This window comes from Syngnathus typhle, linkage group LG9, assembly GCF_033458585.1.
Source record: "Syngnathus typhle isolate RoL2023-S1 ecotype Sweden linkage group LG9, RoL_Styp_1.0, whole genome shotgun sequence".
Taxonomy (NCBI): domain Eukaryota; kingdom Metazoa; phylum Chordata; class Actinopteri; order Syngnathiformes; family Syngnathidae; genus Syngnathus; species Syngnathus typhle.
Window position 1 is genome coordinate 10,414,740 of NC_083746.1, and position 139,387 is coordinate 10,554,126.

The window sequence follows — 139,387 nt, forward strand, 5'->3', positions numbered from 1 at the left end:
GTCACTTCCGGTACATTTGGGGTCACTTCCGGTTTGATTTGGGGTCACTTCCGGTTTACCTGAGGTCACTTCCGGTCTATTTGGGGTCACTTTCGGTTTGATTTGGGCCACTTCCGGTTCATTCTGGGTTCATTGGTGGCACTTCAGGGTCATCCAAGATGGCCGCCACACTGGAATTGGGGGTCAAGGGTTGAATTGTGTAAGCATAGTGGAAGTGGGGGTGAATGGGAGTGAATGTGGGAAGAATAAGGTGAATTAAGTGAATAAATTTGGAATGGGTTGAATCTGTTGAAAAATGTAGAAATGAGAAGGGAAAAAGGAATTGGGTGTGAATTTCAAAATAAAAGATGTGAAGTTTTTGGTAAGTGGGAAGTTGTGGAATAGGTAGAAAAATGATGAACAGTTGAAAGTTGGAATGGGTTGAATCGGTTGAAAAATGTAGAAATGAGAAGGAGAAACGGAAATATTGGAGAATTGGGTGTGAATTTCAAAATAAAAGATGTGAAGTTTTTGGTAAGTGGGAAGTTGTGGAATAGGTAGAAAAATGATGAACAGTTGAAAGTTGGAATGGGTTGAATCGGTTGAAAAATGTAGAAATGAGAAGGGAAAAGGAATTGGGTGTGAATTTCAAAATAAAAGATGTGAAGCTTTTGGTAAGTGGGAAGTTGTGGAATCAGTAGAAAAATAATGAACAGTTGAAAGTTGGAATGGGTTGAATCGGTTGAAAAATGTAGAAATTAGAGTAGAAAAACGAAATTTTAGAGAATTTTGGTTGAATTTCAAAATAAAAGATGTGAAGTTTTTGGTAAGTGGGACGTTGTGGAATAGGTAGGCAAAAGATGAACAGTTGAAAGTTGGAACGAGTTGAATCGGTTGAAAAATGTAGAAGTTAGAGGTGAAAAACGAAATTTTGTGAAAATTTGTCGGAATTTTTAACGTGAAAACGTGAAATTTTCGAATTTGGGAATTTTGGGAATGTCGAGAATCCTTCCGAATGTGATTAGAATGTGCTGAATGATGTGAATTTCAAATTGGAACGACGTAAATGTGAAATGTCGAATGTGCCATTAAGAATGAATGGGGAAAAATTTGTCGGAATTTTGGGAATTTTGCGGAATCGGAAAATTTTCGGAACGAGCAAAATACAAGCGCTCGTCGCGTGAATATTTGGAATACGTGAAAAGTGGAATGGAGTGAATCGGATGAATTATGTGGAAGATGAAACGTGTCAAAAAAGTGTGGAGAAACGTAGAGAATAATAATAATAACTAGAATTTTGCAATTTCTGGAGAAATTGCGTGTGAAGGCGAAATGTATGAATAACTTTTTCGGGGAATGCTGCCGAACGATGTTGAAACGTGTTGAATTACTTGAGAAATGTAGAATATTTGGAGAATTTGTGGTGAATTTCAAAATTGAAAGTTTGGAATATTTGGTAAGTGGGAAGTTGTGGAATAGGTAGGCAGAAGATGAACAGCTGAAAGTTGGAATGGGTTGAATCGGTTGAAAAATGTAGAAATTAGAGTAGAAAAACGAAATTTTGGAGAATTTGGTTGAATTTCGAATTTGGAATTTTTGGTAAGTGGGAAGTTGTGGAATAGGCAGGCAAAAGATGTACAGTTGAAAGTTGGAACGGGTTGAATCAGTTGAAAAATATAGAAGTTAGAGCAAATGTTGAATCCCCATAGAGAATGAATGGGAAAATAAAAAAAGCAATTGCGCCAAAATCTTTCTAAATTTGGAAAAAAAACAAAAAACGGCCTCAAGAGGTTCACTTTTGGGGTAAAAATGTTGAAACGGGTTAAATCGGACAAAAAACGAAAAAGTTAGCGCAATTGTAGCTATTTGGGGCACTTAGTGTTGAAATAAGGTCACTTCCGGTTTGATTCGGGTCATTTCCGGTCTAATTTGGGTCACTTCCGGTTTATTTGGGTCACTTCCGGTTTAAAACAGGTCACTTCCGGTTTATTTGGGGTCACTTCCGGTCTAAAAAGGTCACTTCCGGTTCATTTGTGGTCACTTCCGGTTTGATTTGGGGTCACTTCCGGTTTACCAGAGGTCACTTCCGGTCTATTTGGGGTCACTTCCGGTCTATTTGGGGTCACTTCCGGTTTATTTGGGTCACTTCCGGTTTAATTTGGGTCTTTTCCGGTTCGTCTGAGGTCACTTCCGGTTTATTAGGGGTCATTTCCGGTCTAAAAAGGTCACTTCCGGTACATTTGGGGTCACTTCCGGTTTGATTTGGGGTCACTTCCGGTTTACCTGAGGTCACTTCCGGTCTATTTGGGGTCACTTTCGGTTTGATTTGGGGCACTTCCGGTTCATTTTGGGTTCATTGGGGGCACTTGAGGGTCAATCCAAGATGGCCGCCACACTGGAATTGGGGGTCAAGGGTTGAATGTGTAAGCGTAGTGGAAGTGGGGGTGAATGGGAGTGAATGTGGGAAGCATAAGGTGAATGCATTTGGAATGGGTTGAATCGGTCGAAAAATGTAGAAATTAGAGTGGAAAAACGAAATTTTGGAGAATTTGGTTGAATTTCAAATGTGAAAGTTCGGAATTTTCTGTAAATGGGAAGTTGTGGAATAGGTAGGCAAAAGATGAACAGTTGAAAGTTGGAATGGGTTGAATCGGTTGAAAAATGTAGAAATTAGAGTGGAAAAACTGAATTTTGGAGAATTTTGGTTGAATTTCAAAATTGAAAGTTTGGAATATTTGGTAAGTGGGAAGTTGTGGAATAGGTAGGCAGAAGATGAACAGCTGAAAGTTGGAATGGGTTGAATCGGTTGAAAAATGTAGAAATTAGAGTAGAAAAACGAAATTTTGGAGAATTTGGTTGAATTTCGAATTTGGAATTTTTGGTAAGTGGGAAGTTGTGGAATAGGCAGGCAAAAGATGTACAGTTGAAAGTTGGAACGGGTTGAATCAGTTGAAAAATATAGAAGTTAGAGCAAATGTTGAATCCCCATAGAGAATGAATGGGAAAATAAAAAAAGCAATTGCGCCAAAATCTTTCTAAATTTGGAAAAAAAACAAAAAACGGCCTCAAGAGGTTCACTTTTGGGGTAAAAATGTTGAAACGGGTTAAATCGGACAAAAAACGAAAAAGTTAGCAATTGTAGCTATTTGGGGCACTTAGTGTTGAAATAAGGTCACTTCCGGTTTGATTCGGGTCATTTCCGGTCTAATTTGGGTCACTTCCGGTTTATTTGGGTCACTTCCGGTTTAAAACAGGTCACTTCCGGTTTAGCTGAGGTCACTTCTGGTTTATTTGGGGTCACTTCCGGTCTAAAAAGGTCACTTCCGGTTCATTTGTGGTCACTTCCGGTTTGATTTGGGGTCACTTCCGGTTTACCAGAGGTCACTTCCGGTCTATTTGGGGTCACTTCCGGTCTATTTGGGGTCACTTCCGGTTTATTTGGGTCACTTCCGGTTTAATTTGGGTCACTTCCGGTTCGTCTGAGGTCACTTCCGGTTTATTAGGGGTCATTTCCGGTCTAAAAAGGTCACTTCCGGTACATTTGGGGTCACTTCCGGTTTGATTTGGGGTCACTTCCGGTTTACCTGAGGTCACTTCCGGTCTATTTGGGGTCACTTTCGGTTTGATTTGGGGCACTTCCGGTTCATTCTGGGTTCATTGGTGGCACTTCAGGGTCATCCAAGATGGCCGCCACACTGGAATTGGGGGTCAAGGGTTGAATTGTGTAAGCATAGTGGAAGTGGGGGTGAATGGGAGTGAATGTGGTAAGCATAAGATGAATAAAGGGAATAAATGTGGAATGGGTTGAATCGGTCGAAAAATGTAGAAATTAGAGTGGAAAAACGAAATTTTGGAGAATTTGGTTGAATTTCAAATGTGAAAGTTCGGAATTTTTGGTAAGTGGGAAGTTGTGGAATAGGTAGGCAAAAGATGAACAGTTGAAAGTTGGAATGGGTTGAATCGGTTGAAAAATGTAGAAATTAGAGTGGAAAAACTGAATTTTGGAGAATTTTGGTTGAATTTCAAATTTGAAAATTTGGAATTTTTGGTAAGTGGGAAGTTGTGGAATAGGTAGGCAAAAGATGAACAGTTGAAAGTTGGAATGGGTTGAATCGGTTGAAAAATGTAGAAATTAGAGTAGAAAAACAGAATTTGAGAGAATTTTGGTTGAATTTCAAATTTGAAAATTTGGAATTTTTGGTAAGTGGGAAGTTGTGGAATAGGTAGGCAAAAGATGAACAGTTGAAAGTTGGAATGGGTTGAATCGGTTGAAAAATGTAGAAGTTAGAGGTGAAAAACGAAATTTTGTGAAATGTGGAATGTGGCATTAAGAATGGATGGGGAAAAATTTGTCGGAATTTTGGGAATTTTGCGGAATCGGAAAATTTTCGGAATGAGAAAAATACAAGCGCTCATGTCGTGAATATTTGGAATACGTGAAAAGTGGAATGGAGTGAATCGGATGAATTTTGTGGAAGAAGAAGCGGGACAAAAAAGTGGCGGGAATAAAATAGAATAATAATAATAATAATAATAATAATAAAGTAAATGGAGTAGAATAACATATGTGTGAAGGCCTTCGCCTTCACACAATAATAATAGAGAATGGTGTAGAATAACATATGTGTGAAGGCCTTCGCCTTCACACAATAATAATAATAGAGAATGGTGTAGAATAACATATGTGTGAAGGCCTTCGCCTTCACACAATAATAAAGTAAATGGAGTAGAATAACATATGTGTGAAGGCCTTCGCCTTCACACAATAATAAAGTGAAAAAAGTAGAATAACATATGTGTGAAGGCCTTCGCCTTCACACAATAACTAGAATTTTGCAATTTCTGGAGAAATTGCGTGTGAAGGCGAAATGTATGAATAACTTCTTCGGGGAATGCTGCCGAACGATGTTGAAACGTGTTGAATTACTTGAGAAATGTAGAATATTTGGAGAATTTGTGGTGAATTTCAAAATAAAAGATGTGAAGTTTTTGGTAAGTGGGAAGTTGTGGAATAGGTAGAAAAATGATGAACAGTTGAAAGTTGGAATGGGTTGAATCGGTTGAAAAATGTAGAAATGAGAAGGGAAAAAGGAATTGGGTGTGAATTTCAAAATAAAAGATGTGAAGGTTTTGGGAAGTTGTGGAATAGGTCGAAAAATGATGAACAGTTGAAAGTTGGAATGGGTTGAATCGGTTGAAAAATGTAGAAATGAGAAGGGAAAAGGGAATTGGGTGTGAATTTCAAAATAAAAGATGTGAAGTTTTTGGTAAGTGGGAAGTTGTGGAATAGGTAGAAAAATGATGAACAGTTGAAAGTTGGAATGGGTTGAATCGGTTGAAAACTGTAGAAATGAGAAGGGAAAAGGGAATTGGGTGTGAATTTCAAAATAAAAGATGTGAAGTTTTTGGGAAGTTGTGGAATAGGTCGAAAAATGATGAACAGTTGAAAGTTGGAATGGGTTGAATCGGTTGAAAAATGTAGAAATGAGAAAGGAAAAGGGAATTGAGTGTGAATTTCAAAATAAAAGATGTGAAGTTTTTGGTAAGTGGGAAGTTGTGGAATAGGTAGAAAAATGATGAACAGTTGAAAGTTGGAATGGGTTGAATCGGTTGAAAAATGTAGAAATTAGAGTAGAAAAACGAAATTTTAGAGAATTTTGGTTGAATTTCAAAATAAAAGATGTGAAGTTTTTGGTAAGTGGGAAGTTGTGGAATAGGTAGAAAAATGATGAACAGTTGAAAGTTGGAATGGGTTGAATCGGTTGAAAAAAGTAGAAATGAGAAGGGAAAAAGGAATTGGGTGTGAATTTCAAAATAAAATATGTGAAGTATTTGGGAAGTTGTGGAATAGGTAGAAAAATGATGAACAGTTGAAAGTTGGAATGGGTTGAATCGGTTGAAAAATGTAGAAATTAGAGTACAAAAACGGAATTTGAGAGAATTTTGGTTGAATTTCAAAATAAAAGATGTGAAGTTTTTGGTAAGTGGGAAGTTGTGGAATAGGTAGAAAAATGATGAACAGTTGAAAGTTGGAATGGGTTGAATCGGTTGAAAAATGTAGAAATGAGAAGGGAAAAGGAAATTGGGTGTGAATTTCAAAATAAAAGACGTGAAGTTTTTGGTAAGTGGGAAGTTGTGGAATAGGTAGAAAAATTATGAACAGTTAAAAGTTGGAATGGGTTGAATCGGTTGAAAAATGTAGAAATGAGAAGGGAAAAGGAATTGGGTGTGAATTTCAAAATAAAAGATGTGAAGCTTTTGGTAAGTGGGAAGTTGTGGAATCGGTAGAAAAATAATGAACAGTTGAAAGTTGGAATGGGTTGAATCGGTTGAAAAATGTAGAAATGAGAAGGGAAAAGGAAATTGGGTGTGAATTTCAAAATAAAAGATGTGAAGTTTTTGGTAAGTGGGAAGTTGTGGAATAGGTAGAAAAATGATGAACAGTTGAAAGTTGGAATGGGTTGAATCGGTTGAAAAATGTAGAAATGAGAAGGGAAAAGGAATTGGGTGTGAATTTCAAAATAAAAGATGTGAAGCTTTTGGTAAGTGGGAAGTTGTGGAATCGGTAGAAAAATAATGAACAGTTGAAAGTTGGAATGGGTTGAATCGGTTGAAAAATGTAGAAATTAGAGTAGAAAAACGAAATCTTAAAGAATTTTGGTTGAATTTCAAAATAAAAGATGTGAAGTTTTTGGTAAGTGGGACGTTGTGTAATAGGTAGGCAAAAGATGAACAGTTGAAAGTTGGAACGAGTTGAATCGGTTGAAAAATGTAGAAGTTAGAGCTGAAAAACGAAATTTTGTGAAAATTTGTCGGAATTTTTAACGTGAAAACGTGAAATTTTTGAATTTGGGAATTTTGGGAATGTCGAGAATCCCTCCGAATGTGATTAGAATGTGCTGAATGATGTGAATTTCAAATTGGAACGACGTAAATGTGAAATGTCGAATGTGCCATTAAGAATGAATGGGGAAAAATTTGTCGGAATTTTGGGAATTTTGCGGAATCGGTAAATTTTCGGAACGAGAAAAATGGAAGCGCTCGTCGCGTGAATATTTGGAATACGTGAAAAGTGGAATGGAGTGAATCGGATGAATTATGTGGAAGATGAAACGTGTCAAAAAAGTGAGGAGAATAAAATATAATAATAATAATAAAGTGAAAAAAGTAGAATAACATATGTGTGAAGGCCTTCGCCTTCACACAATAATAAAGTGAAAAAAGTAGAATAACATATGTGTGAAGGCCTTCGCCTTCACACAATTAAATAGGAAGCCACCTTCAGCTTTGTAATAATTTGAGTTATACAACTATCTCCATCCATCCATTCTCTGAACCGCATACTTTACCATTTTTAATTAAGGCGCTCGTGTTTTTGTAATTTTCCATTTGTGCTTGCAGGTTTTATGAAATGTGCCTGTGCCCCAAACAGAAATGGATTTATTTCATACATAAATTAAAAAAAAAACGTTGTCTTGTTATAATAATATAAAAGATTTTGCATGACGACAATTCAGCCTTGTTTGTTTATTGGTATTGATAATCAAACCGTCTGGGTGAGATTTCTCTCGGATGGTAAAATAAGAATCACTGTTTAAAATTCACAATTTAATGACTATAGCTATTCATTAAGCAATACAGGAACAACTGTATAATTAGCATAAAAACATAAAATAATTAGACATGTATTTTGAGGAAGACATAAAATAATTTTTTAACCCAATCTCCTTTTTCAAAGTAGTATTTTTATTTTATTTTGCTGCAATAAAACCCAGTCATGCAAATGAGCAGATATGAAGCAGTAATCGTTTTTAGTAGACGGCGCTAGTGCGTCACTATAGTTTGCAAGCCGCTGCGACAAATACACGAAGAAGAAGAAGAAGTACCGCCTTCGTGTTTCCGCCCACAAACAGACACAACAAACCGCGAAATTTTGAAAATAACTAACGGACGAACGAGTTCAACTGTTTTATTAAATATTTCATCACGTAAGTATCACATATACATTTTAAAAAAATCATATGCGAGTTAGTTGAAATGTTCAACGAGCGTTTTTGTAGCTTAAATTGTGTCCCCGCGAACTAGTAAGGCTAGAAACGATTGTTGTTCTGCGTTAGCATTAGCCCAGGAGCTAATAGGACGAATGATACATTTTCCATTTTTCCACATTTTTCCACCCACAGACGCCTTTGAACATGGCACCTATCACAGATGGCAACATTGTTTCCATTTTTGCCAAGGAAAGGACAGACGCCCACAATAGAGCGCTGAAAGCCATCGCTGAGCTCACGGACATTTCTGCCGAGTTGAGCTACTTTCATCGGCAGTTTCTCAAATTGGTTCCAAGTATGTTTTGTGAATGCCCATCGGCAAACGCGAGATTTCTATTTGTGCTCAGTGATGACTGCTTAGCGTTTATTTTACACAGATACGGTGATCAAGAAATTTGCGGATGACGAGGTACTGTTTGAGACCATCGAGACGTATAAAAAAGGTGAGTTATTTTGTTGGGTCGAATGCTTGTACGGGGCAATGCGTGGTGTTGTTAGGACGAGATCTGAACACTGAAAGAATTGCATATTTGTGCAACGTGATTGCAACTCAAGTTGTGGCACATTCTTCCTTGAATTTTCTCCCATCATTGTTTGTTGTGATGCCCAGATCAGCGACACCAGAATGAATCATCGCAGCAGAAACAGCACATTATTACAAACATTTCATCGGAGACTTATCAAAAGGAAATGCAGAAAATGACTCTTATGCAGGAAATTGAGAAATCTCAAGAAGAAAGAAACAAGACAAAGAACTGTAAGTTTCAATTTAGAAATCATCAGCCAATTATTATTCTTTTTTTAAATACAATTTGCCCCCCCCCCTTCCTCAGTACTTCAGTCCCAGCATAAGGAAAACAAGGACAAACTGAAAAAACTGCAAAAAGCCAGAGGAAGCTTTGAGGATCATTTAAAGATGGCAATACGGAAAATTGATGGTAAGGCAGATTTGTTACTGACATATGATTATCTGGTTGTTTTATTGTTTTTAAATGTGTAACTGGATCTATTGTGCTTTTGTAAAGCTGACAAGTTGCAGTTTGTGTTCCAAAGTATCGACCCAGCTGATTGGAACAGTCCCTACACCATCACAATGCAATTCTCTAAAGACGGATCATATCATAGTAAGTCCTCATTTATTAATCAATGAAAATCTATTTATGACAAGCAATTTGAGTTCATGTCCAAAATCTAGTTGATGGAACACCCACCAACAGTCAAAACAGTAAATACCAGCAAAAAGGTTATTGTGAAATTTACTGTAAACTTTCCATGTTGCAGCTGTGTCGAGCAAGCCCTCACTGGAGTGTCTGCCAGAGTTGATGAGAAAGCTGCAGGAGACCAAGAAAATCTCGGTTTTCCTGAAGAATGTGAGGAAGCAGTTCATCTCCCATGCTTCACAACAGGGCACCCAAAAACGAGGCAAGGCAATAATCCCATGAGGAGATTATGTAACCTGTGAGTTTTGTTTGCTTCACTTTTATTCTGATGTAATCATAGCAGAAGTTATTTCAAGATTGCGCAAGATTGGTCATCTTTACACCAACGTAATTGATTTTTCTTAGCAAATTTAAGACAATATTACCCCTCCAAAAAAAATTAAACTATTCTGTCGATCCCATTTGAAAGTCCCAGAGGCAGTCAGGCTTCAGATGATTTGATGCTACTCAGCACAGGCAGCTCCTCGACATACGTTGAGGGAAAATGACCCGTTTGGCCATTGAGCGCTCCAAACCACCAGCCATTCTCGTCCTTTGTGTAAACGTCGAGTAGGTCCCCTGTCGACACAGGTTAGTTTACATAGTAACTCCGATCTTCCTTTTTGTAAAGGTTTAGACACTTTATTCCCTTCCGTACCTTCTTTCAGAGGTAATTCATCGCTTCGTTGAGGCGCGAAGCTGTACAAAGCCTTGCATTGTCCCACGGTGCAAACGTCGGGCGTTCTCTGAACTGAATGTTTAATGTATTTAGCAAAGGATTTCAACAATGTTCCAAATAAACATTTGATTCCTATAGAAGCCCTACCGTGTTCATTAGGCTCTTGCGCAAGTGTTGGACTTTGAACACGGTCCTCTGGTTCCTGTAAGGGTGCCGTGCCACCGCACGCCGACTCCTCAGTCGGAGATTTTGTAGTCCGAACGGGTCCTTTGTAGATGATGGATGCTCTCAGGGAGTGTCTGGTTCTGAAGGTTCTCCTGAGTTTCACCGGCCGAATCAGCTGCACCACACTGTGCTCGCAGTCCTGGTGGGAGAAGTTGAGCAAAAATCTGTCTATAATTGAAAGCCATGCTAAATAGATTTTAATAAAGAAAGAAACTGTCTAATGATCCTGAGATAATTCAAGTCATTTTAGCTATTGAGTACCTTATCTTTCCACTTGACAATGCTGTCCTTAAATCGGTGGGAGGACCTGGGCTTCCCCTCGAGGTCACACAACGACGCAGACAGTTTGTAGTGCGTGGCCTCGAGGAGATCCAACTTCAAAGTGTTCTGTATGCAACAAGAACCCCACTCACTGAGCTTCTCATTCACCATCCACAAAGTCCAAAATATGACAAACCTCATCAAGCTGCTGCTCGGTCTCCTCCAGGTTCCTCTGGTTTGAGAAGGAAGGGTTTTCCGAGTAGATTTTCATCAGCTTTTGGATCCCTGCGACAAGATAATGAGCACGTATTTGGTTGTACTTCAGATTCTGATCACTCTATTGGTACACATCGATGTCATTAGTGCAGGTTGCCTTCGCAGTCTTTCTTTGCTTTTAAGATTGCGTCCTCCAAGCGACAAAGTTTGAGTTTAATGGCTTCTCTTCTTCGGTCTCTGCACATGAGTGATTTGACGTCTTCCTCCTGATGCGTGCGACACAAACAAGGTCTGAATGAATCAAAAACTACTACGCAGTGGATTCATAGTTTCCACCCAGAAATAGCCTTAAAACAATCAGAGTAAATTTACAAAATAATCGGTCATCAAAAATTCTGCTTTATTGTCCGTTGTGACGTTGTTCTCCTCCACCAGTTTTTGGATATCTTTATCCATGTCCACTCTTTGGACCAGTAACTCGATCTGCTTTTGGCCCTGCGACAATCACATTCATGATCATCATTATTGTAATGAATGACAAGAAAATTATATATATATATATATATATATATATATATATATATATATATATATATATATATATATATATATATATATATATATATATATATATATATATATATATATATATATAAAAAATGTATACTGTTACGTCTTACATGTTTGAGGGTCTGCCCAAAACTGGACATGTGCAGCTTGTACTGGGTCAGAATGTTGCAAAGAACTTCAATCCGTTGTTTCTCTAGCTCCTGAACGACCTGCCAAAACAGTAAAGTTGCAATTTGAATGGCATTTGAATGTCTTTTTTTTCTTTTCTAAATAGAATGCTTGCTTTTAGTGAGATTTTAAACCCTCTCGTGTAATTGAAAAGCAGAATAAAAGGAGATGGGTGTTTCCCCCTCGCCCTCGCCTCCATAATGAAATGTTTGGACACCTGGTAGCAGTTTTTAAGTGTATTTTCCCACTTGAGTCTCATCTGTTGGCCCTCCATGTTGGCATTGAAGTACTCCTCATCCACTCGCGTCGTTACCTCCGCCGACTTTGTCAGCCGGTTTAGCATCTGCCAGCAAGAAGCAAAATTGTTCCCTCTGTAGGTCTGAAAAAAATGCATTTAAAAAAAAAAGCTAGCTCACCTTTTGTTTTTCTTTCTCTGTAGACAAATGCTTATTACTCTCCACAAAGTTGAATAAGGCTTCGTGCTCCCGTGTTAATCCGACCAGTTTCTTCTTGGTCTGTATGAAAGAAAAGCACATAAACCACCAAATATCGAGATCAGATTCAATGCCTTGTTCTAAACCACCGCATTAGGTTTACAGTAATGATTGCAGCAGCATTTCTGCCTCTATTAAAAATTACCATCAGGCTCAGCTGCCCTTTTGATCCCTGCTTTCAATTCACAGATGCACAAAAAAAGACTAAATGGGCAGTTTCTTCTATCCTTGTATCAATTTGAATAGACTTAACCTTGATTTGCTCAGCCCAGTTCACCGTAACGAGCTTGCCCGTTCTCTCAATGGCGTTGTCGAGCTGTGAAAACAAAGGGAATGTTCATTCAGGGTAATTTTGGACACAAGTTTATTTTGTATACCGTATACAGTGGTGCCTTGAGATAGGAGTGAATCGATTTGATTTTTGTATGTAAGGGCAAAAAACACACACAGGCCTCTTTCTCTTGTTATGCTCATCTAAAAGTTGACGTAATTCCAAAATGGCCTCCTGTTGAAACGCATTCGCCAATGATCTATTAAAAAAAAAAAAGGCGACATTGAGCTTTTTTTTTTGTGTGTGTGTGTTACGACACGGGTTTTAAAATAGATTACCTGTGGGCATCTGCTCGGGAATACATCTCATCCGACACTTGACACCAGGCACCGTAAACAGAGCTGAAAGCATGAGAAGCTTAACGTTTGTGTTTATTCCAAAAAATAAACCCGGGAGGAGGATTTTGAAAGGTTAAATCGGATTCTGTTGACTGAATCGGTCAGCCCTTGTTCAAACAAAACTACGTCTCTTACTTGTCGGTCATTCCTTTGGAAGCCCTTATAAGTTTACCAGCCAATTTCTGGAGCCCCTTCGCATAGGTGTGGTCGAGTTCGGACCTAAAGCGAGTGTCGTAAAGTTTTGAGCCAAACACTTGAAAAAAAAAATTCTTGTGATGTGTACAAGTGTATGTATCTGACCTTTGCTGCATAATGTTCATAAGTTCTTTGCAGAAATACTCGCCGTCCTTTGACACTTGTTTGACATTTTGATACAGTTGGTTATACTGAAAGACCGACCGCACACGAGAATTAAAAACGAACAAAAGACAAATGTCGAGTAAAGAGCTGGTCGCGGATACTCACAGAGCAGCTGCTAATATAGTCCTTCATCTTAAAGACTGAAGCCGTTTGTTGACTTTGGACTCTGAACTTTGACCGGCTCCTCCCAAAGTCGCTCATGCGGAAATCACCCAAGTTATTGTCGGTGGACTTTACAAAGACAAATTCTAGCTATGCCTCGGATAATAATATCAAATAAGTTAATTCAAAATCTTTTTATAGAGTAATTTCATGCAACTGCATTTTTTTAAATTTGAATGAAGTAAACCAATTCAGTAGTCTATCTGTCAATCATTAAAAACAATCCACGTACTGTATATTTGCAATATTTCATGTTCATTTATTGAATAATTCCAACAACTCATGACTTTGCCTTGTACGAGGCACATGAGCAGAAATGCACCACACAACTTAACAAAATGCCTTGACATGGGAATACAGCATCTAGTCATATCTGATGCACACACGTAATACTGTTGTTGACATCTCATATACAGGTTAAGTGGACAACGTTGTATAGAACCCCCCCCCCCCCCACCTAAAAAGAAAGGTGAGCCAATTCCACACGGTCATTCATCATTTGGCAAATCTTTGGGGGTGTAGCATTGAAAAATAAAGCAGGGAAAATAAATAACGTAAGACGCACCCTCCCCCCACAGAATGCCAGACGACTGCGTATCAACGTCGTGCGCTTAAAGCGGTCAGAACTGATCACATGTATTTATGGATTGATTTTGAGTGTTGATCCAAATATGCAGATGACACCAAAGGAAATTGACTGTAGTTGAATTGAAAAGAAAGTGATGACGTTGTCTCTCATACACAAATGGATGGATAGTGAATAGTTCCAGTGCTGTGACGGATAAGTCAGTGTTCGTCGGGATAGGAGGCTCCCGTCAGGTAGCCGTTGGTCCCGTGGGATTTGTTGGTCCCGTTGGTGGCGCTGTTGTGGTGTTTCTGCTTGGCCGGAGGGCTGTCGTCCTCATCCGAGCTGGACTCGATGTCACTGCAGTCGTCCTTTGACACCTGAACACAAGATGTTTGAACGGCTGAGAAACATTTGCTAATGGTTTTTGAGGATCGGTAAATGTTAGCTTACAGGATGTGGATTCTGTGCTGCTAGCATAGCTATAGTTAATAGATGAGTCAAGTTGATGAGTCAATAAGTCGACTAAGCATTGCTCATTTTAAAATACCGCAATAGAGTAAGAATGTAAATGAGCCGCAATTTGTTACTACTTACATGTAAAGGATTCCATTTGCCCATCTTGTCGGTTGACAGGTTAGCAGAGAGAGAGTAGAAAAGGCGAATCAGAGATGGCTATCGTCAATATTTACACAGACAGTATGGAGGCTTCGAAGCGAGTGTAAGCTTTACCTTTCCTTTGGAGATGGCCTGGTACGCCGTCTTCACTATGAGGGAGGACCAGTAGGAGTGAAGAAGCTGCAGCAAAATTAAAAGCAGGTTGAAGACCCACCAGGATGGGTAGGGCCCAACAATGTCCCAACTCTCAAACAGGGTGGTGTTTAAAATCCTACCAGACAGAGAAGAAGATCGAGAAGATGGTGTGCAGAGTAGACAACAAAATGTCAACAACGACCCAAGCAGAAAATTACACAGCACCAAATAAGACAAAAGAAGCCTTTCAATGTGCTCTAGACAGATTTTTTTTCTTTCTTATGTTTGTCGAGCCGTGAGCCATAATCATTTTCTTTTCATTTATGGAGTTCTTTGACTCTCCAAGAGACCGTATCCATAGTAACTATTCCTTAGCAACAACATGTTTCTGAGGTGTTGAGAAAAAGTAGAATCTTCATTGTTTTAAAAGCCAAATATTTCACTTCAAGAATGAGCTAAACCCGCATGTAAACATAAAAGCCAAGAGTTTCTTAGTTCTGGTCGGAACGACGGTAATACAAAAGAGCTTTTGACGTGTGTTTTTTTTGTGTGCCGACACGACAGCCGGCAGTGAGCCATCAAGAGCCTGCTAAGCTTCACGGGGAAGTGACACTTACCACACTGGGTAAACTGCCAGCCTGGAACTTATGAAGAGGACCGCAAACATTGCGAACAGGAGGTTGCACAATATATGACATTTGGCATAGTTAGCCATCTTGGCGGCCTAAGGAAAACCACAAGATTGGTGAAAACAGAGTGGGCAGGTGTACTTGATGATTTTTCTGGAATGGTGATAAAGATGACCCTGCATCACCCTCACCTCTATCAGAACATCAGCAGCATCGTGGAGGCACATGACCAGAGTTCCGACTCTTACCATGTTGTTTACATAAGAGAAGGTGATGAGGGAGATGGTTGCCACGTGGTGAAGGAACATAATTAAAAAATCCTGTAGATATAAACATATACATAAATATGACACTATCATCCCGTGATTCAAAGCATGACATTTATTGCTTTTGTATAATTTTAATTAAGAACCAACAGTTTTAAAAAGTTCCCTTACATTAGACTAGACTTCAGCAATAAAGACATTTTATTTGTTCAGCTTTTAGTGGATGAATACAACTTTGCAAAAACGCTCTTGGATGAGTGTTAAAAAATATTTGCTACCTTTGTTCACCATTGTGTCACAGCTCTCAAGTGTGCAGCACCTAAATTTGTCTACCTTCCAACACGGTGGCCTTTCACTTCCTCACAATCGACGAGACACACCATCTAATCTTTACTCGAAGGCTGTGTTGAGTTCAAATCCAAAACAATGCAACCGCGCCATCGACACTAGATCAGATCATTTTATAGTCGCACTTTTGTATATACGACGTGCAGCATTATAAAGCTTCAAAACGGTGGCGACAAGCAAGGAAGCAGACATCGATCAAACCTTAGCAACGGAAATGTCAGCATTCAGAGCCACCCGAACCAGGGCAGCATGGTGACAATGAGAAGGAAGACGGGAAGGATAGGACGGATGTGAAAGACACAATGAAAGCAAGACGAGAGAGGTGCGGGGATAACATACTGGAATTGGCAGGGGATGCTGAGGACCTCCTCAGTGTAGTGCTGTGCATGAAAAAACTGAAAGGAGAAACAAAAAACAGACAACATGCCGAAAGTCAACACAGAGATGACAGAGTGAGGGCGGGCGTACACGCTGTGGCATCGCATGTGTTGTGGTCAGGCAAGACAGAGTTGGGGGAAGGGGGACGGGCGGGCGGGGGTTGGACTGGAGACCGGAATAAAATCATGGCTGAAAGGCATGCAAGTAACAAATACAGTATGTAAGTGGCCACGTTTATAATAAAAAAAAATAAAAAAAGATGAAAAATGTTCAAAATGGGTTGACAGTGTTCCATGCCTATGTTGAATACTGATATCCCTGAAATTTGAAAGAATAGTACAGCCCGGTAAAAAACGCATCTAGAATCTCTAAATTGTTTAGACGTTTTAGCAGTGGATAATTGAACACAAACGGTGGAGCAAACCTGTAACCAGGTAACAGTATTAACAGGCGCATATTATTTATCCTCTGTGAAGAATGGCAAACATTACCGAGTAGTTTTTGTCGTCTTTATACATAAGTGCGCCCCCATGTGGCCAAAGCGCACACACCAGATAGAGCAATGCAATGTCAAGGGAAGCAAAATGAAATCTGGCAATATTTTTGAATTCTTTCTCTTCTATTTAATTATATCATCATCGTATATATATATATATATTTTTTTTATAAAGTCAATAAAATAAATGCTATTTCTTATTTAAAAACATTTGAACATTTACACTACTATGACTTTAAAAGGAATTTGTTTTAAAATAAATACTACCAATAACATGGGAGTAAACTGACAAAAACAGTAAAATAACCCAAAACAATAGAACACGTGTAATAATATGCTCATACCTTCCTCCTGATGTCAGTAAATTGGGAAAAAACCAAGGACAAGTAGAAAGACAGCTCCAGTATATAGTAATAATGAATGTCCACAGTCAGTGGCTATAAGAACACACAAAAATACAAAGTCAAAAGAAATTCTGGTAAAATGACTTAAAATTGACATGATGTGATCAACTTACCTGGTAAGGATAGTTGTACCAGCATTCCTTAGTGTTCCACAGCCAGGACGTCTATAGACAAGGAACATTAATATAAACAATAATTTCTTGGCTATAGAGGGTTGTAGGGTATATTTCGCCCATCAACACAAAGATATTTTTACCTTTTTTAGGAAACGTACTCCATAGGTAAAAATGTAGAGATAAAATGTAAATCTCCACCTGAAAGAAAAAAAAAAAACCCCGACAAATTTAGAATAAAAATTAAAGTCGGATGACATTTTTGTGGGGCAGATAGATTCCATCGTGAAGCCTAAAAAAAATTAAAAACAGCCACAACACAGCAAACAGGAACTTCAAAAATAAACATTTTATTAAATTCACTGACGCTTATCTCTACTCTATGCACTTAAAATGTGTAGCTTCCTATCCATGATAAGGTTATAGGGTTAAAACAAACTACTTGTGCAAACAATTTCCTCACTATAGCGACGACCGCCCACGGCATTTCAACTAAGATGAAAAAAGATTTCACACCCTTGCTAGACCAGATTCTTCTCTTGATGTTTCTTCTCAACACTCAGTTTTGACTTTTAGGGGGTTTTGATAGCGCTCCTGACTCCCCCGGCAAAAACCTAATTTGCCCTCTGCCACAATCAATGTGCGAACAAGTCGCTCTGTGTTCCCCTCAGCTCGATAAAGTAGTATTTTCCCAGAGTTGATGAACTGTGTTACGTGGAGGCGATACACACGCTTTGAGTTCGATTAAAGCACATTGTAAGGGAAATTAACTGGGCAAGTCTACCTGGCACATAGTCAAGACAGTTGCATGGCAACTGCTTCATCAAGCCCCGCCATCAAGCCCTCCTTTTTTTCAAGTAGCGCTGAATAGCTGGCTAGATGTGTGAAACCACAGTGACTCACTCACTTTGCCACAAATAGTCTTTTTGTTCTGCTGTCTGACATGGGATCTTTTTGTTGTTGATTACATTTTTAAAGCGAGAGTGGGTGAGGAAAGTGATTGTAGATATGTAATTAAAAGACATGCTCATCTTTCAACAAACCCAATAGATTTAGGTTTTAAATGATATGCCCGTCTGAAAACAATCATTTACGAGAGACAAATTGTGTAAATAATAGTAAATTGTATTTCGTAGCTGTGGAGTTTAAATGTTGTGGCCTTACATGCTTTCGCAGAACCGAGAGAGAGTGCTAGGTTTCTCTTGGTTGCGTCTTTGTCGGAACCAGCGCTGGATAGTTCGGACATCCCAGTCGAGCTGCTTGGACAATCCTTCCAGCCTTTTTTCATCTGGGTGCTGGTTAGACAAGAAATATTTGATGCAGTGCAGATTATTTTTTTGACAATAATGACTTTATACGAGCGTCACCTTGGTAATAGCTGTGAAAACTTTCTCCAAGATAGCGTTGGGTTGGGCTTTTTGTGGCCCGTTGGCTTGTATCTTCAGGCCCACAGCACAGGGCCTTGCAATGAACCTGAAATAGAAAGTGGTATGAATATAGCATGAGAGACCAAAAAAAGAATCAGATGAGTCATCAGCAACTCTCTTTGGTGATTCAAAAATATGATCAGTTGTAGAAATTCTTCTTGGCATGTTTTTATATTAGCTGAACTTTTCAGTGTTTTAATCTCAAATGTCAAGACAATTGGATAAAATCAGTTTTGTAAATAAAAGCGGTTTTAGTTGCACGGCATGAATTGGAATGAAATTATAGTGCGTTGGGGTTTGGTGTACAATTTAGTCTCGTTGGCAGGATGCCTGCATTTGTTTCCTGACAAATGCACCCATCTAATTTCTAAAGACAATTTGAGATGAATGTTTTGAGTTACAAGCATGGTCACTGAATAAATTAAACTTGTATCGCAAGGCACCAAAGTATACACAACAAATTGATGGGTAATTAGTTTTAAAATCAGGAGTCGGCGAAAATTATTTGCTCAACCAAAAATGCTCAGAATAAGGAGAGGTGTACGGACAAACATTTCAAGTTATTAAAAGTAAAAACAAAATTCCAATTTGGCCCAGAGTTTAGTAAGAAAAAAAAAGTATGATTTGCTTTAAGCGGCCATCCATATTGATGTGGCAGGCCGAGCCTTGAGTTGTATACCTGTGATGCATATTAAATATAAAATGCACCAGTTAAGCAGAAAATGTATCTGGCTGGTCAGATGATAGTGGAATGGACAAATTGCTGCTTGGCTTTAAAAGGTTTATTGCAACAGATACAAGACAGCCAGCCAGCCAGCTTTCTTCCTTTTTATTTTAATCAGAATTGTAGTACTTTCTATAAGGTAAATAACATTTTTAGAGGCCTGATCGCATTCGCGTGGCCATCTGTGCCACATTACCGACCGCAAAATAAATGTCTAAAATAACAGGGGACGTTGCAGCAGCGTGCATGCATTCAAACTGGAGCCTGTGGTCAACGTTGTGCATGAGGCTGACATTTTAACCCACAGCAAGTTGATGATGGGACAACTACTTTGGAGCTCCAATGCGGAGCGTTCGAATGCTGCGGGCCTGTAGAAGGTATGAAGCACGCCGGTGAGAGTGGGGGGTGGGGGCAGCAGCGAAAAGCACTCGTCAAGGGTGCCATTGTTTAAAGTGGAAGCGGCAGCAGCAGCATCAGAAGCAGAAGCAAAACAAATAAATGCATAAGCACTCACCTTTCGAAAAGCAGCCGCACCATGAAAATACAGAAGGCCAAAGGGCACGCCAGATAGAGGTCCTCGGCTTGCGGGAATGTCGCTTCATCTGTGTTCTTCAAGTCAGCCCACGTTACGTTGTGGGGGAGCCAGAAGCGCTCGTTCCAGAACCACGCCAAGATACCGGCCATTTCTCCACGCCGACAGACAGTCACCAATCTTTCCAATCACCGATGGACGTTAAAGATGAGATCCAGCTCTCGCTCAGTGGCTGCTGCGGCTAACGACGGTGATGACGGGCTGGCTGGCTTACTGGCTGGCTGGGTGACTGGTGCTGAATCGCCGGTCGTCCGTGCCAGTCGAGCTCCTCCAGTGCGGAGAAGTGGACCTAGTCGGCTCCTCGCACGTGATTGGTGCATTTGGATGTCACACAACAAACCAGGACATGGTCACTTGTTTTTATCCCTCGAATAACCCACACAATGAACCAATGGATGTTTATTACGCGCATTCACATCTTTAAGAGTTATATTTTTTTGTACGTACATAAAGTGGTGAAGCCTTGCGTATTTTTTTATACTTGGATTTATTCCGAATTTTCATATACTTGTGATACGAAAGAAATTAGATTATTTTTGCCATTATTTTCAACGCACGAAACTTGGTAAACCATGACACCTATCGGCATATTTGTGTATTACACTTGGTGCATTCGTTAATTGTTTTTAAATGTACTGTTACTTTACGATAACGTTTTGCATATGACTACTTTTGGAAAATGAATGAATACATAATTTTAGGGCAGTAGAATTGTCGTCTGCCACAATCCAGTTGTCATATAAATTGTATTTTTCTAGTTTCAACCAGCATCTCCTCTTATGCAAGAATACGGCCATAATGCAAGATAAATGAGAATTTTACGACGGTGTTTAAGAAAATGTACGTCAATACATGACGTTTAACAAGTACCTACATCACGCCTCGTCACAATCAAAAATATATTTGGGGTTTGAACGCGTTTCACAAAAGCTACATACTGCACACCAAACTGACACGAATCTTCAAATGAAGGTTTGTTTTGTATGCTATCGTTTAATTTGCACAAGCGGGGTGTGTAAAACTGTATTTACCGGAGGCGTCAATGTCTTATTTGTTCAGACTCAAAAAAGGGAAAATGTTAACATAAGCCTATCTCCATTTATGATTCTCATTCGCAAGGTGAGTTAGGGAAACAATTGTACGCGGTCGTTCCTTATTTAAGTAGCAGAATTTAATAAGTATTTTTACTCAAGTACAGTAAAGTCGTACTTTGTAATGCCACTGCTCACGTACCATCTTGAATCAGTACTTTTGAAGTGGTTGTAGTGTACTTTGTTCCTCCCGACAATTTGGAGTTTATTTTGATTGTAAGAACAGTAGGAAAGTAATTGTGCTTTGTTACTTCTCGTCCTTTAAACTTCAATATACTGTAAAGTATTGTTATCTTCACATCAGTATTTCTACTTGTAGTAGTTTTTTTTTTTGTTCACGCAGGTATCTATACTGCACTTCGATGTACAGGGTGCCATCCCTTAAAAAAAACTGCGGAAACGTGACTGATCTGGCAACACCGCAACGCGCTGGTTCGTGCACGCGCCTTTGACTAGCCCTTTTATTTTCCGGGTTGCTCTCCTCGCAGGCGGCAGTTGCTCGGCTGCTGCTGCCAGCTGACACTCGCTGAAGAGAGGAGGTCAAAGCTGACTCGATCGCGCTCTCTCTCTCTCTCTCTCTTGCTGTCTGTCGCTTGGTGGTGTCAACGAGAGGCGGCAATAGCCGGCGCACGCAGAAGCAGCAGCAGCAGCATCCCCACCACCATCATGGCGGACCAAAACGAAGCCTGGGTCCCCATCCAGCCGCCGCTGCCGTCGCCGCCGGTTAGCTGGCCAATTACCAGGGAGTCGTACGAGCTACAGGAAGTTATTGGTCAGTACAACGCGGGGTGTCGAGGTGGGGCCTATGAACTATTCACGGACACATTTCTACCATTATCCGCGTTTTACCAGCTGCTCGTAACGCCAACTGGAAGGCCCACCGGCTTTTTTTGCCATCCACGTGAAGTCGCCAATGCGGATGGTAACTCATCACTAGCTACCGGTTTACATCACACGTGTAACTGGCCAAACGGAACCCAGTGAAAATGCGTGACACGTTGACTTCACAGCTTTCCTGTAGTTGCCGAGTCGTGGCGTTGCACCCACTTATTAAGTTTGATGACTAATATACGTGGCAGATGCTGCACGTTAAATGACATCATTGCTATATGTGATGGAACCAAGTGGACAATGTGCTTGCCTTATGACTTGAACGTGACAGTGACGCAAGCAGGGAGAGTCAAACAAGAGCTTAAGGTTAATATTGATATTTTTAATTTCACACAGCAATGCATTGATCTTTGAAGGCGCTCCTAGGCACACCACATATATGCGAGGCTTGGTAATAAAAAAAAATAATTAAAAAAGTACTGTCATGACTTTGGGTTTTTAACAATAAGGGCTTTTGAAGGGGAAAAAAACGCTTCACCACTAGACATCCATTGACTTCAAATGCATCCACAAAGATAAAACACAACATTACTCCTTTTTAATCAAAATCATAACATGCATTCATTGCGGAGTGTTGATAGTTTTGAAGAGCACTACCTCATCACAAAAGAGTCCAAACATTGCAGCTGTCAGTCAGAGTAGGTGTACTTATTCTGCAATCTTCCCCAAACCGCAGCTCTTGCCTTCAGACCTTGCATGTTCTTTCGTTTTTTAAGTCTGCTTCGTGTATAATGTGCTAATTCAATACAATCAATCCCATCAGCGTGTTTATAAAGGTACAGCACCTCAAATAAATACCCGCAAGCACAAACGGAAGTGTCCGCAATATTTTTGGCAGAGGCATTCTGCTTCCAGCTGACACGTCTTATCGTTGAAGATAAGAAACAGCAACACAGCTGTCCGCCGCGCTTTGGAATGGGCGGGCGAAAGAAAGACCCCATCGCCGTGAACACGTGCCGCCCGCACCGCCTCTGTTCTCATGAGCAGCTAGTAACCACCACCATCATCACATGTGTTCACAACTTCTGCTTATCTGTCACTCGCAGTTGACAAGCGATGCGTCACAGTCAGTGTCTCCCTACGTGAACAACTGTCACCTAAACATGGCCTGATTTCTAGTAACCTTGATGGTCAATGTCACCTTTTTCTTCCTGTAAGTCTAAATTTGCTCTTGGTCTGCTTTGATTCAGGTAGCGGGGCCACAGCGGTGGTACAGGCAGCCTTGTGTTCGCCCAGACAGGAGCGTGTTGCCATCAAGAGAATCAACCTGGAAAAATGCCAGACCAGCATGGACGAATTACTGGTGAGTCGAATAGATACGGGCTGTTGTAGCCGTGCTGGTGCTTTCGTGCCAAAAGTTCTTCTGATCATCTAAGCTTGGTTTCTGGAACAGATAAATCACATGGTCATTTTTTTTTTTTCTCCCGACAGAAAGAAATTCAAGCAATGAGCCAATGCAGCCATCCCAATGTAGTCACCTATTATACATCCTTTGTGGTGAAGGATGAACTGTGGTTAGTCATGAAGCTTCTTAGTGGAGGTAAGCTTCCCCCGCTCGGCGACACTTAATATTCAGCTCCATACTGGTTGGCGGGGAAAAAAAAAAATCTGATGTGTTAGACTTAGAGACTTAGACAGACTTTGTCATTTTGTAAACACTCAGTGCACACAAAACAAAATTACGTTGCATACGGCTCTCAACAAAGGAATGACATTTCGGCTTCTCATATATGTGTGAGCAGAATTTGATGAGTCACTTAACATGATGAATCTGATTGGTCTGAACTGTCAAAAATCAACTCGATGATAATCGTGCTCAGTTTCTACTTGGCGCTGTAGAAAAAGTTAATTAAATTCTTGTCCCTTTGACTCGGCGCATTCATTTGTCTCTTTAGACTAGATTTTTACAATTGCTGTTTTATTTTTCACAAAAACACAGTTCAGCGTACGAATGTATGTTATGCTTCTTAGGCTCTATGCTGGATATTATCAAGCACACAAGCAAAGATGAGGACAAAAATCTCGAAGAGCCAATAATTGCCTCCATCCTGAAAGAAGTCCTTGAAGGCCTCGACTACCTGCACCGAAATGGACAGATCCACCGGTAACACTGATGAAAAGAATTAGTTTACTATTTTTAACTATTGATGTCATTTGGGCAATTTGTATGGATTGTTACCATTACAGTAAATCCAATGTGAAATTCTCATAAAATGTCTGAAGTTCAGTGTAAACCTCCCTTTATTGATGTGCGTTTGTGACGTAAACTTCTGGACATCAAGGTCACTGCGAACTTGGCTTGACCTTTTTTGTCAGCCCCCTGGGCAACAATCTCGATGATGGCAAGCTGTTTGTGGCCCCGTTTCGGCGGATGGAAGAATCAATGCTCTGCCGCATGTTGTGTGTGTGTGTTTGGTTGGTTGGCCGCAGGGATGTGAAAGCCGGAAATATTCTATTGGGAGAAGATGGCTCTGTTCAAATCGCAGGTATGTAGTTTCACATGTATGACCGATAGTCTTGTTTTTTTCACTATCGTAGTCTTTTTAATTTTTGTTTATTTTTTTTATTTTTTTACAGATTTTGGCGTAAGTGCATTCCTAGCCACAGGGGGCGATATGACGAGAAACAAAGTTCGAAAGACGTTTGTGGGCACGCCCTGTTGGATGGCACCAGAGGTGATGGAACAGGTGAATGACTCCCTTTGACTTTTCAGTACATAATGAACTCTTGGATCAACTCTGCATATTCCATATTTTCAAACTTCTGTCGCCACAGGTACGAGGTTACGATTTCAAAGCAGACATTTGGAGCTTTGGAATAACGGCCATAGAACTAGCAACAGGTTCTGCGCCCTATCACCGCTACCCACCTATGAAGGTTGGTGTTGTGCATCTATAACCGGACTCTCTGTATTTCCCTTTGCCACGTTGTCGTGAAGTTTCATCGCAAGGAACTATGTGTCCTTTCTCCCTTTGTTAACCAGGAACAGAAACTTTTGAGGAACTTGCTTTTTTTTCACTTCGCACGGCAGTTCCTGTAAAAAAACTGTTTCCTGCACGACCTTTGTTGTCATCGCTGCAGATGACAAGCATTTGTGCCGTTTGTTTAGGTCTTAATGTTGACGCTGCAGAATGATCCACCTACTCTGGAGACTGGCGTCGAGGACAAGGAAATGCTCAAGAAGTATGGTAAATCCTTTCGGAAGCTAATCTCCATGTGCCTTCAGAAGGATCCCGCCAAAAGGTTAGTCTGGTGTTTGGTTGTCAAGTGGAAGTCTCCGAGGAGGGCTTTTAACTAAAACTTCTGCTGTGAAGTCTTTTCTTAATACATTCCAACAATTGTTCTCTCCAGGCCTGCGGCCGCAGAACTCTTGAAAAGTAAATTTTTCCAAAAGGCAAAGGTAGTTCAAAGTTTATTTTCCCTCGTAAAGCTTAACAAAGTATTGTAGTCAGTTTTTAAATGCTGATGGTCTGCATTTTTGTCACACACAGAACAAAGAATATCTGGTTGAGAAACTCCTGTGCCGGGCTCCCAACATATCCCAAAGAGCAAAGAGGGTATGTTGACACTTGCACTTCTCTGTAAAATAACCGTTATTGACCAAACGGCAAATTGTAAGCGACTGCCGGGATTGAGCCGAGTCCCTCCATCGCAATGTTGCATTTACAGTCAACACCAGCGATGCCCATGTAACACCTCAAACACTTAATGCCCCAACTGTTTTGCCGATAGCGTGAAAATATGGGTTTGTGTTGCAAAAGAGTCACACAGTGGAGACGTACTGACGTGTGTTCTGAGCTGAGCCAGTCTGCCGGGAATCAAATGGTTGAAATGAAACGGTAGACTACGAAAGAACAAGCTTGCTTGGTAACTCGATCTTCGCTCTCAGTAAGCGCAGTTTTCAGACACGGCTTCACATCGTATCGGCTTTATCTAAGAGTTGGCCTTGTCGGTCAGCAGAGGCTTATTGCCGGGAGGCAGAGTGGGGTAAGTGGAGGGATGGAAAAACACCGGCACGTTTCGGAGTCAATAGAGGGCATCCTGGAGAGCGTCGTTGCCGTTGTGGATGACATGAACGCAGAAAATCCAATAAAAAGGCAGGGGAGGGGCGAGCATCGAGACTGCTGCCTCGTAACGATGGCCGAATTTTGTGCATTGATATTTTGCAGGATGGACATGGATGCTCAAGTCATCCTGATTGGTTAAAAAAAAAAAATACATTAACATATCGCCTCAAATGATGTCATGCAAAGTCTACAAAGCGAGTCAAATACAAAGCTAACGACCTTTTGTGCTGATTTGACGAACGCCACCACCTGCATACTCTGCAAATATTTCTCAAAGCTTGCAGCGCCAGGCGACGGAACATTATCATCCCAATATGGGGGTGACTTTTGTGATCCATCCATTCAGTCAGTGCAGTCAGTCCCGCAAGGACCTTGAATGCCCTTCCCTTCTAGGAGGGAACACGATATTTAGTCTGTTTTTCACCCTTGTGGTCTGCCCTCCCCTGTTTTGGTTTTCCATATTCATGGGAAGCGCACGCATTGCTACTCTCGGGGAAAAACAAGTGCCATAGGGGTCTAAGAGAGGACAGGCAGCTCTTATGTCATTGCTTGCGTGATACAAAGAGACTTGAACACAACTTGAAAAAAAATCATCTTAAGTATATTCATTTCAAGATGTTTGCTAGACGTAGGAATTATGCATCCATGTAGGTTGTCTTGCACTAAGTAACCAGGAGAGGGCATCATTGCACCAAGCCACTATGTTCTCACAATGTTCAGGCTGTCTTGTAGCAAGTAAAGCACAAGATGACGTCACATCAAACAGTGTTACAAGATTGTTCCAACCTAAAATGAGAAATTGTGTATTTTTCTTGCAGCATGGATTTTTCTGATGTGAATGTCAGTCAGGAAAATCCACCGAGACTTGATCTGTGTCTGTTTTGCTCAAGGCCCCAGAACTCTGGGTTCTATGTCAGGTTTGGAAATTGTAGCTGGCAGCACCCGAGGGGTAGAGAGCCTCTTTAACTTAATGGTTGCCTCCAGCCGCTGCTCGTCGCTTCGGATTTTTCTTACTGCCTGCAACATTGTAACATATCTGACTGGACCGCACGCTGCTTTTATGAGCCAACTGCTGCTCGCCTCGCTCTCGTCTTGAATGGTCGCCAAGCTTTGTTGTGTTATGATATGTAGCAGTGGAATTTGGCCCTGAGTTGAATATCTGATACTGGTTTCGCTCTATTCGTTGTGCTAAGAATCTGACATACTGTATGAATTTTGACATGCCTTTGAAATAATTCGGCGATGGCAATAACATTTTAACCGAATGTACTTTGCCACGATGTAGGTGAGGCGGGTCCCGGGCTCCAGTGGTCATCTGCACAAGACGGAAGACGGCGACTGGGAGTGGAGCGACGACGAGCTGGACGAAGGCAGCGAGGAAGGCAAGGCGGCGGTGAACCAGGGCAGGGTAATTGGGATTAAATCTTCAGTTGTTTGAAAAAGGAAAAAAAACGCAAAACACAACGCAGCGGATTCTGTGCCGCGTTTGGTGTCAGCTTTGTGATTCCACTTGTATAATTTGACAGGAGCATCTAATCTCCGTCTGAAATCCACTTAACAAATTGGAAACGAGCACTCAAGTGCGCGCCGCTCTCAAAGGACTTAACATTTGTCACCTGCGCAATCAATGAGTGAATGGCTTCAACTCGAATAAATTAATAAGATAAAAGGCGTTTTCATCCACATCCAAGGGAGAAGGAGAAAAAAAAGATGACATTCTGCGGAAGCGTAACAATTTGCAACAAGATCTGTGCTGACAGATGTGTTTGAAAGTGCAAAATGGGATTTTGGGGCCATACCAGCAATCTGGTTCACATTCAGTTGAAGTGTCGATTTGGCTCCCCCGTGCACAGATTGTGGCTTTTTGCTCGTCTCCACCAGATTTTTCAAATCCTTTAATGATGTCGTTATCTATCTGCTTTTACACCAAAATTAATTGGGAAGTGGAACATTATTGGAAGTAGTCACAAAAGTGGCTGCGCACAAACAAATGCAAACAAGGCTAACTTGTCAGTGGTAATAATTGGGCCCAAATTTCTTCACCTTTCTTTTTTTTTGTTCCATGCAGTCACGGCGGGTCAAGAACGACTCCAAAGTAGTAAGTTGACTTTTTTTTTTTTTTTCTCTTTCCAAAACATGTACACTGCTTTGCGTTCTGGTGAAAGGACAGCATGGATAAATGAGCATGTTTCCTTTCACCGGACGAGCCTTAACGTGATTGGCGTGCGTCACATTTTCACAGCTCTTATTCTTTTGTGGCTTGCAGAATGAGGAGAATGTCAAGAATGTTCCTTTTGATGGCTTATCCATCCAACATCCCCAGGTGAGGGATTGCATGCCACATGCGGCATCTGCTCTCCTTTGTGACCTTGCCGTTTTTTGTGTACATTAACACATGCACGTGTGAGGGATGCACTCAGCAAGTCACAGTCTGCCTGACTAAATTCTCACCGCTATTATGCCCCATTTCCAAAGGCTTTGTCATTTTCAAAATGAACGACAGCAGATTTGGGGTGGCGTCTCGCGCTCCCATCAGGTGCTGCTTGCCATCACATGGCATTTTCTACCTCGAATAGTACCATTAGAGTTTCACAGAACGACTCGTCCACGAGGATTTTTTTTTTTTGTCTGTGAATCAAATCACACGTGACAAAGCTTTAAAGATCATACAAATAGAAAAAAATAATCAAATGGAGTAGATTTGCTCAATTGTTTTGTGTATCAGCTCCTCATTTCACGTGTTCGCATTCAGGTGGAGCCATTTGGGGATTCGCTCTACATTCACGGTGCTGTGAACCTGGTCCTGCGACTAAGGTATGACATTTCATGCATTTCCAAAAATAACATGTAAGGAAACACGATCGCTATTGCATTGTGAGGTGAGAAGGAAAAAAAAAAAAAAGAGTAGATGACTGAACACTATTTCACTCTTTGGCATGTGGTTCACTGCTCAAACAAGGAGGAAGTTCTCAAATGTAGTGCAGACACAAAAACAGAGAGGCATTTTCGAGGGTGTTGGCGCGCGCTATCTGGGCAGGTGAAAGGCCGCCGCGGCGTTCGCAACAATCCGCTTACGTTGACACCCGAAGGTCTTGTCTCACCGTAATTGCTAACATAGCACTTGTCAGGATGTGACAAGGCGAACCGGCTGCTTGCAAATCTCTGCTATTCGCGACTCTTGACTGTGAAACAAAAATATTTACTGGCGGATTGTCAACATATAAAGTCTGATAAAACGTGTTACTGTACTTTCTTTGCTTTACCCGCTGTGTAATTTTAATATGATCAGATCATTTACATAAGTTTAGGAACATTGTAGGTTTGTGGCATTTTCTAAGAAAGCTTCCTTGACACTAATGGTATTTGTGGGAGCAAAACGGTTGCTAATTTGGTCTCGACTGCCGAGGGAGTCGCACTCGCTTAGCCTGACGTATGATAATATCAAGGGACTGACTGAGATACTTGTCGCTGTGTAATTGGCTTCTTGTCATTTCACTTGCCTCCAATTCAGGCTTTTTTTGTGTCCTTTGCGAAGGCACTAAAGCCCTCTCGAGAGTCTCGTTGTCACGACTTTGAAAAATAATATACGGCTGAGGATATCAGTTCTCATTTGCAGCCCAGAGTGGGGAAAAAAAAAAGCAGCAGATATCCAAATTGATTCCGTTGTTTCATCAAGATGTGACATTTGCATGTATTTTTTAGATTTAGAGAGCAGAGGCAGACATGATGTGGAAAATGTACCACCGTGGACGTGACCTTTCAGATATTAATGTATGATCCAAATAATTTACCACAAAGCTTTGCGAGGCGTAGTAGAAAGAAAAGAATTGCTTGTTTCAGTTCCACTGTAGTAACCTAAACAATCATTTGAGGAATATATATCCAAAATATGAAATTAAATCAATTTGATTGGTTTAAAGAAATGTATTCAAATGAACAGCCGTAATTTTGTAACATCAACTCGAGATCATTCAGTTTATTTGCAATCATTCAAATGATGCAATTTAGCTTGTGTATTTCTTTAGCGCCTTTCTGAAACAACACCATTGTTATTCTACACTCATCCCCCCCATCCTCCTTAAAGAGCGCAAATAATGAGCAGCTCTTTGGGCCGGCCTATCAGAGCATTACGCCGTGCTTCACATCATGTCTCTTTTCTGCGCCACGCCACTTAACACAGTAATCCTGCTCAGCCTCACTTTCTGTCCATTAGCCTCTATAAAATCCCCCAGGCGATGTGAGAAACATATTACTGTCCTTTTCCATTACATGTATGTGAAGTGTGTTTGCGACCTGGGCGTCCTTACCTGACGCAAATTCGCTATTGCAATGTCCTTATTGAAATTGTTGCGTCTTCTCCTTTCAGGAACTCCAAAAAGGAACTGAACGACATCCGTTTTGAATTCACTCCCGGACGAGGTGCGAGCAGACTTCGCCGTTTTTAGTGTGCGTATGTGAATTGAAAATCACTGCGTTTTTTTTTTTTTTGTATGCTCTCGCTAGACACGGCCGATGGGGTTTCCCAGGAGTTGTTCTCCGCTGGTCTTGTCAACGGACACGACGTCGTCACCGGTATTTGCTTTTCTTGTCCTTTTCAATTACGTTTTGTTTGGCGTCTGACATTTGTGTCGTCTTGCGCTTCCAGTTGCTGCTAACCTTCAAAAGATTGTAGATGACCCAACTACCTACAAAGTATTGACCTTTAAGCTGGTGAGTTTGCTCGTGATTGATGGCCGACGACCCCGCTGAGGCGACTATGAACAGATGTTTAAAAATGCAGAGAGGGCATGTTACCGCAGGATATGTGCAGGAAAAACAAAACGGACTCAACACATGTCCAGCATTTTTAACCATCTATTTACAATCGTTAAAAAAAATGTAGGAGCGTGACACATAATGAGCATTTTAGCTCAGATCTATTGTTTGCTAATGTTTGTAGCCTTTTATCACCAGGACCAAGGCAAATGTTTTTGCCATGCCATCTCCCACACACAACTTTTTAACCGCCTATGCCCACCACTAATTAGCGCTAGTTTTGCAGAGTCTACACACTGTTTACACTCTTTTCTCGACTGTTCTTCCATAAGCACAGCAAGGCGCCAGGGTGTTTAAAGACTAATTGCATGCTGTGAATGAAGCCTTTTTAAAATCATCTTTTTTTTTTAATGGTCCATTAAAGATCCTTTAATGATATTTATGCAATCGGTAATGTGACTGGCTTTACCGTGCATGCTAATTATGTACGCGCATATACGTAACACTCGGGCGTCTCGCTTCTGCTCATCAGCAGAATGCAAGCAAGCAGACCAGCCAGATGCACACAAACGTTTAGTGCAGATGAGGTCAAAGACTAAAGCTGTACGCCGTACAAAATTCTGCTTTTGTACTGATGATGCCCAGTTGTATGGTTTAATTAAACATGCTTATTTTAGCTATAGTCTATTTAATATTTTGATCCACATCTCACCCTGCAAAGCACAAATGATAATTAATCTTCACGCAAGATTTGAGACCTGGAGCACTCCCTGTTTGGTCAAAGGAGTTTTAGTGAGGGCTGATGTTGAGCGATAAGACTTGAAAAATTTGTAGGCACACGATTAATTATTGCATTAGTAAATTGGTCCATCGTTTAGACAGTGGTCCTTAATCTAGTTTTTTTTTTTCTTCTAGAAGAAGAAAAGAAGCAGCGGCGGCTGGCCAATGCAGCCAGCTTGGGAGCCTTTAAAATAAGTCTATAAAATGTTCCATGTTGGAAAAAACCTCGATTGATCTATACCAAAATTTATGAGCACATCACATGCCGACTTCATATTCCAGGAGTATTAGAACCATCGTCTCAATATTTTGGATTTTACGGGTGTCGTTAGCTGTCGCCTATGAAGAAGCGACGTTGCGAGTCGGCTCCCGTCTATGAAGTCAAACATAATATTTATTTCCATGGAGCTTATTGACCCCCTCACTGATTTCATTTTTTTTTTTTTTTCTTTCCCGTCCTTGCAGGCCTCCTGCTGTGATGACACGGAGCTCCCGGACGAGGTGAAGCTGATCGGTTTTGCGCAGCTGAGTCTTAGCTGATGCTCTCTTCATGCCTCAAGCGGGTGAGACGGACGCGTTCAGGGTAGACGGGCTGAGGAGCAAAAAAAAAAATAAATAAATAAATAAAGCGCCACTTCCAGCAAACATCCTCCCTCCAGCAACACCCCCCCCCCCCCCTCCCGAGCACCAAACTTCCCTGCGTTCCTCCGCCCAGCACACGAGCAGGGATCAGGATGAAGCCCAGGAAACCTACTCAGGATGTGAAAGAAGGTGATTTTGAAATGTAGCTTTGAATGTTTTTATTTATTTATTTTATTTTTTACATCACGTTACCTCTGGTGTTCCCTCAAAGCTCTTATTTATTTGATTTTTTTTTTCCTCCCCACTTCTGCCAAAAAAAGACATTTCTTTGAGTTGCTTTCCAAAAGCTCAAATCACGCGATTTGCCGGGTTTTCTCCTGTCAAGCACATTTTCAAAGTAACACAATGAATGTCTTTAATAAAAAAGACAAAGGATTGTATTCTATGAAAGGAGTATTAGGGCACACAGTGAAAAGAATTGTGACAATTAAGTTCTTATTTATAAACATTTCACAAATACGAAATTGCCTAAATGCTTGCAGGAGTGTAACTCAATAGTTCTCTTCTACTATGACTTTCCCCTCAATTATATGTTACTAAAATTTTTGAATCGATTAATTCTTTACATTGATTCAAAATCTGCCCACGTTTTTTTTTTCTCACACAAATCAGGCTTACATAATAATACAGAGGTGGAGTTTTTCTGGAATGTCATAACTAGGAATTATAATCCACTTTTCTTGGTCACACATCAAAAGCAGGAAAATTCCAATATTTTGAAAACCTGATGTGCTACAAGAAAAAAAAAACTTAAATGAACATCTAATATGTATTAAAGAGCCAACGAAGCCAACTGTGATTAGATTATATATTGATATTCAACTTTTTTCTGCCCAAACATCAAATTTTGTACATTTTATACCTTTTATTTTTTGCAAAATTACACATTTTGTTAATATTCTAAGATGAAAACTAGTTCTAGTATTAGCAGTCATTACCATGATAATTCATTTTCAGTGTTGCCCTAGTAACCCTTCCTAGTAGTCTTAACATGGACAACAAGGCTTGAGTGTCCAGAAACAAAACAGCCCCCCCCCCCCCCCCCCCGTATGCTTGCGTGTTGATTTGCTGCTCAAGTCTCGACAGTGTTAATGCTTCAAAAACGCTCAAGGTGCCTTGTTCATTTTCATGTGCCTACGACAGTATTGTCAAAGGGAGACCACACGTATACTAAAGAGCCGCCGAGTCTACCCATTTCAATTTCATACACGCCCGCCGCGTTAGTCCGGCAAGTGAAGCATCTTAATGTTAATGCACTTTTGGGCTGAGATGTGTCTGCACCCGACAAGCAGATGCCGTCGTCGCCCTCGGAGATGAGTTCAGTGGTGAGCCTTTTTCTTTTTTTTTTTTAATGTTCACTCCACATAACTGCAGCTGTGCTGATGTGACGTGATTGCCTCTGGTTTATCTACTTTCACAGACTCCCCCTTTCATTTCATTGCTATGACCTGCTGCACAATAAAACACTGGTAATAATTAAAAAAAAAAAAACAAACAAAAAAAAACACGCACAGTCCAGACAATTAATAGCAACAATATGAAAATGACAATGAACCCATCTTGTGTGCTCTAAATAATTTTTACCGGTACGTGTTGTGTTCAAAATCCTACCTAATAACCAAATTTAAATAATTTGTTTTTGTGTATAGTATATGTAACCATGACAGCATATTTCACCTGTTTATGACCTGTAACTGATTGGGGTTTGTGACAATAAATTGCTATTTAAACATGTTTCTTTTGGTTTGTTAATTTCACAGTGTGAAAGCGGGCTGGTCGAGCGTTTCAAAAAAAGATTGCTCTGAAATGTGTCCAAAGGAAGCACTACAAACAAGCATCAGGTAAAAAGCAGCAATATAACTTTATTCAAGTATTTCTTTTTGAAATATATATATATATATATATATATATGAAAAAAAAAAAATCACATCCCTTTGTGAAATATCTGTCACATTAGCTTCAAATACTGCAAAACAAAATGACAAAAACATTTGGCCTTGAGAACCACAAAAAAATGTCAACAGCTTCAGAAATCAACAAAAACTCTCCTGGATATTTTCAATTTCCTGTAATGCTCTCAGCAACTCAATTTGCCAGTATACAACCAACCGAAGCTGTTTTTAGTGAGGCACAGAACGATGAGGACATTTAAACATCTTTCAATATTAAGATGAGAGACGTTGCCATGATGACATCCTCACAAAATCGTAAATTTAAGAACACAGTGAAGTCACTCTCTAATCCAGGCCTTTGAATGACTGTTTGCGCTTTTGCCGACCGATTACATAGAGCGAATTAATTTTGGTGTGAGTGAGCCCAGGAAGAAGAGAGGTGAGCTGCTCATTGATTGGACGAGGTCAACATTATGTGAATACAAATATTGGAGTACCTGGAACTTCTACAGCACGTGAAAAGGAAATAAAATATGGATTCGACCAAATGCTGCTGACCCAAACAACTTCCCCTCTTCTACCGAGACTTTCAACATCTTATTTAATTGTCACGGGAAATGTTTAACATTTCAGGTGCTTTTTGCTGAACATGTCATTCCAAATGCGGTGCATCTCATCGGGGGAGATCTGGTGGACGGTGATGACTCGTCTGTATCTGCACAGACTGTAGGCCATCTTCCAGTGGTTGAAGCCAGTGTTCTGGAAAGGGTGGATACCTAACTTGCGCAAACACAAGCCCACGTAAACGTCCTCCAGGTGCAACAATCTGGTGTGCTGCGAAGTCTTGAAGATGAGCTCGGCCATGTCCGACGAGAAAACGTAGCCGGTGCCAGAGCAGAACGGCGGGTACTTGTTCTCTGGGTACAAGTCCCTGGACATGTACCACTTATTACGCATGTCCCTTATGGGCCCCCCGTGGATGACGGAGCCAGTGAAGTATCTCTTTCTGGGCTTGGCACTAGGTTTGAGGAGCTTGTAAATAAGGTTGTCCATGTTGACAAAGACGTCAGTGTCGGTCTTCATGACGTACTGAGCTTTGGGACAGAAGGTGGCCACCCAACGCATGCCCATTATAGTCTTGAGGGTGAGATTGTGGTACGAGTCGATGAAGTCCTCCACCACGATGTCGTGGAAGATCTGGCTCTCCTGCTCCACCATCTGGTTGAGGACGGGTTCCGTGTTCCTCCCCAGGAGGAAGATGATGAGGATCCGCAAGTCGGTGAAGGCGCTCTCGTCTCCCCAGGTCTCGCGGATGGCCTGGCGGGCGTCGAACTCCTTGTGAGTGGTGCTGATGAGGACGACCAGGAAGGGAGCGGCGTCTTTGCACTTGTCGGGCTCGTTGATGACAAAGTCGTAGGCGTGCGCGTTGAGCGGCCGTGTGCGGATGTTGCTGAAGGTGGTGTTTTTGGCCGCTTTCACCGTCTTGCGTATCGGCAGAGATATGTGGCCCACATAAGTGGACGTGGGTCGAGATAAACTCAAGTACCACAGAGCGCTTGCCCAGCACACCACTGTCAGGATGTAGAGACAGGAGACTTTGGAAGGCATTATGCTGCATTTAAGTGTGTTTGGATTTTAAAAGGCCATCTGTCCGTGTGCACCTAGGAAGGCAGCATTGAGCTTCTCTCGTGTGCAGTTTGACATTAATTGCATCTAATAGATTGTTTGACAAAGGTGTGATGCTTTTTGCATTGCAGTGCAAAGGAGCTGAAAAATTAATCCATCTGTAGCATTCCCATTTATACCTGAAAGAGAAAGAAGAGAACCAATATTAATGTGTGATACACTGAACAAAAGTATAAATCGTTTTTTTCTTGAGCTACATCCCAAAAACTGCGGGAATGCAGGACCTGCTTTGATTAACGGTGATTGGAGTGTTCACACCCACAATGGCGCCAACTGCATTCTTTTTTTTAATGTGCAGATTGCTGCTCCAGATGCTTTTCAATGTATACAAATTTATGAATTGAAAAAGTCTTATGTAATTTATGAAAGGTTGTCATCTGTCATGCACATTCAAATAAAAGACAGCTGTAAAGTCATGATTTGAAACCTGTGCAATCCAACTCAATGACTGAAGTGTCGGGATTACAGTTGCAGTTAAACAAATCTGCATTTAGTGAGAAATTGGTTTGACATTCGTCTGTTTTAAATTCCCCTCTAAAAAAAAAAAGACTTATTTCTCAGAGGATTTACATAACTAAACCATCATTTATCATGGCCGCAGGCGGGTTTAGTGTTTATCAATTACACAAGCAGGCACACGCATTTGCCTGTATCTGAGGTCAGACAGCCGTGATTGGACTTCAAAGGCAAGTCCAGTTTTTCATCAAAATGTATTGATTTGTAGATGAACCATGTTTTCAACTGGTTAATATGCATGATTGGCCAAATCAATGTGACATTTTAATCATCGCAAGCACTACACGAGGCTTTTAAGTGCTGACTCGGCAAGCGCGGTTGCTTCAGTGTCTCTCACTCAAGGACACTCGCTCAGCAGGAGGCGGGAGGTTGCCACTGTGGGACTTTGAACCAAGGTCATCGGCTACCTGAAACTGAATCACCACCATGACATCAAAAGTCGACACTTGACATTTATTTATGTCCACGCTGACGGAAGCAATATGAGTCTTCTTGGTTACATACAGTGGCTGCTTTTCATAATATCTGAATTCCTCATTTTCACAAAGTTGCTTTCCCCATAGAGATGAAGGTGGCCGGGAATTCAAGTGGGTTGGAAGGAAGTTGAAGTGCAGGTACAGTAAATGCTCGTATGGTGCTTTTCCATCCGTTAAGGCCATTACTTGCTGAGAAACTTCAATGTTTTTGTGTTCAGGCCAAAGCTCTGTCCAACATCAAAGTATTGCTTTAGCGCCATTGTGTAACATCTTGGCACCACGGAACTAAGTTGAGGTGAAGGAACGAGGTGAGCTGTCAGCCGCCATTTTGTTGCATCTTAAGGCAATTGTGAATCTATTTAGGGGGAAGCATCAATTATTCTTTCTTTTTTGTTATTTGCAGCAGGGCTGGCTTCCATTTAAAAAAAATAGATCAATTTGGAATGGTCACGGTAGCTTTGCCAACATATTCAATTGTCACGGGATGTTTATTAATTTACACTTGATTTATTAAAAAATAAATTGGCAGATTTACGCGGCATGGTTCCAGTGACTCAATTTAAATCTTCTGATCACACTATCAGGCCTCGTCAAAACAGGAAGATGCATATCAGATGTCTGCTACCAACTTCCCTTTCACATTCCATAATAGACAAGACAAAGAAGGACAGTGACCAAGAGTCCCATCAATGTTCAAAAGGGCAAACGCTTGAAAAAATGGCGAGGCAACCTTTTTTAATACAAAGCGCTTATTGATTGGATTTGTGTGAGGAACGTCCCGCTGGACCCCCGACCTTGCGAGAACATTGCTTGAGAATACCGACACGATGAATCGGCTCATGGATTGATTCAATAGTTAAGAGGAGGGATCATCTGGATCCCTTTTCCACCACATGACATGTACCACTTATTACGCATGTCCCTTATGGGCCCCCCGTGGATGACGGAGCCAGTGAAGTATCTCTTTTCTGGGCTTGGCACTAGGTTTGAGGAGCTTGTAAATAAGGTTGTCCATGTTGACAAAGACGTCAGTGTCGGTCTTCATGATGTACTGAGCTTTGGGACAGAAGGTGGCCACCCAACGCATGCCCATTACAGTCTTGAGGGTGAGATTGTGGTACGAGTCGATGAAGTCCTCCACCACGATGTCGTGGAAGATCTGGCTCTCCTGCTCCACCATCTGGTTGAGGACGTGTTCCGTGTTCCTCCCCAGGAGGAAGATGATGAGGATCTGCAAGTCGGTGAAGGCGCTCTAGTCTCCCCAGGTCTTGCGGATGGCCTGGCGGGCGTCGAACTCCTTGTGAGTGGTGCTGATGAAGACGACCAGGAAGGGAGCGGCTCGTTGATGACAAAGTTGTAAGCGTGCACGTTGTGCGGCCGTCTACGGATGTTGCTGAAGGTGGCGTTTTTGGCCGCTTTCACCGTCTTGCGTATCGGCAGAGATATGTGGCCCACATAAGTGGACGTGGGCTGAGATAAACTCATGTACCATAGAGTGCTTACCAAGCACACCACTGTCAGGATGTAGAGACAGGAGACTTTGGAAGGCATTATGCTGCATTTAAGTGTGTTTGGATTTTTAAAAGGCCATCTGTCCATGTGCACCCAGAAAGGCAGCTTTGAGCTTCTCTCGTGTGCAGTTTGACATTAATTGCATCTAATAGATTGTTTGACAAAGGTGTGATGCTTTTTGCATTGCAGTGCAAAGCAGCTGAGAAATTAATTCATCTGCAGCGTTTCCATTAATACCTGAAAGAGAAAGAAGAGACCCAATATTAAGATGTGATACACTGAACAAAAGTATAAATCATTTTTTTCTTGAGCTACATCCCAAAAACTGTGCGGGAATGCAGGACCTGCTTTGATTAACGGTAATTGGAGTGTTCACACCCACAACGGCGCCAACAGCATTATTTTTTTATTTTAATGTGCAGATTGCTGCTCCAGATGCTTTTCAATGTTTACAAATTTATGAATTGAAAAAGTCTTCTGTAATTTATGAAAGCTCATGCACAGATGACGATCCAGCATTCAAATATAAGACAACTCAATGACTGATTGAAGTGTCGGGATTACAATTGTAGGTAAACAAATGTGCACTTGAGTGAGAAATTCATCATTCGTCTCTGTTTTAAATTCCCCTCTAAAAAAAAAAAAAAAACGTATTTCTCAGAGGATTTACATAACGAAACCATCATTTATTATGGCAGCAGGCGGGTTTACCGTTTATCAATTACACAAGCAGGCACCCGCATTTGCCAGTACCCAAGGTCAGACAGAGTGTAAAGACCGAGCATGGATCTGTTAATAAATGAGCACAGGAAGGAGGGATTACTGTTTGGGTGCCAGAGAGTCCAACAAAAACAAAAAAATTCCAACATTTTCTGTGAGTGTGTGTGTGTAGTGATTAATTTTGCTCATGACTGGTTGATTTCTTTCAATCCCCACCCCAGTATTTGTTTTTCTCAGTTCTGACTATCAGTGTTTTGAGGGGTGTTAAAGGTTTTCAGTATCCGCAGCAGGTATTAAGGCTGTAGATTACTGTAGCACGCAGCCGAGCCTTCGGGCAAGCCGCCCGATCTTTGCGGAGCTATTATTCCAATCACCGCAATATTGGATGTCAAATTTGGAGTCACGCATAAAGTCTGCAGTCAATATCACAGAGCAGCGCTGCACTTTAAGGGCATAGTACTCGCTTTGTGGAAAACACACGATAGGATTGAACGAGTGGCGTAATTAGCCGATAGAGCCGAAGGAAAGGCAATTGATCAAGTTTTATGATTCAGTTGTACTGGGAGGAGGGAATCAAGACAAACATTTATCAAAAAGCGACGTTGCTTTCTCTCAGCCTCTGGCCGACTGCTTTCTAAAAAGGCTTATTATACTCTCTTACACGCACAGACAAGAAAAATGTTTTGATTCATGACTGCAAAGCCATCAGTAGACAGGCCTCCAAAGTGTTTTTCCAATAAGAACGTTGCTGGCCTAATACATTGCCACATTCAATTTAGTAGTTCACACAAAAGGTGAAAAAAAAAAAAAAAAAAAGACCGGCTGAGAAAGATTTTAATGACGTTGATTTCATTATTGAGTAGTTACTTTAAATTATCACACCACGTCGTTGCTATTTTGGGTTCGTTGAAATTGCAGACGTTGAATTTATGAATGTACATTTATTTTTACCGGTGTTAGATCAAAGATTTTTTTTTCACTGTGAGTTTTGCTGCCAGCCTCTTTAAAAGAATGAAGAAACAAAATTAATCACAAAATTAATCTTCTCTAAAACAATCAAGCGATGTAAATAGATGAGCCGGATTGTTGCCAAGATATGGAAGTTGATTTGTATTAGTGAATATAGACACATAAAAGGTCTATATTCTAGGTCGATATAAGGTCTATAAAGGTCTAAGGTGGGAAATTGACGAAGAAATAATAATAGATAATAAATCATGAAAAATATTAATAAAAAAATTAAAAAATGTAAGAATAAAATGAATAAAATGAATAAAATGAATAAAATGAATAAAATGAATAAATAAAAAAGCGTTTCAAACTAGATTTTGGCTTTCAACCTCAGGTTAGGCTTGCAAAGTCACGTTTTAAACTGGGGTTTGAGTTTCAAACTAGGGTTTAAAACTAGGGTTAGGGTTTAAAACTCAGGTTTCAAACTAGGGTTAGGATTTTGAAGTAGGATATCAAACTAGGGTTAGGGTTTAAAACTAGGATTTATTTGTCAAGGATGCTTAGACATGGTCACCAAGGTTGAACCCACGACCAACAAGTCGTTGAAAGACGTACACTCTACCACTGATCCACACAGCCCAACAGAAATCAGGTAGGCTTTAGAGAGCCAGATGGTGCTGCGCATGATTGGACTCGCCACTGACCTATTTGAAAGTGCTTTCTTTTTGTTTCAATTACATAAAGCATCTCTACTACCATGTCAGAAATGCAAAATATGTTTCAGTAATCTGCAGTAAGCTTATCGTGTTGACGGTAGTGAGATTCTTAAGCGGCTTCACGGGCTTGTGAATTATTTCTCAATAAAAGTGCCAGGCAAGGTTTCTTTATTACACAAAGCTGTGTAACCAACTTTGCCGTCTTGTACGCAGCAAACACAATTTCCCACGCGGGAGATGGATGTCACACGAAATGAAAACGTCAAAGAAAGTAAAGCTTAACTGAGCTTTGAAAGGTAATAAAAGGTTCAGAATAACATTAGAGTAGGTACAAGGAAGGCGAGGAGGCTTGCGTGTGACAAAAAGGATGCCTTGTCCGTCTCATGGGGCCTTCAGAAAGCCTTTGGAGCAGAAACCATCTTCCGCTGTTAGTATTATTCTCCATCACAAATTGTATCATGCCAAAAAAATATGGAGCAAATATGATGAAACCGCGATGAGACTTCTGAAACATTCGAATTACATGAGATACCGTTTTTACAAGCAGGCCAGGAGTTTCGGGTTGCTGAACACCTATTAGGTTTCATTTGGCCACATTTCGGAGTTTGGGATGAAACATCAGGCATGGCAGAAATGATGGCCGGCTAGATAGAGCCCAGTGAATTATGGGTCACTTCTAACGCGGCTGATGCGGAGCATCTAATTCAACAACAGCTGACTTTTTCTCCTATCTTTTAAAACGCATTCACTGCCAATGACATATTTTTGTCTTTAAAGAATCCTGACTTTCAATCTCATATTTATTTATTTATCGTTTTTTTCCATGTATAATGCGCAAAATATAACTAATTTATTGTCCTAAAATCTGGGGTGCGCATTATACATGGGTACAAAAAAATTGATATTTTTTATATTTATAAAAATATGATACGGAGGTTGCCATTACAGATGCGCTTTCTTCTCTGCTGTTCACTTCAAACACGCTCCATACGAACACAATGCTCTCGTATCAGACGCTTGCTCGATCACCTGCTCGTTTGCTGTCACAATGCATCCTACACAAATCCGAAACATTTTTTCGCTATCGAGTTTGCTAGTGCATGCGCAGTGATACTGACCGGCAGAATAACATCCGGTTGTTCCTAAAGATGATATTTTTTCTAAAATAATTTTATGTTTACGGACTTAAGTAGGAGTCAAAATTTGGGTGCGTATTATACATGGGTACAGGCTTTTTTCCAGCATCGACATGCCATTTTTAGGGTGCGTATTATACATGGGGGCGCATTATACATGGAAAAAAACGGTATTATATTTTATAGTTTTATATTGCGCTGTTTGGAAGAAGCAGTAAAAACTCCACCAAACTCGTCGTAATGACCCGTGATATATGTTATATCCTTACTATTTTCCAGGTTCTTAGATAGCAAGAATAGGTCGGACAACGACGTGAATGATAACTGCTTTATTCCTTACTCACAGTGCGTTCACAGGGCGTACCACAACAACACAGAATGCGCCCATCCCACTACCGGGGTTTTTCTACTTCGGAATTTGAGTTAGCCCGAAATACACAACATCTCTTCCCCTCTTACAATGAACGTGCTATATGCACCTATAACTTGACATCTTCAAGATCTATCAATAACTACCATTAAACAATTATCATATATGGTCCAGACAATTATGACAATAATATTCCCATGAAACCTTAACTTTGGGTGAGTGTGGACTACGTGGAATTATACCGAATTATAGCGAAAAACCGATGTCGTACGGCGTCGTACGGCGTCAGCACTATGTTGTTGACTGACTGACGCAAACGTGAGTTCTTCATGTTTTTATTGAAAACAACATAGTGCTGACGCCGTACGACATGGGTTTTTCGCTTTCCAAATAAGGGGTCGTCACTAATTATTTGTGTTTAGATAAATGTCCGAGCTATAATGGTGTAATTAATGATTAAAACTTGAAAGTATCTGTTTATTGTATTCGTTTATATGTTTAATAAAGACAAAGCCATTACAAAACTGTTGTAATTATTTAGATTTTGATCTAAATTAGCCTTGAATAAAGACTAAGCAGTCACATGAATTAACAGAAAAAATGGACAGCCGGACTCGGACTCATGGCCAAGAGGCCGGACTCGGACTCGGTGCAAAAATCGGACTGAGTCCACAGCCCTGGTTAGTAGCCAAAAACTCAATCAACAAGTCTGGGGAACAATCAGTCCAATAACTAGAAGGCAATTATGCAACTTCTCAGCTTGATTCTCATCCGTTCTTCTCCACCAAAGCATCATTTCAAGTAATTATGCTTTTGGAGCCCGCGTGTCACTGGTCCAGATGGCCGCCGAAAGCTGTTGCGACCTTGATAGACTTTGCACAGGCGGCTTGTGTTTTCTTGTTGTTTATAAAATGGAGGCCTTGACACCTCGGGGCTTGTGGAGGCGAACGATCATCCACCGCAGTTGCATTTCGGTTGTCCTGACAGCAAAAGCCATGCAACATTTCCTTTGCCAGTCCCAAGCTTTTTCCCGTAAGCTCCTCATTTTATTCATTTGCGCTTCATTTAAGACTCAGTCAAACATATTTACACCAGCAAGTTCTCCTCAGACCAATAAATTAGCCCGCAGATGTTGTAAAATGCACTAAATAAATATAAAATAGAATTTGTGAGCTAAAGAAGAGAAAGTTGACATCAGTAATGGGAAGCTAAGTTAGTGTCGACTTCCACACTGTGGCAAAACTCCTCAGGGAGTTATTATTATTCTCAGTACGGTGCGGCGCCCAAAGTTTCCAACTTCCCGGCAACCAATCATCCCATTAAAAACATTATCTGCAGGAAAAATAATAACGCTTTATGGAGTAATTGACTGTTATTTTCCCCCGTAAACGATCAAAAGAATCTAGCAGAGGAGAGTAAATGGGTGAGCGAGCAGCTCCAGGGCTCCCATTACAGGAGGGGAATGCGCAAAGCTAACAAGATGCGAGTGAGTAAGCGTCCTGAAAAAGTTGCTAGCGTTGCGCAAGGTCACACAAAAGCAATTTGAGCAATAAATGAATCCAGGGAGCGGGTGAACAGAATTTTTCACTGGGCTTGGTTTGCCTTGGAATTAAGTGTGGAAAAAAAATGGCAAGATAATAGACTGGCCGCACGCGCACTTGGAATAATGAAACCAAATTTTTAATTCTTTTTTTGGTTTGTTTTACTAAGGGCATGGTAGCTGAAATTTTAGGAGCACAAATAAACCATTCAGGGCTCAAAGAATGTAGAAATCTATCTAGAATAAGATGAAAAATTTCAAAGTAGAGTTCCAAAGTAAGAAAGGTTTTCACAGGAGAGCTGAAATTCGAAGTTTAGGGTTGAAAAGTGCTTGCTAATGTTTGTCTTCACTTGGCTGTGTTGCTCCGAGCCGAGCCCACCTAGGGGAAGGATGAACCCAAATTTACTTCTAGTGAGAATCCTCCTGAGACTCCCCCACCTCCGAGACCTGGCTTATACTGCCGTAATTAGTGTTGGCTCGTGAGTGAACGATTTGTTCGAAAGAAGGTATTTCTTCAGTGAACGAGAGTGAACGAATCACTTCCTAAAGTGATTTGTTCTTTTTTCAGTTCATATGACTTCAACCAGTACAGTGCTTCTCAAATAGTGGGGCGCGCCCCCCTTGGGGGGCGCGGTGCTATTCCTGGGGGGGCGCGTGTGACCCTGGGGAACAGGCTTTTTTTTTGGCAGTACTAGAATAAAGTGTAATTGCGCGTTTACTACAGCAGGGGGCAGTGGCGCTCTAATTGTTACTTCTGTCACGTTTGCGACAGTGCAACATTTTACGACTTACAAGACAAGTTAGGATAGTCACGGTGGGGAGGGGGGGCGCGAATAGTTTTCTTCTTGCTAGGGGGGGGGCGTAACAGAAAATAATTGAGAAGCACTGAACCAGTAGGTGTCGGTAATGCGCATTGAAGCTGATTCGTTGAACGATTCGTTTGAACGAATCTTTTGAGTGAACCAATTCTAAAGATTCGGAACTGGAATGCACATCACTAGCCGTAATGAGGGTGCCTTGGACTGACCGACTGACTGACTGACTGCTTTTGTTGTACAGATTCACTTGAATGCTTGCACCACATCATTTGATGTGGTCCATGAAAGCAAATCAATCACGTCAACGTCCATGAAGCTCGATAAAATCTCAACCGATATTTCAAATGGTTGTATGTAATAAATAACCATGTGGAGATATTGCAAGCGTTTTCTAACATAATCCCTCAACCTGATCTTTCATCAACAGATTTATTATGGTTAGCGGCGGTGCTGTGCTCCATAATCAATCCGGAACAGAAGAGAGAAAATGTCAATATATTTTGAAGTGTGGAAGTACAGGGCTACGGCTGTGTTGACATCAATAGGTTCAGAATTTGTCCATTATCGTTTATTCTGTTTTTAAAAAAAGCTGATTCACCCCTTTGAATCGATAACACGTTTTCCATAGCTCAGGCAAAAACAAAAAACAAAAACAAAAAAAGGAGAAAAGATCCCCACTGAGTATGAGGAGGTTTCTTGAAAGGAACTGTCAACGCTTCTCATCTTTTTAATCTCCTTTTTATAAAAAGAAAGACTAACCTGAATAGGTGTAGCGCTAAACTTGTTCTACAAAACGGCTTTTATGTCAAACGTGTTTTTCTTTACAACAAATAGCAGGACTTAAATTCTGCAGATACGCAGCAAGCATGTTTATAAACGTAATCAAATGACAAGCAATTATTATCGCGTATGAACAAAAATCAACAATTTACATTTAAATGTTACGTCGCATCGTTGTAAAGCTCCTCTTTAGTTCTTAATCAGCCTCATCGAAAGTCGCACTTGCTTGGCTGTCCCGAAGATTAAATCAATTATAAAGATATTCATCGCCACTGACAGCCAAAGTGGAGTGAAACGGAGCCACGGGGTGATTACAGTCTACAGTTTAAGACGGTGACAGACGCTAATTATGTCTTATGCTTAATAAAAAAAATAAAATAAAAAAAGCCATGGCTTGCAGAATGCCCAAAGGAATACATTCAAGTGCTCTCGAATTATCAGGTGACGCTGGCTCCCCGAATACTTCTGCAGGCTTGATCCCGCCTCTCATTTCTCCAAACACAATTTGACATTTGTGCTGACTAGCATGCAATGAAAAGGCATGTAGCGTATCTCCAAAAGCAGCACCGGAATGCATGACTTCTTGTACATGAAATCAATATCGAGAAGTCAATTTCACTCGCACTTTCATTTTGTTTTGTTGCGATTCTCCATCTAACGTGTCATGCGAGAGCAAATAATTGATTGGCAAAGACGGGAAAAGAAAAACGTTTGCATTCGGTTACATGCACAATATGGTCATGAAGTCTGATACCAAGTGCCGATACTTGCTGCCATTTTGTCTTGCATTTGCAATAAAGATTGCAAGTTTTAATCAAATAATGATCAAATGAAAAACTTCTTGTGACACAAGTTGAGTTGCCCTCAAATATCATAAAGCTTCTTAATACTATCTGCTGCAAGCACTTCATCGCACTTTATTAAGCCCAAAGTACCGCAGTGGGTTGGCTTCTCGAGCATTTGTGGTCTCTCCAAGGTATGTCTTTAAGTAAATCTCCTCAGGTTTTTAATTAAATTGGAAGTGTTCGACGTCACCCCCTCCTCTTGACAATTTCACAGAACATAATTTGCGTTCAGCTTTAGCGTTGTCATAACACAACGAGCAACAGTTTGGCAGATAAGACTAATGATTTTTTTTTTTATTATTGCTAGGCTCAGTTGAAGGTTATTGTCAAACTAAAATTCAAACCGAAATAATGACGTGTGTATTTAAAACTACAAAGCCTCCGCTAGCCTAATGCTAACATCCGCGACGACTTCAATGCTAGCCGTAAGGTGAATTTTCAGCTGGTTTTGTTGATGCTGTTAAACGCAGGAAGCTCATTTCCGCGTGTCCATAGCAACCTCACCATCTCACTCATCATTAAAGTTAAATGATTTGCTCATGTTTTTTTAATGGGCTAAACTCCTAAAATCCCGTTTACCTTACATGATGGTTTCCTCTGCGACACAAACTTTTAATATGCAGAGTATGTTTTGATAAATATTCTTTTAATCTCTGGGTCTGGAAGTTGTTTTGAACTGTGTTTTCCAAACACGGCCCGCAGGCCAACGCAATCATGCCCCGTAAGAACTGCAAAATAAGATTAGATTGAAAAAATACATTGTTTTTAAAAAAAAAAAAAAAAGAGAGAGAAAAATGCCTTTGGCTATGTTAAGAGAAAGACAAAATGTGACCAAGGGACTTTTTATCATGAGCGGCGAAAAACACACTTTGCTGCGTTCACACTATTTAGTTTTGCTCTCTTTTTTTTATGACTTTAATGCCCTTTATTGACAAAGTAATAAAGGCACTTGCAAGGAGTACAAAAACAGGCACAAGGCTGCTTTCCATGGAGCATAGTAGACAATATCAGCTTGCACTTAAGCCTCAATTTTGTCCCGATTCTCGATCATACGACAGAGAATGATAGCGTAAACAGAAAGTACACTGCCGCCGTGTAACAACACGCTGACAGCCCCAATGCATCAGCTGCAGTCACTGACTTCATATTGCCAACATGACTATGAAAAGCAAAAAAGGCGCTGAGCTCCCTGGAGAGAAAGAAAGAGCAAATGACAAAAAAAAAATCCCTTCAGGAATTGATTCAGTGGTAAGATTTTTATCGACACCTTCAGCTATAATACTTCTTTTCAACTCAAGTTCCCACTAAAAGCTCTTTCAAGCAGAAAGGTGCTTTTTGGTGCAAGCATTGTAAGAAATGACGTCGCTGTTATCCCTCCGAGCCCACTCTCACATGTTTCCTCCAGACTCGACTTCAATAACTGCCGGGGGATTTTTCAGCACTATCAATCCCCTGCAGGCTGTGCAAGCCACTGATGGGTGTCACCTTCACACAAGGTGTCCCGCAGAAAAAAGTGTCTTACTATTTACAGCCCTGAGATCATGGAAATGTCATCATATAGCGTGTGAATTAGATAAAAAATATACAGCTTAGGTCATGTCATTTAATCAATATTTATATACCGTGTTGAATTTTGAAAACAGCTGTTTTGTTAAATTAATTTAGCAATATAACCCATTCAGAAATACTTCCAGATCATTACATTTTATATCGCAAAATATACCCTTGCTGTGAAGAGATTCAATTTGTGATTTGAATGTCTAGCCAACCTTAGCAACGATATTGATGTTTACATCATTATCATAGCACAAACAGCCACAGAAAATGACTTTAGTCATTTGTGCTACCGTTTACATTCTCCCCACGTACCCCAGCCCCCCCCTCCCCCCTTTGGATTTTGTCCACTTGGCACATAGCGCCCTGGATGACACAGACAAAAAAAAGAAATATATGGGCATGGCAAACCATTTGCTCCATTTACAAAGCTAATGCAGGTTTTTTTAAGATACAACGCGAAACTGGAAGGCGAGAGAGAACACTTAACACACACCTGCTGATCGAAACTGCACGTTGTTTCTTTAGTGAGCATGACATCAACCCACAAACATATCTGACATTTGAATCAATCAGAAGCCTGAAGACGCCATCATTTTATGACAATCAAGGACTGCCATTTGAAACAGAGGAATCACAGGTGAGGTGTTAAAGGACATTCAATGATGATGTTTACGTGCACTCGTGTCACATCAGAGTTAACTCCAAAAAGCAATTGTCACAAAGCAAAACAAAAAACAGCAAGTTTGTAGCAAGTGATACGTTGAGAAACGACCAGTCACAAGGTCAATCATAAAAGCTCGAGCAGCCACAACTCTGCTCCCGAGGTTCCATATTTAAGGAGATAAGAGCGAGAAGGTTTTGATTGCATTCATCCTGCAGCTCGCCTGCCCGTAGCGTCTCACTCCTGCCGAAGTAAATTAGCATCTTTAGCCACCTGCATCACACGACGGAACCCAACACTTGTTTGTGGCACAAGCCGTGACAAAGACAAAATATTTTCACGGAAAACCATCATTCCTTTTGCGCTTGTCATTATGTCTTACTTCTGTGATAAGATCGACCTGTTAGATCTCATTTATGCCCGCATCTGTTAGCAAGAAGAATAACGTTTGGGTCATATGACTGCACCAGCATAATAAAGAATTCCTGCCGGCGAAGGCACGGCTAATTTATACAATAATCACATAGAGCCGTCCTCAGAAAATATCTAACTGGGGGCTATCATTTTCAAACAGCCTGTGTTGAATCAGCCGAACCAGAACCACGGCGTTGTTATTAGCTTAACGACGGAGGCTGAAAAGCATCTTTTGTCTTTGTCTACAAAGTTGCATCATATATGTTAGCGTGTAAAAATCTACTTGCTGTGGGGGACCAGAAAAATGAAAGAACGGCAGCTTGAGGCCTTCAAGCGTGAACTTGTTTTATTCATCATAGATTGATAAAAGATTTACCATCTCGGCTTAGATTTTGGCATCAGAACCCTCGGGGGAACCTCGGCCCTCCCGATGTCCAAGTTGAGACGCTCGGAATATTAGAGTAAAGAAATCAGATCAGTTCTATGCTGCTGGGCTGCTCCGGCGTATGAAGTAAGCGGGCTGAGACGGAGTGTTCAAGGCTCGCATCAGAGCCCAAGTGTGGAGACCGCAGAGACCGGGTCGACTTGACAGAACTCTTGCAGCAGAATTGTTTTTAGAGCGATAAATCATCATCGTTGCTTGAGCGACTGCTAATTTGAGTTATTATGATTGTTTCTTTTCTAGGGCTAATGAATATCACAGGATAATAAATAATTTACTCTGAGTCTGTTGTACTTCAGATTCGCAAAATAAAAATACAATGAGAAGCGCTCCAGGCACGCAATTGAACTCATTTGCATGTGTTTCATTTGAAGGTGGTAACACTGCGGCCTCACGTTTGTATGATATTCAATATTTTACAAGAAAGTTTTCCACTTGGCGCTAATTGCACAAATATTAATGCAGCATCATCCATATTGATCAACAGAAAATATACAATGCAACATGGCACTCAGGAGAGAAGAACCACAATCAATTTCCTGGCTGTTAGAAATGCCACAATCCAATTAACCACCAGTTGAATGAAATATGAAAAAATGAAATCAACTTAATAAATAAAGGGCAAGATCACAAAAAGACATCATCAGTACATCAATATTAGCTAAGAGAACTTAGCTTGCCCTTGCTACTTACAACGCTAAAAAAAAAAAAACATGTGGATATGAGCCAGTCGGAACTGCGATTTCATTCACCGACACCCACGTCACTCACCAGTTTAGGCTCCGCCTTTTAAAGCCATAATAAAAATCCATCCATCTTCTTCCGCTTATCCAGGGTGGGGTCGCGGGGGCAGCAGCTTTAGCAGAAACTCCCGGACTTCCCTCTCCCCAGCCACTTCGTCCAGCTCATCCCGGGGGATCCCGAGACGTTCCCAGGCCAGCTGAGAGACATAGTCTCTCCAGCGCGTCCTGGGTCGTCCACGGGGTCTCCTACCGTTGGGACATGCCCGGAACACCTCCGCAGGGAGGCGTCCAGGAGGCATCCTGATGAGATGCCTGATGAGATAATAAGAATAATACTTGCATTTCGCATGCGTGTCAAAATAAATTAGTATATTCATCGATAGAATACTCAATTTGAAGAACAGCAGTTGGAGCAGTGTGTTGTAAAATCAGCTAACATTGGAACGCAGGGGAAAAAAACAACAACAACAACAACGTGATGTCCGCCTCACTAAAAAAAGTTAGACAGATTTTGAAAGTGGATTTATCCCACACGGGACCGAAAGATAGAAAATTGGCTTTTTGGCCAGTCAGTGGCAAGCAACCATTTACACTCACGTTCACACCTACTGACTTACAGCATGAATGTCCAACCTAAATACCGGAGGAGGGTTCACAATTTTTCTATCAATGCTACCGAAGGCCCACGCAGAGAAAGCCGACCAAAGCGCGGGAAGAACACGCCAACTCTGCACCGACAATCTCGAAAGCCAGACAGTGTGACTGAAGAAGCAGCAGATGCGCTAACCTTACGTGCCCTCGTGCCGCCCTCGAGTCCATTCCCATTTGGTAATTTAATTACTAAGCCTATTTAAAAAGAGTACATTAAAAATAAAAAAAGCCTTCAGAAAAGAAGCTGCGAGGCAAATGCAATGCAATCTAAATTGCCTTTTAATTTCTGGGATTCAAGTGAGCTCCCTAAATGTGTATTGTAGCCTTAATTTTAGCTTTGGCTGCTAAGTGAAGCAGAAAAAGCTGCCAGGGTGCCATCATGAATTGGAAAAGTCATTGTAGCAGCTGCGCAGGAAAGCTCACAATGACTAAAGCCCAGAACATAAACCCAAATGGTAAATGGATTCTAGGGGGAGGGAGGTACGCAACAGCTGACTTCAATGCATTTCCACGCATGGGATGAACAGCGTTATTCCAAAAGATTTTGGAATTCAGCTAACATCTGCTGCAAAGGCCACAACATGACAAATTATTTCCATCCTTAGTTAACAGACAGCATGTGTTCAATATGGTTCAATATTCGTCTTCGTTTTCTTTTGGACCGTATAGAAAAGGCACATTATTCAGCATCCAGGCGCGGAAAATCAAGCAAACCGAATAAACCAAAGATAGAATCTGTTAACGATGGAGCTCGGCTTTAATCATTTCCAGGGAAAGGAGCTAAAACAGAACAATCCGATGAGAGTATGAGATCTGCAGAAAAACATTAGGGGTCTAAAAACAATATTTCTCCTTTTCTTTGGTTTCTTCCTGGTAAAAACATATTTAAAAAAATATATATATATCATTTTCAGGGAAAGGAGCCAAAACAGAACAATTCGATGAGAGTATGAGATCTGCAGAAAAACATTAGGGCTCTAAAAACAATATTTCTCCTTTTCTTTGGTTTTGTCCTGGTAAAAACATATTTAAAAAAAAAAAAATCAATTCCAGGGAAAGGAGCCAAAACAGAACAATTCGATGAGAGTATGAGATCTGCAGAAAAACATTAGGGCTCTAAAAACAATATTTCTCCTTTTCTTTGGTTTTGTCCTGGTAAAAACACATTAAAAAAAACCAAAATAAAAAACATCATGACATACTGTAACACTGCCACATGTTATTTTTCTCATGTTGCTGGCAGCACTTTGGAATAATGGGGAGGGGGGTCGAGGTCAATGACCTTACATGCTACTCGTGGGACATACTCAACCAGGTGAGCGACACTGACTAAGTAAGCACAGACACTTGAACCAAAGATTACACCGGTAAACTCACTTAACTAATTACACCATGAGGAAATGTGATTAGAGCCGCCAGGGTAAGAAGGACACCGACAGAGACGCACGGGTTGTTCTAAGCGTGTGTGCAAGCTCAATGGCTAATAAAATAAAGAGGAGACTCTTGGAGATATACAGGAAGTCTGGCTTTGGACCTTCACCCCTGCTCAACCAGATGGACGTGGAATAGGAGAGCCATGTGGCTGAACGGGGAAAGTAGATTAGCCTGAGATCCAGGTACTGATGTGAAATGTCCAAGCAATGGAAAGCGGGGAACAGCTTGTCAATCTCACTATCCACTGCTTTCACTGGTCGAGGCAGAAGAATTTTTTAAATGACGGCAGCAGCAAGAATTGTTGTCAGTTATTTTAATAAGGAAAAATGGCACTGCAAAATATTACTTTATGAAATATACAGTCATGACATAATTTAATAGAATTTAAAAGAATTCATTTTTGTCACACTGCATTATGCTACTCTTTGGTTTGGCTGCTTTGGCCACCAGGGGCAGTATAAGATGCAGAGACAGATACTGCTCTTCTCAGATCATCAGTACAGCATTAATATTCGTCAATCCCGGGCATAGCAATATATATTAGAAGGGTTAAAATTAGAACTAAAAAGATTTGTTCATTTGGATATTTCAGAATATTAATGCATAGAACCATTGTGTGAAACATTGAGCCTCACTCACAATGTGGGGATTTAATATTAATAGTATTATTGTACTCATTATAATCCCTTAAGGGGAAATTCATACATGCATTCATTATCTGTGCAGCTCCTATCCTCACAATGGTCACGAGTGAGCTACTGACTTTATGTATACTGTGCCACACAAGCATGACGACAACATCTCTGGATTTGAACCCCCAACTTTATTCAGACCTGTGAGGCAGATGTGATGACCACTTGTCCACCATGTCATTTAATTTGATGATAATAATAACATAGGAATGCCAATAAAGATGGACAATATAAGCTGGGAAATGACAGGACATCATTTCAAAATTAATCAATTGAAACGCCTGCTAAAGTTCTCATAGCGATCGTTAAACTTTCAGTTTCTCTCCTTATTCTGCTCATTTCATGAAGTGCACTGAGATGCTGACAGCCTTTCCCACGCACCATCCGTGGGACGGAGCCAAGTGTACGTCAATGACAATGGGGCAATTAAAATGGGAAAATATCACTATACGCGCGTAGGAACTCTGTCCACTGACAGCAAGAACATTTCACACTCGATGGTAGGGCGAAACTGAGATTAAAAATAAAAAAGTAGTCATGACATCATGCGGCGATCGAGAGCATGTATAGCCGTGCCTACCTCAGCCCATCGCGGCTCCATCCTTCCCACAGCACGCCTTCTCCTGGACACCCACAGCAGCATCCTGCAGCGCGCTTATCACGCTGACAAAAACACGCTTGTGAGCAGTTCTTGTTGTGACGTAGACTGCGTCGACCAATCGGCGTGTAAATCTTCAGAGCGCTCGGCCAATCGCCTCGCGGCGTCATCACAAGACCCGCCCCCGACAGATTCAGACAGCAAGGTAGATTGACGGCGTGGTTGCCCACCTTTTAAATAATGTCCAGGGTCAACACATTTATTTCAGCAAAACTAAATGTCATTTTTTTCTTTCCAGAACGATAGAAGCTATTTTAAATGGATTTTTAATAGATAAAATATAATTATTAGTTCCATTGATTCTTTTTTCTAAAACAGTATATGACACGATCACAAGACGTCAAATTTTAATTTATGAAAAGAAAATATTTCTACCAAGTCATGTAGTTTCCTCCCACATTTCAAAAACATGCATGTTAGGTGAAGACTAAATCAGAGGTCACCAAAACGTTTGAAAGTGAGCGAGAGGTAGTACTCAACAATAATGAATGGCTACCAGATTGAAACACACTTTTGTAATAACAAATTAGTTCAAATTACCTCTGGAAACTGGGATTCAATTTTACAGGAGATGCTACTGGACTGTTGATGCATCAGTGATCTGCAGAGCGCCTGAAGAGCTGCAAGGACCAGCATTGCAAAGATACAAAACATTTGAAGATATATGAAAACATGCAAGACAAATCCAACAAACAAAAAAAAAAACATTTATTGTCTTTTGATTCATATTGTAACGGAACCAGCCTGAAAGCTTTGACAAATTCAGGAATCGACTACAAATTCAAATCCCACCTAATCTGAAAATTTGTTCAAAATAGAATATAAATCCATTAGCAGATTTTCTTGGACATAATGTACACTTGAATAAATAAAATAAATCTTTATTTCATTTAGATGTCTGCACACCAGGTGCCAAAATATTGTGCTAATCTAATATTGTGTGATTGTGATTTTAGACAGAGCGGCAAACGTGATTATTTCACATTAAAAAAAATGTCAAAAAATTATTCCAAAGCACAATTCATAATTTTTCACTATATAATGCATTGGATCCATATTTAGGATTCACTAGGGAGAAAAGTCTAATGTCATAATCGCCACAGCAGTAAAACTAATCAATTTTGGCCATGCCCGCCAATTATCAAAAAAACTTGATTGCTTAGCATGATTAAAAATCCAAATATATGCAAGACACAGTAGAAACAATGCTTTTTGTCACATCCACATTCTCTCGCTTTCCCTCTGCAACACCTGAACACAACACTGCCTCCTTGCTTCCAAACAACATACTCTTCATCCTTTCAATCATTCAACTATTTCCTTAATTGGACCATTCGACTATTTATTTTTCATTTTCTACTTAGGTAATTACTTTACAAGACACTTCTTGGAACAGTCTTTCCGTGTTGCTGTTGGATTAATTTGGGGGAATTGTCTTGCGGGGGCCACTGCGGTTTGGCTAGTTGAATGTCTTCCTCTATTTTAAAAGCTTTCTTTGGGGAGTCGGCACGCGGAGGCCAAACAACGGATATTCTGCTGCCCTGCGGTTTGCTCTCATCAAATGCTTTTGTCGCTTCAATCTGACCACCATGATGTGTTTTGTTCCTGTCAAGTGAACTTGGGCCGCGTGTTGAATATCTCCATTCGAGTTTTTGCTCCGGTGGGGTGGAGGCGTCGGTTCCCGCGGGAGCTTTCTGACCGAGTTTATTATCGTACATTCCTTTGGACTTGAGGAGTTGTTTGTAGTGGTGAAGACAAAAGAAGTGTCCGTGGAGAGAGACGTAATTTCCCAGGCTGCAATAAACATGAGTTATCAGCGCCGACGGTGCTTTGTGTGCGATTTGAGGACGGCTTGGTTTACCTTAGTTTACTTTTGCATTGCTCACAGAAGAAGCAGGACTTATGGTACTTTTTTCTGTCCACTATCCATCCATCCATCGGATACACCCTCCTTTGACACACTGTGCACAGCTCTGACTTCGGAACTCGAGCCTGTTGGGGAACAAAATTAATAATAATAATAATAATAAATAAATAAATAAATAAATAAATAAATAAATAAATAAATAAATAAATAAATAAATAAATAAATAAATAAATAAATAAATAAATAAATAAATAAATAAATAAATAAATAAATAAATAAATAAATAAATAAATAAATATTTCATGTGTCGGCTATCTTGTTTGTGTTTGATTACTGTTTGAGCACATGCATAGCAAAACAGGCGCCACTCATTTTTTCTATTCGTTCTACAAAATGCATAATAGGCCTCACAAAAACATAAAAACAAACACATGATAGACAGACAGACAGTTCACTAGTGTTAAGATGACATGCCTGAACACCTCAAAACAGGGTCTCACGGGATCAGTATTTAATGCTGATGAGGGGAAACGATGACGCAGCACAGTCTTAAATCCGAGGTTAGTCGTTGCACAATATCCATCCATGCCTCGGTTTCCTCATGGCTCATGCTCCCTAATTTTTTACCGATGATCGTCTGATGAGACACCGCCTGTGACGTCATCACTTCCGTTGCAGTCTTGAAAAGCGCCTCGCTCTCGCTGCTGGTGTGGTGAAAGTTCTTCAGCAATTTGTCAGTGGCGTCTTGGTCGTGGGTTTGCGTTCGTCTGGCCGGCGCCACTTTCCTTTTCACCGCGTCAGCGTAAGAAAAAGGAGCCGGCTGTTTTGACACGCCGCCAGAGCGCTGACTGACACTTGTCGTGGTGACCTTGCTCCCAAACACATCGAGGCTTGAGAAATGCTCTGTGATTGATTTGCTCTCAGAAGGAGCTGATGGATCTGTCCGTACAATTTCCAGCACATTTCCATGAGAGGGGAGGGCCGAGCTGAGTTTTAAGCCCGGCTGCATCTCAAGAGGACTTTGCAGCTTTGCCGTGTCGACTTCCCGTCTGATTGTCAGCGGATCCTCGTGATTGCCTTTCTGCTCATCTACGGAGAATCTCTGCTCGCTTGTTTCAAAAATATTCTTGAGAGTCTGAACGTCAAAAGCTGCTGACGCCCTTTCGGAGTCTTCCTTGTCTTCACTTTTGTTTTGCAACCACTCTGTAAATGCGAGCAACTCTTTGCTGATGTCTGTTTCATCTGTTGATTCAAATTTATTGACAAGACCGGACAAGTCCGCTTTGGGCCGATCTTCCTTTTCTTGGATCTTGTCCTCATCGCTGTCCTCCAGCTCCGGGCCCAGTCGTTCAGGTATCGCAATGGGTTCCTTTCGGATATAGGTTTTATTCATTTCAGCCTTTTGGGCCTCCTCGAAGAACTCCTTCTTTTCTTGAAATGAAGCCAATGATAACTCGGAGGTATCTTCCGGGACCTCATTACAAAGCGGCGGTTTCCTATCTGCCTTACTTTGGCTTTCATTTGCATTTGAAGCCTCGGTAGATTCCCAGGTGTCTTTTACTACGACGTGCTTTCTAGACGACTCACCGGAGCCGTGTATCGACTCAAGTTTGATTTGCCGATGGAATGAAGCAGGCGTTTCCACGATTTCGGATTTCTTTTCGCATATGAGCTGCGAGGATATTAACGGCGGCGGGGTAATGCCGCGAGACAACTTGGCCGTGGTGTCTTTGAGTCGAGGCAAATTCTCGGCTCGGTCAAACGTCGGGGAGGGTGTGATTCTCGTCAGTTTTGACGTCGGGGTATCGCAGCGGCGCGGCGGCGGCGTCGGGGGTGTGCCGGGCCTTTGGAGCGGTGTCGGCGAGGGAGTGACTCTCTGGGGCGAGTCGGTCCTTCGAATGGATTCAATAGTGATAAATGTGGGCGAGGGAGTTCGGGTTCTTAGAGACGGCGACGGAGCTCGTAGGTCCATTCGTTCTTTCCTGCTTTCAGTTAAGATCTCCTTCTTTAATTGCTTCTGGACTTTTATAGAACCAACGCCGAACTTTTTTTCCTCAGCAACAGATTCCAATCCGCGCTTTTCGTTCGTAACTTTTTGAGCTCGACTCGACTCGGGAATGTCATCCCCCAATTTTTTGTGAGGAACCTCCGGGCTTGCGAAGCAATCTGCAAATGTGCCGAGTTTAGTTTTGGAAACGGTTTGCATTCCCGTGATGTAAGAGATTACGCCCGCTACCTGTTGCTTGGGAGATTCCACGATTCCCACTGAAGCAGACGTGACCGTTTGATTCTGTTCTGACTCGACTGGCACTTTAATTGGCTCGGCACGACTTTCCTCCAGTGACGCACTCTTTGGAGTAATTGTCACGGCTTTCTTCTTGGGATGACTTTGATGTGCTTTTACTCTCTGGGAGTTGTCATCCTCTTTGCTTTGAACATGTTCTTCGACGACACTTGTGTGAATTTGTAGAGCGGCAGTTGTTCCTTCCGTTTCATTGATTGTTTCTGTGATGGCCGTCTTTGATTCGAAGTCTTTGATTTGACTTAATTGTGTCGCCGCTTTCGACTTTTTAGATTTCTTCTTCTTCTTTGGTGCTGTCTGACCGTCACTTACATTGATGGCAAGATCTTCATCTGGGCCGGGGGACACTTTGGTTATCACCTGCTTTGATTCTGTCTTTACCTCTCTTGACTCGCTGATGGGCTCGGCGGAATCGTTGGCTTTTACCTGAATCTTTCGCTCTTCTTCAATCTTGGCGTCAACTTGCTTTTCCTGCTTAGTGCTCTTTTTTACCTTTTGGTTTGTTTTGGGCATTTTCCCGATAGTTTCTGCTTTTTCGGTGGGTATTTCTGGTTGCTCGTTTCTCTTGGGCTGCGATTGGGATGTCTTTGATTTCTGTTCAATGCTTTCCGTTTTCGCCATTTTAACAAGGCCTCTCGATTGACCCATACCCGTTCCATCGACCATCTTTCTTTCAGATTCCTTTGCGTTTTGATTTTTCACATGTTTCTTCTCACCGGCGATTTTTGCAAATGTGGTGTCTGTGGTGTGACTTTGGTTCGAAATGACAGCTTGAGTCGACACCTGGGAGGAGACAGAAACTATTTTCTGTTTGGTTGTTTGTCTCACAGCAGTCACTGAAGAGCTCTTTTGAAGCTTAGAAGACTCATTAGAAAGTATTTCCTTCTTGGCAGATGGTATTGTGGAGATAACAACCTGCTTGGATGAATCTCGTGACGAGGAGGACTCGAAATGGAGCGCCGACTCGGCATTTCCAGCTGCGGTCTGGATGATTTTTGTTTGGTTGACATCTTCAGCTGCCTTAATTGAGTCATTCACAAAAGGCGGAGTTGGAGTGGTTGGAGGCGTGTTTTCCTCTTTGTGCTTACGGTATTTTTCCTCGGCTTTTATCAACGGGGTGTTGAATTTACTTGTTTGGCCTCTTGGAAGAGGAGTAGGGGAAGAAGGTGGGGTGATGCAAACTCTCCTGGAGGGTCGCGGCGATTCTGGTGGCGGCGGTGGCGGAACTTCTATTCTTTTAGATGTTCGTGTCGTGGTTACAGACTGGACTGTTTCCACGTTAGCCTCAAGCTTTGGGACGGGACATAACGGAACTTTGACTTTCTTCATTGTCATCTTTTTGGCCTGGGTTGGTGAGACGGGAACTGGTTGTTTTGGGATCCTTTCCAGGTCTCGCCGTGGTGGTGGTGGTGGTGGAGGTGGTGGTGTTGGTGGTGGTGGTGATGGCGGTGGGAGTAAGTCCAGTTCAACGGTATGTGGTGGTGGTGGTGGAGGAAGGTGATCCCCATCAGAATCCACAAATGGAGGCGGCGGCGTCGGAGGAAGAGGAAGGTCGATGTCTACCACCGGTGGAGGGGGAGGAGGCAAATCGGGTTCGGCCACTTGTCGTTTAGGAAAGTACACATCTGTTTTGACTTTTGTTTTATTCAAGCGGATCATTCCTTTTGGCTTCAGGTTGCAGAATTCCGTTTTTAATGTTTTGATGCCGTGACTTTGGGTGATGGTTTTGTGCTCTACGACGGTTTTGGATTGTGTACTGCGCCTTTCCGCCGTACACATTGTTTTAGTTTCGGTCGCAACAGATTGATGATCGTCTGAAACTGCGGTTTTGATTTTTTGTACGTTTCTCTGTGTCTCCGCATTTAAATTCTTCACAGGAGGCCTCTGCTTAACTCTGACTCTTCTGTAGGAGCCGGCTTTCCCTTTGGGAGTTTCACGCTGTGCCGTTTCCATAAGTGATTTAATCGTGCCTTTCACATCGCCTTTCATCACTTCCTCTTTTTCCGCCAAAGTTTGCTCTTCTTCTTCGGCACTCGGGATTCTTTGAATTCTTTGAGCGGGTGGAGGTTCAGTGAAGAGCTGTATCGTTCCTTTCACATCCCCCTGGACATCTATCTCCTGATGACAGATTTTTTTCTCAGAAGAAGCATCTTGTAGACCTTGCATTGCTGCTTGAATGTCCCCTCTAACGATTTCTTCCTTCTCCGCCTCAACCACTGTTTGCTTTGCCAACTGGAGAGATCTTAAGGTAGCCTTGACATCTCCAGAAACCAGATCCTCCATGGTGGCTTCAACTCGGGCGGTTGCAGAATTCTCGAGAGATCTCAAGGCTCCTTTAATATTCCCGGGTATAATATCTGGTTTCTCGATCTCCTTGTGACGATGTTGCGCCCTCTCCAGGCATCGCATGGTTTTGGGTATGTTGCCTTTCATGACTTCTTCTTTCTCCACCACGACTTTCTGGTTGACTGATTCCGACAATGATGTCAATGCAGCTTTCAGATCTCCTTTGACGATCTCCTCCTTTTGAAGACCCTCTAATGAGACCGTGGGCTCAGTCATGAAAACCTTTACCGTGTTGTGAACATCACCCGGTATGATATCATCCACCGTGCGCTCGATTTGCGTTTGGTTGCTACTAAGGATGACTTTGGTGCCCTGAATGTCACCTCCAATCATCTTTTCTTTCTCAATAGTCTCGTCTGACGCTTCATCTGGTTCTAAATTGTGTTGTTTAAGATAACTGAGGGCCCCGGATTCGATGCAGGTGGAATAAAATTTGACGTTCCCCTTCTCGGTTTCATCGACCGTTATCCTCTGTGTCAGATCAGGCTGATCTTGGCTGGAGAGTCTTTGCAGGGCAGTCTTTATATCTCCTCTGACCACGCCTTCTTTTTCCATACTCATCTGATCTTGCTTGTTCAGAAGGGAATAGATTGTCATCCGCACATCGCCTTTCTCATCCTCTTGAATGAGGAGTCCATGTTTGACAGAGTCGCTGTCGTTGAAAAGGTTATTTATGGCTTCCCGAATATCTCCTGGGATAATTTCTTCCTTTTCGATATTTTTGTTGCTCTCTTGGTTGAAAAGCTGTCGCACGGTTGAAGTAATATCGCCCTTCTCTTCCGACTCGATGACCACCTGCCGCCCGTGTTGTTCCTGTCTGTTCAGGAGGTTCATCATAATAGTCTGCAAATCCCCTCTGATGACTTCCTCACGTTGAATCTCGGGAGCTTGCTGATTCATCAGATTGTATTTCGCCATCCTAACATCGCCGATCTCATCCGATTCGATGAGTATGCCTTTGGATGTCACCATTTTCTGACTATGAAGTTCTTCTAGAGTTCCCTTGACGTTCTTGCCCAAGATTTCCGTCTTCTCCGTTTTCGTCTCGTTGAAGTCATCAAAGGGTGTCGTTTCAAAGAGCCACGTCGTTGACTTGACATCTGCTTTGACAATTTCCTCTCGAGCGACGTGCGGCGTCTCGTCGTCTTCGTCGACCTCTTTAATGTGGTCCAAAGGATTTTTCTCAAACAGCCAAACGGAATGCTTGACGTCGCCCTTTTCCACCTCCTCCTTTTTAACCGTCTCGATGAGGTTCTCCGAGCTCAGGCTTCTTATTTTATCAATCGACTGCGTCTCGAATCTCCATTTAGCCGACCTGACGTCGCCTTTTTGTATTTCGCTGATATTGACCGTTCGAACCGACTCCTGCAACATGTCCTCCGATTCAAAGCGGTCTTTATTCATTTTAACGTTGCCCCCTTGAATGTCCTCCACCGTCTTCATGAACGTCCTGCTTTCTTCAGATATCCTATCAAGAGGCTGCGTCTCAAACTTCCACTTTGCAGACGTGACGTCTCCTTTCTGCTCGTCCTGCTGCGTGACAGATTTAATGATGTAAACCTCGTCCGAGTCCTTGATGGCGTCCAGAGGTTTGGTTTCAAACAACCACCGAGTTCCGATGACATCTCCGCGTGTTACCTCCTCGCTGGTGACTGTGGTCACTTCATGGTAATGACCCTCCTTGTCCTGGATGGCGTACAGAGGCTGAGTTTCAAAGAGCATGGTGTAATTTTTTACATCGCCCTTCTCTTCATCGTTGCGAGCAATTGTTTGCATCGTGAATAGCTCGGGTTCAGACGCCGATTCCTTGATTCTGTCCAAGGAAAAGGTCTCAAAGATGAATCGTCCCTTGTCCACGTCCCCACCGTGTATGTCGGTAACTGTCCGGCTTTTGGATGTTTCTTCTTGGCCGTCGTGGATGGCGTCTATTGATTGATTTTCAAAGAGCCATTTACAGGTGACGAAGTTTCCTTTCTGAATATCCTCGCTTTGCACTCGCTTGAGATGTTGCATCATTTCCTCCGACGTCGACGTCATGATATCGGCCGTGCCGTGTTCAAAAATATGCTTCTTCCTCGACACGTCACCTGACGCAATGTCGATCTCGGTGATGCGCTTGAAAGAATTTCCCTCCTCACCGGAGAGATTCTCCAGTTTTTCGGTCTCAAAGAGAAAACACGCCGTCCGGACATCTTTGCCTTGAATGTCCTCTTGATTGACCGTGCACGTTTTCAAGACAGTTTCTGTCTGGTGGTGAATTGCATCAAGCGCTTGCGTCTCAAAGAGCCACGTGCATGTTTTCACGTCTCCCTTTGGCATTTCTTCGGACTGATTTTCACTATTTATGTCCACTTTTTCATACAGGACGTCCATTGGTTGCGTCTCAAAGAGCCACTTGCAGTTCTTTACGTCTCCTTTCACAATTTCTTGAGTTTCACTTTGTGTTTCCTCATCTTCGATGTTACTGAAGTACTTGATGGCATCAAGAGGCTGCGTCTCAAAGAGCCATTTGGCGGTCTTAACGTCACCGGATTCGATCTCCTGTTTGGATATCCCTTTAATTATTTGATATTTGTCAATGCTTTGGTCAAATTGGTCGATGGGTCGCGTTTCGAACATCCATTTGTACGTTGTGACATCTCCGCTCACAACCTCTTCGTGACGCACTGTTCTTAACTCGTGGAAGTGGCCCGAGCTGTCCTGCATGGCGTACAATAGCCCGGACTCAAAGAGGTTTTTGTTGGACTGCACCGAACCACTCGTGACGCCCTCAACCTGGATCTTTTGCGACTCGTCTCTTCTGCTTAAATCGTTGCTCTCAAAGATATGCTTATAATTTGACACGTCCACTTTGTCAATTTCTTCCAAGTCAATTGTTCGGATGACTTCCTTCTTCTCGTCCCGAATCTGTTCCAGAGGTTGGCTTTCGAACCGCCATTTCTGATGTCGAACATCTCCCCTTTCCTCGTCAAGTTCGACCCATCTCTTCAGTTTGCCAACCTCCGCCAGCTCCTTCGCCTCGTCGGTCGACATCGCCATTTTTTTCAATTTACCGACTTCTGCGAGTTCCTTCGGCTCCTCAGCCGGGATGGTTTCAAAGTAATGCCTGGTGGATTTCACGTCTCCTGCGATAATTTCCTCTTTTGTCAAGGGGAGGCTATTTGAATCATCTTTCAACATGTCCATTGGCTGAGTCTCAAACACCCAGCAATTCCTGCGAACATCGGCTCTGCAACTCGTACCGTCCTCCTGCGTGAGGTCCTCCTCGATATTGACTGTGCGAGTTATCTCCTTCTTCTCATCGCGTATGTGCTCCAGAGGTTGACTCTCAAAGCGCCACTTTTGATGTCTCACGTCTCCTTTTATGTCTTCGTTCGGCAGTGACTTTTTAAGTTTTCCGACTTCAGGGCAGTTCTTCCTCTCCATTTGAGGGCTGCTTTCAAAGAAGTTTCTTGCCGATCTAACATTACCCCCGATAATTTCTTCAACGCACTGAGTCGTGGCGTTCGAATCATCCTTCAAAGAATCCATCGGTTGGGTTTCAAACACGAGGCAGTGCTTGTGCACATCCGCCCCAACAACTTCTTCGGTTTTTGAGCATTCCAACTCAGTCAGGGAATTCAACGTCTTTATCTCAAACAACCAACGTCCCCAGTCTCCTCTGTTACTGTCCTCCATGGAAAGGCTACACACCAGCTTGAAAGATGAAAGTGGTTTGTTCTCATCAAGAGGTTGAGTATCAAAAAGCCAACGCGAAGCAATTGAACTCTCCAGCTCGGTTTCAATTTTCCGCACCGATTTTATCTCCAGCATCTGACTGGACTGCCCCATGATGAAGCATTGAAACTGAGTGTCAAAGTTGCTCGTTATGGTTTTCTCCTCCTCGTTGATTTCTTCCACGACTGATCTTAAACTCAGCAGATGGCTCTCGTCCACCGTCTCCGTGTGTCCGAGACCGTCCATGTACTTATCGTCAATCATGTAAATGGTGGCGTTACCGTCCTCTTCTGTGAATACCACCTCTTTGGTGAGGTCTTCTTTCTGGTGCATCTTATTCAGATCGTCCATTGTTTGGGTTTCAAACAACCACGCCGCAGCTCGCACGTCTCCCTTGTCAAACCTCTTCCGATACTCCATGGAGTCGGTCTCACGTGGGCCCAGCCCTTCTATCGGCTTGGTCTCGAACATCCACGCTGTGCGCCTCACGTCTTTCCCGAGAATCATCTCTTTCTCTGTCATCTTGTGATTTTCTTCATCTCCATCCAGGGATTCATCCTTGATGGCATCTAGTGGCTTATTTTCAAACATCCAGCGCCTTGCCTGTACATCTCCTGGTAGAATCTCTTCCCATTCGTATTCCTCATCAGTGACATCAGCGTCATCCTCATACAAATACGCTTGACTCGCCCGCTGGTTGTTTACCGTCTCGTTGTATTCGTTGTAGAAGTCCTCTTCGATATTTTTCCTGACGCCGGGATGTATGTGCTTGTACAGACGTTTCAACTCAGACATGCTCCTCTGCTTGATGTAAGCTTCTTTGCTGAGAAGGTCTTTGGCCGAGTTCACTGATCCTTGAGGCTCCTCGGATGAGTATTGAGTGACAGGAATACTTTCGATGATTGGTGACATTTCAAGTAAATCCGGCGGTGGCGGCGGAAGGTAATCAGAGTCGTCTACGGCCGGTGGCGGCGGCGGTGGAAATTCTTCGTAATCTATCATGGCTTCCGGGGTGTCCTCTGCTGTTTCGACCGCTGACTCCCGGTGCCCCTCATTTGTCACTGTGTTGGTCTGGGTCGCATTGGACGACCACTTTGACCAACCGCTGTCACGTCCAGTCTTATTTAAAGAGCAAAAGTGAGATTTGTAGGTAAATTACTGCAACTAATTATTCCATTTCATTAATACATCTTCAGATAAAGCTTTAATGACATGACACAATCTTAGCTAGCTTTTTTGGAACTTTAGCTTAATCAACCATTTTTATTCTGCTGTAAAGCAAAATTTGTAAATTAGCATAAAATCCAAGCGATTACCTTAATCGGTTTCTGTGGCGCTGCTTCCTCTATGGTTCTTTCAAAGTGAGCCCTGAGTTCTTTTGTTGTGTACCTTGGAAATTCTTCTTCTGTCCGTTAGCGTCGAAACGAGAATAAACTTAAGTTCCAGAAGCTTAGAAGCAATGTTGTGTATAACATACAACGCCTTACCTTCATTTTCATGGATTTTATCATTGCAGTGCAAATTGTGGACACCGTCTGACACCTATTTAACACAAGAAACAAATATTTAGTCCTCTCTAACCTAAATGGAACATCATAAATTTTTTAGTCACAACACTAGTAAATCCAAACTAAATAAAGAACAAATTATTTTGTAAACAGAGGACTCTAAAAGTACATACCGCTGTTTCTTGGGCAGATAGTAGCTGCTGACTGCCCGCCACCACCTGATGCTCGCTTCTTGACACCGACATCTCTGAGTGGGACATTTCCTGTAAATGTAAAAAAAAAAATGGTGGATTTCACATCTGGTCACACTACAAGCTGTGACTTAAGCGCCAGTCAATATTCACATTTCCTCTCATTTTGCTGATAAAATGCAGAAGCTACAATGTTTTAAATTCACATTTGCTGGGATGTGATAGGTATTCCCAAACGACAACAAGAATAACAAAAACCATGCCTCATTCATCTGAGCATGCCCTCCTGGTGCTCATGTGATAAGAGTCTGTTCCACATACGCACGCCATGTTGAAAATCAAGCAGGGACGCGATGGTTAATGCGATACAGTGTGACTTGTGGAGATAGCGGCGGGATGACAAACAACACGCGGGGCTGCTCATTCATACCGTGCCATAAAAATAATAGAAAAACACAACGGTGTAAATGTGTGTTGTTGCAAATGAGGTGAGATGGATCACAAACATCGTTGTTCATTTTTAGAAAATATGGCATATTTTCCGCCAGGCTCACCCATGCATGTTAAAAGCATCAGCATTCCTGTCTGCTCAAATGTTTCCCGCTAACTTGATGACAGACATCTTATTCACTTTCATGCATTGGCGGCCATAATTGGCCTCTAATATGTGTACCTGCACACTGCTGTGCTGGAAATGGAACTGGGTTACATGAGATGTGGTCGTTTCCTGGGTTTGAAATTGTTTCCTCGCGTTGGCGAGTCCCCCAGGCATGGAACAGATCTCAGACTCCTCCATGACCTAATGAAGCAGGGAGGGATATCATTAGTGGAGCTCCACCTCACACGGAGCTTATCTTCAGCCTGTTAATCATGTTGCTAAAGCAACCGTCTCCAACTTTTTCTGCGCTACGGCCTGGTTTCAAGTCGAGGAATATTTGGATGGCGTAGTAGAAAAAATAAATAAAAACAAAGTCAATGTAGTTAGTGGCTATAATTAGTGGTAAAGTCCTTAGTTTGTCTAAAACAAGCCGGTCACATTTGGCTAATGGGAGACTTGAAACTTTTTTTTTTTTAGTATTTTCCTTAAGAGCTACTCTTGTTTCCTTCCTATTTATATTTGCTCGTCTATTTGTACTGCCGCTGACTCTGACTCACTCTCACTCTAATGGTGGCTGCATGATGCAAGCACAAAGTACCCTGCTCGGGATGGTGTTGTTGTCCACTCGCTGGGTGACAGTAGATTGGTACATGGTGGCCCTAGTGTGGCTCAGTGCTTGGTTCTTCTTCTGGTTAGAATGTTACAGGAGGTCCTGCTCAGCTTCAAGGCGTGCTGCCAGCAGCTGAAGACACAAAGTCAAGGAATTTCTTTGTTGTTGTTGTGATAGTCCCACAGACAGGGAATATAATTTAGTCATGCAGACACAAACAAAAATGAGTAGTACCTTACAATATCTTCTACTTTTACTGTAATTCTAGATGTTTTTCAGAGAAGATAAAGAATATATGCCTGTGAAGAACCTTATATTATATAGTAATGTGTTGTGTTTAAATACTCAAACCACAATTTTCTAGGCTAACCGTTAGCCTGTCGATGACATTTTGCATTGTTTGCAATCATCTGCTAGGGCTAAGTATGCTTTTTTAAACATACACAACAGGTAATTCATTTTGTTTTATGTTCATTTGGAGAGTAAAGTTAAACTGAAAAAAAGCATTAAAAATCTTAAGGCCTCATTTTTGACGAATCATTCAATAGCTGCCTAACTGCTACTCATTTTGAAGTGATTTGAAATGATCAAGTCATAAGTCATATGACTCCGCGGCTGACGGTATAATTTACTTTGGACATTGGCAGTATTATTATTCCTTGCAGCCAGGATAATATAATTAGAAGTAGACAAGGTGGAATAGTAGAGATTTTTAAATTAAGTGTATTGTGCCAGATAACACCAAGTTCTCAAAGTTCCATCACATCAATAGACAATCAAAACCATTGGTGCATTGAACCATTGCGCCATTTGAAGCCTTTTTTTTATTGAATTAATTAACGTTTTAGATCATTAATGATTTGCGGTTTAATTATGTGAGATCTGCCTTAGAGAAATGTACTATGTTGTATAAACCTAATCATTGAGTTCAACTAAGTTAAAAAGCACAAAATACAACTACCAGGTCAAGGTTTTGAGGGGGATGCACTGTATAAATAGAAACCGTTAAATGTGATAGCAGAGAGTAAAATTTAAAGCCAAAAAAGTCCAAGGCTATCTAATGACATGTTATGCTGTACGGCAAGCTCAAATAACAAGAAAGTGAAGTAATCTAGGCGCCTTACGAAAATAAATGTGGCCTATTTTAAACGCAACCATGAAGGGCCATGTTGGTTTTATGGAAGAGGTGAGGTCAGCGTGTTGCTTGCTGAAAATCGCATTGATAAACACGCCTTTGATTAGAAATGACTCCACTGTACTGGCCATTTCATGGCTTGTCAATTTTCTTCTCAGTAGCACGCCGCAACACTTGCAGTACTGCAGAGCTCCGTCCATTTGGAAGCAAAATAAATCACTTCTCAGCTTGAGGCGGCGTTTCAAATTAATTTTCTGTATCGTCGCTGTTTATTTCCCTGCAGGTCAAACATTTATAATTTCCAACTAACATGGTGACAAATTTACATACGGTGAAATCCAATTCATTCATGACCTACCAGGTAAAAAATAGAAGGTCTATTAAAAAAAAAGAGCTCCACAGGTAGAATCCCACACAAATGGCCACTGCCCCCCCCAACCAGCAGGGTCGTTCCAAATAAAAACAAATCCCAGTCGGCGTTGGAGACCAGCTCCAGCAGTGCGTCCACCTCTCTAAGACCAATGGCGGGTGACAGCTGATTTTATTTTGGAACCTCCGCCCACTCCCAAAACAGGGACCTGCTTGGATTTTTTGGAGCCTCCCCTTGAAAAGAAAAAGGAATTTCCCCTACAGAGGCTATTAAGCAGCCATTAAGCACGTCACCTTAGTTTTAGGGTGAAACAAATACAAAATTAGATTATGATTTGTCAAAGTGCCACAGTATAGTGTCAACCACTTAGGAGTTCTTACTCGATGTCCGATTTTTTTTTTTGCAATTAGTATCGGTGGGTGGTATCGGCTGCCTGTAAGAGTACCCCATACCGGAAAATAAGGCCAGTATTGGCCCGATATTGATACCTGTAATCAGCCCATCCTTAAAAATAACAGTGACGTAATCAAAAACCAAATAAATCAGATTACAATAATAGTGTACCGATTCAATTTGGTCCGATTAAATCAAAACCGTTTTTCCGATTCAAACCGGTTTTCATAACACATGAATGAATTGACACTGCCTAAAAATAAAGCCTATCAATCGGCTGAAATGAAGCAGTATTATTTCCATAATTGCAGCCTTTGCAATTTGAAAATTGCATTCCACTACATTGTGACGTTAATTTGACGTCCATTAATTGTGGAGCCCTAATCACAGCCCCACCTTGCATGGCATGCAGCAGCTGTTAGAGCAGAGGTGGGCAAACTACGGCCCGCGGGCCACATCCGGCCCACAGGACCGTTTAATCCGGCCCGCCAACCCTGAATAAATTGTATTAAACTTTTTTTTTTTGGTCATTTTGCCTGCAATGACTGCGTTTCCCCAGTAGATGGGGAAGCGCTCGCATGCGCATTTACTACTTGAAGCCGTGTCAGAAAGCAAGTGCATGTGCGTACTCAGTAGTACAGGCATGGCGCACTCTCGCTCTATTCGTATCAGTCCCGAATTTAGAGCGTGGGCTGTGACGACAGCATTCTTGTAATTCGCGCGCTGAGCTTTCAGATACAGTTTTACGCTAAAGCCACCCACAAACCTTCCCCTGGAATCCTTCTATTAAAATGAGTCGCCCAAGGAAAAGCAAGGTGGACACAGCGCCGAGTGTTTAAAAAAAGAGTGGCCAATTTGGCTCGACGTACGCGACGTGACGTTCAGCCACATTGACATCAACCCGTCACAGATCGAGGTAAACGGACCAACACCTCGGATCTCTCCTAAGAATTGCCACAACAAATTTTACTCCAGACTATGACGCACTAGCAAAAAAGGGAGACCAACAACACTGTTCCCACTGAAAATCACCGTGTTGCCGTTTTGATTACTTTATTTGGATGTATGCTTTCGCCGATTCTTCAAGATGATATATTTGGTCAGAATGTTTGCCGTTTGATGTGATCTCATAAAATAAACATCTTTCATTAATCTGACCTGCAGGCACTGAAGTGATGGAGACTGTTATTCATAATAACAGTGTCGTATTTTATGAGAATCACTGATGGCAGTTTTTTAGTGAATTATCATAATTTTTTTTAATGCTGTTCATGAATGCATTTGTTTTCCAAAACCTTGTTTGGAATATCCATGCCACCTACTAAAGGCCAAAATCTTTTATGCAATGGCCTTTACAGGTCGCTTTTATTACTTCACACAAACACTACGTCCATCTGCTCCTGGTTCGGCCCTCCGGTCCAAATTTAGAACCCAGTTCGGCCCGCGAGTCAAAAGGTTTGCCCACCCCTGTGTTAGAGTCTGTCATGATACGCCAAATTGCATCTTCCCGCCAATAATCGCAAAATCCATTATGACGGTCCCCGCGCCGCGCAACATGGACGCCTGCCAGTCGTCAATTCAGGTGTTGCTAAATGGCGTCACGTTGCGCGGTGGGTCTCAAATGCGGCCGATGATGTAATGTAACGTTAAAGCCAGCGAGGCGTAGGGGGCTTGTAAATCTGACACCAAACACCTTCGAGTGTTGAGTGTGTGGCATCTCATCTTGTTCGGTCCAGACGGAGACGGTGGCGCCTGCCTGCCTCGGGTATCTTGTAAAGGCAAAACTAATGTTCATGTCTGCCAGGCATTTGAATACGCCCGGTGAGAGGATCCGCAAATCTTTCCATGGTCAACCTGTTTTAGAGAAATATTCAACATGGGCATATCAGACTCTGCTTTTTTTTTTCTCTAGCCCAAAAAATATTAGCATCAAGCCGGTGGGGGATGACAAACGCCGTCATGTAGAATTACACTGAATTTAAAGAGAACGAGAGGTGACGCCGAGTCGGCTGTGTTCACTCCCATAACGGCGCAAACGCTCATTCCTAACAAAGGGTGTCTACGAAAATACCAAAAGGAAGAAAACTCCAGCACTTTGTCCGAGGCACAAAAATAGGGCCCCATAACAAAGATTTATATCACGCCATTCAAGGCAGTCAAAGACACTTTTGTCGTCGACGTGAATTTTTCACGGCTCGTCCGTGATTATTTTAACTGTGATGAAAAAGGCAAAGTCAGTTCTCCTGACATTTAGAATTATACGCAGATTTCCTCTGCCATTTAAAGTATTTACAAAAGGGTGATTTAAAGGGAGGCTAAAAATCATTAACTTGTAGGCTTATCTTCTTTTCATGATGACCCTGATTTATGCAGTTTGCACAGAACCATTCGCTGTAGCGCAGTCAAGTTGGGCTGTGAGGCAAACGCACACACAAAACTATTATTTCTTTAGATTACTTGAGTGGTGACCTTGTGAAGTTTTTGACGATACGAGCAAGGCGAGTAGCCCCGCTCAGCGTGCTTTAAGGCGATTCACGCTCCGACTGAGAATACAGGTCAAATGACACACAATCTTGCAAATATTTTTGGGGCTATTATGGCGCCGTCGGATAATGGAACAAAGCAGCACTTCATTTTTCATTATTGTGAATGTTTTGATAGTGAAATTAAAAATTTGAATAATTTTCTGGATTTGAATTTTGGGTTCAGCCTTCTTATGTGGACTTTTCATGGTCTCCAGCATCCCAAAAAACAATCCACGTTAGTCCTCAAAACAAAGTATTAATAAGGAAGTAACCACTGGCATATAAATCTCCGACATTTTATTGCGGCTATAAAACCGAAACTCGCTCGATGACAAAAATGAAGTAGTTCTAAGTGGCTCAATTACTTGACACACATGGAGAGTAAAAAAGATTCTGAACATGATTAAAATAGTTTAGTTGTTATATGTGACCAGTGGACAAAACTTGCATGGAGCTAAAGCAGCAAATGTGAATAAATTGTCTACGCTTGTGTAGCTTCAGCTTTGGCGGCTTTAGCTCTCAGCCCTCCAACTAAATACCCAAACATAAGTGTTTGCTGGAGAGACTTCAAGTGCGAATGAGTCAATGGTGGCCTCTCTTACTTACTCAGCCTGCTGCCGTTAATATCTGTGAGCTCTTTGTCACGTCGCTTGATTAAATAGAAAAGACGCCACAGCACACTTACATCTCAATTCAGACGGTTTCGAGATTCCAATTTCATAATTTGTATTGTCGATTCAAATGATTTTGGGGGAATTTTAAAAGTACAATCTGCTTTCCTCGCGATGCACTGTGAAGACTTGGCATCACTTCCGCCCCAGTGAGCACTGCATGCGCCCCACCGACAGATGCGCCATGAGACGCATGTCAATGAGCCAGCTCTCTTCCAGATGACACCAAAAGTGAGACAGCGCGTCAAAGCCTCCATTCAATCCGTAACACAATATTCACAATTATTCACCTTTATCTGAGCCCGCATTTATCATCGAGATATTTTGAACAGCCAACTGAGCTTTAATTAATTAAAGGATAATGAGGCTATCTGACCCCTAAAAAAAGTGCTGCACTTTCATCCAAGCATTTAGAAAATTAATTTCCTCTTTGGATCGTGTGGAGCGCAGAACTAAAAGTCATTGGAACTGAAGATCAGAAAGAATGATGGCGAGGATGAGCTGCTTGTGTGTGTGTGGTGCACTTCTGCAACACGATGACGTCACGCATCTTTCTGCCATGTAAGCTAGCTCTCATCAGCTTTTATAACCCCAAAGTGTGGCATTATAAAATGAGCATGACGGGAAGCTATTCGTTCATTATCTTCAAGGCATTTATCTTTGACAAGCTGCGTAATGTCGACGACAGTAATCATTGTCATGCAGATTGAATCCAGACAACTGCGGTTGTCCGGGAAAAAAAAAATCCAAACAAAGACAAATGGATAATAGAGGACCATTATGACGGCGAGGCTAATGATGATGTTGCGGCAGAATAAAAAAAAAGGTCCTAACCCACAAATCGGATCATTTGGACTTGTTAGTGAACTCATTCAAATGTACAGTTGTGGGTTCATCAACATCATTACGTCCAGCTAATCATCCATTTTTGCTTTGTTTATTTATTGTTTAATTAACAAAAACATTTATGGACACAGAAATAGGTAAGATAATTAAAAAATAATACTGTTTACTATTATAATTTATGTAAATGCTCTTTGGTCGTCAGAAAGTTAGCTTGATAAAGTTAGCTGACACTCAAGGGCTCTAAAACTTTTTAAACTTTTTTTAATGGGATTTAATTAATTTGTGGAATTAAAAAATCCTGCAGTTACACTTTTGATGCTAAAAGTAATTAGAAAACTGTGAAGTCATGGCAGTGTCCCCTATCTACTTACAAACTTCCCTATCAAATTTTAACCCTTAAAATCTTGCTTGAGAGGAAATGCAGGGACACGTGCACCATGTCCACACACACACACACACACACCACTAAATGAACGCTCAATGATGTCACTTCGCTAATGCTTGCACGCTAAGCTTTGAACCAGCTCCCACTTTCGGCAACGGCACATCTGCTTCCTACGCACAATGACATTAGCGATGCAAATAAGCCCAAATTTGAAACTTTTATTGCCTCGTTACAGAATAAAGCAAAATCTTTGCATCTACAGAGACACCAGGCCACGACAAATCGCCCATTTATGTTGTGGACCTCAAAAGTGTTGCAAATTGTATTTCTTTTTAACTTAAATGCAGTCTGGTGTCTCTGTCTGAACACTAGGGGGTTATTTGAAAGGAGTACTTTGACCTTTGTGCGGATATCTATTTTTGTTCAGACATGATGAAATGTTTGTATGACAATGAAATTTTGTCTGACTTTCTTTTGATTGATATTGTGAAGAACCTTGTGCTTGAATGGCTAAATGACGTTGGAACAAGTAAGCCAATGTATCCATGGTAACGAGGTGTGCGAGCGCTCTACAATTCTAGTGTGAAAACTGAAAATGAATCACATGTCAGAAAGAGTGGAAAAAAAATACAAGCTGGCATGTATATTTCATTAGACTGATTTGATTTTGCACACACAAGTTGATTGTCTTCTCTACTTTTATCCAAGCCTAATTGGAAATATATTTATCAAGAGTAAAGTATACTTCCCTCAATTCATTTGTGGTGGCATTTTACACATTCTACTTGGTGAAGACCGGCAGAATATGAATGTAACAAAAAAAAGAAAAGAAAACTAAATTGGACAGCAAAAAGAACAAGTAGCAAAGAGCACAAGAACAACAGCAGAGGACAGCGACAAGAATGCAACTAAATACTGTGCTGAGCAGTTAATCATGGCAGACACAGTTGGGAGAACACAAGGGTGCCTAATTGGGTGACACAAGGCAAACTAACAAGGCCGGCCGGGTGCATGCTAGCTAGCTGGATGTTGAATTCAAGAAAGAAGTCGGAAATTGCTGAGCCGTGATTAAGAATAGTGTACTGGAACAAAAGTTCCATTCATCTATCCATCCATCCATTCAGTGACCAGATTTCAAAGTCAAAGTCAAAGTCAGCTTTATTGTCAATCTCTCCACGTCACAACACACAAAGAGACCGAAATGACGTTTTTCTCTATCCCACGGTGACGAGACACATAACACGATAGACATACAAGTACGCGACACAATATAAAAACAAGAAGGCAAAAAATTCAAACAATCAATAGTAAGAGTGATGAATAAATAATAAATAAACAGATAACACAATAAATAAGAGGAGCAAAACGGAGCCAGCAAGCATAGCGCAAAAGTAAAAAACATCATAAACAAAAAGGCACAAACAATAAATAATAAGAGTAATAATAAATAATAAATAAACAGATAACACAACAAATAAGAGCCAGTGTGCATACAGACAGTTCAGACAGTAAAAGTACAAGACGCTACGCAGAACGGGGGAGCGAGTTCAGGATCCTAACAGCCTGGTGTACGAAGCTGTTTGAGAGTCTGGTGGTGCGGGAGCGCAGGCTTCTGTACCTCTTCCCAGAGGGCAGAAGCTCGAACAAAGAGTGAGCGGGGTGACTCACATCACTCACAATCGTGGTCGCCTTGCGGGTGAGATGGGAGGTGTAAATGTCCTTCAAGGAGGGGAGCGAAGCACCAGCAATCTTACCAGCCGTGTTCACTATGCGCTGCAGGGCCTTCAAGCTGTAGTCAGTGCAGCCGCCACCCCACACAGCAATACAGCTGGAGAGGACGCTCTCAATGGTGCCGCGGTAAAATGCAGTCATGACGGCCGGAGGAGCGCTCGCTCGCCTGAGTTTCCGCAGGAAGTACAGGCGGCGCTGGGCTTTCTTTGCCAGTGATGCGGTGTTGGTGGACCAGGAGAGATCCTCACTGATGTGCACCCCCAGGAACTTGGCGCTGCTCACTCTCTCCACCACAGCACCGTCGATGGTCAGCGGCAGGTGTTGGGTGTGACCCTTCCGGAAGTCCACAACAATCTCCTTGGTCTTGTCGACGTTCAGCAGGAGGTTGTTGTCCCTGCACCACGTGGTCAGAAGGTCAACCTCCAGCCTGTATTGAGTCTCGTCTCCCTTGGTGATGAGACCCACCAGAGTCGTGTCGTCAGCAAACTTCACGATACGGTTGTCGCTGTAGGTTGCAGTGCAGTCATGCGTCAGGAGGGTGAAGAGCAGCGGACTGAGCACGCAGCCTTGGGGGGCCCCCGTGCTCAGCGTGATGCTGGCGGAGATTTTGTCGCCAACACGTACTACCTGTGGCCTCTGACAGAGGAAGTCCAGTAGCCAGTTGCAGAGGTAGGTACTGAGGCCCAGCGCGTCAAGTTTGCTGATGAGGCGTTGTGGCACAATGGTGTTGAAGGCAGAACTGAAGTCCACAAACAGCAATCTCACATACGAGTCCCTCCTCTCCAAGTGGGTGAGGGCCGAGTGGAGGGCAGAGCAGATGGCATCCTCAGAAGACCGTTTGGCTCGGTACGCAAACTGGAAGGGGTCGATGGTGGGGGGGAGAACGGATCGGATGTGCTCCATGACAAGCCGCTCAAAGCACTTCATGATGATGGGCGTGAGTGCTACGGGGCGGTAGTCATTGAAGCGGGACGGAGCGGGTTTCTTCGGCACAGGTACAATGGTGGCAGCTTTGAAACACGACGGGACGATGGCCTGCTGCAGGGAAGTGTTAAAGATGTCCGTGAAGACATCCGTCAGCTCACCAGCGCAGTCCTTCAGCGCCCGACCCGGGATGTTGTCAGGGCCCGCCGCCTTACGGATGTTGATAGCGGCAAGCGCCCTCCTCACGCTGTCGGCGGAGAGGCACAGGGGCAGCTCGTGTGAAGGGGGAGTGGCCTTTAGCGGGCAAGTGCTGTTCTGAGCGTCGAAGCGAGCAAAGAAGCGGTTGAGGTCATTGAGCAGACGGACGTCGCCTTCACAGCTCTGCGGCGCGGGCTTGTAATCCGTGATGGTCTGAATGCCTTGCCAAAGGCTCCGTGCGTCCCTACAGATGGGACTGTAACATTGATAGCGGCTCCTTCCATCTGTCAGAGTGGTCTGCATAAACAGCGAGTTCCCATGGACAAACTCATCGTCAAACCTGGCCGAGGGTGACAGACTTTTACAAAAAGGATAGTGGACGAGGTCTTTGGAAGCAATTTCCGAGCTTTTTTTTCTCCAAGGTTAATCCCTGTTTCCTCTATATGCTATTGTAGATGTCAAAGTCAAAGTTTCTATTGAAACATCTCATTCGGTGACCTCTGAGCCTCTCTCTAGCTCACCTGACAAAAAACGGAATGACAGCTAGGTGACAGTTATGCGAGACTGGAGCTGATTGCAACCAGGCCAGTTCTCCATCGACCGCTCCATCGCTATCTGACGTTTTCCTTCACCGCAACCTGAGCGGCCTACATTTTGGAGCAGGATAAGCGCAATGCGTGTCAAAAGGCCTTTGGAGAAACAATAGCCTAGCAAAACACCAACATCGGTGGCAACAGGGAATATATTTAGCAGATGGCCACGCTATGACATAGTCGTGCCTGACACTAAATATCGGGACCAAAAGACACCACGGAAACGCGCGAGAAATCTAAAAATAAATGTCTCAAGTGACAAAAGAAGGAGCCCCATGACTTAAAGTAGGATGGCTGACCCACTTTTTGGATACCTTGTGGTGGGTGGGATGGAATAAATAGATGCTAGTTGACTTGGACGTCATGTACAAGTTGCGTGTTTTCAACAAGTGAATGATTCACGGCAACGGGAGTAACGTTGGGATTGTAATTGCAAAATGCCCAACGGCCACCTGTGGGACTTGACAACTATTTCCCAGTCAGAAGTCAAACATCTATTTACGCGGCATTGTTCCATTCTGGTCCTTGCTGCGTGTGTCAAGCCACTTGACGCCTTGTCAGCTTCTGTGTTGGTTGTTGCAAACATGTCACCGCCACCTTTAAGCCTTGTTTGTTAATGAGCACACATCAACCAATTATTATTATTTTTTTAAAGAGTCTCATGTGATCAAACCAAACATAGAGAATAACATTTATGTATTCAAAACAACCTGACATAGCTTATCCAATCAGTTTGCTCGCCTAATGCTAACGCTACATAGCATCTATGCTACTGGGATTTATCCTTTTTATCAACAGACTGAACACAAGTGAGTCATGTAGATTTTATCTTTTGTGTAGAGTGACTAATATTAGTGCTGTACTGATGAGCTAAGAGGAGCCGAGTAGTCTGATTTATGGTGCCCCTAGTGGCGAAGGCAGGAACACCAGAAGAACAGAACAATTGTCAGTTGATGCAGTGTGATAAAAGCATCTTGCTTCTTTTTAATTATACTTAATTATGCCATTGCTGTATGATACTAACATTGTGGAGTGCTATTTTTCTTCATTACCACACATTAGATTAACTTTGTTTTTGTTCTAACCTTCCTCCCAAATGTGTTACCCACTGGAAGACACTGACTGGGTCCCAAAGAAAGTCCTTGGAAAAACAGATTCATCGGCTTTATCGGACTTACAAAGGTTTTCTTGGAGATGGCAGATCTCTAGTGTAATTATAGCACTAAAGTGTTTCATAAAGGTGAGTAATTTTGGTTTTCTGGCGTAAAGACGCCGTAATTGTAGCATATAAATGTGCGAAGGCTGCCGTACATTGACTCAAGAAAGGTTGCAATAGACAGTACACTTGACTCCTCATTGTGCTCATCTTCGCTTTAATGACTTTTTGCGGTACGCTTTCTTTTAATTTCACTTTTGATGCAGCTGTAAAGCAATTTTTTTTATTGAACATACAATGGCAATGTATTTTTCAACACTGACTGAAGAGGACTCAAAAAACATTCAAATTTTTGTTCTCTTCTTTTCATAACTACCAATAGAGCAATAGTGATTTATTTTCAACAAAACCTCTTTATTATACTGGAGCGGATGTTATGCAAAATGTATCATGCTTAATTAATCTCTGATACCGCGAGGGGGCCTTGCAATGTAAGCATATTAAATCACAGGTCACACAGGCTGCAGAACCAGTTGAGATTAATAACAGAGTCGGGAGGGCCTGGGTGCCGAGCATTAATGAATGTTTTTATTAATGTTGGATTAGCGTCGTGTTTGTTTGGATTGAAAATATTTGTCGATTTGTATCCGCTCTCATTAGAATTGTTGCTTGTTGGATTTAAGATGGTGGTACTTGGGGAGCTCAGTATTTTTTGAGGCGGTATTCAGTCTATAAAATAAAATAAACTATTCTCGGTTTAACGTTTGATTCTTTTTGTATGATGTGTGCCATCTTGTGGCGGAATTCAGTTAGCGCAGTGTTTTAATGACTTGGCAAAAAGACATTCAATGACATTCAGGTGTCACTAATTCCTCCCCCGTTTAATGACTCTCTTGGTTCTTAAATACTTTCCAGGACACATCATTCGGCATCAAATGAAGCACACACTGAGGGAGATGGAGTGATTACAATCACAGTGCACGAGCGAGCTGTACAAAGCCTTTTGTGTCTCATGCTAAAGAATGGGAATACAAATGAGCCTCATCCAGCCTGATGAAACAATAATTCAGCCGGCGTCATGAGGCCCCCGCACGCTTTTACACTCTGGCTTTCATTATTTATGCAACACAGCATTCGCTGGCTGCAACGTGCAGAGGTGCGCGAGGTGTCAGTCCAGGATGCTGCTATGCCTCGTGGCCCATTTGGCGTTCATGCTGATTTTTACATGCTGAGAAATGATTGACTGCTGTGCACAAGCTCATTTGTAAATGCTGTCATGGTTACGCTATCGCCCCCCCCCCCCACTGGAATTATGACACACTGGTTCAGTCAAGCATTGATAATCATACATTTGTGTCCTCCTGGATTTTAGTTGTATTCTTTTTTTTCATATTGCAGTCATTAGAGATACAAAAATAAATGTGAATGGCAAACTACTAGACTGCGTATGGACTAATCTGTTGAGTAGCTTTGCTGCCATCTTGTGGCATCTCTGTGCCGAGGAGGCGCCTCATTTGGAGAAAAGCAGTGCTTTGGCACCATCTTTATGGCATGTATGGACAAATATGCACCTTTCAGCTGGAGTCAAGCATTTGGGGATTTTTTTAAACGTAGAAATAATGTATTAATATAATAATTTGGGTGGTTGTTTAATTATTGGCATGTCCATTCATTTTATTGGGGATAATGTATTTTATATACAGTCAAACCATCCAAGAAAACATATTGTTGAATTGATCATGGGTCAGGCATATTTAGAGACAGACAACTACTCAGACATACATCCTCATCATGGTCCTTGAGAGGGAACTGAACCCCGGCTGTCATCACGCAGGTCAGTCATGTGAACCAGACTGCACCGATGGTGATTTAAGCAGCCAATTATCATAAACCTTTGGAGAAGGGTGGTGCAAGGGTCAAAGAGGAACACATAATGTATGTGTTTTGCGGTGGGGGCCATGTTAATGTGGCCGCTTGAGTAGTAGTTAGTCACTTTACAAAGATTTACTACCGCCACCTACAGGGCTAGAATGGAACAGTATCACTTAGTATAATTTCTTTTTTTATTGTCCCTCAATCGCTCGGGGAATTCTGGCAATCCATTCATCCATTCTTTAATTTCACACCAATTTGAAACATTTTATTGCCATTAAAGTAAAAGTCAAATATATTACGACTGAACTCATGTTAAACAATCTGAGGCCTATGTAAAATAGTGTGTCTAGTTGTGATTAAAACATGACCGGAGATTAGGGGAAAGTACAATTTGCACTGCTTGAATTTTCACAGCACAGATTACCTGAACACCAGGTGACACCTTTCCCCGCTACGTTTAGTCACATTATGTGGCACGTAGCGTAGCCAAGATGCCCCATTTCATTTTGACGTCTCACTAACATCTACTCCAAAATTGTGCTAATGTTGCTAAATACCCCTAAACTATTTTTCTAAACAAATACAGAATATGTTTACAATGTAGCTATTGCGCAAAATGATGAGGAGATATAGCCATTTATGATTTGTAGTCATCACAGATCATTCAAAAACACACACATACATGTGTACACAACAAGAAGCGTACTCACCCTTGATGTTATCTCCAAGATTTAAAGCTCTTTGTCGAAATAATGCCTCCGGGAACAGTAGCAAGTTGCCCGTTGGCCTCTCTCATGTCTTGATGGAGTTTCCACAGGCGAGCAACTGTATCGCAGAGGATGACGACAGAAGGAGGAAAAGGACACAGGTCACCACACCCGCCAGGCTTCCACTTTCGTTACAGCCTAAGAGGCCGCTCTAGAGACACAAAGTAGCCCTAAAGAGATCCACTTAGTGGTCCGAAAACTGAGCGTGGCAGAGAGTCATAACACAAACTAGGAGAGTAAACAATCGGACAAAGCTCATTATTAGTGACTTCTGAGGACGTCAAAAGCTTCGTCACACCGAGTGCTTGCGGTGAAAGACGCCGGATGAGCCGTGTTAACTTGAGAGAGCTGCATTATTCACATGAGGCCACAGTGGAGTGTCATGTAAAGCCTGCTCGCCCATCCAGGAGCCATCAAGTTACACAGCCGGAAGATCACTTTCCTCGTCGCACAAAGGAACACGCATGTTGTTGGGTTGCTGCCCACTTACAACCCCTTGGTGGTCTTCTGGTATCTTTTGCACGCTCGTGACACAACAAAGCTTCTCCTGGGTTGAGCTGCGCTACCTGAGAAACTTCAGTGGGCTCGAGATAGCGCCTAGATAAATTGCGATACTAGCCAGGAAGCTACAAAGGAGAAAAGGAAAGTGGCCTTTTGTTTAAACCACAAGTGAATAGCTTTTGTCTTGCGATTTGATTCGCCTTTCCACTTTTGGTCTGATTTATTTGCATAATAGTAAGTGGAATGAATTTGAACTGGACAGGTTGGGATCAAGCCATTGACTTAAAAACTCTTCTGTCCCAAACATAAACAATTCCAGATTCTGTTAGCATTTGTTTTAACTTTTGTTAAACCCTGACAGGGGTCTACGATCTTCTGAGTGACTGAGTCATTACCACATTGCTAAAAGACCAAGTCATTTGATAACCTAAGACATTTGGGCAGTAATGTGAGGAGAAAAAAATAGTCGTGCATCACTATTTCATTACTTGTGGAAACGGGCGAAGACATTAAGCAGTAAAACTCCTCAGCTGGTTAAAGGTCTGCTTTTACACAGAGCACTTCATTCTCATTAGCGCTAATAGGATGTCAAAATAAAAGTTCTTGTCCGAGCCTTTAGAGAATAATAGTGCCGTGGTTGGCTTTTACAATTTTTAACAAAAGATAATTACTGGAGTATAGCACAAAACTTTTTTAAAATACATATTGTCCTTTTTATATAACATTCACTTGATATTGTGTTAGTCTTTGGCCACTTCATTTGGAACACACTCGCGTAATTCAATACAAGATCAATACAAAACATAAAAAGAATGTTCAGTGTTTACTGTGAGAGATGAAAAATCAAAATTTCATAATTATATATAATAGAATTTGACAATAACGAAATAGTTGCTAGTATAGCTGCCTATTTCCCAATACAAAACGCTATAGCACCATCTACTGTTCTAAAAAAGAACCACAGGCTGATTTAAATAGTTTCAGCAACGTTCGTGATCTGTTGCTTTCATGAAAATTTCAAAATGCATGTAAGTGCACCAAGTGTGGACATACAGCAGCCGTTCACGATGAAAAATTAAATAAACCCATGCATGCGTAAGGAACAATTGGCAAGTGTAGTTGTCGTTGGTCAACCTGACCAAAAGGTGGCGGTGTGCTGCAGGAAAACACTCAATTGCTCGAAAAGAAGGAAATATTTTGTACAAATGGGAAGAGATGGGTAACATAAACTCGAAGAGATTAGCTGTTTGACACTATCAATGACAAGTAGCATTAATTCAACAATAAGTTTATTATTGTGGTGTATAATTGCGATTGCATCACGCAAAATGACACAACTTGAGTTAACTTAACTTTAACTAATTCCAAAAATATTATTAGGTGGTGTTTTCCAACTTCATTATAAATATATTAGTCACTATATTCTTCTGCGTTTTTTGCATTGGTTCCTCATTAGATGCAAGTGTACCTGATAGTTTTATTTTGTGCTTCTATGTTATTTATTCCAGCATGACGTGACGTCATGTACAATAGCGATACCCACCCCAATACTGACTTCAATAAATAAGACTTTTTGTTCATTATCACCAGTATCCAAACGTGCACAGGTTTGCACCGATGCACATTAAACGCGTGCAAAAAAAAAAAAAACGCTCTGCGGCTGATTCTTGGTTTTTGAGTTCTGATTGGACGGAGAAAGTCACGTTGGCCCGGGAGCCTGTCAGTCTGATGCCGCACCATTGTTCCCCGGTAGCCGGAAAGAAGGCTGCAGCCGCCGCTACTGGAACGGCACCGGTGCACGCGACCATCTACGGGACCGGTTCGTCTCCCGTCCCCCACCCCGGCTTAAATGATCCCACCTCCCGCTGCATGCATGGACAACACACCGAGGCACTGCATGGAACTGAGGGAGGGGCGTTGATTTAATTGACTGGCTGCACAGTGACCTGGATGGTGAGTATAAAGCTCAGACTCAACACAATTAGCCTTTAACTTAGTTGCACATTGACTGCAAGTTTTTCTTTGCATCTAAAATTTTGTGTGAAGATCTTCAATTAAAGAGATTCAAATGAGTTTATTACATATCATTTGTCCAAACTCTACTCAGTCTCCAAAATTGCAGCCACATTTTCTTTGTCTTGATTGAATTGTGTATCATTTTGCATACTCTGCACAATAGATGTCAGTGCCCCCCCACCCCCCCACCCCTATAATTATGGAAGGAGTGCACGTGTGCTACAGCTTGACATAAAACTGGTGCAAGGCCAGCTTCCTGAAGTGAATGTGGAGAGTCCACTGCAGTACAGGAAGTCCCCCCACCCCCCAACTATCCATCTCCCTTATCATCTCCCTTGTTAGTGCAAAGTTTCCAAGCATGATTTCCTCTTTATTTCTGCATCTTACATCAGGTTGCTTCTTTGTGTTATGCAACCTGCTGCAGAAGCTAATGACCCCCGCCCCTCTTATCCCCCCCACAGGACAGAAGCAGGCGGCTGCAGTGTAATATCATTTTCTTAAGGTAAGATTGCATTGTTATGGAACTCAACATGTATGTTCTCACACACACACACTCAACTGTTGCCACGCTGTCTCAAAAGACCCTGCGGTGGTAACACGACATGATGTGATGATGCGGTGTAAAGTCAACACAGACATCTGCAGCAGTCTCGCTGGATTAGACCACAGAGATGCACGCCTCTGATATCATTCTCATTAAAAGATGCCGCTTTTGAATATTTATTGTGAGTTTGATATGCGCTCTTGTTATGAATCAAACTAGCCAGATGAAAACATTTCTCGGCGGTTTGTTTTTGTGAGCCGTTAAAAGGCAAGCTGACGTTTATCTATAAAGGCACTTAATTGTATTAAAGATGCTTGATTATGGGGGATCTCATTACTATATTAAAAAAAAAAAATCCTGGGTTGATTTCATAACCACACTTGCTGAGTGGTCGCCATTTTGGACACTTTGTTGTGTGTTGAAGTTGTCAGGCGTCACTCCAGTTACAATTGTTTTAAATACTCCATTTTATTTTGGAAAGTGGTTGCACAAAATAAAATGATCCCGATACACCTGTCAAACTGAAATTATATACGGGTCAACTCGTGTATAAGCGATTGCAGAGTCAATTTTCAATAATTTGTCCACTTTGAAGGACTTCAACTCGAATTAGATCCACTTATGTAAAGCTACATTCTTAGGCGGTATATTTGATTCCAAAATGCTCACTGCATAATAATCAAAATGGCGGAAAGCTTTGTGACGGACATCCATTAAACTTACCCAGGAAGGTGTGATGAACGAAGGGTTGGAAATTTTCTTCATTTTGGATTCCTGATGGTGCAGCGGCTCACTCACCTGAGGAACAATAGACGAGACAAACATTTTGTTTTTAACAGTATTACAGTAAACATCCTATTCCTAACTATTTTGTAATCTCACTAATAATTCCGACTGCAAATATCGAATAATTTAACACATACAAATAAATTCTTTTTAAAGCAAATCTTGAAATTTTAGTCTTTATTCCTGCCTTTCGTCTTCTTTAAAATGTACACCGTGCAAAACAATTATGCCGCCATCTGGTGGGCAATCATTGATTGACACCCAAAATGAACTACCCATAGCAAAACAGTTGAGTGTAATTTGATTTGAAAGCGCTGCAGTAGATCCAAATTGACAGTGGCAAACATTTATTTCAACGTTTACTATTCAACACATGACAAAATGCAAACCAAAAACACAACAGTGCATTAAATCAGCGTGAATGGGAAAATGAGTGTTTTTACATCTATTAAAAAAGAAAAATCACATTCACATCATGATGGAGGTTATATATAAATAATAAGGCTTGTCTGCGGAACATGAACCTCCCCAAATCCCACAGCCTTCCCAGCCTGCGTGCGAGATGAAAGCATCCCCGACTCCATGAAATGCTTTGGCAGCTCTGCTTCTGCCAGCAAGCCTGCTTTTTGTGAACTTTGCGATAACATGGGAAAATAGTCATAAATAAGAAATAGACGCATGAATAATGTAGTCGAGCATTGTGATTGACGTGATGGCTGAGGGGTCCTGATTAGGGCTGCAAATGCTTGTGAGTAGAATTAGAGCGAGTCCAAAACACCAGTCCGACTGTGGGACTTGCTTTCCACGCTGGGTGCACTGTAATGGCTTCTTGTTTGAAAATTGTGTTCTTTCAAACACGTGTCTGTGATCCAAAGCCACGGTGGTCATCTTTGCTCTTTAGTTGTGTACATAACGCACAGCCATGCTTGGTCTCCTTTATTGTTCTAAGTGGAGGAAGAACAGATCAATGGTTCTCAGCAGTGTGGCGGAGCTGCAGGAGGGAGGCTGCGGCTTTTCAGTCCGTGAGTGCCGAGCAGCACAAAGCCCCCCACCCCAACCCTTCCTTTTCATGTGTGCCGAGCAGATCTGTCTGCAGCCTCGGGCCAGCGCAAGTTAACAAATGTACAGCGAGCATGTGAAGTCTCATTTGCATAAATCCGTAGATGTCGCCGTATTCCTTTGTGTGTAATTGGGGAATGGATATGTGTCGTTTGGGGTTTTGCGGAGGACGACTGAGATTGAAAATGACGACATGTGACAACTTTGCTTCATTATTTGCTGGGTTACGCCATCCGATCTTGATCACACAGCGGGGATCAAACTGCCCACGACACACATTTTGTCAGCTACCAGTGCTGTGTGCACGACATGATGAATTAATAACAGGTATAGTACAGGGACAAATGGTACGATAATTACAATAAATAAAAAACGCAGTAGTGCCTTGGGATACAAACGTAATTAGTTCCGACGCCTCAAAACACGTGCATCTCACATCATCATTCCCTTTTTTTAAATGAATGAGAATGCCATTACGGGTCCTGTGTTGTTTTTAATATGGAAACTAGCACTCTATAATACTGTAAATTAGAAAAACAATTAAACTGGATTTAAATAATTGAAAAGTTTGCATCATGGTTAGATGTGTGCGCTATGGCTAACTAGTATCAGTTTAATACGGAGGAGATGATCACTGCAGTAATCATTATTTTTTTGGCAGAGGATAAAGAATACATGTTTGTGAGGATTGTTATATTGTCTGTCTACATGTGTTGCCCCACCATGTGTGTTCAAATGTCCGTCTTGGAAACGGTTACAACAATGCTATCAGTCATTAGCCTCTTTATTGCATTTTGTATAGTTTGTTAGCATTAAGCTAAACTCAGTTTCCCAAGGTTGTTTTAGACATACATTTTTTTCTATGTATTATTTTCTTTAAAATCTTGTAAGTCAGGTCATTCTTAGTTAAAGGCAGCGCTGTAATCTAATTCACTTGGCATAAATAAGATGGGTCATTCCTAGATGTGATGTTAATGTAGGCAGATGAAGACTAAGTGACCTCTCGCTGACACTCATGTGAGTCATTTTAAGAGCAAGCCTCGACAAAACAGCATTGATGAATATCTGAGGGGTGTTTTTTAGTTTGTCGGTCCCTACCCTGACATCATGTGTTGTTGCATAATCATCTGGGCCTCAGCGGAGTCCAGCTGAGACCTACCTTCTCTCTCTATCTCCCTCCATCAGTTTCAGTGCTGCACTTTTTCTCTATCGCCTCTTCCAAGGCCGCCTTTTACGGCCCAGCGCGACACAGGTGATGGATGAGGTCAAACGGAACCCCGAGCCGGCACCGCGGCGCTAGCTCTTTTGTGGTTTCAGGGTTTTGTCTTCAAGGCACCGCAATTCCATCAGCCAGTTCCACTGGGATGCTACCTCGCTTTCTCGGAGTGCATGGGAATGACAAAGTGTTTTGGAAAAAAATTGAATGAAATGATCTGCTGTAGCGTGTCACTGTGTAAAAACAAGTGGCATAGTTAGGTGTGAATTGCTCACAACAGTCTTTATATGATACAATATTTTGCTCATAACAGTAACAAGTGGTCCGCCAGGGGTGTCAAACTCATTTTTGCTGTTATGACTGTCAACGTCTTCTATATACATACATTATAGGCAATACAACAAACTAATGAATAGCTAGTTTTGAAATCAGAGACTAGTAAGAATTGTTCAAATATTTTAAAAAGACAAATGGTAATAAAAATTGCTAGCAATGTCGGAATTTTTGAAAAGTGAAGACAATTTGTAATTTTAGTAATGACTCAAAGTCGATGCAAATGTTAGCTTCGCGGGCCACATAAAATGAAGTGGCGGGCCGTATCTGGCCCCCGGGCCTTGAGTTTGACACTGGAGAAAAAATTGGACAAATCACGAGTCTCATTAACGAAGGTTGCGAAAGATCCTAGTGCTTATTCTGACTAGCCTCTCTTGAAAGGTTGACAAGACGTTCGTTGGGCTTCCGTCTTTTAATTGTGTCAGTTCACCTGTTCCCAGGCTGAGCATTAACGGCGTGTTGAAGCTAAGCGCTTTTGATGTACGCTACTTTGGCCACCACAGGCGCGCTCTGCCTGACAAGTAGCCATAACGCTGAGATGGGTTTTTCCCAATGAATTGCGGAAACATTTCCTTTAAAGAGGTTCTTTTATCGAGATGCTCCACGCAAGCCTCGGAGGCACGAAACTCCCTCGGGTTGGTGTTTTGTAAGTTTAGATCATCAATTTGCTGACGACGTGTAACTGAAAACTAAAATAATGTGGATTCTGCGGAAAGCTCTTTAAGCATTTGTCCGTGTTTGAGTAGACTTTTGTTCTGACATTTCAGTCATAGTAGAATGACAAATATATTTCTCCACTTTTGTATGATTTTTCTGCCAACTAGAGAACAATGATGTACTATGAGTAGTTCCACTGCTTATTAAAAAAAAAAAAAAAAGTGTAACGGATTAATGGCGTTTCCATTCATTTCAATGGGGAATGACGATTTGTTCATGGAACAAATTCAACTCCATTCTCAAGGCACAACTGTATTTAAGATTAAAACCATCTTTCTTTGTAAAACTGATCTCATGTTTGGTGAGGATTCCAATCTTGTTTTGGAATGCACCTTTTTATCCAGCGCAGTGGGAGGCGGCCAACTGTTTTGCATATGACCTCAATATTATTATTATGACTACTCAAGCACATTTATTGGTAAAGCTCATTACGTATGATCGCCGTCTTCGGTTCATCATTTTAAGGAAAGTAAATATATAGGTCAGCGCATAGTGAAGCAAATGCATGGCATCCCGCCAGTGTTTGCATCTTATGTAATAGGCCGGGATATAAATGTGATACTCGGACAGACAGAAGGTGCCTTCCAGGGACAAATTGAAGAGAAATTGACCAGACAACCGGAGAATAGTAGGTTAGGATTTGATATATTTCATTGCGGTCGCAAAACATTAATTATTGACATTTTGGATGTAGCAAAAAAGATTTTAAAGGATGCTAGCAGTATGTATATATAATTATCACAGACGAAACATATATAAATGTTGTAGGTTCATAGATATTGAATAAAAATTAGAATTCCATAGATTCAGCGAGAACAAGTCCCCGTTGCCCTGCACTAGTAACGATTGTTATATGATGTGTATTGTATTGTTTAGGCATGCTCTCAGAGGGAATTTCCAAGCTGATCTAAATACGATTTCCTATAGTGAATTCCCATTAGGGAGGAAAACAGACAAAAAGAAGACATGTTTAAATGTGCACAAAGCCGCTGATACCGTTGTATGAAAGAGTCAGTGTTGATTTACATCAACAGATAAACAAGAGCCAGCGTCGTCTTATTTTGCCTGCTGCACTTCCCTCATTAGCCTGACTTGCTCTTTGCTCTTTGCGATGCAGCCGTGTAATCTTGGAGCGCACAGCGGTGCGCTTCCTCTGGCCTCGTTTTCAAACTGCATATTTCAACGTGGTGGGGGGTTGGGGGCGAGGTAACCATTTATGAAGACACAAAACAAAATCTTGAATCAAATAGAAATAACACTAATAGCCTAATAGCCACAATATGGACAAAAGTATTGGGACAAAAGTATTCTGTTAGACCGCCAAGAAGAAAATATACAGGTATTGTTGTAAAAGTGTGTTTGGTAACGAGGCCTACCACATCATGAAAATGCAAATAATAAATAAATTGGGTATCCAGAACTGATGAACCAGCAGCTAAGCTCATCTTAAGATACCTTTCTAACAATTTTCTTTGTTGCTCCGTCCAGCTATGACTTGACTGTTTGTCTACTCTCGCCGCAGCCACAGCGTGCTCTCTGGCCTTGGCAGGCAGCTGTTTTCTGACAAAAAAAAGCACTAAAAGCTCACTACCTGCACCACATCAAAATGACACGCTTAGTGGCTGCCTGGTGAGTACTGTGCAGAATTTAGCCATTAAAGAGCCAGACACGTCCCTAAGATCGTGCAAAAGCAGAGATCATAACAGCCAATGTTGGTTTTTAATCATGATGCCATTATTGACATTAGCAAACATGGCATTAGCCAACTGTAGTAACTTTCGGGTCTTTAACAACAAGAGCTGTTTATATATTTTGGATTATATGGACGTTAATTGTTTTCCTCATTGACATTAAGATTCTAACATTTGTTATTTTTTGGGACATTAAGCAAGCTTTAGGTTTTTTACATTAAGACTGTCATTGCCGAAATAGGTTTATGTATTAGGAAAAAAGTGTTCTGTCGCCATCTTGTGGCTTGAGTAGGCGATTACAAATCATTTTAATAATTAACCCTTTAAAATGCTAAATTTTTTGGCATCACATTTTGGACCTTCAAGTTCCCATAATGTCGTTCCAATGTGGATGTTTTGTAATTTTATTCTTCCTATCAGATGGCTATACAGTCTTTTTTTTAACCCCCTCCTTCCCCTTTCCTATCTCACCAGCTACACCTCCTCATCCGTTTCTCCGACGCCCCCCATACCTCTGCATGCCCCCCCTCCACTGCTGATAGCCCCTACCCACACGCCCTCCCTTTCCCATCTACCATGTTGGTAAAAATATCTGCAGACAGCAGGAGAGGAGGCTTTCTCGCTTTCTCTCTCTCTCTCTCTCTCTCCTCACTGCTCGCTCTCAGACAATCCACCCATGTGACTTCTCAGGCTGACTGTGCCTCAGCTCCATTCAGCCTCTTTGCCTACCAGCCGGCTGCTGCTAATGAGCCTTTGTGTGGCAGGGAGAGCAACACTATGACAAAGAGGGAGCTAAAGTGTGAAAGATTGTCTTATTGCTTCTCGTAATAAAGCATACAGTATCGACAGTCTCATCTCTCAGGCTGCATCCCCCTCTTTGTCTCTCTCTCGCTGTCTTTTTTTTTTCTTTTTTTAAACCTCATGCTGATGGACCTCTGGGGCCGCTGCAAGTCAGTGGACTGAGACAAAATGGGAAGCTCTTCATCCATCATGTGTGAATTGCCGCATTAATGATTGTGTAGCCGTCCTGCTGTGAGAAGAGGTGAAAGGAGTCAGAGTCCGCCAGTAGATGCAGGTCAGTGGTTCCCGCGAGGGCCGGCCGGCCGGCGCCAGAGGGAGTTGCCGTGATGCTGCATGCATGTTTGCTCTGTGTGCTTGCCTTTATGAATCACGAGAGGAACAGAAATGCGCGCATGTCTTTTTATATCAACGAGTTATTGGTGATTTGAGTTTTTTTTTATTGTGATTTTAATTGCTGTGCTATAGTCAGAATAAGACTAACAATCCTTTGGGATATTAAACATTGGCTCACCTGATGTAGAATTATATTTGAGAATTTGGATTTTGAGTTGAGAGACTGCAGTGTATTGTTAATATTTATGTAGACTGTGTTTGTGTACAGGTTAAATATACACAAGACTGGAAAAACGAAACTGGAATTTTTTGAAATTTTGGAAGTTATATTCTCAGTAATTTAAGGATAAATCCCAAATATTGTTGTATGTAAAATATATTTTATTCTGACCTACAATATACACATATATTTTATATACTAAAATGTGACTACAGAACTGACACCAAAAGCCCACTAGAACTTGATGAAAATGGTACAAATGTACGCTGACTCATATTTAACACGAATTTGAATGCAATTGGTGCATTCCAAACACTGAAATAACCCCAATTATAAGAGGGTGTGTACACTTGTGCAATCACATATTTAAATGATTGCTTTTAATTGAGTTGTACAATTTATTTGGGTACATGGTGGAATTTCTTTCACATATTTTCTTTTAATATGCATCATTTGACGAGAGATATGCGTGTCTATATATATATATATATATATATATATATATATATATATATATATAATATATGGAGAGACTTATATGGACTGTACAAACGTATGTCCAATTCTTGCTTTGGTGTGGGACCTCATGCGCAATTTGTTGCTCTGGACACAGTGTCACATGGGGAAGCAGTACTTGTGAGGATACACTGCCGTCACCATGGCAACCACTTTTTAATATCAAAGCCTAATGCAGCCTCAGCAGAGAGCTAAAGCGGCGTCGTACACATAGGTTGCTAACAATGCGGTCTAATTCGGAACCTTTTGGAAGCTGCCCACGCTATTTCTGGTGGAAATTTCCACAAGAACTAGTTTCTTTGTGATGTCTGGATCAAATATTTGAGATTCGAATTTCCAAAGGGGGAACTGACTTGAGCATTGCTGTAAATTTGAAATGATGGATTGCATACCGATGTTTTAGGGCGTGATGTTTAATCCACAAGGCTGGAGTTGATTGTGGCAGCCCCGCCGTTACACAACGAAAAAAAATCATAAACCCCCCCGGGGAACAATGAGCCTCTCTTTCTGACAGCTGAGGTTCTCCTATCTGGCCCGCACCTCTTTCTTCGCATCTCTTCTACCAGGAAGCATTTGCATCTGTAACGACTCGATAGCAGAGCCCCAGATGAAACGCGGTGGCCGTCTGTGAAAGGAACTCCCCCACAAGCTGCTCTGACAGATAGACAGGATGAGGCTCGCCCAAGATGCCGGCCGGCCCCTGCTCGCCGTTTTTCCGAGGCGGGAAGCTGCCGAGCTGCCAGTCACTGCGTGCACAAAGGCAGCTGTGCTGTTCCCGCCGACGGTATCAGCAACTCTGATTTGTTTGAGCCGGGACGGTAAACAAATTAGGCTTGACCGAAAAGAGCGTTGCAGTTCGATTCCCTTGACCACGGTGCCGAACTTTGATGGGCTGTGAATATCCACTGATTAATTTTTTTACTTGGCATCATCCATTCACTGTTCCACTTTAGTACAAATAACGCTTTAAATATTCCGAACCTGGATTTCCATAAATGAGCATTTCCATTGTCACTCATGTTGGTCAAGCCTCCTTTTTTCCCCTTTTTCTTGAGCCACACTATAAATGAAGCCAAATGAACTTCCTCTACATCGGATCGAGAATGTAATTAGCGTCTTTCGCTGGCCATGGCTGCTCCTTTGTGCCAAGGTGATCAATTGCCGGGGGAGCGCCGTGCAGGCAGAGCGGCGGGAGAGCTGGCGGTGCGTGTGTGTGTGTGTGTATGCGGTGCTAATTGAGTGTATTGAGGATTACACAGGCCTCCTAAACTGGATATTAAATAATGCGTGGCCCCTGCGCTGTCTGTGTTTCAGGTGCAGATGTGTCAGGCCATGAGCGGAATACTGAAAAGGAAATTCGAGGAGGTGGAAGCCTCCTCCTCCCCGTGCTCTTCCTTGAGGGAGTCTGATGATGAGGTATCCTGCAGCGAGAGCGGGGATAGCAGCGACAGCGTCAACCCGTCCGCCTCCGGCCCTTTCACCCGTGAGTACCGCTCGCTAACAAAGCGCCTAATCCGAGCGGGGGGAAAGGAATGTTGTCGTTTCATCAGAGAGGAGGAAACAAAGGAGGTGATGTTAATCACGATGGGACTAATGGTGTTATTTCAATGCAGTGTAGCTGAGCTGTTTTTTTTTTTTTTTTGTAGGAGGCAGTGTGATATGAATGCACAGTCATAGGCGTGCAGAGAAGAGGCTAAGTGATGCTGAGAGAGCACCGGTGTAATCGAAAAGCGGCATGCGCAGGCAGCTTCCCTTATTAGGAGAAGCATCAGCATGCCAGCCCAGTCAGATGAATGAGATGATGACGTCTCAAGCTGTGCTGCACATGTAGCCTCTAACCCCGCTTTTTCTTAAAAGAACATAGTGAATCTACATTCATGCAGCATTAGGACCAAAAGGAGATTCAATAACTGGCTCAACGTGGTCATGGGGATCAAACTCGCAACCTCTGGGTTGGGGGACGACCACTCTACCACTGAACCACCTTGCCCCTCATTTATCTATTTTGGGATAAATGCTGGGGATGAAATAGCTATCTGATGAATGACAATCAGTGCCGTACTGACGAGCTGAGTGGAATGGAGAGATCTCAGTGTATAGCCAGAAGATTATTTTTTTTGCTAACAAAGCTTTTTAACATCTTAAAGAACAGACACAGAATGAAGAGCTAGGGAGAAAATATGACCGTCATGGCATTCTCTGTATCTTTGGAAAAAGATTCATTGCCAATATAAGGAGAGGAACGCGTCCCTGGGATCTGAGCTTGGCTTCTGTCAACGGCAGCTGCCAGCATATGGGGCCCGGCAAAGATTGACCTTCTGTCGGTTGTCATGTGATGGAGGGCGGATCCAACGACTCACTCGCAAACATTCAGGCGCACTTCCAACGTGCCCGTAACATCTGCTAAAACGAGCTCGTCGCATTTGTTTTGCCGCAAAGTGGGCGGGGTCTCTCGCTCAGAACACTAAAGCGTTGAACTTTAATGTCTGATAAGGGGACGTGACTATCGTGAAGGAGTACTCTTCAACTCAGGAGCAGCCGGGGGATTATTTATACTCCAGTGTTGCCTTCCTCCCCCTCAAAGCTTTCTGTAGTAGCACAGAAGTGGGATGACGTTGTTTTCCCACAACAGTCATGCGGAGTCCGAGTCTTGCGACTAGCTTCTTCTTCTTGTGATGTATTTTTTTAGGTGTACAACCAGCACTCAATCGTGCAGTAATTTACTATAAATTTGCTGCGTCATCTCTCATGGCCACCGGGTGGCAGTATAAAAATATTAACACCTCCATTTTCCTCAACAGCTGGCTCCATCCTAAAGCGAGAGAAGCGTCTGTGCACGAGGAGGGTGCACTTTGAGAAGGTGACCGTGTACTACTTCAGCAGGAGGCAAGGCTTCACCAGCGTGCCAAGCCAAGGCGGCAGCACGCTGGGCATGTCCAACAGGCACAGCTGGGTCAGGCAGTATTCCCTGGGCGAGTTTGCCATGGAGCAGGAGAGGATCCATAGGGACATGCTGAGGGAGCATCTCAAGGAGGAGAAGCTTAACTCTATCAAACTCAAGGTGAACTACACTCATTTGTACATTGGCTTCTTTGGAGCCATTTGCTTTCATTTGCGATACCGTCACCGGAAACATTTGCATATCGGTCAGATTTACATGCATACATGGTTGTTATCCAATTCTTGATTACATTTAATAACATTTTAAACACACCACTGCAGTATTCTTACCTTTACTTGCAAATGAAGTCCATTCTCCTGTCCTTCTGGACGAAGATCTCGATGACAGGGAAAGCAATAAAGTCGATTTTTGGCAGCACAACCACAAAGCCAGTCGTTTTTAGAGTACCAATCCTTTTGAAGCGAACGTGTTGTAGTCCGTCCCGGGAGGCCCGTAGTTTGAATTAATCCTCGCAAATCTGCCGTTGGTCTTCCCTTACTTATGATTTCTTGCTATGACTGAAAGTCAAGTTTTGAAAATTTTCTTATTTTCGAGATTATATCCTCCATTTTCAGGGAAAATAAAGCCAAATAGCAACGCGTTAGCACCGAATGTTGTTGGTTGTTTTTCTTTTCTTTTTTGTCTTCTTAATTTACTCTCGCATGAACTATTAGCCGCAGGCTCACTATCGCCCCATCTTCTGGGCAAAGGTACTGGCTGCCTCAAGGCTCGTATTTTCACCCGCTGGCAATCAGTACAGTGTGTGAGTGGTGCACACTTTCACACGCACGCCCTGAGAGGCACAACCTGTCACTGCGTTAGCCTCCATGATTCTCGTCTCCCGTTGTTATTTGAACAAGAAATACAGCTCTTTTGACTGAAAATGATCCAAATGTATAGGAAACACACCAAAACCGCATTAAAAGCATAAACCACAGGACAGATATTATATTATGTTTTATTATATTATTCATTTTTTTAACAACTTATGGTGACAGCTGAGGAAACCATGTTGAGCCCTTTACCGCCCCTGGTGGCAAGGCGAGGCACTGCCTCACCTGCCTCCTATGAATGCACGTGCCTGCTCTTATATATACTGGGTGTTATATACTGAGTGTAATTCCACTGTCAACCACTACGGCGTCAATTTGAAAGAATAATGGAACAGGAAGTATTTCCGCACAGCCTAACCCACACCCAGTTTCTGAACCGCTTAGTCCCCACGGAGGTCAAGGGTGTGTTGGAGCCTATCCCAGCCGTAAACAGGCATTAGGCGGGGGACACCCTGAACCGGTTGCCAGCCAATCACACACAGAGACAAACAACCATTTGCACTTGCACTCACATCTAGGGACAATTTGAAGTGCTCAATCGGCCTACCAAGCATGTTATTTTTGGGATGTGGGAGGAAACCGGAGTGCCCGGGGAGAACATGCAAACTCCACACAGGGAGGGCCGAAGGTGGAATCGAACCCGCACCCTCCTAACTGTGAGGTGGACGTGCTACCCAGTGCTCCACCGAGCTGCCCCGCACAGCTTAATTTAAGTTAAAAAATATTCAATACCATGCAATGGAATCCTGCTTTTTATGCCTACAGAAAATGATGGCTTTAGACTGATTTCATGACGTATTTTTTAATATTACCGACAAAATAGAAAAACTAATAAATCTGGTGCTTTCTAGCTTACCAAAAATGGAACAATGGAGTCCGAGGAAGCCAACACACTCACCGCAGAGGACATTTCCGACGACGACGTCGACCTGGACAACACGGAGGTGGACGAGTACTTCTTCCTGCAGCCCCTGACCACTAAAAAGCGGAGGGCACTGCTCCGTACCTCCGGGGTTAAGAAGATTGATGTGGAAGAGAAGCATGAACTTCGGGCCATCCGTGTGTCCAGAGAGGACTGCGGTTGTGACTGCAGAGTCTTCTGCGAGCCAGACACCTGCGCCTGCAGCAGTGCGGGGATCAAGTGTCAGGTAAATGCCTGTTATGTTATACCCATTGCACTTGCACTCATTCTGTGTTGACAGTAAACTGTAAATAGAATACAATGCTGCCCTGAGATGCGAGTTTCCATAATACAATTTCTCTGCCTTGACTAGGCTGTATGGTGGCAGTGAACTAACCCAAACTTAACAATTAGCCCCTTTGGAAAATGATTAATATTTTGCCAAAAAGGAGGCTTCAAGCTATTAAATGTCACTCCAGGTTGTAGTTTATTGTCAAATAATACGTGAAACGAGAATTACACGTTGTTTCTGTAAAACGACGACATTCTAGATTTGCTTTTTGCCTGCTCGCTTAATGTAAACACAATGGGAAACGCGGATCGAGAAAAGCATTTGAATGTTTTCAGAAATTAATATTTCAACTCAAACCGTGCAGCAACACATGTAGATATGTATTATTAAAGAACTCACGGTCATAGTCTTTTCTCAAGGAGCTGAGGCGATCTAAAAATGTTGACGCTGCAAACGCCTGTGTACAGTATGACGTTTGTCTTATAGTGCTGCCTAGTGGCCACGGTTAGCAGCGCATTGGACATGCCGTGTGACAAAAAAATCTTTTTAGTGTAACCAGTGTTATGATAACGTCATTTATCCGTTTGGACATCAGATTTTTTTTGGTACTGATTCCGAATCTGACTTGTTGTTTTTCCTCTAGCAAATTAGGATTTGCTTATCCAATATTAACCATAATAAAATGTAACTTATTTGTATCCATCCGTTAAATTAGGGTCAGGTTCAGCAACAAGTGGATTGTTTTTTTCTGAAATGTCATAGTTATTAATTACAATGCTCATGTGGTGGAAAAATGTAAAGGTGTTTTTAAATCACCGTAAAAATTCTTTAAGGTCACAAAGCCGTCATCGATTTAAAATTGTCTGTTGATCCGTTTAATTTGAGGAACGATATTTCACAACCATTTGAAAAAAAAACAATTGGTTTTAAGCATGGCTTCACTTTTGGTTCCATGACAGGAAATGCTTTGTTTCTTCCCCTCTAGGTGGACCGCATGTCATTTCCATGTGGTTGCACAAAAGAAGGCTGCAGCAATTCGAGCGGCAGAGTGGAGTTTAACCCCATCCGCGTTCGGACCCATTTTCTGCATACCATAATGAAGCTGGAGCTGGAGAAGAGTCGCGAGCAGGAGCAAGCTTCCCCCGCCAATGGTTACCATGGCAACGAGGCAGTCAGTTCCAACTCTCTGGTTCAGTCTCAGCACAGGTTAGACTACTCTTTGCCTGACGCCGTTCCGCAAAGCGCCGGCGTGCACTTGCAGACGGCTGGCGAGATGGACGAGCCGCTGGAGGACGAGGATGAGGACGAGGACGACGAGGAAGATGACAACGAAGATGAGGAGGACAGCAGCAGCGTTTTTAGCGGCATTTCAGACTCCAGCACTCAGAGTTTAGCCAACAGCGACTCAGAGGACGAGGAAGACGAAGATGAGGACGAGGACAGGTCGGAGAACTTGTGTCACACGGAGGTGGTGCCATTGTCCTCCGTGCTGTGTTATGGCGACGACGAGAATCACGTAAACGGGAACGCTTATTTAATGAACGCCCCCTCGGCTGAATACTATCAGCTCGCAGGCCCCGCCCACAGTGGCACGAGCCGCCAATCAGGCGAACCCTACGGGGAAGCCTTAGCATTCCAAGAGCCAATCAACGGCACCCAAACCCAGGGCGCCTTCCCCAAACAGCCAGTGGAACAGTTCTCTACGAATTTTAACATGGGCGGAAGCGCACCGGTGGCCCCTCTAAGCCACTACGTCCACGAAAACGACAAAGCGGATTTTGTAGATCCCGAGGACCAGTTTCACAACTATCTGAACAATAACACTCATGCACCGTTCAGCACTCACGGCTCATGCGCGTCGGGCGAGCCGCCGCCGCAGTCCAACGTTAACGGGCACCCCGACTTGAACTTACTTGCAACGAGTACCAACAATCTCTCTTTACCGGCAGTGTAGAAACTGCCACGTTTGCATTTTGACTTGCAAAGGTTGAATTGAGGCAACTGACTTAAGTCAATTGTTGACTTAAAACAGTTTGTTGAAGGCGTTTCACCTTTAATATGGGAGGTTTCTAAAATGTTAGTGTGGTTGCATTTCGCTCCTACGATTTTGAAAATCCGCTTTCACATTTTTTTTATTTTTTTTTTTATTGCTTACAAATTCCAGTCTTCAACCCATTGGAACCCAATTTCCAAGGAATAAACAGGGAGAGTCCTAAAATTTGAAAAGTCTTCAACCAACTAACTCCAATCGCCTGAATTCAATTTTTGTGTATTACCAGGATTTAGAGATCCGAAACGGACATCTTGGAGTATTAAATTCAAAGCCTTTTGCATTGTCCAAACACAGCACCGTGGCCCATTTTCTCGGTGTCGTCATTCCATCATAGGAATGTTTCAAAGACCTCACATACGACCACGATAAAGCCGATGGAAGCTCAATTACATCACGCCGTGCAATGTTATCTTGTCATTTCAGATGTAAAGTTCTAGTTTTGAGCAAATATTGTACCGTAGATGGAACTTTTATATGTCTATCGTGTGTGTTGAAATGTGTTGCAAAAAGGATTAATGTCAAGTTCATTTATTATTGTTTAGGAAGTATACGTACAGTATATATTGTAAGTTTTGATAGTACGCATGCTTTTTTTGAGGAATTGCAGCAGTATTTAAGGGGAACAAAAAGCCTATTGTTTTCTACAAAAACAAAAAATGTGCTTGTTTTTTTCCCTTCCTATGATATGCTTTTCGATGGTTAGAAAAGCATGAAAAAGCCTGAGTTGTTTGTTGTCATTGGTCAGATTGTGACCTTTATTGGGACTACAGTACAGTGTTTTTCTTGGATACTTGAATGGTGAAAAGGTCGAGAGTTGCCATGTTCAAAGCGTTTCATTAATACAGGGATATTAATTAAATAGCACTTTGAAAGGTTTCCAAAAACGATTTAAATTCATACTCAACACAAAGTAACTTCTAAATATTTATTTAAAATGTGATTTTTTTTTTTTATTTGAATGCAGTACAAACAACATTCCTGTCTGGTCGTTGAAATAAATGAGGTTTATTTATGTTGATCCATTTAATGAGATTGTTGTGTGCAATAGTTATCTACTAAAGCTATGTCGCTAATTCTTTGTTTCCTCTACGGCTTAACACTGCATATTTTTCCTTTCTAATTGCCATTACATTGAATATGGATGACAATCACAGCTTGATATTAGATCATAATTGAGTCATTGTAAATGACTAAGTAGAGGGATTTTGAAATAAGCACTTCTTGACAAAAGTAATGAAGCACTCAGCTGCTACTGCAGGATTTCTTTTTTTTTTTAGTAGTTGTGTTAAGTTTGGACCTTGCGCGTGTGTGTGCAGACTGCGTTCAGGCAACGGAGTTAATCAATAAAGCTCTTCGAGCACATTTTGCCAAAGCGTACTGTAGGCTACAGTGTGAGGGCGAGACACTATGATGTTGCAATCCAGTCAAGAACCCCCGTCCCCCCCCCAGTATTTATGAATGATATATCAAAACATGTATTTATTGTGATAAATCAGTATTGAGTAAATTGCTTCGGTATTTTAAAATTGTTCAATTTTCAATGCTGATTGTGAGTTGTAAAAGCTTCCTGTGCCTGATTTCTTCTTAATTTTTGGATTCTGTGAAATGCATATGTTTTGCACAAAGTGATACCATTTTTTTCTATGTTTTTGATTTGTATATGTAGATAGAATTTGATTAGTTTTCATTTTTACATGGTTTTGAAATAAATGTCCTTTGGTCTTCATGTCATGTTTGAGGTACAAGTGAGTGTCATTTGTTATTCGACAGCGCCTCCCCGAAAGCAGATCATGTTAAACATCATTTGTCATTTTTTAACTCTTGAATTTTTGAATTCTTAGGTTTTCTATGGACACACATGACTACACTTTTATTCAAAATTTATTTTCCAAGTTCCTCATTTCCCATGAAATCATACAGTAAGGCTGGTAAAGTTTGCAGTTTTTTAGGACAATTATCAAAAATAAGTTGCGAGATTTGTCCTCTTGCAGCACAGTGTGTTGGTAATCAGAAATCGTCAGTCAAATTATTTTCAGCTCAATGTGGACCATTGCATCAGCTCGTTTCAGTGCCAGCCAACTTCACATTAAGAAAATGGCCCACAACAAAAGTCTTCCCCCACACCCATTCACACAGTAAGTAGATCATCCTCTCTCTACCTCATATAGAAAATTACATCTAAGGCACTGGATGAAAGTAGTCATAAAAATATATTCTTAAAGAACTATGCTCTCTTTGGTGCACTAATCGTAAACCATTGTCTTTTTAATTTTTTTTTCTATTAGAGGGATACTTGGAGAAATATTCAATTCAATGTTGGCTTCATTGCACAAACGAGGAATGAAAATGTACATTTGGACAAAAGTCTTGGAACGCAAATGTATCCCAAAACCTTAATTCTTCATAATTATGGACAATTAGACACTTCCGTTTAGTGTTAACGATTTTGGGAAGATGCTTTTATGTCAAAGAAATGTACAACCTTGTAAAAAATCTCAGGAGAGTTTAAGCTAATGGCCCAAATTGTGTCTGTGTCCCAATACTTTTGTCCATACATTGGATCTCAAATACAAAAAAGAGGCATCTTCATTGCTCTAAGCATCATTGGGTTCCCATTGTGATGGAGGTCAACGTGTCAAACGTTTCCTCCCCACAGTGCTTTCTCCCGACATTCAGACTTTGAAGCAGCGACGGTTCTGTTTTTATGTCTTAAAAATAAATTAAAACTCGTTGCAGTCAGGACTCTATAAAAAAAAAAAAGGGCTACTCGAGACGCCTACATTCAGATGAAGGACCAAAGCTGGTATCTGTCCGTGGGGTCGCAGGGCGTCAGGGCAGGATGCTCAAAACGGGCAGTCAGGCACATGTTTGAAATCGGCATGGAGAATAAGTGGTTCTAGTTGGAGAGAAACAAAAATGCACATTCTTGTTAAAAAAATATACAGGATGAAAACCTTGAAATGGATCTTTCACAATTTGGTTAAAATGTGGGTTTTTTTTCCAAATTGTTGAGCCTCAGCTCATCAAACTTACGTCCTGCAGCTCCCAATTTTGCTCTGGTCCGACCGCCGTGTTACCCCCTTTGTACTGGCAGACCTCCAGCTTGACAAGCCCCTCGGCCCCATGCAAACACAGCTCCTTCTGAATGTTGTGTCGAATCTCGTGATGCGTGGAGAACTCAAAATACTACAGCCGCAAGCAGGAAAAAAAAATTGTGATGGAAAAAATGATTCGACTTTTGTTATTAAGCGATAGAAGACATTTGCTTTCCCAACCTGGTTCCCTCCAAGTCCGTGACATGGGTACATGATCAGCTGTTTGCCCCCGTCATTGTTCTCGCCCGCGTCCAGACATGAGTCCTTGCCCACATTTTTCACCTAAACACAAAGAAAGGACATAAAATGAAAAGCTAGCAAACCCCCCTGCAAGCTGTTCAAACAACTCGAGTGTCTGGACGCCAAGTTGGAACTGCTCGGGACCCGCTGGAGGTCCCGAGCAGAAACCCGCAGTGGTTACGCTGAGCCTTGAGGATTAGTCGGGGTGGGTGAGTGCCCATTCTTACCGCGCCAAAGCGCAGAGGGTTCAGATCAGGCATGAAGACTTCTGGATAGACATTCTTCAAGTACCAGGAGAAGCTTTTGCACTGCAGCCGCTCACGGAGGTCCACGCGCTTGGAGACGTCCCCAAAGGTTTTCTATAGAGCAAAATAAAAAAACTGGATAAAATAGTCACCAAATTGTCTTACAAAACACTTTTTTTGTAAGAAGGATTTATGTGTATGCGTAAATTGCCTCCACACTGATAGCTGGTGCAGAGGACTCTTTGAGGAATGTGCATTTGAAGGGTACTCGAGGTAGAGCCCTGAGGGATCTTTTAATGGCACCTATGAGACCACATGTCAAGAAACGCTGCGAGCCTCTGTCATTTACCAGCTTTGCCTTCTTCCAGGCACCTACGTCTCTGCCTGCTGCCAGCAAGCTTTTATCGCAACCATTTTTTTTTCCCTCCAATGTGCTTCCTTTTTAACGGAATGAGTTAAATACACTATTTGACCCGGTAGAATGTAGTTCAGCTAGCGTGTATTTGAGACAAACAGCTGCTGTTGGGTAATTAACAGAAGGGGTATGTTGAAACTTGTCTCCTTAAGCACTAGCCGATTTGTGTGGAAGTTTTCAACGACGAACTGAAAATGCTGACAAGAAGGTAGTACATACGTACATCTTTGGCCATCTGTCCCGCCTGCTGGTTACGACGGTAGAAGATCTCCTTATACTCATCCATCCAAACCTCGGCTAGTCGGACCTGGTTGCGGGCGATCACTTGCGTGCCTTTGGGAAAAGTATGGGGACTCTTGGTGCGGAAAACATGGCCGACGACAGAGCACGGGATGATCTCCAGCTGTCCGCCACATTGCCAGACCTGCCGGTGATATGAGATGAGCTCAGACACGTTATTTTAAGATCCTGTAAAGTTTTAAAACATTTACAACTTCATTCAAATGTAACAATGAGAAATTAGCACGCTGAGAATCCTCACCCTGAAGGACATCTCAATATTCTCACCACCCCAGATTTCCATTTGCTCATCATAGCTTCCGACGTGGTAGAAATATTCCTTCGAGATGGAGAACAGCCCGCCGGCAAACGTTGGGGTCCTACAGAAGACTCGGATTCAAAAGACGTTTCGGCAAAGTCGAGACGCACCAGGGACGCTCGGCTCACTTAATCGGGTAGGTTTCATCCTTCCTCCTATTTTTCTCATGATCCGGAAGACTCTCCCATCCAAAGGACAAGCCCCAGTCAAAGTTGCCCCGGTTATGGTTCTGGCCGTACGGGGACGGCTTCATGAACTCAAAGGTGTTGAGATCAATGGTTGATATGTCCGGACTAACCACTGCGGTGGAGTTTTCGGCTATCCTGGAAAGCAGCGGCTCCAGCCAGCCGTTAAAGCATTCGCCTGAGAACACAAGAAACCCAATCGGTTCTGGTTCTGTACGCAACATTATTTTTTTTTTTATAGTGTGGACTCACAATGGGCATCCAGAAAAGTGAGTGTGTCACCGGTGGCCACAGACGCACCGAGCAACCGAGCAGTAATCAGGCCTTTCCTCTCAACTTGCCGGACGACTCGCACGATACTCAGCGGTTTCAGGTACTCGTCCAGCTGGCCCTTCAGGATGTCTGGAATGCAAGGAACGAAGGTAAAAAGTGGAGCATGAATGCCTTTGACATTTAGAAACCATCTGGTTAAGTCGCATTTAAAGCTGCGGGTACTATCGATGTGATGACTGGAGAACATTTGCAATCCTCGGCATGAGTGACTCAACCAGAAGAAAAGAGGGGCAAGCTTTGGTGGTAATCCTCACCACAGCTAGCAACTTGGTCAAACCAGTTTCCACCGAGGAAGGCTGCTGCATATCCAACCACCGCCTGTGGCCTGGCCCCTCATAAGTAACTGAATCTGAGATGGATTGAACTCCCCCCCCTCCCTCACGGTTTCTGTTACCGACCTTCAGCAAGAGTAAGCTTTTTAAGAAAGTACTCATCTAAAGTTCTCCCTTCCCGGAGCTACAAAAACGGACTTTCTCGCAACGTGAAATCAAACCCGGCAAAAAAAAAAAAAAAAAAAAAAAAAAGAGGGGGGCGCTTACCATCAACACTCGCGTCATCCACCAAGATAATCTCCTTGAGGAGAATGGCAGGCGATGTATGCAGGACGCTGTACACGGTCCTTAGCAGGGTGCTCCAAGCCTCATTGTGAAAGACGATTATTACGCTGGTGGTTGGCAAGGGAGGGCATCGCTTGAAGGTCTGCTCAATACATCTGCAGAGAGAAGCACAAAGATGGGTCTGTCCAGAGGGCTTTTTCTGTAGCGTGTCGGATCACTGCCGTCCCACCGCTACCGTGTGTGTGGTGACATTTTTGGTCTTCAAATGGTCAGTGAGAGAAATAAATGGATTAGATTAAATAAAAAATAAAGAAAAAAAGAGTTTTATGTGACTTGTGCTTTACACTGAGCAACTATTTTTAACTTGGATGACAATTATTCCAGATTTTAAAAAAAAAAAGCCTATAAATGGATTTAGCAAAAATTGGTAGGGGTTTGCAATCTATAGTGTTATCATATTGAGCCAGTGGAGTTTTATTATTTTATTACCAATATTAGACAGTTCTAAATGGGCAGAGCTCAACAAGTAGGTGTGACCGCAGCTTGGGAGCTGAGCAATTATTTGGGAAAGGAGCGAGCGACATTTGGTTTGCACAAACATGGCCAACTCTATATTGAGTTGAAGCACCAGTCAAACATGAGGTCTTTTGTATGAAGAGTGCGCGAGCAAACATACTCTGGTGGTCTTGTGTCTGCTCCCAGGTCCCGGCTCAGGGAGATGCGATCGCTGGCGTACAGATTGAAGCAGTGCTTCTGCTCGCCCTCCTCTTTTTCCTTCTGCTCGGCCGGGCTCAAGGAGTCCGTGCGGAAGGGCTTGCCGGCGGCGCCGGGAGCGACCGGGTTTTGGGGAGGTCTCTCCAGGGTCGGTTTGAGCTCGGGGGCCGTGTAGCGACCCGGCAAACAGCCGTCACCGTTTGAGCTGTGCTTCTGACGAACGGGGGCTTTAATCTGCATTTTTGGAATGGCGTCCCTGAAGTTATGAACGGCTCCCATCACCATGCCCAGCATGGTGTCCCGCTTCTCTTTAATCTCTTTCAGCCACGGGTCCTCCTGCGGACTTCGGCTTTCCACTTCCCATTGTATGAAGAACACAAAGGTGACAAAGACCAGAGCAGCTACGACCAATTTAAGGGGGTGCAGTCGTCGTCGGAGCACTCTGCGCAGTACTGTCATTCTTCTTGGATGGAGACCCAGACTGGTTTTTAAAGTGTAGGCCCAGCAACTGCAATACATCGATCAAAGTCAGGGTCACCTCAATATCAGGATCAAGAGCCACTGATGTCCTCAAGAGAATCATTAAATTATGAAACTGCAGCAATTTAAGAAAACTCAGAGGTGGCATGAGGATTAAACGCAGCTCCTAAGCGCATTGACGTAAAAAAACAAACAAACAAAAAAACACACGACAGGATCCGGCCCATCCTATGACTGGATCCGAATCGGAATCATAAAAGAATTGGATCGGGTACTAACACTATTAATGATTTATTGCTGGTTTGGTCATTCTTGTCCATTTAATTTCCTCTATGCATGTTTCATCTGTTTCTGTGTTTACAATGAAAGAAACCAAGCTTTACCAGTGCATTTTCAACAACTTGACATTTACTCATAGTGGTAATGACACAACACGAGAAAATGTGACCCAATTCCACGTGCAGTTCAACTACTTTAATACAAAGTAAGCAGCCATGGAGTTGGTAAGATTGACTTTTAATCACAAAACAAATATCCAAGAGTCATCAATTAACCACGTTGCTGAGAATTTCGCCAGAAGGAATAAGGGGGGAAAAAAACTTACCATGAGTCAGTGAACTAGACGTGCAATAAAAAAAGGCTCCCAAATCGACTCCAACAAAAATACAAGGGCCGAATTCATGTCGCCTTCCAACGGGGCAACGCGTCGCTACCTACACCGACGCCAAGGAAAAGCTGTTGTTGGTCGGGGAGAGAAAAATATCCGAAAAAGATTTGTACTTTAGCAAACTTCCGTCTCGTTGGCTCCAGGTGCGCTGTTCTCAGGTAGAAGGCGGAGAGCAACTGATGCGCATGCGCAGAGCCGAACCCTTGTGGCAAACTCCATGGCTGCAATAAAAGGGGAAAAACCCAACAAATATCAAGTGACTTATCGGGCAAACCAATTTTTAAAATCACTTCTAATCTACACGCGGTCGTTAGTTTCTACTGGAGTTGCTCGCGTTAAATGAATTAATAAAGGATGGTGCCAGTGAGGTTTGTTCAAGAGCTCCATTCATCCACCCAGTTGCTGGGATACAAATAGTGGAGGAACGCGCTTTATTCAACACCGCATCCAATCGGCCTCTCTTGAGAACATTTAGCAAAAGTTACAAAAAAAAAAAATCAAATGTAATTGGCAAAAACAAGTTGTAGGTTCTTGTTTTCATAGCCTGACACTTACCAGAAGATAGATGACAAATCTCCCTGCTCTTTCCTTCGATGGTCACGATGAAGACTTTGATGTTAAGAGGGGCAATGAGGTGGATCCCACCCGTGGGGAAAACTGCCCTCGGCCAGTATTGTGGAGCGAGTCTGCCTTCAACTGGGCTGGCTCTGGCACTGCAAGCATCCACAAACACTTGGAACACCAAGTACTACAACGGTAACCAACGTTAAAGAGAAACAAAAAGACAAACAATTACTTTTATCATAAGCCATTACGCAACAACTGTACTTTTATTATACTGCAATATTTGATCAACAAAATAAGAGAAATGGAATAAGTGTCGAGAAAAATATTCGAATATGCAGTTCAACAATAAACTCAAGAATTAATGAATAACACATGGTCAGCGAGATTTAAAACTAAACTTTATCAATGTTCAATCCCGTCACAGAGATTGTGTTAAATTGAATAAATTGGAACAGTTGTAGCAAATATTATGGTGAACAATATGCGGAAATGTTTGAAAGTCAGTGTGCAAATACGACACATAAAACCATACAAAAATAATCTTTATTTGTGTTCTGGATAGAGAAAAATAGTAAGGTGAATGGTTATTAAATTTATCCACAAAATAGTTGTCTATTTTACAACAGTATACAAATATAAAAAGTCTACACCCCCTGTTCAAATGCAATGTTTTTTGTGATCCATTCATCCATTTTCGGAACCGCTCAGTCCCCACGGGGGTCGCGTGAGTGCTGGAGCCTATCACAGCCATCATCGGGCAGTAGGCGGGGGACACCCTGAACTGGTTGCCTGCCGATCGCAGGCCACACAGAGACAAACAACCACTCGCACACGCACTCGCACCCAGGGACAATTTGGAGTCTTCAATCGGCCTACCAAGCATGTTTTTGGAAACCGGAGTGCCTGGAGAAAACCCACACGGGCCCGGGGAGAACATGCAAACTCCACACGGAGGGCCGGAGGTGGAATCGAACCAGCACCCTCCTAGCTGTGAGGCGGACGTGCTACCCAGTGTTCCACCGAGCAGCCTTGTTTTCTGTGAACACTAATGTAATTTTTAACCTGGAACCACTTAGTGTATTCATTTATTTTTACTTTGCCTATCAAATTTTTTTGTACAGTTTATAGGCCGCGTTAATAATTGACAACATTTTGAAGTGAGTTACTTTAGTGTATTTTTCATATCACAAAACCTTGCATTTGAACAGAGGTGTATAGACTTTTTTTTTTTTAAATTCCAGTCTAACTCCTCTATGACTTGCACAGACTAATTCCCAAAAAATAACTCCAACAAGTTGAACCAAACTTCCAGCCGGTCAAGATCTTATGGCCTTAGAGCAGAACGAGCTTTGTCCAAAATGTCCTTTCTCATTTTTGGATAATTTGGATGAGCAGCCAGCACCTGTGAAAATAGCAAAAATAATCTGTGATTACCAAATCATGAAAATCTTCCCATCGGTAAGCATTTTGAGACATCTCACCTTATGGCACACATCGATGGCATCAAAATGGCGCTTTGCTTTTAAGTAGTTGAACGCAAGCTTGTATCCTGAAATGTAGAATGTTCAAAATTTCCTTTGAAATATAATCTAAACCGAAATGTGTCTTCATAAGTGATTTTAGCGAACATACCGATGGTTGGGTTGGACTGATTTCCGTATTTCCAAGCCAGTTCGTAGTTAAATGCCGCATCTCTGAATGCCTGCTCCTTCTCCATTATAAAACCTCGATACTCATAAGCTTTGCAGCATGACTGTAAATTGTTAAATTCTCAATTTAAAAAAATAAATAAAAATGTTATCAGGACATCTCGACTGTGGCAGACCTTGTTATGATTGAGGCATCTCTTTAGGAGATCATCTGCCAAGTCGTACTTCCCCGAATGGATGTAGATGTCGGCCAAGAGCAGCCAGCTCTTCTCAAACTCGTCAGCGTCGACAATATTCCACGTCATCTTTGCAATACGTTTCAGTTGGTTCCTGGCTCGGGGAGTTTGCTTTACCATCATGTATGCCGTTGCCATGGCTAACAGTGCCGGCACGTGATCTTTCTTTAAAAACACAATATCCTGGTCAAACAGGAACAAGGTGGCAACACCTCCCCCTTCTTGTCTGTTTTCCGATTTTGGAACGATCCTATTCACAAGAGTCAGCCAAGCATACCGTTATGGATTACTCACCTCATTGGTTGCAAACTCTGTGAAAACAGCAAGAGCTTTTTCTATATTGGCTTTCTGTTTTGTGGCTAGCAAGCAGTAGTTTTCCAGGATACGAAGTTGTACTTGTCCACCAGGGGTCTGCGGCTTTATTTCTTTTACGAGCCTCTCAGCGGTTCTCACCGCAACCTGCTCCGTCTCTTGCTTCTCTGTTGAGTTCCTGATTCAGAGAGGTTGACACATTAGCATTTTTTTAGTATGGAGTTGTATCATAAGAGGATAGAGGATTAGTAAATATACTTTAAAAAAAAAAAAAAAAAGTTTAATTATTTACATTTTTGTCTATGTCTTTTATGATTTATTAAGATGCTATCTCAAGGCACCCGTCCAGGAAATAATTTTCAGTAAATTTTCACTCACCCAATTTCACCATCTAAATTCTCAAATACTTCTCCTCCCATAGTTTCACTGTCAGGATTTAGGTAGATTTCAATCATGTTGTAAATCGCATTTTGACCCCAGTCATTGTCTTTCCGTGCCTGGTTGAAGTGGCGCAGAGCAGCGTTCGGTTCCCCTGTGTACCTGAGCGACCAGCACAAATTTAGTTATAGAACCTACATAAAATTAATATTAAATATCAAACAAAATCAGACTTACCATAGATAAAGTCCTTTACAGTAATTAAAACCAGGCTCAAACTTTGCCCGAGAAGAGTGCTTTTCTGCCCTATCGAAACATTTGGGTACATCCTCTAACTTTCCAGCCCTCCTCAGCAAGTCGATGAGACGTGACAATGTTGGGTAGTTGTCTTTCATGTAAAACAAAAAAGATTCAAAAAAAGTCATACGCTTATACTTGACATGCTTTACCAAGAAATTGTGTATTGCACCTGGCTTGCGCTCCAGCAGTTGCTGATAACGGAAAACAGCCTGCTCATAGTCTTGTCTCCTGAACATAAGGTCGGCCATCATCTAAACAAAAACACATGCTGAAAATAAGTGTTCCAGAAGAAGAACGGTGCAGTGAGAAGACTGAACCCACCAGAGTTGCATCTTCATTAAACTGGTCATTCTTCAAGATGACGCTGCATTGTTCCTGGCACAAATCAAGCTCGTCTATGGTGAGGAAAATTTGAGCCAACTCCAGCATCACCTAGAAATGTTGAGTTATGTGAATCCCTCCCTTACATGTAAGGATGAGATTCTAGAAGATGCTCAGGCCGGTGAAGCACAGCTGCGTCAGGGAGGACACAGGACGTTTTGATTCAGTAGTACAGACCTTGTGATCGGTCTCGCAGTAAACAAGAGCTTCTTTGTAGAATTTGATGGCTCTCTCATAGCCTCTCTGGCCCGTGTAGTGTTGTGCGATCTCGGAGCAGATCTTGGCGGCGAGCTGTTTTTGCATGGGGACGGCGTCGGGCTCTTCCAATTCCACCCGCTTTAGCACCTTGGCTTGTACATCACGGGCCTAGCGGCAGTAGACAAGAACATCTCTTTGATGATGAAGATTCCAAAACGAATGCTCTGTGGCAGATCTGCTAGGAGAGAACCAAACAATTTGGAGTACTTACCCTTTGTAGGGTTGTTAAGGCTTCTTCTGTTTTGTCAACCTTATTTTGGACCTTGGCCAACAACATTAGATAACGGCAATCATCGGAGAGGGCCGTTAGTTCATTCGCTAGGTTGAGAGATAAAAATAAAGTTGTAAATGACAAACAGTAGCTTCAGAACTGCACCGAAAAGTGGCACTCTGGCTCTCAAGTTGCATTAAAAAAAAAAATAAATAAATCATCTCTGCATGACATCACCATCCATGATTTTTGCTGTGTGAGAAGAACTGTACCTGGCTTACGGGAGAGAGAGTCATGCAAGAGTTTCTCGCAGCGCTCGTATTGCTTCATCTTCATCAGCAGCTCAGCCAGGTCATAGCGCAGGAAGTTCTGCTGCTCGGACTTCAGCGCCGCTTCGTAGTAATGTATTGCCTGTGGAACAACCAGCTGATGTTTTTGTTGGAGCGAGGTAACCACGCGTGTCCCGACAAATGCTGAAACAAACCTTGGTGTAATAATGAGTCTTGACCAGAGCTTTCCCAAACTTGCTGGCGAGAGCGCCATCTTTGGGGGTTTTCTCCAGAGCGTGTTCATACACCTCAATGGCCTTTTCTGGCTGAGGACGAACAGTGGGTGATGGACCGCTGAGCACTGAGTCTTAAGAGACTTCATTAAAAAAAAAAAATCATATCTTCCATTACTTACCTCTAAAATATGCATGTAAGCGTCTCCTAGTAAGACATATGTTTGAGGGCCTGGTAGCTTGTCCACCATTTCCCTGAAGAACAAACCAAAACATTCCCTCAAATAAGTCACATGGATAAAAGTGGAGACTTCCACACGACTTTATATCACGTCAGGATCTAATTGAATCCTGCTCACCTGTAGCAGCTCACATACAGACGCTTATCCTTCCTGTTGCTCAGGTAAATGTCGGCCATTTTCTCCTTGGCTTGGATGTAGTAGAGCTGCTCAGGTGTAATGTTTCTCAACATGCTCAGAGCCAAGTCGGTGTCACCTCGAAACAAAGCCAGGTCTGCGTTGGCGATAGTGACACGGAGTTCTTCGGTCGTCCCCGAGAACTCATTGATGGCATCCTGCATCACCTTGGCTGCTTCGTGCTGGAATGTTTGAATGCTATTTGAGTCCACAATAAAAGATTAGTAATATGGATTATTTCTACCTGTTCTCCGTTGAGCCACAAGGCCTCTGCTAACTCCAAGAAGACGGAGACACAGTCTGCAGAACTCAGGTCAATCTTTTTATTTTTAGATTTAGCTGTTGATCCAGCCCTGCAGACCCCGGGAAGACTCAGTGCCATTTGTAAAATCTGGATCGCTTCAGTCATCTCCCCCATTTTCTTCTTTGCTTGAGCTTTGATCAAGAGGTACAAGGGATGTTCCCGAATCTGAGATGGAGTAAGAAAACATGTTGAAATATTTTTGACGGACTTTGAGTACCCAAGACACTCTCACCTCAAAGTTATGGCTGAGGCAGACTTCAAGCGACTGCGAGCACAAAGTGAAATTGCCGCGCAACAAGTGGATCTGAGCCATGAGCAGATGCGCGTCCGTATGAGAAGGACACTGTTCCAGGCAGTGCTGCAGGCTGGTCTGAGCACCATCCACATCACCTGAATGGACACAGAGTTAAAAAGTGACGTTTCCAGGAGCCGCCAGCCGGCGCTTTTCAATTGCCGTGCTCACCGGACTGATATCGGACTTTGGCTTGGAGGAAGAGGCCTTGAAGGAGCCCCGGCACAATCTTGACTACTGTGTCCAACAATGCAGCACAGTGCCTGAGCTGAGGAGCAGGAGACTGGCCCTGGGGTGGAGGCTAAAGCACATCAGAGAATTTTTACAACAAATCTTCCATAACACATATTCAAGGTGGAAAGTGAGACCCGAGTTGTACCTTAGTGGGACACAGAGCAAGGTACTCCTTGACAATCTGTAAGAGGAAGTCAGGGTTCAACTTGTAAAAGTACTCCGCACCCAAAGGTAGACCCTGGAGAGTGGAGAAATGGGTTTCCACAGCGTCGTTCAGGAGCTTGGTCACCTCTTCTTGAGGGTGGCGCTTTTTTATTGCCACAAGCGCACGCAGGTAAAGGAGGTCCTAATAAGATGGGGCAGAAAAAAACCCAAATAAACACTGTGCTCAGATAGGATGAAAAAGAAAGATGTGAATCAATGATACCCCTGATTTTCCTATGGATTGCTGAATTTCCGTGAGAAATTCCAGCTGTTGGTCTGCATCTTCAATGCGGCCTTCTATCAGCTGGCATCGAATGATACCTGTGCAATAAAATCACAAACAAAAAGATGTGAGGTAGGGCTGTGTTACAAACTTCCACAGCCAAACAACAAAAAACATTATTTCACACAAATCTCAAAACTATTATACAAAATAGCTCTACCAAATACACATAACATCACTGATATTCAAAATATTTCATCTGCAATATATTTTAACCTGATCGGCTTCTCTTAAGTGCCTAGCGGTTAGCATGTCTTATTTATCTTCCTTTAGTGATAATACTTGTTAGAAGTAGAGTTTATCCACAGAGATGAATAAAAGCCATTATTTTACTTTACCAGTCAGTGCTGGGAGGCTGGTCTCATCCAGCGTCATGGCAGTCTTGTACCACTTTATGGCCTCCTTGACTTTCCCCTGAAGCACCATAAGATAGCCCAACTCTGTGGCTAAATCCGAGTTCCCGTCTATCACGCTGTAAGCTTTTTCCACCATCCTGAACACCTGCTCAAGCACTTTTTCATTTCTGCCACACTAAGAGGAATCAACACAAATAGTGAAATTCCACATTTAACAACCCTGAAGCAAAAACAAACAAGAAGAGTATGTCTTACAACTCTGGTGAATGCAAGAGACATTTTATAAGCCAGTTCTGGGTTTCGTGGTTCCAGCATGTCTAGACTGCCGATCAGGTTGGAAAGATGTTTTGTTGACTGCCAAGTGAGAAACACAAACAATACAAGTAACTCCATAAAGTCATGTCATGTCATCAGATTGGAATTATGTAAATTTACCTCAGTAATATCTCCATTTTTACACAAGAAATGCAGAGTAAGCATCTGTAGTGCGTCCAGGTTGTTTTTGTCCATTTGTAAAAGTCTGAAATGATACACAAAAAGTAAATTGAAATACAGAATTGATGGAAAAACCATCTGGCTGCTTACCTAATTGCCGCCTCGATTGTTTGCTCCCAGTCTTGGAGGTTTAAAAACAGCTTCATCTTCTTAATAAGAGCAGGCAAGAAGCCAGGGAAAGTGGCAATGATCTTGTTAACCACATCTAATGCTCCAGAGTAGTTCTGACGATATTCGTAGTATTGTGCCTATAACAGAAGAGACATCACAGCCTGATGGTGTGCAGGAATGCAAAATGTGACAAAACCAAGGAGGAAAGAAATTCAATCAAAGTTCTGTCGTTAACTTACCTTTCCCATTAGAGCAAATACATCTGGTCCGTCCTTCAGTCCTTCGTCAAAATATTTTCCAGCCTTTCTGGCGTACGTATCCTTCCCACATGTCACGTCGATCCATCCTTTCAGGATTATTCCCTAGAAAAAAACAACAACCTTTTTTCCCCTTATTCTTGTGCTAATGACAGCATGGTGGTCTTACATCTTTTGAGCTATTGGAGAGTTTGATCATACGCTCTGTGTATTCTCTTGCTTTGTCATTCCGGCCTAACAGCCAGAGGAACATGCCAGCATGGTAAAGACTCTGAGGAGATGCACTTTTGCGGTCCTCCTTGATTTTTGCTTCGAGTTCTTGAACAACTTCTCTGTCTGGGATTACAAATATGGTTACAAAGCTCTAGTACATTTACATGTCATCAATTAAAGGACTTTGGTGTCTTACCAGGTTTTGTCTTTTTCTTCTCAGCATAGACAAGTGCCATTAACGTGCACAGAGATACATCTCGTGCTTCTTTTAGCGTGTCCAACTCAGCTGTGGCTTCGCGAATTGAATCTGTTTTTTTTGGAGGGGGGACATTGTGGTTAATAGTGAGTTAAGTACACATATTAATACGAGACACAATTGTAAACAGTATTTGTGTATGATTGTGTTCAGTTTACCTTGCATTAAAGTGGCATATCCATGAAAGAAGGTGAGCACGGGGTCACCTCTGAATTTTGTCAGAGCTGCTGCTGCAGCTTTCACAGCATGGTTGAAATACTTTTCATTGCAATAATATCTGATTAAAGCCTGAGAAAAACAACAGAATAAGTAGTTGCAATTGTAAATAGTAGATTTTTCAAGTATCTGTACTTTGTGTTGAATAAGACGTTTCAAGTGTGCGTCTCAAGTGCAGGAGTTGAATAAGTATTTCTACGTTTATCAATGTTTTACACAAGTATGCGTACATCAACGTAAATACAATGTTAGTATATTTTTCCACCAGTACATCACACCAGAGCAAACGCACTAACCGAAAAACAACATGAGCACTCTTAAAAGCGTAATGTTCGCTCACCAATGTCGTCTCTTCCGTCTCCATTTCGACTGAGAAACGCTGACCAACGCAAATAAAACTATAAAAACCTATTTTCCCGTTTGTTGGTAGCGTTTATGAGTAACAACTACAGTCATGTTCCTTGGTCGTCAAGCAGGGTTTTCGCCATATTGAGTTCTCTCTTCTCGCGTTGCCTAGTAACCACGGACGGCCCATGCTTGTCTTCTTCGTGTTAATTTAAATGACGAGCGAAATACTGCCACCAACTGGGATCATCGGAAAATGCGTTGGCGCATCATGATTACAAAAAATAAGCTTAAAATTCTTTTGAGAAGTACAATAACTGCCTTTTATCGACGCGTCATAAGTTATTAAGAAAGTGGCTTTCAAGTTAAACGTAATACTGTAACAGAACAGCCGTTATGAAACACAAAAATAACATTCACCCCTCACTTGAGCTGTGTCAGCCAAAATGGAGACTAAAGATACAGCAATGGTAAACAGATTTTAATTTTTATCCTTTTGAAAGAAAGTATGTGTTTGGAAGTCACCAAGCATTGAAAAGCTGATTATATTTCACTGAGGGTAATGTTAGAAATGTTGTTTTAGGGATACTTAAACTGAAAAAGGGTGGGCTAAGCTTTTGAACCTTGCTGTTTGGTTTTTAATTGTGATGCAGTTTTAAAGCAAACATTATTTTACCGGGATATTGTTATTCTAAGTAGTTCCTAACTTCAAATCACATTTGAAAATAATAGTGGTACACTACCAAACAAAAAATGGTACAAAAAGATTAAACACTTTTCAATTATGTATAAATATACATTTCACTTTGCTGGCACAGATAGATGGAGCAACAAAGATACAATATACGTTGTAAATTGATAATTTGGTGACCAATTACCTGAAATTGTCTGCCCTCAACCTTATTGGGAATCACAAATGCAAACCATGAATCCAGCAGACTACTTTAGATCTCTTTCTTAATTTTCCATTGAGTAATCCTACAGAAAAAACAGCAACTTTAATTTCTCTACATTCAATTGTTCTTGCTTAATTCCTAACAATATGATATTTCCAATAGGCTTTGATTAGATATTATTGCAATGGAAAATACTTCAATCATGTTGCGAAAGCCACAGCGACTGCGCAGAAGAAATTTCGAAATGAGCCTGTCTTCACTGTCTTCCGTGCATACGGAACTTTAATGCAAGGTAAGATTGATGTCATCAAATGAAATAATACTCTATTGGTGTTCATCTGTTTTTCATTCATACATCAATTTCTACATTCAACCGCAGGTGACGTTCGACAAGCTTCAGCCGAGTTGGACTTAATAAAGGATCGATCCGACGTGTCTCTCTGCTCTCTCATGGCACTTGTCTACGCCGAGAAAAAAAAGAAGTCGCCAGGTAATCCGTCAACGTCGCTCGTCGTGCATTCACACCGATATTCTTTGACTGCATGTCTTCATACCCACAGACAAAGATGTCATCCGTGAGCTTGAATGTAAAATCAGAGAGGATCGCAAAAGTACACCCCCACAGAGTCTGTACTATGCTGCCATGTTTCTTTGGCTATTGGGGCGAAATGATAAAGCGAGGGAATACATTGAGCGAATGATCAAACTCTCCAATGGTTCAAAAGAGGTAAGACAAAAATTAACGTTGAGGTGACATTGTGAGTTTTGGGAACTTTTCTACAGCTTCTGTTTACTGTGCAGGGGATAATACTGAAAGCATGGATAGATGTGACGTGTGGGAAAGATGACTATGCCAGAAAGGCCGGAAAATATTTCGAAGAAGGGTTGAAGGACGGACCCGATGCTTTTGCGCTAATGGGAAAGGTACGATTTGAAAAACACGGCAGATGCTCAAACATTGAAACCCCAGCATATTGTTGATTTTTCTTCAAACTATTCAATAAGCGATATTGTTTGTTTGTCCCAGGCACAATACTTTGAATATTGTCAAAACTACTCTGGAGCATTAGATGTGGTTAACAAGGTCATTGCCAGTTTTCCCAGTTTCTTACCTGCTCTCATTAAGAAGATGACCCTTTTTCTAAACCTCCAAGATTGGGATCAAACTACAGAGGCAGCAGTCAGGTAAGTAAGCAGTTACACTTTTAAATCTGGAGAATAAAAAGTTGTCATGACTGGACATGAACACACTTCTCATTTCAGGGTTCTGCAAATGAATACAAACAACCTGGATGCTTTACATATGCTAACTTTGCATTCATTATGCATCAATGGAGATATTCTCGAGGTAAAATAAATAACGACCTTTTTGAGTAGGAGAGCAACAATATTCTTGTTGAAACAGTTTCTCTCCCTTGTGTCAGTCAACAAAGCATCTTTCCAACCTTATTAAAAGTCTGCACGTGCAAGAACCGCAAAACCCGGAACTTGCGCTCAGGATGTCTCTGGCGTTCAGTCGAGTTGTAAGTTGACGCCTTCGCGTCGTTGATCACGCGTGGGATGTGAACATTATCTGCGTTGATTCCTTCTAGTGTGGACGGAATGAGACGGTGCTTGAGCAAGTATTCAAAATGGTGGAAAAAGCTTTTGATGTGACACAAGAAAACTCGGAATTAGCGACAGAGCTGGGCTACCTTCTGGTGCTTCAGGGCAAAATCAAGGAAGCCACCAAGTGGTTTAAGATGGCTATGACGTTGGATGAAATGAGCCTCACTGCACTGACGGGTAAGTGGACAGAATTTGTGAAGGTGATCTTCCATCAATATTATTTTTTCATTGCATAGGTATGATTTGGTGCCAGTTGATAGAGGGCTCACTCGAAGAAGCAGAGAAAGATTTGGAATTTCTGATGGAGATTCAACAAACTTCTGGAAAATCAGGGGTAAAGTCCTTTTTTTTTTTCCTGTGATGGCCTTTTTTAATTATTTTGTCGACTTTGATTAGGAAATCCTCTACCTGCTGGCACTCGTGGCAATTAAAAAGCACCGTCCCCAAGAAGAGATAACCAACCTCTTGAAAGATGCAGCGGCAATCCACTTCTCGACTGTCCAGGGTCTACCTTTGGGGGTGGAGTACTTTCAGAAACTGAACCCTGACTTTCTCTTACAGATCGCAAAGGAGTATCTTGCTCTTTGTCCTCCTAAGGTACAACTCAGGGTTTATGTTTCTATACTAAGTCATTTTGGCTGGTTTTATTTTATTTTTTGCTTTAGCCTCCAGGCCAGGGCCAGGCTTCTCCTCAGCTCAGGCACTGTGCTGCATTGTTGGGCAAAGTGGTCAAGATTGTGCCAGGGCTCCTTCAAGGCCTCTTCCTCCAAGCCAAAGTCCGATATCAAACTGGTGAGCATGAAGTTTGAAAAGCGCCGGCTGGCAGCTCCTGGAAACGTCATTTTTTTAACTTTCTGTCCGTTCAGGTGATGTGGATGGTGCTCAGAGCAGTCTGCAGCACTGCCTGGAACAGTGTCCTTCTCATACAGACGCACATCTGCTCATGGCTCAAATCCACTTGTTGCGCGGCAATTTTACTTTGTGCTCGCAGTTGCTTGAAGTCTCCCTCAGCCATAACTTTGAGGTGAGAGTGTCTTGGGACTCAAGGTCCGTAAAAATTATTCAACATGTTTTCTTACTCAATCCCAGATTCGGGAACATCCCTTGTACCTCCTGATCAAGGCTCAAGCAAAGAAGAAAATGGGGGAACTGACTGAAGCAATCCAGATTTTGCAAACGGCAATGAGTCTTCCCGGGGTCTGCAGCGCTGGATCAGCAGCCAAGTCCAAAACGAAAACAATCCAGCTGAGTCCTTCTGACTGTGCCTCCATCTTCTTGGAGTTAGCCGAGGCTTTGCGGCTAAACAATAAACAGGTGCAAACAAAGCTTGTACACTGCACTGTTCTGTTTTTTAAACTAAACTATTTCAATTGTGTTTCTGGTAGATTTTTTTACATTGGTTTCATAATCACTTATATGGATTGTCCTTGCAGCAAGAAGCAGCCAAGGTGATGCAAGACGCCATCAACAAGTTCTCCGGCACTCCTGAGGAGCTTCTAGTTACTATCGCCAATGTCGATCTGGCTTTGTTTCACGGTGACACAGAGTTGGCACTCAATATGCTGAGAAACATTACACCTGAGCAACTCTACTACATTCAAGCCAAGCAGAAAATGGCAGAAATTTACCTGAACCACAAAAAAGATAAGCGTCTGTTTGTGAGCTGCTACAAGTGCGTTGCATCTTCATGTAACACCTTGCGAAACAAAATGTAGAATTTAATTTTGGTCTTATATCCAGGGAAATAGTGGACAAGCTACCCAGTCCTCATACATACGTCTTACTCGGGGAAGCTTACATGCTTATTTTAGAGGTAGGTGGCAAACGTACTTACTGTGAATTTGTGTAGTGGTAAACGTAAAAATGATTTACAAATTCTAATGTATCTTTTCACTAATCCTAAACGATTGTCCTTTCAGCCAGAGAAAGCCATTGAGGTGTATGGGCATGCTCTGGAGAAAACACCAAAAGATGCAGCTCTGGTCAGCAAATTTGGAAAGTTTTTAGTCAAGACTCATTACTTTGATAAGGTTTGTAGGCTATTTATACATTTTTCTAATTTAAAATGAGGATCAGAGCAAAGTCATTGTTGCCACACACAGGCATTACATTATTATGAAGCTGCACTGAAGACCGGACAGCAGAACTTCCTGCGCTATGACCTGGCCGAGTTGCTGATGAAGATGAAGCAATACGAGCGCTGTGAGAGTGTTCTGCTTGAAGCTCTCTCCCATAAGCCAGGTACTTAGTGCTACTTATACTCTTCAGCCAACACGTTGAAAACATCACAATAAACAGATGACTGGCATGGAAAATAATCCACTCTAGTTTGAGCTAGATCAAGAAATCCAAATCGCACCTCAGAGATTGTGCGTACTAAAAAAACATCCAATGAAAAAGAATCTTTTCAAACATGCTTCATTTAATTTTTTCAGAAGATTTTGCCCCTCACACGCTCGACAGAATTGTCTTTATTTCTTTATTTTATTTTTTAAATACAAAATGTCCAAGTGACTGGATTACCTGCACTGGCAGATGATTGCCGTTATCTGATGCTGTTGGCAAATGTCCAAAATAGGATTGACAAAGCAGAAGAAGCCTTAACATCCCTACAAAAGGTAAGTTCTCTTTTTTTATATGAGATGATCCCTGAACTGAACACATACGATGGACACCTCTCAACCTTTTACTCAAACTAGCAGTTCAGAATGCTCAAGCAACTGCGGCTTTGTGCCATTTTGCTGCCATCTTGTGACTTGATCTGATTAAGTCCATTCTCTATTTCCATTCGATTATTATTGTCATTGCCAAATTGGACTTTTGCCAGGCGCGGGACGTACAAGCCAAAGTACTGAAGCGGGTGCCGTTGGAGCAACCTGACAGCTTTGACGTCCAGAAGCAGTTGGCTGCCAAGATCTGCACTGAGATAGCCCAACACTACACTAGTCAGAGGGTTTACGACAGAGGCGTCGAGTTCTACAAAGAAGCTCTTGTGCATTGTGAGACGGACCACAAGGTGGGTACTACTACCGAATCCCAACGGAAGCTGCTTTTGGCCGTCCTGAGCAGCGAGAATCTCATCCATGTGTAATGCCCCACATTTCGAAAGAGGAAAAATTGAGTAATTCACAAAACATATCATTTTAGTTGATGCTGGAGTTGGCACAGATATTCCTCACGCTAGATGAATTCGATGCATGCCAGGAGCAATGTAACGTCATCTTGAAGAAAGACCAGTTTAATCAAGATGCAACTCTGGTGGGTTCTGTCTTGTGTCTTTCACCTCATGTCTGGCCTTAAGCTTTTTGGTCACTCAGTGGAGCATCTTCCAACATATGTTTGTGCTTAGATGATGGCCGAGCTTATGTTCAGGAGAAAAGATCATGAACAAGCAGTTGTGTATTATCAGCAACTGCTGGAGAGCAAGCCAGGTGCTGAATCGCTTTGTTCGGAAAATGTGCAGCAAGTCTGTAGTTGGCCACTTTAAATAAATTTAAATTTGAACCTGTGTTGTTGTTTCAAGAAAACTTCTCAACAGTGTCACGTCTCATTGACTTGCTAAGGAAGGCGGGAAAGTTGGAAGACATGCCCGGATTTTTTGAAAGGGTAGAAAAAGATTCTCCCAGCGTTACATTTGAACCGGGCTTTAACTACTGCAAAGGACTTTATTTTTGGTGAGTGGGCTTTTTCTTGAGGTTACAAGTAGCATTTATTTTGCATACTGTATGACTCCATTTGTGCCTGATGCTCAGCTATATGGGAGAACCCAATGATGCTCTGCATCATTTCAACCAAGCCCGAAAAGACGCCAAGTGGGGTCAAAATGCTGTCCATAAAATGATTGACATCTACCTCAATCTCAACAATGACATGATGGGAATCGAATTATGTCACTTAGATTCCAAAACTGGGTAAGATTTATTGCAAAGAACCTGTAACGTAAGGACAAAATGCTGAACTTTCTGGGTTTACTCTCATCAGGAGCTCCACAGAAAAGCAGGAAATGGAGAGGGTTGCCGTGGCAACGGCTCATCTGCTCTTGAAGGAATTAAAGCCAGAATCACCTGGAGGACATTTAAAGCTCCGTATGCTCGAGAACTACTGCTTACTGGCCACGAAACAGAAGGCCAATATAGAGAAAGCCCTCTCTGTCTTTACCGAGATTGCAACTAATATGGTAAGAAAACTTTGTTCTTCTCAATGTGCCAAAAAGTAAAAGCATCAAAGGTAATGTCGTCTTGAGATTGTGTGATTGTAATGTTTGAATTTAGGAAGCTCACGTGCCAGCACAGTTGGCCATTGCAACCAGTCTCATGATGTTGCAACTAACCACCCAAGCCAGAAACCGGTTAAAACATATCACAAAAATGAACTGGAATATTGTTGACGCTGAAGAGTTTGAGAAGAGCTGGCTGCTCCTGGCTAACATCTACATCCATTCGGGGAAGTACGACTTGACAGATGACCTCCTGAATAGATGTCTCAATTATAACAAGGTCAGTCACTGCTTTAATGCTGTATGTTTTTTTGGACCATCCCATCACACCATTTTAATAGAATTTTTTTTTGCAGTCATGCTGTAAAGCGTATGAGTATCGAGGTTTCATTCTGGAAAAAGAGGAGGCATTTCGAGATGCAGCATTGAACTATAAACTGGCTTGGAAATATGGAAATCAATTCAACCCAACCGTTGGTATGTTGATCATTTAGTCTGTTCCAAAACGAAAGCCGTAATAATATGTCATGTCTCAATACAATACAGGATACAAACTTGCTTTGAACTACTTCAAATCAAAACAGAATTTTGACGCCATAGATGTCTGCCATAAGGTGACGAAACGTTTGCATCCTGTATGTGAGTGTATATTCATTTTATTTTATTCTCAGATATTTTCTTTGCATCTATCTACAGGTGCTTGCTACTCATCCAAATTTTGTAAAAATTAAAAAGGACGTCTTAGAGAAAGCTGTTGCTGCCTTGAGGCCATAGCTAGACGTTTGACAGCCAGCCAGAGAAGCATTTCCTTACGACTTCAACGTAATTACTGCGCAGTGTTTTTAGAGTAACTAGAACACCTCTTTAATTGAACACTTAGCAATATCACATGACAAATTGGTCATGTGATATTGTAGTGTTTCTGTCGTAGTACCTGTCAAATTAAAGCCATTATTTTCAATCAGTGAGTAGTCGAGTGGTAGGTGTGTCCTAGCTTGCAAATATTAGCTTCACATGCCACTGGAAGCGCTAATCATGCAGTGCCTGTACACTTTTTCCATTTACAAGATGAAACTAAGATATTAGCACTCAATAATGTTGCTTCAGAAAACATTGACATGAAATAAAAAAAAATGTAAGAGGCTCAGTTAGCTTTGTATACTATGACTTGATTGTTAGCTACAATGTTCAACATTCATTCTAAAACTTGTTTGATATATTTCAAAAAATAATGTGCATAAAGTCTTTGCATTGGTTAACCTCAGTATTATATTTCCATCCAGCCACGGGTATTTTCTGCTCCAGCATTACGTAACTGCCCGCATTGACTGATAAGTTTGAACTGTTGACGTTTACAGAGTTGATTCAATAGTGGGAGCGGCATGTGTCCAGCACGGGTACAACTGTTCCAGGAGAGACCTTTCCAGGCCGTGTCAGATATTATTTAGTCACTAACTGTGGCACATAATCGTTAACTCTCTGCGGCACACATCGATGCAAGTGTAAATCACATTGGTGTGCAGCTGAGGCAGCTGTCTGTATCCCCTCACGAGCAACGTAGTCCACGGATGTGATCAGATACTGTCGCAAGAGAAGTAGATACTTCTTTTCAGTCATGCAAGCAAATTAGCATTGTAGAGAGTAGTTACATGATTGAGGTGTTGTACATCACAAAAGGCCATAAATATTGCATGTGCTGCTGCACTTACAAGGAATGCTTCTGAAAACCTTTTAGAGGAAAGAGTCTGGAATATGCATGCCCCCGGTTGTACTGCTGCAGCATTCTAATGGCCATCTCCATTGTGGTTTGTATGGGCTGTTATTGATCAAGTCATCTTTGAGTCATAGTGCTCAAAGATGCAGCCAGCTCCCTTGCTAATGAACTCCATTTTTATTTTTTTTTCTCAACGTGGCCGTGATTAGCGCAGGCTGTTTGCATTCAGGTGCCAATTCACTTCAGTGATGTCATTTGGAATTTAGACTGGACAGGTGGAATACGAGGGACTTTTTAAGGAAGTGGTTCAATTGTGATTTAGTGCTTGGGGAAAGTGCGTGCGTGTGTCACTTGGACATCGAGGAGGGCTGGGAGAAACTGACCGCAACCTAATCTAATAGAATTGCCTTCCCATTTTAGGCAAATAGAATTAGAGCTCTTATGGGGAGCTTTCTCCGATTTCTCTCTCTCTTTTTTTTTGTACTGTGCTCTGAAGGCGGAAATAATCCACTCTATAGAAATGACCAATTGACCAAAGAAGTCTTAAACCTTTGTGTGGAATTCCAAGGTGCTCATTCATGAGCTCAGGAATGACACAGATGGACTCATCCATTGTGTCGGCAACACAACAAAGTACTTATTCTTAACAAATAGTCTAATATAGCACGCAGCAGGCCAATTTCTAGATAGAGCTCCGGGTCACAGCAGTAGCTAATCGCGAAGGGGGCTTCCTTCTGCAGTCAGTCTATGCCCCGCCCCTCTAACAATCGTCCATGTGAGACGTGACGGTTGAAACAGTCAATAACTGGTCACCATTCTTTTGTTTGTACTCCGGGTTTAGCTGTCACAAGCAGTAAAATGGCTGTCGGGCTATAATAAATATTTGGACTATTATGAATTATTAATAAAATACTCCACCCACTTAAGATCCTAATTGTTTCCGGCAAAAGCCACAGAGCATACTCACAAACCAGAATAGAGCTCGCTCGACAGAGATTAGTTGAAACATAATACATGATAGCTTTGAGGAGGAAAAATAATGTCAGAAATGTGATAAATTTGATAATAGAGACACAACACTTGATGGCTACCCCATAGCTGGAGAGGTGCAGACACAGATAATGACAGTTTTCGTCTTTATGAGAGACAAAAAAGTACAATATTATAGAGTGCTATTTTTCCATATTTAAAAAACACAATAACCTTTTGGAGGGGGGAGCTGCAACTCATTAAGTCTGAGTTTATTTTTATCTGAAAATCGTACACACCCAGGAGACATCATAGATAAAATAATTAGCATTAAATGAGAAAATAAATGTATTAGGCATACTTGAGGTACATGTCGTCTTTATTCTTTTGGCTTTTCACTGAAATGGGTTATAGCAGTGTTTTGCATGCAGTATCGTTATACACTACAAGCATTATGCATATTAATGACGGGAGATATTTGAATCTGTCATCCAATGCTTTTGTCATCATGATCAAATAATGTATGTATTGAATGTTTGAATGACATGCAAAACATATTCACATTCATGTAATGATGCTCTCATAACATGGAACAGTAGATGTATTTTGCTATATGGGAAAACCAAGCCAATGTCAAAAATGTCACAAGAAAATGTAAACACAAGAAGGAGGTCACGCTGAATTTGTGACGACTTGTACATTCATTTAAAAGAAAAACTTCCCGCAACCATCTAATTTTGATATAAATCGTGATAAATATTGTGAGGTAAAACAAAAATCCATTTAAATGTCAGACACAAATATTTATGACACACTGGCTTAAATTAAATGGAAAAAAAAGAAGCAGCTGTTATTAACCGGTGTGTCTTGAAAAAGTAGTGACTTGTTTAATGGCTTGAGCATTTTGCAATTCACAGCTTCTGCTGGCTATTCAAATCTCAGACTGCCTCAATAAAACTGACTATTTAGCTTTATATCCTAAGTAACCAATATTATGCAGAATCCACAACTTTTTAGTCAATAAATAATATGCTTGTTGATGTATTAGCTACAACTTAAAACAAACAGTAAGACATGAAGGGAGGACCTGTCCTAGGCTTCCGTAACAGGTTTGAGAACTGACTAGTGACACCGACGCCCCAACCGAGACAATATTACTGATAATCAGTCTGCCTGGAGTCTATTCTTAGTTATTTCAGGATACGGGTTCCATGTAATCAGCATTATGGAAAACGGTACACCGGAAAACACAGTGGCCTGAGATAACCGCGATGATGATGCAACAAAAGTGAATGTGCAAATTTTACAGGCCGAGTGTGACTGATCTGACACTTGACAGGTCAACGTGATGGACTTGTTTAAACTTTAGCTGGCTGTGATTCCCAACTATGTTTGCCACAGGAAATTGCCTAATTGCACTTGGTTGGTCCAAATGTTTGGCTTTAGTTACTACAAATAATATATCTTTGTCTAGTGACAGGAAGAACGATTAAATGCTCTTACACTAGAAGGCAGAAGGACATTTTTTGGCAGTTTACTGTGAGATTTTTTTTCTACTGTAAAATATGTGCCTTGGCTCAAAAAATGTTAGGAATCACTGGCTTGAGTTGATGTATCTGTTAACATGGAAGATACAGTGGAAGATCCAAAGTCAGCTAACTCGGAATGAAAATTTGCGAGTGCTAAAGTAAACAGTTTATTATATACTGTAGTTCCCTTCAGGCTTGTATCACAAATTTAAAAAAAATCACCTGTACAGTTAATGCAATTTTTGCACCGATGGTATTCGCTGGATAGTAAATGGTATGGAAAATTGTTGACTCTGAACCAAAGTGACAGAATGGATCGTCAATTTTGGATGTAGCACTGTATTTAATAAACCGGCCGTGTCATGATTATTTGCTTCGCATCACGAAGCAAGCAGCTGATGAAAATATCCTCCACACCACATGCATAATTCGGGAAATACATTCATGTGAATCCACATTGGCTGCAGCAAGTCTGACGTTTTTTTTTTTTCTTTTTCAAGTATTCTACACACAGCTAGCGTGAAAGCAATCATGAAAAAAACACACATTTCAAAAGTAAAAAAAACAAAGCGTATGAAAAGGCAATCGACAGATTGAGAAAGAATTTCTTCGCTTTTAAAATAGTTCGGCAAAATAATTCACCAGTCAGTGATATAGTTATAATAATCCAAGACACTGTGTAGCAGAGCTAGCTGCAAGAGAAAGTAAAGCATGAACTACTGCGTTTTTTCCGAACACTTGAGAAATGTTGCCCGTCCTTACTCACCAGTCTCGCTTCTAGAAAATAGTTTCACTGCCGCCTGAATGAGCCACGTTTCCCTTTTAGGCACCAACCTTTCGGCTCATGAGCGAAAAAGTCCGTTTGGCATAGATAATCCATACTTTGAGAAGGAGTCCAATGCCACTGTAAACATTTTGTCATTACTTACAATGTCTTTGCGGCATCTCCGACATTCTTATGAATCATGCTCCGTGCGGTCTTTGCCATTGTCGTTTTCAGACGGTTGATAGGTTGAAGGTTCCTTTATGTCTGAGCTACAAACTTCATTGAGTTTGTCCGTGACGGGGTCTTCTTTGTCGACTGGCTTTTCGTCCTTTGGAATGTCGTCTTTGGCTCCCGCCAAGATTTTGGCAGCGGTGTGTCTCCGCAAATGCTCTCTGAATGCTCTCTGGATGACCGTGGCCGACGTGTCCTCCTGCCTGCGGCGAAGGGTGGTCGTGATAGGTTCGTAGGACAATTTGGAAGGATTGGAGGCCATGAATCTTTCTTCCATTTGCGCCCTTAGTATGTCCATCTCCCCACCCTCACCCAGAACTCGTTTAGTGAAAGCGAAGAGAATGTCCAGGCAGTGGATGCGTTCGCCGCTCACCATGGGAAGATCCATCGAGATGAGTTCGATCTTGTTTGGCTTGGCTATGCGTAACGGCGGGTCCAAAGCATCTGCAAATTCCGACAACTTGTCGTACTCCATGAACTGGGTTGCGCTGGGATCAAACTTTTCCCAAACCTCGTAAAACATTTCAAAATCGTCCTCGCTCAGAGGGTCGGCACTCTCCTCCGTGGCTACGCCAAAGTTTTCCAGGATGACCGCAATGTACATGTTTATCACAATAAGGAAGCAAATGATGATGTAGCTCACAAAGAAAGCGATGCCCACTGAAGGAGTGCCGCAGTCACCTTTGACAGCGCTGCCAGGATGCTCCATGGTACTGTCGCAGTCGTCTTCGTATTTGTTGAGAATGGGAGCCAGGAGGCCATCCCACCCGGCCGAAGTGGTGATCTGGAACAGGCAGATCATGCTGTTGCCAAACGTCTCAAAGTTGAAAAGGTCGTCGATGCCCGATTCCTTCTTCACGTAGGCAAAGTTTGACATGCCAAAGATGGCGTAGATAAACATCACCAAAAAAAGCAGAAGACCAATGTTGAACAAGGCAGGAAGTGACATCATCAAGGCAAACAAAAGGGTGCGGATTCCTTTGGCACTTTTAATAAGGCGGAGGACGCGTCCAATTCGAGCCAGCCGGATGACTCTGAACAGAGTTGGTGACACGAAATATTTCTCAATCAGCTCAGAGAGAGACATACCTGAAGGTGTAAGGAAACATTTGTTAGTTGAACAGAAAACTTATTGACTCGCTAGGATGCACAAGAATTCCACAGTCAATGCCGATGAATCGTACCTATAATTGAGAGAACGACGACGATGAAATCAAACACATTCCAACCGTTGGTGAAAAAGTACTGGCGGAGTGCGATCATCTTCATCAAACATTCGCCCGTGAAGACGCAAATGAACACTCCGTTGATCCAGCTTAGGATTTCTTTCTTTTTATCCGACTGGTCATCAGTTTCCACCATCATGGCAACCATGTTTAGCCATATGAGAACCATGATTACTACATCAAATGCTTGTTTTGTGGTCATGTCAAATATATAGGCTTGAATCTTGTTCTGAAATGGAACACAGACGGTGAATACAAAACTTTAGAAGGGGGATGAGATTTGAAAGCTACATACTGATGGTCTTGGAATAGGTTTTTGTGGTTTCTTGGAGCCCAGCTTTTTCATGGCATTGTAGTATTTCTTCTGTTCTTCAGTCATGAAGATGTCTTGGCCTCCAAAGTATAGAGGGAATGTGAGGTATGTTAAATCACTGCAAAGCGAATACTTATTGAACGTAAAAATAACAGATTTCCGTGCAAATACTAAAGTCAAATACCACATCAGACATACTATTTCGAGAGTGACCAAAAAGACGCCTTCCAGTAAAAAATTGCAATCCAATTAGCTTGCTTGAGCCTCTGCATATCCCGTAAATCAAACACAGTTGCGGATAGATTGTGTTTGTCCTTAGAGGTTCCATTCAAAGTCAAAATCATATACAGTACTTCCTTACAATACAAAATACTCATCTTTCTCTTTTGCTGGTTGAAATTGTCAATGATGACACCAATGAAGAGGTTGAGTGTGAAGAAGGCGCCGAATATGATGAAAACAACAAAATACAGATACATCTTCAGGTTGATCTCATAACCTGGCTGTTCTTCATGCTAGAATAGTACAAGATTAAATATTATTTTGGGTCCCGACAGAATTCAGTGGAAAAGCTAAATGTAAAAGGTCATCACCTTGCTTGGAGAGTCCACCGCAGCATACATGATGTCCATCCAGCCCTTAAACGTAGCCTTTGTACATATTACAAATCAGCCATTTAAAATCAAGCATATTTTTACAGACAGATTAATCGGATGTAGATGTCACTTACCACTTGCAGCAGGGCAAGGTACCCCAGTCCCACATTGTCAAAGTTGATTTTGATATTCTTCCAACGAGCAGCATCCTTCCCCAAGCCCAAACATTGTGTCATGTTCTTCACCTCACTGGGCAGGAAAGGCTTATCTGTGGTTTTGTTGACACAGTGATAGTACTTTCCCGCAAATAAATTCACGCCCATGATGCTGAAGATGAGCCAGAAGATGAGGCACACCAACAGTACGTTGAAGATGGAAGGAATTGCCCCCAGCAGTGCATTGACAACCACCTGCATCAACACCCAAAAATATATACGGCATATAGTCCAACAAAATAAATGAACATTAGCAAGTGAATATCTTCCTCATGCAAAAAACCGTCAAACTGATTATAAACTATCAAAGGTCTCTCACCCTCATCCCCTCGAACCTCGAAAGGGCTCTCAAGGGCCTCAGAGCTCGCAAGGTTCTCAGAGACTTTATGGCCCCAAGTTCAGCAAATCCCATAGTGTTGGCTACCAGACTGACCAGTGAAACCTAGATCACAAAACGACAAAAGGATGCTGGCAGTCAACCTCAATCAATGCCTGAATGGACTCCGTGCAACTTACAGCAACAATGAGGAAGTCAAGCCAACACCAGGCATTTGTGAAATACTTGGCATAGCCGTAGGCCACCCACTTCAGTAACATCTCCAAGATGAAGATGTAGGTGAACATTTTGTCTGCATACTCCAACATTGCTTTTATGTTCTTCCTGGTTTCAATGTAGACGTCTTCAAAAGCCTGTTTATGAACAAAACAGTACGAATCTTTACATTTTGATCCAAGGTGTTGACGTCACTAGCAAACTCTCCAAGGTCATTAGAGACTTACTAAAGCGCCACTACTAAGCAGGATCATGAAAATGATGAAGCTCTCGAACCAGTTGTGCTCCACTATTCGGAAACAGGTCTTTCTGATAGTCCACCATATTTTCCACCAGCCCACCTCAACATTTACTTGGCAACACTGGAACCTCTGTACACAAACTGAAAAGGAACAATTGACAAGCACGACTTTAATTGACCGTAAGGATCAGTCGCGCTTATGTTTGGACTGATGCTCACCGTCAGGAAAGCAGGCATCTGGTTCCATAGATTCCTCTAATTCGTAATCTAGAGAGTCTCCGTCTTTTTCCCCCAAGTCCACCGTGCTGCCCTCGGAGGTGCTGACTTGGCCATCATCATCGATTGTCTAAATCAATGAAACCGAACAAGCACGATAAATTCCAGATGTTGATACATACATAATCCTTGCCCTCCAAAAAATTATTTTTTTGCTGCCTTCTACCAATAATGAAACACCTTCAGGAGCCTGCGGAACACCACAGAATGTGCTTACAGAAAACATAAGCATATATAAACCATTAAACATTTATGCTGAAGACCCGGGCAAACTATCGAGGCAAAAGTATCCGAACACACTTCCTAATCAATTAAATAATCAATCAGCCCTTGGACTCCACCTTATATTTTCCCCATAATCTTAATTATTCATCTTACCGAGGTCAACTTTATGCTTGTGCAGAAGTTTAAGTTAACTTTTGAGAGAAAGACACCCTTCTGTGTGATAGCAAGACGTCCCAGTCATTCTCATAATAATGATAACTCATGACGGTGCAGTTGTACACGACGGTTAACGACATCCATAATACAAAACATATCGCAGATTTAATACCGAAGCTTCAATAGTATGTCGGCATTAGCATTAAATCCTATCCAACATTTCCTCGTGGTAATAATGTCGACGCATGTATCTAGGCAGCATTGCTCTCTCTCCCAGCCTTTTCACAGGGCGTGTCTGCTAAGAGTTCGAGCCTGAAAGGTTTCCTGGTAAATACTGGACGAGCCCTCCACTGTCCTGGGACTGGCTAATGCAGTGCGGGGAATGATGTAAGCATGTAACTGTGATATGCTTGCAGCACTAAAGTTAATGTCTTTGTGCCACCAATTAAGCTTTAAATGTACACTTGAAATCCGTCAATTATTCGTGATAAATTTGTGCACAAATGAATAGCAAGCGATTCATGTTATACTACTTTATGTGTAACATAAAACTCCCCATTGAAAGTATTAAAGCCACAGAGCATCAGGAAGCGAGGAGAGAATATTAACAAATAATAATAATCTAGTCGTTCCCATTCCAAACACTACCACAATATAGCATGTGCTCATAGAAAAAACTATCTAGCGCTCCTGTGAGGGAGAACAAATTACCCAATGACAAGACATTATTTCTCCGAGGTGGACTGGCGCCATTTGGGGGGGAGGCTTCCTGTGTGTCACATGCTCACGGCTGAGCTCAACTGAATAATAACAATTAATAGTAAGGGTAACAAATGATGAGGTTGTGGGACAGGGGAAAGGATGAGCAGAAAAATTGTTACATGAATAATCGTCTTCAGCCCATTTAAAAACGAAGATGCCAAAATGTTCAGCTGCTTAGTGACGGGGGAAAAATTCAGGCAGAAATTTTAAGAGCATCCTTACCACACGGCATCCCGCTGGGTCGGATGAGACACTGCTGAAGTCCTCAGTGTTGAGGTTTTCAAAGTCAGACTCTCCCACCGCAATGGGAACATGGAGAGTCAGACTGGGGTTGTTGATGAAGGACATAATGGAATCATCAGTCTTGCTGCATACAATGTATTTGTCCCCACTTTTGTCCACTCCAGTCACATCGCCATTTCCATTCCTCGGTAGCTCCTTAATGGTATGGTTAGGGACGCCGTTGGGTCCTGAAGTTTTATGAAAATCGTCGAGGGATGATTTGTCCTCTCCCTGGGTTTGCCCGTTATTCCCCATACAGACGCTGTGACAAGTGCTCTGAAGTAGGGATTTGACAAAGGCGATGCCTTTATGGATCCGTGCAATGGCGATCTGCAAATTGTTTGTGTCGCTGTCGTCCTCGGTGGCAGCCAGGTTGTCCGCACTGAATGAACTCAGTAGCAAGGCCAGGAACAGGTTGAGCACCTAGCGGATCATAAAAAGACCAGTAAGATCAACGTCTATAATCATCGTAAGACTGTGAAAGCTTTGCGTACGAAACATGGCATTCTAAAGATCAATCGTTTGCATCAATTAGCTTGACCGATAGATTTGGATGACTCGGCGTTATGAATTGACCACAAGAGATGAAAATGTACCACAAGGTTTCCAATAACCATGACCATCATATAGACAGTGATGCACATGGTTGGTCCAGCCACCTCCATGCAGTCCCACATGGTCTCTATCCACTCTCCACAAAGCACTCGGAACACAATGAGGAATGAATGGAAAAAGTCACTCATGTGCCAGCGGGGCATGGTGCAGTCGCTGGAGATTTTACACACACAATCCTTGTAGCTTTTCCCAAATAGCTGCATGCCCACTACAGCAAAGATGAAGACGATAATGGCCAGCACTAGTGTCAAGTTTCCTAAAGCCCCCACAGAGTTGCCAATGATTTTGATAAGGGTGTTGAGAGTCGGCCATGACTTGGCCAACTTGAACACTCGCAGCTGTCAAAAGGAAAAAAGGCATGAATTTAAGAAGACTTCAACTTGGCTCACAGATTGTTATACGAGTTGAAACCTACCAATCGGAATGATCTCAAGACAGACATTCCAACAACATTGGACAACCCGAGCTCCATTAAACTTAAACTGACAATGATCCCATCGAAAATGTTCCATCCTTCCTGAAAGTAATAGTAGGGATCCATAGCGATGATTTTGAAGACCATTTCAGCTGTGAAGATGCCAGTGAATACCTTGAAGAAACAGAAACACCCTGTCATCATAAACACGGTCGCTAATTTGTAAATGGACAAATATTTAAGGCCCTCTCTACAGATATGATATTTCTAAATCCAAATAAAAAATGTCTTTACGGTGTCTTGAACTCACCATATTGCCCACACTCAGCGTCTTGGCGAAGTCTTTAGTCATTGGGTAGTGCTCCATGGCCATAAATAAGGTGTTGAGTACAATGCAGATAGTGATTGCTAAATCCGTAAAAGGATCCATCACAATGATTTTGACCACCTTCTTGATCTTGAGCCAAACTGGACAACATTCCCAGATGAGGAAAGTGTTTGCAAAACTATACCAGCAGGGGGGACACTTCTGTCTCGATTCCTCAAGCTCTGTTGCAAGATCGGAATACTGCTGGTCAACATTTGAGGGATGAAAACTGGACACAAACATCGAACCTACCTTCCATTGTGCTGGTTATGACACTGGCTACGCTAAAGGTTCTGTCCCTGACCCCTGGGTCCTCAGGAAAGTCGGTACATTCCTGGTTGGTTCCCCCGTCAGTGTCCGTGGTGTCAGCCTGGAGGGAGAGAAACAGTTTTGTAAATGCCGAGAGTGTCAATGAGAAATACTAAACATTTCAACATTGTGAGGGATCATCCATTCCAAAGGTTATGATTACTTTCTCAAGATCCTTACAGTTCAGTTCAGTGTGAGTTCAAATGAGTACTGAATCACGCCAGTTCAGGTTGGATATTTTAGACCGCCCTGAAGTGGAAATATCAGAAAATAACTGAACTGAACTGGACCGTACTGCACGAAATAAGGCTTCCGATCATCTTTTATGGTCCTCGTTTCGGTATCTCGGGATTGTTATGAAAAACCACCATCGGACCGGTTTAGCTTTGCATGCTTTACAAGATAGTCAGCAAAGGATTACTACTGAGGTGAAACGAGACGGGACAACCCTTTCTTACTTTGTCTCTATTGGAGGTCCTATCTACGAGTTTAGGACGAAAGAGCCCCATAGGTGATAACGGGATTGAATCGACAGCCATTAAGGACACTACTCCATTGCAGTCTACAGTGCTCTGCTTCATCCTGCAGGGTGAAAGCACCGGATGTGGCAAGAAGCTGGACTGGCTGATACTGCTGCCGTGGCGGTCACACCTCCGGGTGAAAAACAAAGAAGTTCTTCGACTCCGGTAGTCCTCAAAAATGCTGTTCTCATCATCTGCAAACTCATTTTCTGAGCAGACATCTTGTGATTGGCTTTGGAAACTGAAAAGGCTGGTCCTGCTGTTCCGTCTGGATGAGAATGGGGGTCCGTGAATACTCAGAAAGGACTAAGAGAGAAAGATATTCTTCAGTAGCAAGGACGAATACACGGGGAGTGTGAAGAAGAAACAACTTTAGGACTATCATTTGAGCTGATGACATTAAAGGGGCGATGAAGAGTGGCGAGATGATAAGGATGATGACCAATGCGCAAATTAAAAGCCATATTTGCCATGACTGAAAACCACGAGGATGATAAGTATGAGGAGGAAGGAAGCAACTGCTATTGACGCTGGCGCTAATGGTCAAAAGCATTTCAAGGAAAGCCAAATGAAAAAAATAGCATCTCGGTGACATCATCAGCAATGACGAGAGTTGAGAAGACGATTTTGATGATGATGACGATGCGCCACAAGCACGTAAAGAAGCGGATTTTTCAGGCTTGGTTTTCAATGAAAATAACAGCATGGATTTCTGAATCAAGAAGATAATGTCAGCTTGGACATGCAAGGCGTAACAACTTATAAGTCTCATGTAATTAATTTGATACATACAGTGGAACCACCGAGGTCGATGCCGCGGATCTTGTATTCCAAAACATGTTCCAATATAAAATGATGGAACTCGTGCATTTAAAAAAAAAAATTGTTGGTATAATTCGAAATTACATTCGACTTCTTAGGTTCCGCTGTATTTGAGATGAACGGATGGACAATATGAGGTGTTGCCATGGTAACTCGGGTAAACCCACTGCCTTCAAATAACAGCCTTTTCTTTTAAAAAATCTAAACATTTAGGACCTGATTTACTAAGATATCAAAAAGTGGCTTTGATGGTTTTCATCATGAAAATTTGGAGAGCACCACAAGCATTTTGAGCGTCAGGAAACAAACCGAATTCTGGGTGCGCCAGTAAATCAGGCCCACAGAGCGTCATTACATTGTTAAGCCAAGACACAGAACACCACGGACAGATGAGCTGTCAAATAGTACTGAACCTGGTGAGCTGATGAGCACTTCATGTCATAGTTGAGCACATTGGGCTCCATAGAGAAGCGACATCGGGCCTTCTTAATACTCTCCTGAGACTCGGACTTCGAGATCTTGCTCTCGTCCTTTCTTTTTCTCCGCCTGTTGCTTCGCTCTTTGGCACTTTTGGAGCTCAGCTTGGAGGTTTCCGAGGAACTCTCCATCATGCCACCGGCGGGGTCGCTGACCTCGCCGTGCTCTGCGGACACCACCGCTGTGGCCTGGAGAGGGAAATGTCAGATTTACAAAAAGCGCATTTGACGTAGACAATTTTATCTATGGTAACACAATAACGCATCTCTGTTATTTGATTATATGTTATGACATTTAACATGAATAGATCGATGGCCTTTAACAAGATGACACCAAATGAACATAGTACAAATGGCAATCGTCTTTAACGGGCCGACTTTTCTATGGAACTTTTTCACTTCTTTCGACTCGAAACGCAAAATCAAAAAACAAACAAAGCTTGTAAAACTCGTAAAATGGGGTTTTCACCTGAGCATCTTCTTGCTGTCGTTTGACTTGTTCCAGCATGGCCTGAAACTCCTCCTCCTTCTCCTGAGCCTCCTTAATGGTGGCCTGGCTCTGTTCCTCGTACGCCATAGCAACCACGGCCAAGATCAGGTTAATTAGGTAGAAGGAGCCAAGGAATATGACCAAAACAAAGAACACCATGTAGGGCTTTCCAGATGCTCGTAATGTCTATTGGGAACAAAGAAATGACGTCATATTTGCAGTTTCTATGAATTATGAGTGAATTGCCATCCATTTTATTTAAGACAATTATTGCAGATTTTTCAATGTTAACAGAAGCCATTATACACAACCGTTTGTCTGAGTCACGGCTCTGTATTCATTCTGGTTAAGGCAAACCTGAGCTTTGTTTGAACAACCTTTTCAAAATGAAGGTTTCCAAATATTGTAATGTGAGAAGCTTTTGGCACAAGCCAACCGTGTTGTTGTATGTAGACAAGCAGACAAAACATATGCCGCTCATCCGTTAACCTATGAACATTAAGAATGAAGCAATACATTGTTCATTTGAGTAGTCAGTCTTCCCTGTAAGAGGTTTTGGAATTTATCGCCAACTGAAATCAAATTATTTTCAATATAAAATCCTTCACTCAAAAGGTTAAGTGTTGGCTTGGATCAAATCTGAGCTGCACTGAAAAAGGCAAAACTTATTTGTTATATTGAGAGTATTTTACTGAACGATTCAACTCGGGGCTTTTTTGTGCTATCGCTTGCCTATAGAATGAGATTAAATCAAATGTTTTGGTGGGATTATCAAACATTACACATATTACCTTCTGGTACAGATTTTCCCAAAAATCCTGAGTCATGAGTCTAAAGAGAGAAAGGAATGCCCATCCAAATGAGTCAAAACTGGTGTAACCGTAGTTTGGGTTCTTTCCCACTTTGATGCACGAAAACCCTTCTGGACACTGGCTGCATCAAAAAGACAAGAAATGGTATCACACATATTGCACCTCGTACCAAAATGTGGCAAACTTAAAACACTTGTATTTCAAATCGTCTCTCCCCATTGAAATGTATAAAAATGGCATTAATCCGTTTCGATCAATATCTTCTTTAATATTTGTTTGACTTTATCTACTTACCCAGCCTCACTGCCATTTCCACAAAGCAACGGATCCCGTTCGCCTTTGAGGTAATAGTAATTTTCTGGGGGAGACAATAATTGTAGTGGTTGCAGTTGATTAAAATATGTCACACATAGTCAAGCCACATAATATGGATCATAGTTTTTTTTCAAATACTCACTCTCATCAAGTGAATACTCAGTCCAGTTGAAAGCGTCTTCCTGGGTACTGTGATCTGTTATGTTCATGTAGGTCTCATTTGAAAATGTGCCATTGATGGTGGAATTATTGTGTACTGGCATAAAGACGCATTTCTGCTTTAAATGACCCATAAATAGTTGTAACCCTATGAGGGCAAAGACGCTCAAGCAGAAGACAGTGAGGATCATCACATCAGCGAGCTTCTTTACTGATTGGAACAGCGCACCAACGATTGTCTTCAATCCTACCAAACACAGTGAAATTATACTGTGATTTTAAAAAGTAGGTGGCAAAATGAGCAGTTCAGTTTAAATAGTGATAGTAAACCAGTGCTTCTCAAATAGTGGGGCACGCCCCCCTTGGGGGGCGCGGTGCTATACCTGGGGGGGCGCGTGTGACCTTGGGGAACAGGCTTTTTTTTGGCAGTACTAGAATAAAGTGTAATTGCGCATCTTCACAGCAGGGGGCAGTGGCGCTCTCATTGTTACTTCTGTGACGTTTGCGACAGTGCAACATTTTACGACTTACAAGACAAGTTAGGATAGTCACGGTGGGGGGGGGGGGGGGGGGGCGCGAATAGTTTTCTTCTTGCTAGGGGGGGGCGTAACAGAAAATAATTGAGAAGCACTGTAGTAAACGGTTCACTCAGATTTTGGCGCGTAAATGATCATGCAGGTAATGTGTCTTCACCGCTTACCTGGGATCACAGAAATTGCTTTTAAAGCTCTCAGCACTCTAAACGTGCGAAGAGCGGAGAAACTGCCAAGGTTTACAAACTCGGTGACATACCTGCAGGGAAACTTAGAATTAAAAACTGAGAAAGGACAGTGAGTACAACAACCTGTAATCCGTATTAAAGGCCCTTTGACGTTTCTAAAAATAAATGTCTTGTAAAATTGATACAGAGATGGTGTTGTTAAAAACTCTGCCAAATTTGAAAAAAGACAAGGTCAGATGCTCTAAAATGGCCATGCAACATTTTTGCTGTATAGGCATAGCTGGCTAGCTAGCTAGCTTGCTTGCTAGCTAACTACATGTCACAATTGTGCTTATATAGTAGGGAGTGGCGACTCATTCCGGTGAGGACAAGTGCGTCACTCGGCCCAGTTTTAGAGATCCCCGATTCTCTACCACCTTTGGAATTGACAGTTTGGGCTCGATGTTTATGGCAAGTGAGATTGCGGCCATTGAGAAACCAAGTTCACTTCGACAAACTGTACATACATTTGTGTGTGAAACTACTCACGCCATGACAATGACAGAGAAGTCCAGCCAGTTCCACGGATCTCTAAGAAAGGTGAACTTCCCTATGCAGAACCCTCGGGCTAAAATCTTAACGAGAGATTCAAATGTGTAGATTGCAGTAAATGTGTATCTGTTGAGTAAAAAACAATATCAACATCTTATTCAATTAGATTTAACGTGTAACCAGAGAAAAAACATACTCGACATTCTTGGCCCAGTCGGGCGGCCGACTCAGTGTCATGAATACACAGTTGGTGATGATAGTGCACATGATCACCAAGCTGAATAATGTGGACAAAGGTGTCAAGGAAAAGCAATTTGTAGAGTCAACACTGCGCATGCGGCACTCAAGTTACACAATATTTTGTACTGAGGTATCGTAGACGTGTGGCCTAATCATTTCAAAAAGGATATGAGTGGACCAAAATCCAAATAGATATTCTTCTAAGGGGGTTGAAAGGGCTGAGGAGGTACAAAGCTGGAGCAGCGTTGAACCGGAAGATGAAATTTCCTTTGTTTATTACTATGAACGTCTGGGAAACAAAAAGACAGTCGACCAATCATATCAGCACTTTACAGCAAATTTACGAGCACTCGGCACTGCGGTTCATTGAACACTCAACAAATCGCTAATCACATTTTGGAGACTGCTGATTCACATCTTGTGTTTTATTGTCTTTTTGTCAAGACCTGACAACTCCCAGGCCTTCTTCACTCCATCCACCCCAAAGAGAAACCCATCGGGTCATATGATCAATTAAGTCTGTTGCTTGAACAAACCTACTTTTTGATTACTGTAGAAGAGGTCCAGGTCTTCCACCGGTGTGGAGACCAATCCTTTTGGGACCTCCCCGTACACCAGGGGGACAGACTTCCCCGCTTCCAAGTCGCGACTAGGCTTGGGTTCATCCTCTTCGTTGCGTTTTCTCTTATCTCCCTTTGTTTTTTTGGCATTTTCCTCTGCGATCCGCTTCTCGATGGCTTCGAGGGAATTGCGACTAAAACGGCGGAAGCTGTCTGGTCCTGGCGGTACAAGCAGCGCCATCTTTTCATTCTGCACCTTCAGAGCGCACAACCAGACTCCCGCATGAAAAAGGCCTGCACAGAGAAACGTTATTATTGTTTTTAAGCAGAATAACTTTACTCTGTTCAATGTATCTATATATTCCAACAACCAAAGGCTTTAATAAATAAATAAATAAGCTTATAAATAAAATATATTATTATTCTTAAGATGGCCACGCAGATGTAACCAGGATTCCGCAAAAACTTTCCAAAATGTGAAATCCAAAGATTAATAGAAAACTGAAAGATTATGTAGCGCGCATTAGCCGTGTCATGTTTGTTTCACTGAATTATATTTATAAATGTATGGAAATATTGATAGATTCGGAAGACGCGTTAAATTAACTAAAATCCAAGGAAAACCTCAATTTTAGTCAAAAGTATTCAGAACATTGTGTAGCTGTTTTGCTAGCACGCTGACGTATCGCTAGCAGCCATTATTTTATATGATCATCCGTTTCACATCCAAAGGACAAAAAAAGTCACTGCAGGCTCGCCAGTCTTTAAGTTGACAACAAACAGCTTTTCTTTTTGTGACACAAACCCAACACTGGAGGCCAACACCCTAGCGCAGGAGTAAAATCGGAGAGCAATCAGCTAAAGTGGTCACACGTCTCACAGCCAACTCACCCGACACTACTCTCATGAGTCCGCCTCACACTTCTCCCTCCCCTGTAGCCATGGCAAATCATGCCCAACTCCAGACATTGTCATATAAATCACCAAAATATAAATCCCCAGATTTAACTGCAGCTATAAAGCTTTAAATCACTCTCCTACTAAATGACATATATGGAACTAGCATACGCTCGTTCTCAGTGGCTCAAATTAAAACTCATCTTGCTTTTAGGCGAGTGTTTTCTCTGTGCCAAAATAAAAATCCAATTGTTACTGAATGATAACTCCGTCCATTCATACATCATTTACGTAAGATTCTTTATCAACTGAAGACTGCTAACTTCCACCATGCTAACAGTTTACTAGCCTTGAGACGAATGCTCGGCAAACTCATTGCTATTTTAGTTCATTGATTCATTTCATTTAAGCCTAGCCTATAATTCCGACCTCC

General features: G+C 42.0%; 11 protein-coding genes and 1 pseudogene across 14 annotated transcripts in view; 4 read left to right on the top strand and 8 right to left on the bottom strand.

The window, feature by feature from the left end:
* The first annotated feature begins 7,827 nt into the window (after positions 1–7,827).
* Positions 7,828–10,357, top strand: spc25 (SPC25 component of NDC80 kinetochore complex). The gene is made up of 7 exons (XM_061287339.1): positions 7,828–7,967; positions 8,163–8,325; positions 8,408–8,473; positions 8,641–8,787; positions 8,864–8,968; positions 9,056–9,154; positions 9,312–10,357. Exons 2-7 carry the CDS (start codon positions 8,175–8,177, stop codon positions 9,470–9,472), a joined length of 729 nt encoding a protein of 242 aa, XP_061143323.1. The 5' UTR covers positions 7,828–7,967; positions 8,163–8,174; the 3' UTR covers positions 9,473–10,357.
* nostrin (nitric oxide synthase trafficking) lies at positions 9,494–13,066 on the bottom strand. Its single transcript, XM_061287340.1, has 16 exons — positions 12,977–13,066; positions 12,812–12,897; positions 12,647–12,730; positions 12,452–12,514; positions 12,291–12,372; positions 12,096–12,158; positions 11,765–11,863; positions 11,566–11,691; positions 11,291–11,389; positions 10,983–11,105; positions 10,768–10,876; positions 10,591–10,679; positions 10,395–10,520; positions 10,056–10,272; positions 9,888–9,980; positions 9,494–9,808 (listed from the first exon to the last, which is right to left on the bottom strand). The coding sequence occupies exons 1-16, from the start codon at positions 13,001–13,003 to the stop codon at positions 9,672–9,674; spliced, it is 1,623 nt and encodes a 540-aa protein (XP_061143324.1). The 5' UTR covers positions 13,004–13,066; the 3' UTR covers positions 9,494–9,671.
* Positions 13,067–13,271: 205 nt separating this feature from the next.
* On the bottom strand, positions 13,272–20,040 carry cers6 (ceramide synthase 6). The gene is made up of 11 exons (XM_061287338.1): positions 19,651–20,040; positions 18,353–18,458; positions 18,150–18,280; positions 17,129–17,186; positions 16,986–17,036; positions 16,813–16,905; positions 15,172–15,300; positions 14,969–15,075; positions 14,331–14,487; positions 14,196–14,219; positions 13,272–13,978 (listed from the first exon to the last, which is right to left on the bottom strand). The coding sequence occupies exons 1-11, from the start codon at positions 19,818–19,820 to the stop codon at positions 13,820–13,822; spliced, it is 1,185 nt and encodes a 394-aa protein (XP_061143322.1). The 5' UTR covers positions 19,821–20,040; the 3' UTR covers positions 13,272–13,819.
* A 1,227-nt stretch (positions 20,041–21,267) lies between these two features.
* Positions 21,268–33,688, top strand: stk39 (serine threonine kinase 39). The gene is made up of 18 exons (XM_061286228.1): positions 21,268–21,591; positions 22,901–23,013; positions 23,142–23,250; positions 23,682–23,814; positions 24,141–24,196; positions 24,288–24,397; positions 24,486–24,587; positions 24,820–24,953; positions 25,062–25,110; positions 25,202–25,267; positions 27,063–27,185; positions 27,846–27,875; positions 28,044–28,100; positions 28,530–28,591; positions 30,144–30,196; positions 30,281–30,349; positions 30,423–30,487; positions 31,778–33,688. Exons 1-18 carry the CDS (start codon positions 21,486–21,488, stop codon positions 31,850–31,852), a joined length of 1,512 nt encoding a protein of 503 aa, XP_061142212.1. The 5' UTR covers positions 21,268–21,485; the 3' UTR covers positions 31,853–33,688.
* A 175-nt stretch (positions 33,689–33,863) lies between these two features.
* Positions 33,864–35,467, bottom strand: LOC133159337 (beta-1,3-galactosyltransferase 1-like). Its single transcript, XM_061286229.1, has one exon. The coding sequence runs from the start codon at positions 35,452–35,454 to the stop codon at positions 34,468–34,470; it is 987 nt and encodes a 328-aa protein (XP_061142213.1). The 5' UTR covers positions 35,455–35,467; the 3' UTR covers positions 33,864–34,467.
* A 179-nt stretch (positions 35,468–35,646) lies between these two features.
* Positions 35,647–53,170, bottom strand: LOC133159338 (beta-1,3-galactosyltransferase 1-like; annotated as a pseudogene).
* A 1,647-nt stretch (positions 53,171–54,817) lies between these two features.
* Positions 54,818–79,945, bottom strand: xirp2b (xin actin binding repeat containing 2b). Of its 3 annotated transcripts, none has more exons than XM_061286226.1 (9): positions 79,816–79,945; positions 66,292–66,435; positions 65,769–65,894; positions 65,078–65,167; positions 64,884–64,938; positions 64,713–64,801; positions 55,659–64,515; positions 55,026–55,156; positions 54,818–54,958 (listed from the first exon to the last, which is right to left on the bottom strand). In XM_061286226.1, the coding sequence occupies exons 2-8, from the start codon at positions 66,343–66,345 to the stop codon at positions 55,065–55,067; spliced, it is 9,363 nt and encodes a 3,120-aa protein (XP_061142210.1). In that variant the 5' UTR covers positions 66,346–66,435; positions 79,816–79,945; the 3' UTR covers positions 54,818–54,958; positions 55,026–55,064. The 3 variants fall into 3 exon arrangements, with proteins under 3 accessions (XP_061142210.1, XP_061142211.1, XP_061142208.1); XM_061286227.1 differs by lacking the exon at positions 79,816–79,945 and adding an exon at positions 67,797–67,960 and having other exon boundaries at positions 64,713–64,798; XM_061286224.1 differs by lacking the exon at positions 79,816–79,945 and adding an exon at positions 67,797–67,960.
* Positions 79,946–82,125: 2,180 nt separating this feature from the next.
* csrnp3 (cysteine-serine-rich nuclear protein 3) lies at positions 82,126–99,349 on the top strand. The gene is made up of 6 exons (XM_061286849.1): positions 82,126–82,326; positions 82,851–82,891; positions 91,920–92,088; positions 93,407–93,666; positions 95,231–95,527; positions 96,558–99,349. Exons 3-6 carry the CDS (start codon positions 91,926–91,928, stop codon positions 97,524–97,526), a joined length of 1,689 nt encoding a protein of 562 aa, XP_061142833.1. The 5' UTR covers positions 82,126–82,326; positions 82,851–82,891; positions 91,920–91,925; the 3' UTR covers positions 97,527–99,349.
* Positions 99,350–99,488: 139 nt separating this feature from the next.
* galnt3 (UDP-N-acetyl-alpha-D-galactosamine:polypeptide N-acetylgalactosaminyltransferase 3 (GalNAc-T3)) lies at positions 99,489–105,345 on the bottom strand. Its single transcript, XM_061286848.1, has 11 exons — positions 105,092–105,345; positions 103,970–104,515; positions 103,276–103,448; positions 102,656–102,805; positions 102,347–102,581; positions 102,162–102,279; positions 101,844–102,044; positions 101,188–101,319; positions 100,901–101,002; positions 100,659–100,811; positions 99,489–100,521 (listed from the first exon to the last, which is right to left on the bottom strand). The coding sequence occupies exons 2-11, from the start codon at positions 104,464–104,466 to the stop codon at positions 100,408–100,410; spliced, it is 1,875 nt and encodes a 624-aa protein (XP_061142832.1). The 5' UTR covers positions 104,467–104,515; positions 105,092–105,345; the 3' UTR covers positions 99,489–100,407.
* Positions 105,346–106,248: 903 nt separating this feature from the next.
* On the bottom strand, positions 106,249–114,115 carry ttc21b (tetratricopeptide repeat domain 21B). 2 transcript variants are annotated; one of them, XM_061286847.1, is made up of 29 exons: positions 113,926–114,115; positions 113,528–113,657; positions 113,310–113,420; positions 113,070–113,236; positions 112,883–113,005; positions 112,623–112,780; positions 112,473–112,557; positions 112,293–112,391; positions 112,020–112,212; positions 111,622–111,719; positions 111,340–111,540; positions 111,132–111,261; positions 110,901–111,058; positions 110,609–110,833; positions 110,308–110,546; positions 110,131–110,203; positions 109,931–110,041; positions 109,719–109,857; positions 109,447–109,553; positions 109,155–109,343; positions 108,918–109,028; positions 108,766–108,847; positions 108,534–108,684; positions 108,297–108,458; positions 107,901–108,096; positions 107,547–107,771; positions 107,354–107,474; positions 107,203–107,270; positions 106,249–107,123 (listed from the first exon to the last, which is right to left on the bottom strand). In XM_061286847.1, the coding sequence occupies exons 1-29, from the start codon at positions 113,947–113,949 to the stop codon at positions 107,046–107,048; spliced, it is 3,954 nt and encodes a 1,317-aa protein (XP_061142831.1). In that variant the 5' UTR covers positions 113,950–114,115; the 3' UTR covers positions 106,249–107,045. The 2 variants fall into 2 exon arrangements, with proteins under 2 accessions (XP_061142831.1, XP_061142830.1); XM_061286846.1 differs by having other exon boundaries at positions 107,547–107,789.
* A 261-nt stretch (positions 114,116–114,376) lies between these two features.
* Positions 114,377–121,424, top strand: LOC133160081 (tetratricopeptide repeat protein 21B-like). The gene is made up of 29 exons (XM_061287655.1): positions 114,377–114,400; positions 114,989–115,118; positions 115,206–115,316; positions 115,387–115,553; positions 115,628–115,750; positions 115,854–116,011; positions 116,090–116,174; positions 116,251–116,349; positions 116,419–116,611; positions 116,671–116,768; positions 116,831–117,031; positions 117,100–117,226; positions 117,301–117,458; positions 117,524–117,748; positions 117,868–118,106; positions 118,175–118,247; positions 118,354–118,464; positions 118,537–118,675; positions 118,946–119,052; positions 119,262–119,450; positions 119,582–119,692; positions 119,784–119,865; positions 119,958–120,108; positions 120,187–120,345; positions 120,416–120,611; positions 120,706–120,930; positions 121,007–121,127; positions 121,197–121,264; positions 121,347–121,424. The coding sequence occupies exons 1-29, from the start codon at positions 114,377–114,379 to the stop codon at positions 121,422–121,424; spliced, it is 3,948 nt and encodes a 1,315-aa protein (XP_061143639.1).
* A 2,270-nt stretch (positions 121,425–123,694) lies between these two features.
* Positions 123,695–139,387, bottom strand: part of LOC133160026 (sodium channel protein type 2 subunit alpha-like) — a 17,973-nt gene continuing 2,280 nt past the window's right edge. Inside the window, exons 2-27 of the mRNA XM_061287550.1 lie at positions 138,038–138,351; positions 137,668–137,786; positions 137,454–137,543; positions 137,255–137,383; positions 136,706–136,797; positions 135,989–136,252; positions 135,826–135,889; positions 135,511–135,652; positions 134,699–134,905; positions 134,167–134,418; positions 132,869–133,237; positions 132,354–132,471; positions 132,045–132,283; positions 131,735–131,908; positions 131,301–131,657; positions 130,645–131,127; positions 129,223–129,349; positions 128,990–129,144; positions 128,726–128,899; positions 128,529–128,651; positions 128,129–128,404; positions 127,992–128,048; positions 127,776–127,913; positions 127,381–127,485; positions 127,044–127,314; positions 123,695–126,948 (exon numbers count right to left, since the gene is read on the bottom strand). Coding sequence (XP_061143534.1) covers positions 125,819–126,948; positions 127,044–127,314; positions 127,381–127,485; positions 127,776–127,913; positions 127,992–128,048; positions 128,129–128,404; positions 128,529–128,651; positions 128,726–128,899; positions 128,990–129,144; positions 129,223–129,349; positions 130,645–131,127; positions 131,301–131,657; positions 131,735–131,908; positions 132,045–132,283; positions 132,354–132,471; positions 132,869–133,237; positions 134,167–134,418; positions 134,699–134,905; positions 135,511–135,652; positions 135,826–135,889; positions 135,989–136,252; positions 136,706–136,797; positions 137,255–137,383; positions 137,454–137,543; positions 137,668–137,786; positions 138,038–138,298 — 5,916 coding nt within the window. The 5' untranslated portion in view covers positions 138,299–138,351 and the 3' untranslated portion in view covers positions 123,695–125,818. The remainder of the gene's footprint in view (positions 126,949–127,043; positions 127,315–127,380; positions 127,486–127,775; positions 127,914–127,991; positions 128,049–128,128; positions 128,405–128,528; positions 128,652–128,725; positions 128,900–128,989; positions 129,145–129,222; positions 129,350–130,644; positions 131,128–131,300; positions 131,658–131,734; positions 131,909–132,044; positions 132,284–132,353; positions 132,472–132,868; positions 133,238–134,166; positions 134,419–134,698; positions 134,906–135,510; positions 135,653–135,825; positions 135,890–135,988; positions 136,253–136,705; positions 136,798–137,254; positions 137,384–137,453; positions 137,544–137,667; positions 137,787–138,037; positions 138,352–139,387) is intronic.

Excerpts from the sequence above, each read along its gene's own strand:
- spc25 (XM_061287339.1), top strand. The coding sequence starts at position 8,175 with ATGGCACCTATCACAGATGGCAACATTGTTTCCATTTTTGCCAAGGAA. Across the intron at positions 8,788-8,863 it reads AAGAAACAAGACAAAGAACT|TACTTCAGTCCCAGCATAAG; the intron begins GTAAGTTTCAAT and ends CCCCTTCCTCAG. Across the intron at positions 8,969-9,055 it reads GGCAATACGGAAAATTGATG|CTGACAAGTTGCAGTTTGTG; the intron begins GTAAGGCAGATT and ends GCTTTTGTAAAG.
- nostrin (XM_061287340.1), bottom strand. The coding sequence starts at position 13,003 with ATGAAGGACTATATTAGCAGCTGCTCT. Across the intron at positions 10,521-10,590 it reads CCGAGCAGCAGCTTGATGAG|AACACTTTGAAGTTGGATCT; the intron begins GTTTGTCATATT and ends TGTTGCATACAG. Across the intron at positions 10,273-10,394 it reads TTGTCAAGTGGAAAGATAAG|GACTGCGAGCACAGTGTGGT; the intron begins GTACTCAATAGC and ends TTCTCCCACCAG.
- cers6 (XM_061287338.1), bottom strand. The coding sequence starts at position 19,820 with ATGGCCGGTATCTTGGCGTGGTTCTGGAACGAGCGCTTCTGGCTCCCC. Across the intron at positions 15,301-16,812 it reads TTACTGACATCAGGAGGAAG|GATTTTTTAATTATGTTCCT; the intron begins GTATGAGCATAT and ends TTATATCTACAG. Across the intron at positions 13,979-14,195 it reads GCAAATGGAATCCTTTACAT|GTGTCAAAGGACGACTGCAG; the intron begins GTAAGTAGTAAC and ends TCTTGTGTTCAG.
- stk39 (XM_061286228.1), top strand. The coding sequence starts at position 21,486 with ATGGCGGACCAAAACGAAGCCTGGGTCCCCATCCAGCCGCCGCTGCCG. Across the intron at positions 27,876-28,043 it reads TCAAGAACGACTCCAAAGTA|AATGAGGAGAATGTCAAGAA; the intron begins GTAAGTTGACTT and ends TGTGGCTTGCAG. Across the intron at positions 30,350-30,422 it reads CGGACACGACGTCGTCACCG|TTGCTGCTAACCTTCAAAAG; the intron begins GTATTTGCTTTT and ends TTGCGCTTCCAG.
- LOC133159337 (XM_061286229.1), bottom strand. The coding sequence starts at position 35,454 with ATGCCTTCCAAAGTCTCCTGTCTCTACATCCTGACAGTGGTGTGCTGG.
- xirp2b (XM_061286226.1), bottom strand. The coding sequence starts at position 66,345 with ATGTACCAATCTACTGTCACCCAGCGAGTGGACAACAACACCATCCCG. Across the intron at positions 65,895-66,291 it reads ACAACACCATCCCGAGCAGG|GTCATGGAGGAGTCTGAGAT; the intron begins GTACTTTGTGCT and ends CTGCTTCATTAG. Across the intron at positions 64,516-64,712 it reads CGCCACAGAAACCGATTAAG|ACTGGACGTGACAGCGGTTG; the intron begins GTAATCGCTTGG and ends TCTTTAAATAAG.
- csrnp3 (XM_061286849.1), top strand. The coding sequence starts at position 91,926 with ATGTGTCAGGCCATGAGCGGAATACTGAAAAGGAAATTCGAGGAGGTG. Across the intron at positions 92,089-93,406 it reads CGCCTCCGGCCCTTTCACCC|CTGGCTCCATCCTAAAGCGA; the intron begins GTGAGTACCGCT and ends TTTCCTCAACAG. Across the intron at positions 93,667-95,230 it reads TTAACTCTATCAAACTCAAG|CTTACCAAAAATGGAACAAT; the intron begins GTGAACTACACT and ends GGTGCTTTCTAG.
- galnt3 (XM_061286848.1), bottom strand. The coding sequence starts at position 104,466 with ATGACAGTACTGCGCAGAGTGCTCCGACGACGACTGCACCCCCTTAAA. Across the intron at positions 102,806-103,275 it reads GGATGACGCGAGTGTTGATG|ACATCCTGAAGGGCCAGCTG; the intron begins GTAAGCGCCCCC and ends CTTGCATTCCAG. Across the intron at positions 100,522-100,658 it reads AAAATTGGGAGCTGCAGGAC|AACCACTTATTCTCCATGCC; the intron begins GTAAGTTTGATG and ends CTCTCCAACTAG.
- ttc21b (XM_061286846.1), bottom strand. The coding sequence starts at position 113,949 with ATGGAGACGGAAGAGACGACATTG. Across the intron at positions 113,006-113,069 it reads TCTCCAATAGCTCAAAAGAT|GGAATAATCCTGAAAGGATG; the intron begins GTAAGACCACCA and ends GTTTTTTTCTAG. Across the intron at positions 107,271-107,353 it reads TCAGTCCAACCCAACCATCG|GATACAAGCTTGCGTTCAAC; the intron begins GTATGTTCGCTA and ends TCTACATTTCAG.
- LOC133160081 (XM_061287655.1), top strand. The coding sequence starts at position 114,377 with ATGGAGACTAAAGATACAGCAATG. Across the intron at positions 116,350-116,418 it reads CTCTGGCGTTCAGTCGAGTT|TGTGGACGGAATGAGACGGT; the intron begins GTAAGTTGACGC and ends GATTCCTTCTAG. Across the intron at positions 117,749-117,867 it reads TGCGGCTAAACAATAAACAG|CAAGAAGCAGCCAAGGTGAT; the intron begins GTGCAAACAAAG and ends TTGTCCTTGCAG.